Below are 137579 nucleotides of genomic sequence, written 5' to 3' on the forward strand. Positions count from 1 at the left end.
GCAAGAGATGCCCAAGGTGAGTCTGGAGCATCTCGGCGTGTGAAGAACCAGAGCCCTTGGGCGCTGTCTGGGGTTGAGTTGCTGCCGGAAGGGCTCCCAGGGGCTGCCTTTGGGACACGGTGGGCGCCGGAACACAGGACTTTCATCACAAGCCCCGCCTCGGCCCGCTCTTGGGAAGAGCAGACGGTGACCACCAGCAGAGCGCCACCCCCACCTGCCACCACCTGGCTCAGAGCATCAGCGGGGACGGACAGCGCAGGTGGAGTGATAGGACCCGCAGGGTGTGAGGGGGGGAGTGGGGGCCCCCACAGTGGGGAGATCAGGTGGCAGTTCCTCCTGAGGGATCGAAGCTGCCACCTGCAAAGAGCAGAATGCTAAGGCCCCACGTGTCCTGCAGCACGCAGGGCAGGGCAGCTGGCAGAACCCCATCCGTGCAGGGCCACGGAGGCCAAAGCTGTGAGTGGCCGTGACCGGAAAAAGGACTGCTGGGCACGGTGGCCACACAGGAGTCTCCCTGCTGAGCCCCGGAGGCTGCTCTTGTGTGTACTCCACGTTACAGCCCTTGACTTACAGGGGTTGAAATTTTCCCCAAAAGTAGTCAAAGAAAAATACTAAAAGTAAAGCTCTCTGAAGCCTAGGGCCCCGAGGCAGCCCAGGGGGTGTGGGTGCATCCGGCTCCCAGAGTCCCCCCAGGCTGTGTCCAACCAGCCATCAACACCCCTTACTGCCCCCCCAAGCTAGGAACAGGGCTCAGGGACCCCTTTTCTCTCCATTTGTGTTTGAAAATTTTCATGGTAAAGTTTTAGAAATAGTGGCCTGGCCGGGCGCGGTGGCTCATGCCTGTAATCCCAGCACTTTGAGAGGCTGAGGCAGGTGGATCACCTGAGGTTGGGAGTTCAAGACCAGCCTGGCCAACATGGTGAAACTCCATCTCTACTAAAAATACTAAAATTAGCCGGGCTTGGTGGCGGGCGCCTGTCATCCCAGCTACTCGGGAGGCTGAGGCAGAATTACTTGAATCTGGGAGGCAGAGGTTGCAGTGAGCCAAGATCGCGCCACTGCACTCCAGCCTGGCGACAGAGTGAGACTCCATCTCAAAAAAAATAGTGGCCCGGGCCGGGCACGGTGGCTCACGCCTGTAATCCCAGCTCTCAGGGAGGCAGAGGCGGAAGGATCGCTTGAACCCAGGAGTTCAAGACCTGCCTGGGCAATATAGTGAGACCCCGTTCTCCACAAAAAGGAAGAAAAAAAGACAAAAAAAAAAAAAAAGCGTAAAAATAGCGGCCCGAGAAGGCGGCTGCCCCTCCCCAGGAATCCTGTGTCCACTGCCCAGTGGCCGCCAGCCTGGGACAAGCACAGCAGAGGGTGGGTGCCACCTGGACCCTCCTGGAGCCTGGGAGAGGGGCTGCGTCTGGCACCTGCTCTCTCTGGGGGGTGGGGCGGGGCCGGCACCAAGTCTTTGCTCAGGTGCAGAGGCTGAGGCTGACCCCAGTGCCTCCTGTCCTCTCTGTGGTTTTCCCCAAGTGGGCACTGGGCGTGAGGGCAGGCTGGGGGGCTGCACTGGACCCCAAAGCAGGACACGGGGAGCCGGGGGGAGGGCTGGAAGCCTCAGACGTTCGTTGTCACTTTATTGGTTCTCTTTGCTCGTGAAGGTGACCCTCAACTCGGAGCCACAGAGGCAGCATGACCCCAGCACCTGGGTTCCAGGCCCCCTTGAGGGGCAGCTCAGTGATCTCTGACCCCATCACCCACGTGTCCTCCAGGTGGTCTGTGTGAAAGGAAGGCTTGGAGAAGGTGGCTCAGCGTCGCCGCCTGGACCCGCGGCTTCTCAGCCATGGAGTGTTTGTGGATGAACGCCCCCACGAGCTGCGGGGAGGTGGATGCGGAGCCAGTGTAGGCGCCTCCAGGCCTCAGCGCACCCAGGGCCCACGGAGTGCAAAAAGGGTACCGAGATGTCCCTGCCTGGGCCACACCATGGCCGGGTGACAGGGCGCTTGGTGGGCCACAGGCCATGGGGCTGACCAGGCAGAAAGGGGAGGGAGGACCCTGGTTCCTGAGGGACACGCTGCCCCAGAGCACGCCCTTGCCACGCCAGCCAGCTCCGCCCTCTGGAGAAGCCTCAGAGCCCAGAGCACACGTGCACACCACAGGCAGCCACGCATGTGTACACACACTCGTACACACACTCGTACACACGCACGTACACACGCGTACACATGGAGATGAGGCTGTGCTGGGGCCTCCTCCACCCTCGCCTTCAGCCTTGCCAGGTGCACGGGAGAAAAGGAAAAAACCTTGAAGGCAAGGCCGGGCACATGGCTCCTGGTGGGACTCACACGGGAGGAGGCCACGGAGGCCTGGGCTCTGGGAGGCTCACGAGGCAGCCACGGCCCAGGTCAGTTTGGAGTTGGTGACCCCTCGTCCTCGGCCATCCCAGGCCCCAGCAGGTCTTCGTCCAGCCCCGGCGGGTGCTGGTCCCCGTTGCCGACGGCGCTGCCCTGGTCATCCTTGTTCTGCCGCTTCTGCCGCCGGGTCTCCTTGTACCTCAAGGTGATGTCCCTGGGGGGCGGGATGCAGCGTCACCACCTGCCCCCACACCAGCCCCACTGCAGGCCCCACGGACAGCTGGCACCTAGTGCCTGTGGAGGTCCAGGATGGGCTGGGTGGGGGCCGGGTACCCTGGCCCTGGGACAGCAACCGTGGCAGACTGGAGCCCTGAGGAGCCTGGATCTGTCAGTGCAGAGCGAAAGCCCCGAGCGCTGGGTCAGGAAAGGCGCCTCCCACAGAGGCGGCCAGAGGGCTGGAGCAGGGACAGCGAGGCACCAACGACACCAAACTCCCACAGCGCCTGCGCCAAGAGACCCGGACAGCGGCCCCCCTTCGGAACATCCCTGCCCTGCCCCGACTCACCGCAGGAAGAAGCGCCAGACGGTCCAGGTGAGCACCAGGACGGAGCCGAGGGTCCAGCACTGGGAGATGTAGAAGGGCAGGGACAGGGTGAGCGTGTGGGGGTCGTACTTCACCACGATGAGCAGCTCCGTGGCCGTGATGGCCGCCACCAGCCAGGCCTGCGGGCCCAGCTTCTTGTGGGGCTTCCTGCGGGGCAGCAGGGGGCTCAGCGTCCCGGGCCCCCCAGGGTCCTCCCAAGCTCTGCTCCCCGGCCCCCCGGCCCCTGCCCCCCGGGGGTGGTGTCTCCACCCGGCCTGCCGCAGCCCTCACGGGTCATCCATGAAGTCGTAGATCTCGCGCATGGCCACGCCACCCACGTTCACGAAGAAGACGAGCCGCAGGAGGACCAGGTAGTGCTCTGGGGGCATCCACAGCACAAACTTCAGGTAGAACGTGTTCAGTTCTGCCAACAGGAACTAGGGGAGGAGAGGGTGAGCACCAGCTCTGGCCCCAGCCCGCCGCGCCATCGCCAGGCAGCCCGGTCTTACCACCAGGATGATGCCGCACACGGCTAGCCAGCGACGCAGGCTGGAGGCCGGCTTCCACTCGAAGCGAACCCAGCTGTAGGGCGTGAACTGGAAGGCGATCCTCTTCATCTTGCCCCTGGGAACCACAGAGCCGGCAGCCTGAGGACGGCAGCCCACCGAACCCTGCCCTGCGCCATTGGGCCACAGACTGTTCCTGGTCACCCGGCCCCGCCCCACGCCACTGGGCCAGCTCTGCTCTTGGCCACCCGGCCCCACCCTGCGCCACTGGGCCACAGACTCTGTTCCTGGTTACCCGGCTGCTGCCTGGCCGCTCTCCGAGGTCTGCCCAGCCAGCTACAAGCCCTGCTTCCCCAAGGCCCTCTGCTGTTCAGTCTTTTCCAGCTTGAGCAGCGGCTGCAGCGCCTCAGAGGACGCTCCACGGTGCCGTGAGCTGGCCACGTCCACAGAGGTGTCCAGGCAGAGCCGGGGCACCCACAGGCAGGAGGAGACACCCCCGTCCCCCAGGCCTTTCCTTAGACTTTTGTTTCTTTTTAAAATTCCAAAGTCATAATGACAAAGTACCTGCAACTATTTCATAACCAAAGCAACCAGGGGAGGGAGAAGCACGGAATGATCCCAGAGCCCCTGCGCCAGGCCGGCCGGGGACTGAGGAGGGAAGTGAGTGGGTCAGACGCCATGGCCACTGTGAGAGGCGGCTGGGCTCGAGTGACAGCAGGTCAGAGGGGAGGTTCCAGGAGGCAAAGCCCCACGGTCACCCCTCCTGAGCCGCACACTGGACGGGCCTGGTGCTCGGGGTCTGCTGGGGCACGGACACTGAGGCTGCCTCCAGGTAACCCCCACCCGGCCCTGCCCTCGCAGCCCCCACAACGTACTTGTAGGTTGGAATGTTCCAGAGGCCCTGCCACTTGTACGTCTTCAGGGACAGCCACTCGAGGGTCTTCATGCCGCAGTAGATGCCCAGCCCGTTGCAGACGAGCACGTCCATGATCCACTGCGGGGAGGGGCCAGCACTTGTTGCAGTCGGGGGTAACGAGCCCCCCAAGGAGGACCCCAGCAGAGCACAGGGGAACCGAGAATGCCCCTCAGCCCGCACCCACTGCCCCCCGGGGAGGATGAGGGGGTCCAGGGGCTGCGCTGGGCACAGGGGAACCGAGAATGCCCCTCAGCCCGCACCCACTGCTCCGGGGGCCGCGCAGGCACCTACGTGATCCCACCAGCACTCGCTGAAGTTGGGCAGCTGGTGCTCCAGGCTGTATTCCAGGAACTCGAACATCACGCTGATGATCATGCACATCCACCAATCACGGATCATCAGGGTCTGCGGGCGCCAGGGTCAGCCAGAGTGCAGGACGCGCCGCCACACCCGGCCCTGCCCATGGGTGCATGCAGCCCCCACCCCAGCTGGCAGATTCTTGGAGTCGACAGCACTGGCGGGGCCCCCAGTGAGGCCTCTGGGTGAGCATGGGGTGGGCGGCCCCCCAGTGAGGTCTCAGGGTGAGCGTGGGGTGGGCAGCCCCCCAGTGAGGTCTCAGGGTGAGCGTGGGGTGGGCGGCCCCCCAGTGAGGCATCAGGGTGAGTGTGGGGTGGGCGGCCCCCCAGTGAGGTCTCAGGGTGAGCGTGGGGTGGGCGGCCCCCCAGTGAGGCATCAGGGTGAGCGTGGGGTGGGCGGCCCCCTAGTGAGGTCTCAGGGTGAGCGTGGGGTGGGCGGCCCCCCAAGTGAGGTCTCAGGGTGAGCGTGGGATGGGCGGCCCCGCAGTGAGGCATCAGGGTGAGCGTGGGGTGGGCGGACCCCCAGTGAGGCATCAGGGTGAGTGTGGGGTGGGCGGCCCCGCAGTGAGGCATCAGGGTGAGTGTGGGGTGGGCGGACCCCCAGTGAGGCATCAGGGTGAGCGTGGGGTGGGCGGCCCCCAGTGAGGCATCAGGGTGAGCGTGGGGTGGGCGGCCCCCCAGTGAGGTCTCAGGGTGAGCGTGGGGTGGGCGGCCCCCAGTGAGGCATCAGGGTGAGCGTGGGGTGGGCGGCCCCCAGTGAGGTCTCAGGGTGAGCGTGGGGTGGGCGGCCCCCCAGTGAGGCATCAGGGTGAGTGTGGGGTGGGCGGCCCCCCAGTGAGGTCTCAGGGTGAGTGTGGGGTGGGCGGCCCCCAGTGAGGCATCAGGGTGAGCGTGGGATGGGCGGCCCCGCAGTGAGGCATCAGGGTGAGTGTGGGGTGGGCGGCCCCCCAGTGAGGTCTCAGGGTGAGCGTGGGGTGGGCGGCCCCCCAGTGAGGCATCAGGGTGAGCGTGGGATGGGCGGCCCCGCAGTGAGGCATCAGGGTGAGTGTGGGGTGGGCGGCCCCCCAGTGAGGCATCAGGGTGAGCGTGGGGTGGGCGGCCCCCCCAGTGAGGTCTCAGGGTGAGCGTGGGATGGGCGGCCCCGCAGTGAGGCATCAGGGTGAGCGTGGGGTGGGCGGCCCCCCAGTGAGGCATCAGGGTGAGTGTGGGGTGGGCGGCCCCCCAGTGAGGCCTCTGGGTGAGCGTGGGGTGGGCGGCTGCCCCTCCAGCAGCCTCGATGTACGACTGTCAGCAAACAAGGCAGCATCCCCGTGCCCGGGGCCTGACACCAAACTGCAGGGGTGGGCTGCAGGGTCAAGCGGGCACTGCTCTTAGCCCCGTAGGTAGCAGAGGGTCCCTCAGAAGTGGGACGGGGCAGTGCCCAAGCCCAGGTGGGGGCGGGACTTCCTGCCCTGCTGCCTGTCTCCACCGCCCCGACCCTGAGGACAGAGCGAGGACCTGGCCAGGATCAGCGCTTCTGGGAGGCCCGGCAGCTCCACGGCTTCTTGAACCTCTGGGAGGCTGCAGTGCGATACCCTCCCACCACACTCAGAGCACCCTGAGCTCAACCCCATGGACAGAAACCGTCCAGAGCCCAGGGCAGGCCTGAGAACCGGGGCGGGGTGGCCGGGAAGAGGAGGTGCCATACCTTCAGGTACCAGCCCAGAAAGTGCGCGGGAACAAAGCCATCCAGCTTGTCCTGTGGGTGACAGGGTGTGACCCTTGACCCTGGGGCACAGCCACCCCCACTCCCACACTGGCAGATCAGCCCACACCTGAGCAGCACCTGCCAGACCCCGGGAAGAAGGCCAGGGACTCACAGGTGCTGCCATGGCCTGTGGAGACCACATCCCCGACAGCCTAGAGAGCAGGGGGCCCCCCGCCCACCGTGAGCACCACCCAGACGGACAGGGCCTCAGCACATCTCTGCACCAGGAGACCCCACGTGTGGGCCGAGGGGTGTGGAGGGCGAGGCAGGAGCATGGATGGTGCCTGGTCCGGCACGGGGCCACACCTGGGGAGGGACTCGCCTCAGGGCTCCCGGCGTCTTACCCAGACGTTGTGAAAGGGGTCAGTCTCATTGTCCGGGTCGTAGATGAGGCAGTTTCCCCCGTAGTCTCTCTCTGGCAGCGGGACTCCCAGCTTGGGGTCAACATACTTGAGAAACTGCCGGCCGTCTTGGACAGTCTGCAAGGCCAGTGCCCGTCAGCGGGGCTAGAGTCAGTGGTGGCGACTTGAGACGGGAGATCATGCTTGTTTATTTTATTTATTTTGAGACGGAGTCTTGCTCTGTCGCCCAGGCTGGAGTGCAGTGGCGCGATCTCGGCTCACTGCAAGCTCCGCCTCCCGGGTTCACGCCATTCTCCTGCCTCAGCCTCCGGAGTAGCTGGGACTACAGGTGCCCGCCACCAGGCCCGGTTACTTTTTTGTATTTTTAGTAGAGACGGGGTTTCACCTTGTTAGCCAGGATGGTCTCGATCTCCTGACCTCATGATCCGCCATGCCCGGCTGGGAGATCATGGTTGTAAACTGCATCTGTCACCCTGGAGGAGGGCAGCGCCCTGTCTCAGCAGCCCTCCCACCCCAGGGAAATCCTGGTGAGGCAGCGCGTGGGGAAGGAATCCCCAGGCACGACACCCCGTCTCCACCCCTGCGCCCCCCTGGGGCCAGGTGGGCACAGGTGCACTTCAGGACATGGGGGTCTAGGACCTCCGGACAGACGGGAGTGGGACGGGGCCCTGAGTTGCTGCGGCGTGCCCCCCACCCCTCCCCCTCCCCACACGTGCGCTCAGGCCAACACGCTCACAGAAATCACCCTTGCAGGACTTGCTCTTTCTCACCCAGACGCTGGCATCAGCCAGATGCACCTTTTGACCTTAGGGCAAGGCAGGCTTTTGGGCCTGACCTCAAGGGAGGTTTACATCATTTACAGACGCCTGTGCACACATGTGCCTGTGCACTGGCTGTGTTTATAGACGCCTGTGCACACAGTGAGCACACACATGCCCGTCCTCTGTGAGCTATGGCACCCAGGACCATGCAGCCCACCCAGCAACGAGGCCTCACTCCCTAATATTCAGTAAGGACCCAGGGCTCTTGGAGAAGGGGCTGATTCCAGGACTGGGGTAGGGAGTGGACAGGAGGAGCCTGGAGCATCCCGCAGTGCTAGGAAGTCAGGATGTGCTCAGAAAAACAAAACAAAAAGCCAGGAACTCAGTGATGGTGTGTGAAAGCAATACAGGAACCAAGTGGAAACTCCCTTTGGCAAAATAATTTGGGCACCACGATAAATAGAGCAGCGCTGAAATAAATATCCAAGTGTAAGACAAGTATCTGTAAGTCCACACTGATATAAATAAATACATGATAGAATAACTAACAGTACAGAAGCAGGATCTCTCCCACGCACAAGAATTCCAGGTAACGTGCAGACGCCACACACCAAGGAGGGCAACGAAACTCCCCTCCCTTCATGCAGGCTGCACCAGTGACCTCCTTGTGGAGAATGCACTATGGATTGACAGTGGAAAGCCTGACAGACACATCTGACCAGGTGGTCAAGGTCCACAGCACCAGGGATGCGTCATGGTGATGGTGCCAGTGCATGCCTTCACCCCAGACAAATCATGAGAAGATGTCAGACACATCCTCACAAACCCTGGTGCCAAGGCCAGAACAAGACATTCCAGGAAAATTAAAGGACAGTATCTCTTACAAATATGGATGCAAAAATTTTAGATAAAATGCTAGGAAAGAAAGTCCAGCAGTATGTAAAAAGGCACACCCTGGGACCAAGCAGGATTTATCCCAGGAATGCAAGGTTGGTTCAGGATAAGAAAATCAATCAATGTAATTCATCATATTAACAAAGGGGGAAAACCACCCATATGATAATCTCACTTGATGCGAAAAATCATTTAACAAAAATCTAACAAGCTTTCATGATAAAAACAACCAACTAGGAATATACTAGAACTTTCTCCACTCGGTAAGGGAGATCTATGAAAAACTCACAGAACTTTCTCCACTCGGTAGGGAAATCTATGAAAATCTCACAGAACTTTCTCCACTCGGTAAGGAGATCTATGAAAAACTCACGGAACTTTCTCCACTCGGTAGGGAGATCTATGAAAAACTCACGGAACTTTCTCCACTCAGTAGGAGATCTATGAAAAACTCACAGAACTTTCTCCACTCGGTAGGGAGATCTATGAAAACTCACAGAACTTTCTCCACTCAGTAGGGAGATCTATGAAAAATTCACAGAACTTTCTCCACTCGGTAGGGAGATCTATGAAAAACTCACAGAACTTTCTGCACTCGGTAGGGAGATCTATGAAAAACTCACGAACTTTCTCCACTCGTAGGGAGATCTATGAAAAATCACAGAACTTTCTCCACTCGTAGGGAGATCTATGAAAAACTCACAGAACTTTCTCCACTCGGTAAGGAGATCTATGAAAAACTCACAGAACTTCTCCACTCGGTAAGAGATCTATGAAAAACTCACAGAACTTTCTCCACTCGGTAGGAGATCTATGAAAAACTCACAGAACTTTCTCCACTCGGTAGGGAGATCTATGAAAAACTCACAGAACTTTCTCCACTCGGTAGGGAGATCTATGAAAAACTCACAGAACTTTCTCCACTCGGTAGGGAGATCTATGAAAAACTCACAGAACTTTCTCCACTCGGTAGGGAGATCTATGAAAAACTCACAGAACTTTCTCCACTCGGTAGGAGATCTATGAAAAACTCACAGAACTTTCTCCACTCGGTAGGGAGATCTATGAAAAACTCACAGAACTTTCTCCACTCGTAGGGAGATCTATGAAAAAAAAAACTCAAGAATCAGAAAAAACAAATTTCTCCACTCGGTAAGGAGATCTATGAAAAAAAAACTCACAGAACTTTCTCCACTCGGTAGGGAGATCTATGAAAAACTCACAGAACTTTCTCCACTCGGTAGGAGATCTATGAAAAACTCACAGAACTTTCTCCACTCGGTAGGGAGATCTATGAAAAACTCACAGAACTTTCTCCACTCGGTAGGGAGATCTATGAAAAACTCACAGAACTTTCTCCACTCGGTAGGGAGATCTATGAAAAACTCACAGAACTTTCTCCACTCGGTAAGGGAGATCTATGAAAAACTCACAGAACTTTCTCCACTCGTAGGAGATCTATGAAAAAACAAAATCAAAAAAAAAAAAAAAAACTCACGTAAGGAGATCTATGAAAAATCACAAACTTTCTCACTCGTAGGAGATCTATGAAAAACTCACAGAATTTCTCCACTCGGTAGGGAGATCTATGAAAAACTCACAGAACTTTCTCCACTCGGTAGGGAGATCTATGAAAAACTCACAGAACTTTCTCCACTCGGTAGGGAGATCTATGAAAAACTCACAGAACTTTCTCCACTCGGTAGGGAGATCTATGAAAAACTCACAGAACTTTCTCCACTCGGTAGGGAGATCTATGAAAACTCACAGAACTTTCTCCACTCGGTAGGGAGATCTATGAAAAACTCACAGAACTTTCTCCACTCGGTAGGGAGATCTATGAAAAACTCACAGAACTTTCTCCACTCGGTAGGGAGATCTATGAAAAACTCACAGAACTTTCTCCACTCGGTAAGGAGATCTATGAAAAACTCACAGAATTTCTCCACTCGGTAAGGAATCTATGAAAAAACAGAATTTCCACGTAGGAGATCTATAAAAACTCAAAACTCCACTCGGTAGGAGATCTATGAAAAACTCACAGAACTTTCACTCGAGAATAGAAAAATAAGAATCTATAGAAAAAAACTCACAGAACTTTCTCCACTCGGTAGGGAGATCTATGAAAAACTCACAGAACTTTCTCCACTCGGTAGGGAGATCTATGAAAAAACTCCACTCGTAGGAGATCTAAAAAACAAAACTCAAGGAACTATAAAAACAAATTCCACCGTAAGGAGATCTATGAAAAACTCACAGAACTTTCTCCACTCGGTAAGGAGATCTATGAAAAACTCACAGAATTTTCTCCACTCGGTAGGGAGATCTATGAAAAATTCACAGAACTTTCTCCACTCGGTAGGGAGATCTATGAAAAACTCACAGAACTTTCTCCACTCGGTAGGGAGATCTATGAAAAACTCACAGAACTTTCTCCACTCGGTAGGGGAGATCTATGAAAAACTCACAGCTAACACACTCAGTGGGGAAAGACTGGATGCTTTTCCCCTAAGATCAGGAATCAGATAAGAATGTCCATCTGGCTAGGCACAGTGGCTCATGCTTATATTCCCAGCACTTTGGGAGGCCAAGGGGGTCAGACCGCTTGAGCTCAGGAGTTTGAGATCAGCCTGGCCAACATGGCGAAACCTCATCTCCACAGAAAGTTAAAAAATTAGTCAGGTGTGGTGGCTCACTTGAGGCCAGGAGTTCTGAGACCAGCCTGGCCAACATGGTGAAACCCCAACTCTACTAAAAATACAAAATTAGTCGGGTGTGGTAGCATGTTCCTGTAATCCCAGCTACTACGGAGGCTGAGGCACGAGAATCGCTAGAACCTGGGAGGCGGAGCTTGCAGTAAGCCAAGATCGTGCCACTGCACTCCAGCCTGGGTGACAGAGCAAGACTCCATCTCAAAAAAAAAAAAAAAGCCCATCCTTGCCTATTCTAGGAAACATTGAGCTGGAGGTTCTGGCCAGGGCAGCTACGCAAAGAAATAAAAGACATAGGCCAGGCGCGGTGGCTCACGCCTGTAATCCCAGCACTTTGGGAGGCCAAGGTGGGCAGATCACCTGATGTCAGGAGTTCGAGACCAGCCTCAACACGGAGAAACCTCGTCTCTACTAAAAATACAAAAAAAAATTAGCTGGGCATGGTGGCACATGCCTGTAATCCCAGCTACTCAGGAGGCTGAGGCAGAAGAATTGCTTCAACCTGGGAGGCGGAGGTTGCGGTGAGCCGAGATCGTGCCATTGCACTCCAGCCTGGGCAACAAGAGTGAAACTTGGTCTCACAAAAAAAAAAAAAAAAAAAAAAAAAAAAAAAGAAATAAAAGACATCTAGATTGGAAAGGAACAAGTAAACAAGTAAAAATATCTCTATTTGTAGATAACATAATCTAGAATATAGAATATTCTTAAGAATCTACCCCAAAACCCCACAACTATTAGAGCTAATAAGTTCAGCACGGTTGCAGGATGCAACAAAAATAAGCTACATTTCCATACACGAGTAATGAGCAATGCAAAGGTAAAATTAAAACAGTTCCACTTACAAGAGCATAAAATGGATAAAATAATTGGCAGTAAATGTAATAAAGGAAGTGCAAAACTTAAACTCTGAAAACTGTAACACACTGTTGGAAGAAATTAAAGACGTAAATAAATGGAAGCCATCACATCTTCGAGGACTGACAGAGTTAATATTGTCAGGATGACACTACTCCCAAAACAGACCTGCAGATTCGATGCAATCCCTATAAAAAATTTCACCTGTTCTTTTCACAGAAATGGAAAGGGTGACCCTCACATTCATTTGGAAATGCAAGAGACCCAGATGATTTAAAACCATCTTGAAAAAGAACAAACTGGGTGAACTCACAGTTCCCAATTTCAAATGTCACTTGAGGGATATTCTACTAAATTCCTGACCAATCCTTAAAACTGTCCAGGTCACCATAAACAAGGAGCCTGAGAAACTGTCACTGCCAAGAAAGAGGAGCCCAGGCCGGGCGCGGTGGCTCAGACCTGGAATCCCTGCACTTTGGGAGGCCAAGTCAGGCGGATCATTTTTATTTTATTTTATTTTTTTTTTTTTTTTTTGAGACGGAGTCTCGCTCTGTCACCCAGGCTGGAGTGCAGTGGCTCAATCTCGGCTCACTGCAAGCTCCACCTCCCGGGTTCACGCCATTCTCCTGCCTCAGCCTCTCCGAGTAGCTGGGACTACAGGCGCCCGCCACCACGCCCGGCTAATTTTTTGTATTTTTTTTTTTTAGTAGAGACGGGGTTTCACCGTGGTCTTGATCTCCTGACCTCGTGATCTGCCCGCCTCGGCCTCCCAAAGTGCTGGGATTACAAGCGTGAGCCACCGTGCCCGGCCCTTTTTTTAAATTTTAAATTTAATTTAATTTAATTTTTTTTGAGGCGGAGTCTCACTCTGTCGCCCAGGGTGGAGTGCAGTGGCGCGATCTCAGTCTCTGCAAGCTCTGCCTCCCGGGTTCACGCCATTCTCCTGCCTCAGCCTCCCGAGTAGCTGGGACTACAGGTGCCCGCCACCACGCCTGGCTAATTTTTGCATTTTTCAGTAGAGACGGGGTTTCACCGTGTTAGCCAAGATGGTCTCGATCTCCTGCCCACCTTGGCCTCCCAAAGTGCTGGGATTACAGGCGTGAGCCACCGTGCCCAGCCAAGGCGGGTGGATCATTCGAGGTCAGGAGTTCAAGACCAGCCTGGCCAACAAGATGAAACTAAAAATACAATAAATTAGTGGGGGGGTGGTGTCAGGTGCCTGTAATCCCAGCTACTTGGGAGGCTGAGGCAGGAGAATCACTTGAACCCGGGAGGTGGAGGCTACAGTGAGCCGAGATCACACCACTGCACTCCAGCCTGGGTGAGAGAGTGAGACTCCATCTCAAAAAATAAATAGTAAAAAAAGAGGAGCACGGGAAGACACATGCAACCTGGGTGAACCTCAGAAGCACTGTGCAGGGCGGGAAGAGGCTGCCCACCCCATGATTCCATTCTCGAAGAGAGGATATTCTCGAAGAGACAGAAGTGAACCCTCACCAGTTGTCAGGGGTCAGGGGCGGGTACAACTACCAAGGGTAACACAAAGGAGTTTTAGGGCCAGTGGAATTCTTGTGTGTCCTAATTGTGTTTCTAGAAGTCTACACAAATGCTAAAATTCACAGAATGTACACTACTCCAGAAAAGTCAATTCTGCCACGATGATAAAAAATCTTGTCATGCACTGATGGAGTTTTAAGATTGGGAATAGCAAAGTCCTTTGTAAGCTGAAGACAGCCCCAAAAACGTGTGTTTACACTGAGTTAAACGGAACAAAGAGTATTAATAAAGTAGGCATTTGCGGCAGCAACACAGCCTGACCCAGGATTTACAAAGAAGCTGCATCTCCCACCTGCACCCTGCTCGTCTTGTGGAATGTGGTCAGGATGGGGAAGAAGCACACACAGTCACACTGGGCAACCACAAAACACAAAAACAAAGACCCCATCCCTCTTGGCGCTGGGGTCCCGTCTGAAGCCCAGATGTGCCCTGGCCGTGCACACGCTGGCCTGCATCACAGGACCTGACTTGCTGCTCCCTTCATGCCCAGTCCCCACCTGCATTAGGATACGACAGCTGTGGGCAAAGCCACCCTGGCAGCTGCACCACTGGCCCTGCCCTCGTCCGTGCCCACACTTGGGTGTGGCCCTGCTAAACGGCCACAGTCAGTGCCCCACCAGCAGATGCTCCTGGAGGCCCCCCGCAGCTCGGCCTACTTTGTGGGGGTCTAGCCCTGCTTCCTCCCATCACTCGAGGCGTGTGGGCCTCCTTTGTCACCCTGCCTGGGGCCACACTGTCACCTAAGTTCCCAGGTATCCAACCCAGAAAAACAGCTTACCTGGAAGAGTATAAAGATGAGGAACAGCTCGTAGACCACACTCACGCAGAGCCAAAACCTCCAGTAAGCTACAAAGACAGACGACAGAGTGTTAATGCGCCTGGCCCGGGCCCCCACGGCTCCACTCAGCCCCAGGCTGGCTCTTGCCTCCTTCACATCCAGTGTCTCTTCTGGGCCCTTCACAGGCCCCTGGGAGAGCTTTTATAAAGAAAGCTGTAACTCAGAATTAGGCACAATTTCTCTCTGAAAAGTGAAATTTTTTTCTTCATTTTTTCCATTCCAGTCCTTAAATCTTTTGCCCATAAATTGTTGCACAGAAGCAGGCAGCAAATATCCCTGTCTTGTGTTTACGAGTGATGCTTCTAAACTTGCGCCATTAAGTTTGGAGTAGGTTTTTGGTGGATACTTTTTTTTTTTGAGATGGGAGTCTGTCACCCAGGCTGGAGTGCAGTGGTGCAATCTCAGCTCACTGCAACCTTCACCTCCCAGGTTCAAGCGGTTCTCCTGCCTCAGCCTCCCGAGTAGCTGGGCTCACAGGTGTGCACCACCATATCCGGCTAATTTTTGTATTTTCAGTCGGGACAGGGTTTCACCATGTTGGCCAGGCTGGTCTCGAACTCCTGACCTCAGATGGTCCACCTGCCTCAGCCTCCCAAAGTGCTGGGATTATAGGTGTGAGCTACTGTGGCTGGCCACCTTTTTTTTTTTTTTTTTTTTTTTTTTTGAGACAGGGTCCTGGCTCTGTTGCCCAGGCTGGAGTGCAATCTAGGTGCACTGCAACCTCTGCCTCCTGGGCTCAGGCAGTCCTCCTACCTGAATCTCCTGAGTAGCTGGGACCACAGGTGTGTGCCACCACATCCAGCTAATTTTTCTGTTTTTTTTTTTTTGTAGAGATGAGGTTTCGACATGTTGCCCAGGCTGGGATACTTTTTATCATGTTAAAAAAATCTTTCAATTCCAGTATGTTAAGTTTTTGTCATGGATGAATGTGAATTGTTTTTCTGCATTTAAGGGGATCAATTTTTTCATGTTGATGTGATGAGTTACATTAACAGACTTCTAACGTGAAACCATCCCTCAATTCCTGACTTCCCATGGCTCTGAGCAGCTCACGGCAAGACATGCAGACGTGAGGTTTTAGGATCAAACTCAGGAGGCCCCGGACATACTCAGGGGAAGACGGCCACTGTGGCTCACGAAAAGCCGCCATCATTGGCAGGAAATACAAATGCCCTGGCGTTCTTAGGAAAAGCTGCAAAGGGAGGTCTGGGACCCAAGACAGACAACTGAGATCACAAACTTCTTCCTCACGCCTTGGGATAAGAAGAACCTGGAAACTTCCCAGTGGCCCAAGAGTTAAAGGGGCTCGTGGTGAAATTAACTCAGGGCAGCCCTCGCCCCACAAGGGCTCGCTGACTGAAGGGCACGCCTTCGGAGCAGGTGCCCGGGCTGCAGGTGACACCTTCGGAGCAGGTGCCCGGGCTGCAGGTGACACCTTCGGAGGTGGTGCCCGGGCTGCAGGTGATGCCTTCGGAGCAGGTGCCCGGCCTGCAGGTGACGCCTTCGGAGGTGGTGCCTGGGCTGCAGGTGACGCCTTCGGAGCAGGTGCCCGGCCTGCAGGTGACGCCTTCGGAGGTGGTGCCCGGCCTGCAGGTGACGCCTTCGGAGGTGGTGCCCGGCCTGCAGGTGACGCCTTCGGAGGTGGTGCCCGGCCTGCAGGCGCTCTCCGACGCTGACTGAAGGGGACGCCTTCAGAGCTGGTGCTCAGCCTGCAGGTGCTCTCTGAGGGGACAGCTACACCCATGAAACCAAAATGTTCTGAGCGGGCCACAGGTCACCACGTCCGGTGCTAACTTCCCTCCCCCCACTGCCAAGTCGAATCTTTCTCATGTTTCTCCTGTTGGGGAAGGCCCCAGATCAGAAAGGTGGCATCTCGGACTCCTCTCCCCACTCACGCTTCACACCCGACCTGCACCAGGCTGCTGCCCCTGAATACCCAGCAGGCCCTTGGTCTGCGTTCCTGCGTCGCTTCCCGGAGCAACTCTAGCACCTCCCTGACCCCAGGGCCACCCCCAGCCTCCAGCGCTCATTTGTCTTTCTAAACATCACACCAGAGGGGAAAGACAGACAGGCAGCCTCAGCAGCCCTGGAAATGCTGTGGCTGACAGCCTTTGGAGGGAGCCAGGAAGAAAATGCAGTTTACACAGGAGGGATGCCCTCCTCAATGGCCCAGAACCTTCCACCTCCCTCAGAGCTGCAGCCAACTCAAGTTATCAAAGAAAGCAGCTCCACCGATGGCCAGGCTGGGCCCATATCCACTCCTCCTCATGAGGCCCAGTCGCTAAGGCTACGGCTACAGCTGCCAGACTGGGCAATCCTGGGCCAGACCCAGGGGAGTGGGAAGAAGGTGGGCAGAGCCCACAGAGACAACCTTTCTGGAGAAAGCCCTTCTCCCTGCCCCTCCCAGAGCCTCCGCTGCACAGGACTCATCACTTGTCCACTTCGATGTGTTGTGACTGCAGAGGGTTGAGGGCTCCCTGATGGCCCCCAAGTTGACAAGACACGTGGAAGAAGGTGGCTCCAGAACAGGCTTCCCCGTCAACAAATCGAAGATTGGCAAAGTAATGTGGAATGTATGCCCAGCAAACTAAACGGACAGAAGAAAGGTAGAGCAGAGCTCAAACTAAAAACTGAACACCCCGGGAACCCCCAGCCCTGCCCAGTGGGAGGGGACGAGCCACAGCTCAGAGACACCGCGGCCGGAGCTTTGGGAGGTTGTCAAGACCTTCAGGCCCACATGCTCCACATCCCGCCAGGTGACCTGCCACCGGAGCTCCTAGACTGCACAGAGCTGAGGGTCTCCTGGGAGTCTCTCCCTGTGCCAGGGGCCATGTGCCAGGACAAGCTGCTGCCTGATGACCAGTCTGTCCCACTCACGGCTGTGTCCTAGCCCGCGGTGATGCCACCACCCAGGGGGGATTTGGTGCATCTCCAAGCAAGGACGGCCATGGGCTGAGCTTCTAGCAGCTCTTCTTCCTTCCAAATCCACCCAACAAGCACGTAACTGTACCAGGCTTTTCACTGTGTGACGGGCAGTTTTCAGACCATCACTGCACCAGGCTTTTCATTGTGTGACGGGCAGTTTTCAGACCATCACTGCACCAGGCTTTTCACTGTGTGATGGGCAGTTTCAGACCATCACTGCACCAGGCTTTTCACTGTGTGACGGGCAGTTTTCAGACCATCACTGCACCAGGCTTTTCACTGTGTGACGGGCAGTTTTCACACCATCACTGCACCAGGCTTTTCACTGTGTGACGGGCAGTTTTCACACCATCACTGCACTTTCTACTGCTCTGCTGAGGAATCCAAATCCCTTGGAGGCAAGACCATCCGTGCTCAGCCGACTGGGCAGACAGAGGCCTGGGCCCTTCCCACATAGCTGTCAGGCAGCAGAGCGGCCCGCCAGGCACTCAAGGAGCCCTGTCTCAAGGCCCTGGGCAAGGAAGGGGCCAGCAAGACCAGCCTGCTTGGGTCACCGGACGGCTCCCTGCTCAGGGCTTCTGTGGATGGGGGAGCTTCACTCACCACCATGGCACTGACCCTGAGGCAGACACTGCTCTCCTGGAGGCCAATTTTATAACACATATCACGGGCTTAAACTGTGTATGCCCTTTCATTCAATACTCACTTCTGGGACATTTTATTCAATGAATAATCAGATATTTACACAGAGCATACGTAAAAAAATTCACCACAGCGTAGTTTATTAAAATAAAACTGGAAACTTCCTAAATATACAACATTATGGCTTAAATAAGTTAGTTAAATGTAGTACATTCTAATGACAGCTAAACAAGCGGTCATTAAAATTTCAGCTGTTAAAAAACTAGTAAGGAAATGACTAAAGTCGTTGAACCTGAAGCAGGGAATGCACGAAGCCACATGTTCAGGATTCTACTCTTTCGAGGCTGTGAATATGTCCGTACACACAAACGCATGAATATGTCCGTATCACAAACGCGTGAATATGTCCGTATCACAAACGCGTGAATATGTCCGTATCACACAAACGCGTGAATATGTCCGTACACATAAACACGTGAATATGTCCGTATCACAAACGCGTGAATATGTCCGTATCACAAACGCGTGAATATGTCCGTATCACAAACGCGTGAATATGTCCGTATCACAAACGCAGGAATATGTCCGTATCACACAAACGCGTGAATATGTCCGTATCACACAAACACGTGAATATGTCCGTACACACAAACACGTGAATATGTCCGTACACACAAACGCGTGAATATGTCCGTATCACAAACGCGTGAATATGTCCGTATCACAAACGCAGGAATATGTCCGTACACACAAACGCGTGAATATGTCTGTATCACAAACGTGGGAATGTCTGTATCACAAACGCGGGAATATGTCCGTATCACACAAACACGTGAATATGTCCGTATCACACAAACGCGGGAATATGTCCGTATCACACAAACACGTGAATATGTCCGTACACACAAACGCGTGAATATGTCCATATCACACAAACACGTGAATATGTCCGTACAAACGCGTGAATATGTCCGTATCACACAAACACGTGAATATGTCCGTACACACCAACATGTGAATATGTCCGTATCACAAACGCGTGAATATGTCCGTATCACACAAACACGTGAATATGTCCGTACACATAAACACGTGAATATGTCCGTATCACAAACGCGTGAATACGTCCGCACAAACGCGTGAATATGTCCATATCTCACAAACGCGTGAACATGTCCGTACACACAAACGCATGAACATGTCCGTACAAATGCATGAACATGTCCGTACACACAAACGCGTGAACATGTCCATATCTCACAAACGCGTGAACATGTCCATATCTCACAAACGCGTGAACATGTCCGTACACACAAATGCATGAATAGGTCCATACAAACGCGTGAACATGTCCGTACACACAAACGCGTGAATATGTCCGTACACACAAACGCATGAATATGTCTATATCTCACAAACGCGTGAATATGTCCATATCTCACAAACGCGTGAATATGTCTGTACACACAAACGCATGAATATGTCCGTACAAACGCGTGAACATGTCCGTACACACAAACGCGTGAATATGTCCGTACACACAAACGCGTGAATATGTCCGTACACACAAACGCGTGAATATGTCTATATCTCAGAAACGCGTGAATATGTCCATATCTCACAAACACGTGAATATGTCCGCACAAACGCGTGAGTATGTCCATATCTCACAAACACATGAACATGTCCGTACACACAAACGTGGGAACATGTCCATACACACAAACGCGTGAATATGTCTATATCTCACAAATGCGTGAATATGTCCATATCTCACAAATGCATGAATATGTCCGTACAAATGCGTGAACATGTCCGTACACACAAACGTGTGAATGTCCATATCTCACAAACGCGTGAATATGTCCATACAAATGCGTGAACATGTCTGTACACACAAACGTGTGAATGTCCATATCTCACAAACGTGTGAATATGTCCATATCTCACAAACGCGTGAATATGTCCGTACACACAAACGCATGAATATGTCCATACAAATGCGTGAACATGTCTGTACACACAAACGCGTGAATATGTCCGTATCACACAAATGCGTGAATATGTCCATATCTCACAAACACGTGAATATGTCCATATCTCACAAACACGTGAATATGTCCTTACACACAAACACGTGAATATGTCCATATCTCACAAACACGTGAATATGTCCGTACACACAAACGCATGAATATGTCCATATCTCACAAACGCGTGAATATGTCTGTACACACAAACACGTGAATATGTCCATATCTCACAAACACGTGAATATGTCCGTACAAATGCGTGAACATGTCTGTACACACAAATGCGTGAATGTCTGTATCACACAAACGCGTGAATGTCCGTATCTCACAAATGCGTGAATATGTCCATATCTCACAAACGCGTGAATATGTCCGTACACACAAACATGTGAATATGTCCATATCTCACAAACACGTGAATATGTCCGTACACACAAACGCGTGAATATGTCCATATCTCACAAACACGTGAATATGTCCGTACACACAAACACGTGAATATGTCCGTACACACAAACGCGTGAATGTCCGTACACACAAACGCATGAATATGTCCGTATCACAAACGTGTGAATATGTCCGTACAAACGCGTGAACATGTCCGTATCACACAAACGCGTGAATATGTCCATATCTCACAAACACGTGAATATGTCCGTACACACAAACGCATGAATGTCCATATCTCACAAACGCGTGAATATGTCCATATCTCACAAACACGTGAATATGTCCGTACACACAAACACGTGAATATGTCCGTACACACAAACGCGTGAATGTCCGTACACACAAACGCATGAATATGTCCGTATCACAAATGTGTGAACATGTCCGTACAAACACGTGAACATGTCCGTATCACACAAACGCGTGAATATGTCCATATCTCACAAACGCGTGAATATGTCCGTATACACAAACAAGTGAATATGTCTGTATCACAAACACGTGAAAATTTAACAGTGGTTATTATTTGTGGGTAGCTTTATTTTTAAGTATCTTTATATTTTCGAAATTTTCTATAATACATACTCCTGTTGAAGCAGAAAATGTTTCTAATTACTTCATGTGGCCACTCGGGAAACACCCGACCCTACAGAGGCCTGAGCCCGCCTTCCTGGGGTGGGACTTGGGGGACAGAATGCACTGAGATTGGCGGGATGCTCTGGCCCACGAGGGTTTGTTAGAACTCAGGGCCATAAGGTGGGCTGGTGGCCGAGGCAGAGTGCGCTGGGCAACCACTTCAAGGGCAGGGGGTGGGCGGCACCTCACAGCCCCATCTGGAGCCCGCACCCACCCATCCCTGGCCTCACAGCCCCATCTGGTGCCCTCACCTACCCGCCCCCGGCCTCACAGCCCCATCTGGTGCCCTCACCCACCCCCGCCCCCTCTGGTCTCAGAGCCCCACCTAGAGCCCACAGTCCCTGGCCTCACAGTCCCATCTGGAGCCCTCGGCCACTGTGGAAAGAGGAGGCAGAAGCAGGAAGAAAAGGGCCGGAGAGCCCTGGACAGGGAAGAGTGAAAGGGCCAGAGAAGGCCTGGAGGGACCCTCGGTGGTTAGAGGAGGAGCACACGGCCAGCTCAGAAGCCCACGCCCTCGTCCGTGTGGGAAGTGACCTCGGAGGCCTGGGGGAGGGGCCGGGCGGAGGGGAGGACAGGACACTCACACCCAGCAGCACAGACACAGAGTGGCCGCTCAAAACAGAACTGCCACAGGGGCACACGGGAAAGGAAATGGCAAGTTACCTGGATGAGGTCTGGAAAATGGCCCGTCTTTGGCTTGTGTGACTCCAAAACATAAGAAAACCAAAATACTGGCCACAATACCTCTGCAAATAAAGAACAAACAGCCCCTCAGTGTGTGCAGGCTTCTCCCAGGAGGGAGGTGGGAGGCTGCAGGGACCCCCAGACACCCATTGTGGAACAGCCCGTGATGCTGGGGCGGGAGGAAGGGGCCTCGGGCAGAGCTGGGCTACTCCGCGACGGGGAAGGCCCAGCTACCTCCACCACCCTGGGCCGGACGTTCGCGCTCACATTTGCCACCTCTGTGGCGGGGAAGGGCCAGCTACCTCCACCACCCTGGGCCGGACGTTTGCGCTCACATTTGCCACCTCTGTGGCGGGAAGGCCCAGCTACCTCCACCACCCTGGCCGGACGTTGCGCTCACATTTGCCACCTCTGTGGCGGGGAAGGCCCAGCTACCTCCACCACCCTGGGCCCGACGTTCGCGCTCACATTTGCCGCCCGCCCAGTGGCTAGGAGAAAGTCCCTGTGTTCGGGCTGCTGGTGGTTCCCAGCGTCACATCAGGAAGACACTTGCTCTACACAGAGGCCACCGAATGCCCCGCATGTGACCATCAGCAATCACAAAGCCCATCTAGGAGGGAAGGCGTCAGGAGCTACTGCCTCCTTGCTGCAACGCGGCAGGACCCCAGGAAGTGTCTCTAGAGAGCTCTCGTGTCTTTTTGGGGTCAACTCATCCAAAACCAACGGGACTCCTGTGATTCATAAAATGGAAGCGTGAGCGCTGTAACTGCAACCAAAGATGCAGGTTCACGGGAAGGAGGGTGCGAGGGACCACGCTGGGCAGGGGCAAGGTGCTCCCTCCTCGGCAAAGCTCCTTGGGGCCGGCCTCAGCCAGAGTCCCAGTGGGTTTCTGTGAGAAGCAGCTTAGGCCGGTGGATGTGCAGACAGCCCTGGTCACAGGCACACTGCTCACATCCGCTCCCTGCACCCAAGCTGTGGACCCGCTCTGCAGATGTGCTCTGCGGACGCGCTCTGTGCTCTGCAGACACTCGGATATGCCCATCCTCTCCAGTCGTGCTCAGCTCAGGGTCTGAGACCCACTGGCCGCTGCACCACCCAGTCCCTCCCACGGCTCGGCAGTGCTGTGCCGACAGTCACACCTTGGCGTGTTCGCACGCTGGGTTGCCTCTGGGTTTTGGCTGCCGTGAAGGAAGCTGCTGCACACACACACACACGTTCCTGTGGCTGCAAGAATAGACGGGGGCCACAGAGACAAGCTATCTATTTTTTAAGACAGCGCTGTTAAAAAATACCTAGTAACAACTTCAGTCTAAGAAATTCCCCTCTCTGCCTGCAGGAGTGCCTGGTCCTTTAAGTCCTGAGTAGACAGAGGCAGGTGAGGCCAAGCCCTGCCGGAGGCTTGCAGGATGGAGGAGGGCACAAGGTCGCTGGCCCCTGGTGCAGCCGGGACAAGGGTCTGGTGGTTCTGGGCGGGTGCTGCTCTCCACCCAGAGCGCTGAGGGTCTCACCCTCGGCAGGACATTCATGGCCCACCCAGGCGAAACCTGAGTTTCTGACCCGGTCTCCACCCAGGCCCCAGCTCCCACACTACCGCTGTCAGCCTCCAGGGACAGAGGCAGAGATGCCCTCGCTGCTGGGTTCAGCAAGGTGGGGCCCGTGTCCCTGTCACAGGTGCCCCTCCCGAGGTCTCTCAGTACTGAGGGGTAGGAGGTGTGAAAAGTACCTTTCAGGGCCCCCTGGAGCCAGACACAGGCCCCACCTCAGTGTGCCTCCATGGGGCGTGGGGAGGGTCATAACATTCAGTGGAAAGACAGTGAAATGTCCCCCTGCCCTCCTCAGAAAAGATAAAAATGAAAAGAGGAACATGGGCACCGGCCAAGGGAAGCTGCTCCTGGTGCAGGCGCATGACACCCCAGGCCTCCATCGCGTCACCCTAGGCCGCCATCTGCGTCACCCTAGGCCGCCATGTGCCTGACAGCTGTGTGTAACCCCATGCCGCCATCCGCCCAACAGAAGCGTCACCCCAGGCCGCCATCTGCCCAACAGGCGCGCGTCACCCCAGGCTGCCATCCACCAGACAGGCACGCGTCATCCCAGGCCACCATCCGCCTGACAGCTGTGCGTCACCCCAGGCCGCCATCCGCCCAACAGGCGCGCGTCACCCCAGGCTGCCATCCACCCGACATGCGCAGTCATCTCAGGCCGCTATCCGCCTGACAGGCATGCGTCATCCCAGGCCGCCATCCACCCGACAGGCGTGCGTCATCCCAGGCCGCCACCCGCCCGACAGGCATGCGTCATCCCAGGCCGCCATCCACCCGACAGGCGTGCATCACCCCATGCCGCCATCCACCCGACAGGCGCGCGTCATCCCAGGCCTCCATCTGCCCAGGCCACCATCCGCCTGACAGGCGCGCATCATCCCAGGCCACCATCCGTGTCACCCCAGGCCATGTGCCCGACAGGCATGCGTCACCCCACGCCGGTGCTCCCCGAATCAGCCTGTGGCACCCCCATGGCACGCTGCCCAGGGGCCAGCTCAGACCGGGTCACACAGGACTCTAACCTGGCCACACATCACATAATGTTTATGACAACTTTATAAGGCTGATTTGTTCATAAGAATTACTTGCCCGGCGCAGTGGTTCACACCTGTAATCCTAGCACTTGGATTGGGAGGCTGAGGTAGGTGGATCACAAAAGGTCAGGAGTTCGAGACCAGCCTGGCCGACATGAAACTCCCGTCTCTACTAAAAATACAAGAAATTAGCCGGGTGTGGTGGCAGATGCCTGTAATCCCAACTACTCGGGAGGCTGAAGTAGGAGAATCACTTGAATCTGGGAGGCAGCCGTTGCGGTGAGCTGAGATCACACCACTGCACTCCAACCTGGGTGACAGCAAGACTCAGTTTCAAAAAAAAAAAAAAAGAATTACTTAAGTATTTAAGAAGGTGTGTCCATTGGGTAAGAATGAGGGAAGTGCTTTAAAAGGAAAACAAATATATTGCATTTTAAAAATAAATTTTTAATTTTAGAATGGTTTTAGATTTACAGAATTATTGTAAAAATAGTAAAAGCTCCCATATCTCACATGCCCAGTTTTCCCATTAACATCTCACCATTAATAAGCTGGTGCTGGCTGGGCGTGGTGGCTCACACCTGTAATCCCAGCACTTTGGGAGGCCAAGGTGGGCGGATCACAAGGTCAGGAGTTCGAGACTAGCCTGACCAACGTGGTGAAACCCTGTCTCTGCTAAAAATACAAAAATTAGCCAGGTGTGGTGGCAGGCACCTGTAATCCCAGCTACTCGGGAGGCTGAGGCAGGAGAATCACTTGAACCCAGGAGGCAGAGGTTGCAGTGAGCCGAGATCACGCCACTACACTCCAGCCTGGGTGACAGAGTGATACTCCGTCTCAAAAAACAAAATAAAATAGGCCGGGCGCGGTGGCTCACGCTTGTAATCCCAGCACTTTGGGAGGCCGAGGCGGGCGGATCACGAGGTCAGGAGATCGAGACCACGGTGAAACCCCGTCTCTACTAAAAAACACAAAAAATTAGCCGGGCGTGGTGGCGGGCGCCTGTAGTCCCAGCTACTCGGAGAGGCTGAGTCAGGAGAATGGCGTGAACCCGGGAGGCGGAGCTTGCAGTGAGCCAAGATTGCGCCACTGCACTCCAGCCTGGGCGACAGAGCGAGACTCCGTCTCAAAAAATAAAAAATAAAAAAATAAAAATAAAAATAAAAATAAAATAAACATAAAAAAAAAAATAAGCCAGTGCTGCCACACGGCTGCTGAGGCCTACGCTTCCTTTGCTCTCCCCTGATGTCCTTCCCCTGCCCCGCCCCAACAATCCCTTCCTGGACGCCACGTGGCATCTACTCATCCTGTCTCTTCAGGCTCCCCTAGGCTGGGACGGTTTCTCAGACTCTCCTTGTCTCTGATGACCTGGATGGTTTGGAGGAGGCCTGGTCAGGAATTCTGTGGAATGTTCCTTAGTGAGGCGGTCGGCTGTGCCTCCGCATGGCCGGGCTGGGGTCATCGGGGTTGGGAGGATCGGGCAGCAGCCTCCCCGTCGGCCACGCCATGAACATGACCAGTGGATGCTGACCTGACCACCGGGCTCGGGGGTGTCTGCGGGCACCTCGGCCGCAGCATCCCCTTCCCACTGCCCTCTCCGTGCTGCACGCCCAGGAAGGAGGTCAGGTCACCACACGCAGCGCACGGTGGGGCCGGGAGCTCACGCCACCTCCTGGAATGGAGGGATCTACCTAATTTACTGAAAACCTTCTGCAGGGAAGGTTGGTCTCATTCCCTCTGTTTATTTATTCAATCACTTAGATCAGTATGGGCTCGTGGATGTTTATTTTCTACTCTGGGTTACATTCTATGTGGGCTTGTCGATGTTTATTTTTTACTCTGGGTTATATTCTAATACTACTTCATTATGTTATGTTTATTTTCTACTTTGGGTTATATTCTAATACCACTTCATTATTTTGTTGCTCTTTGGCCACTGGGAGGCTCTTTCGCTGGGACACAATCCCGTGACTGTGGGGTTTTGTTTATGGAGCTCCTCACTTTCTGGAACTGCCAGGATCAGCTGATCCCAGGCATTTCTTGCCCCGGTGCTGGAATCAGCCATTTCTCCTCAAAGCCCTGGCCCCGTGGACTGGAGGGCACCAGGAATCAGGATCTGGGCCTGGGTGTGCTCACTGCTGCAAGCATAGCCGGTTCTAGGCCCCCTCAGCTTGCAGAGCAACAAGATACCTGTGTATCCATTAACCACTGCGCACACACTGTTTAACCATCTGTGTCTCTTCTTGGCTAAATGTGCAATGGTAATCCACCATCACAGGGATCACTCCAACCTCCTCCCTCTGATTACCTAGAGACTCCCCTCCTCCTCCCTCTGATTACCCAGAGACTCCCCTCCTCCTCCCTGATTACCCAGAGACTCTCCTCCTCCTCCCTCTGATTACCCAGAGACTCCCCTCCTCCTCCCTCTGATTACCCAGAAACTCCCCTCCTCCTCCCTCTGATTACCCAGAAACTCCCCTCCTCCTCCCTCTGATTACCCAGAAACTCCCCTCCTCCTCCCTCTGATTACCCAGAGACTCCCCTCCTCCTCCCTCTGATTACCCAGAGACTCCCCTCCTCCTCCCTCTGATTACCCAGAGACTCCCCTCCTCCTCCCTCTGATTACCCAGGGACTCCCCTCCTCCTCCCTCTGATTACCCAGGACTCCCCTCCTCCCTCTGATTACCCAGAAACTCCCCTCCTCCTCCCTCTGATTACCCAGAAACTCCCCTCCTCCTCCCTCTGATTACCCAGGGACTCCCCTCCTCCTCCCTCTGATTACCCAGAAACTCCCCTCCTCCTCCCTCTGATTACCCAGGGACTCCCCTCCTCCTCCCTCTGATTACCCAGGGACTCCCCTCCTCCTCCCTCTGATTACCCAGAGACTCCCCTCCTCCTCCCTCTGATTACCCAGAGACTCCCCTCCTCCTCCCTCTGATTACCCAGAGACTCCCCTCCTCCTCCCTCTGATTACCCAGGACTCCCCTCCTCCTCCCTCTGATTACCCAGAGACTCCCCTCCTCCTCCCTCTGATTACCCAGAGACTCCCCTCCTCCTCCCTCTGATTACCCAGAGACTCCCCTCCTCCTCCCTCTGATTACCCAGAGACTCCCCTCCTCCTCCCTCTGATTACCCAGGACTCCCCTCCTCCTCCCTCTGATTACCCAGAGACTCCCCTCCTCCTCCCTCTGATTACCCAGAGACTCCCCTCCTCCTCCCTCTGATTACCCAGACTCCCCTCCTCCTCCCTCTGATTACCCAGAGACTCCCGTCCCACAGCCATCATACACACCACAGTGACAGAGCTGCCACCCAGCACCTCTGTGGAGCAAAATTTCATCGACTAGAGCAGCGTCTGTGCCATTCCTTTTGCCTCTGGCCTTATAGACACTGCTCATTTCCAAAGTTACTCAGCACCTTCCTCTGAACACCCTTCAGGAAGGTCACGGAATGCATCTGCAGTAGTTAAGATTCTTGTCAGCTGGCCTTCCCTGCTGGGACCCCCATCTCTTCAATGAATGTTTAAAATCTGCACAAGGTCTGCTCTTGTGTTGTCCAGTTCTACAGGTTCAGACAAACGCAGTGTCATGTACCAACCAGGACGGTGCCAGAGTGGCCTCACTGCCATATGAATGGGGCGTTCTACTATCCACTCTCCCCTTTCCCCGGGAAACAACTGGTGTTTTCACTACGACATCATTTCGCCTCTTCCAGTAGGTCATCGAGCTGAAATCACATACTGCGTGGCCTTCTCAACTGGCTCCTCTCACTTAGGAACCTGTATTTATAGAAACATGTATTTAAGGTTCCTCCCTGTCATCGCGGCTTGATGCTCATCACTATCTTTTAGAGACGGGGTCTCACCATGTTGCCCAGGCTGCGGTGCAGTGGCTCAGTCACAGCTCACTGCAACCTCTGCCTTCTGGGCTTAAGAGATCCCACTTAGCCTCTTGACAGGTGGGACCATGTGTGTGTGCTGTGACACCCAGCTAAGTTTTTTAGTTTGTAGAGACAGGGTCTCACTATGTTGCCCAGGCTGGTCTTGAACTCCTGGGCTCAAGCGATCCTCCTGCCTCAGCCTCCCAAACTGCTGGGATTATAAGTGTGAGCCACCATGCCTGGCCTGCCTGCAGGTTTTTATGTGGACATAAGTTTTCAATTCAGTTGGACAAATATTTAGGAGCAAAATTGCTAGACTGCATAGTAAGAATCTATCTATCTATCTATCTATATCTATATCCATATTTTTTGAGACAGAGCCTCGCACTGTTGCCCGGGCTGGAGTGCAATGGTGTGATCTTGGCTCACTGCAACCTCCACCTCCTGGCCTCCTGAGTAGCTGGGATTATAGGTGCGTGCCACCACGCCAGGCTAATTTTTTGTATTTTTAGTAGAGATGGGATTTCACTATGTTGGCTAGGCTTGTCTTGATCTCCTGACCTCGTGATCCACCTGCCTCAGCCTCCCAAAGTGCTGGGATGACAGGCGTGAGCCACCGTGCCCGGCCCAAGAATGTATTTATATTTAGTTCTGTGAGAGTCTGTCAAACTGTCTTCTAAAGTGGCTTTAGCCTTTTGTATTCCCACCAGCAACGGTGAGTTCCTGGAAGCGTTTGGTACTGTCCGTTTTTAAGGTTTTAGCCCCTTCATCAGGTATGCAGTGGTGTCTCCCGGCTTCCAGTTCCTGAAGGACAAACGATGCTGGGCACCCTCCCACCGCAATCTCCCGTCTGAATATCTTCTCTGGTGAACATCTGCTTAGACCTTTCACCCAGGTTTTTTTTTTTTGTTTTGAAGCAAAGTTTTGCTTTTGTCACCCAGGCTGGAGTGCAGTGGCCCCATCTTGGCTCACTGCAACCTCTGCCTCCTGGGTTCAAGTGATTCTCCTGCCTTAGCCTTCTGAGTGGCTGTCACCCAGGTTTGTGTTTGAAAGAGAGGGTCTCGCTCTGTTGCCTAGGCTGGAGTGCAGTGGTGTGATCTTGGCTCACTGCAGCCTTGACCTCCCGGGCTCAAGGGATCCTCCCACCTCAGACTCCTGAATAGCTGGAACTGCAGGTGTGCACCACCATGCCTGGCTAATTTTTGTATTTTTTGTAGAGACAGGGTTTTGCCACGTGACACAGTTTCGCTCTGTGTCCCCACCCAAATCTCATCTTGAATTGTAATCCCCACGTGTGGAGGGAGGGAAGTGACTGGGTCATGGGGGCAGCTCCCCCATGCTGTTCTCGTGTAGTGAGGGAGTCTCACGAGAGCTGATGGTTTTAAAGGCGGCGGTTTTGGCCGGGCCTGGTGGCTCACACCTGTAATCTCAGCACTTTGGGAGGCCGAGGTGGGTGGATCACTTGAGGCCAGGAGTTTCAGGCCAACCTGACCAACATGGTGAAACCTTGTCTCTATTAAAAAATATAAAAATTGGCCAGGCGAGGTGGCGTATGCCTGTAGTCCCAGCTACTCGGGAGGCTGAGGTAGGAGAATCACTTGAACCCAGGAAGCGGAGGTTGCAGTGAGCCGAGATCACGCCACTGCACTCCAGCCTGGGCAACACAGCAAGACTCTGTCTCAAAAAAAAAAAAAAAAGAGTGGCAGTTTTTCCTGTGCCCGTTCTCACTCTGTCCTGCCGCCTTGTGAGGAAGGTGCCTGCTTCCCGTTTTGCCAAGTTTCCTGAGGCCTCCCCAGCAATTCGGAACTGTGAGTCGATGAACCTCTTTCTTTTGTAAATTACCCAGTCTTGGGTATTTCTTTATATCAGTATGAAAACAGACTAATAGACCATGTAACACAGGCTGGTCTGGAATTCCTGGCCTCAAGCAATCCTCCTGCCTCAGCCTCCCAAAGTGCTGGGATTACAAGTGTGAGCCACCCTGCCCAGCCTGTTTTTCTTCTTCTTGAGCTTTTCTTCTTCTTGAACTTGCATATTTTGAACACAAGTCCTTTATCAGATAGGGGTTTTGTAAACATTTTCAACAGCTTGTGGCTCATCTTTTCGTTCTCTGAACAGTGTCTTTTACAAAGCAGAGATTTTCATTTTTTCAAGGTCTCACTCTGTCGCCCAGGCTGGAGTGCAGTGGTGCTATCATAGCTCACTGCAGCCTAGACCTCCTGGGTTCAAGCAATCCTCTCACCTCGGTCTCCTGAGTACCTGGAACCACAGGCATATACTACCACAATTAGCCAATTTATCTTTTCCTAATTTTTAGTAGAGATGGGGGGGCGGTTCTCACTATGTTGCCCAGGCTGGTCTTGAACTTGTGACCTCAAGCAATCCTCCTAGATTGGCCTTTCAAAGTGCTAGGATTAGGGGCATGAGCCACCACACCCAGCAGACAATTTTAACTGTAATGAAGTCCAGTTGATCAAGTTTTTATTTTCATGGATTGTGCTACTGGTATTTTATTATCACCAAACCCAAGGTCACTATACTTTCTCCTGTGATTTCTCCAAGATGTTTTATAATTGTGGCTGAGCATGATAGCTCAGATGTTTTATAATTATGGCTGGGTATGATAGCTCATATCTGTAATCCCAGCAGTTTGGGAGGCCAAAGCAGGGGTTTGAGACCAGCCTGGGCAACATAGTGAGACTTTATCTCCACAAAAATTTTTAAAAAGTAGCTGGGTGTGGTGGTGCACACTGGTAGTCCTAGCTCCTTGGGAGGCTGAGGCAGGAGGATTGCCGGAGGCCAGGAGTTGGAGGCTACAGTGAGCTGTGACTGTGCCACTGCACTCCAGTGTGGGTAAGGGAGCAAGACCCTGTCTCAAAAACAAACAAAAAGAGAAGTTCTATAGCTTCTCATTTTACATTTAGGCTTATCCAGAATCCATTTAGAATTAGTTTTTGTGAGAAGTGTAAGGTCTGTGTCTAGATTTGCATGTGGATGTTCAGTTGCTCTAGTGCCAGTGCTGAAAAGGCCGTCCCTTCTCCAGGGAACTGCCTTTGTTCCTTTGTCAAGGATCAGCTGCCTGCAGTCGTGTGCGCCTGTTTCTGGGCTCGGTATTTCAGTGCATTTTTGACAGGAAGTCTTGAAATTGTGTAGTTTCTGTGTCCAACTTTGTTATTCTTCAGCACTGTGAGTATATTTATATGCATTATGTTTTGTATGTATTACAAGTAAGGATATTTATATTTTAAGTGTATTATATTTATATATGTTACACGTATTTTATTGAGTAAAATGTGTGACAAGTTTTAATTTACTAAGTTTAAAATGGGATAAAAATGTAATGGGCTGGTGAGGAAAGCAGGACTCTCCCCCAGGGTCACCCCACACAGGCAGATCGGTGAACAGTGCCGTGTCCACGTGGCGGAAACTCCCCAGAGAGCCCACTGGCAGGCGCAGCAAGGATGCCGCAAAGCCGCTGTCCAGCGTGAGAGGCCAGGCCAGAGAAGCAACTGCATTCACAGGAAGCCGGGGCAGGCAGCACAGACCCCGCCCTCACCCAGGCAGATGCACTGACACTGCCCGAGCCGGGGTGACCCAAGCTGGGGTGAGGCACTCTGAGCGCAGGGGAGATGCATCCGCACTGCTCGAGGTGGGGTGAGGCACTCTAAGCGCGGGGAATAGTGAACACTTTCCACACCTCCATGCAGTGGTGGGCACTCAGGAGTATGAATCCGTTAAAACTCATCAACCGTACACGTGAATCAGACATAGATTATAGTAAATTATAGGTCAATAAAGTTGACTCAAGAAAAACAAAACGGGGCCGGGAGCAGTGGCTCAGGCCTGTAATCCTAGTACTTTGGGAGGCTGAGGCGGGTGGATTGTCTGAGGTAAGGAGTTCAAAACCAGCCTGGGCAACATGGTGAAACCTGTCTCTACCAAAATATGAAAAAATTAGTGGGGCATGGCGATGCACGGCTATAGCCCCAGCTACCTGGGAGGATGGGGCACAAGAATTGCTTGAACCTGGGAGTTGAAGGTTGCAGTGAGCTGAGATCACGCCACTGCACTCCAGCCTGGGCAACAGAACACGACTCTGTCTCCATAAAAAAAAAAGAAAAAGAAAACCATCCCCCAGGGTGGGGAACCTGTTAGATCCATAAAAAAAGCAATGACAGCAAGCTGAAGGAAGACACACTAGTTTTATAACTTTTTAACTTTAATAACATAAATATTAATTTTTAAAAATAAGGCTGGCCGGGCACAGTGGCTCACGCCTGTAATCCCAGCACTTTGGGAGGCTGAGGCGGGTGGATCACGAGGTCAGGAGATTGAGACCATCCTGGCTAACACAGTGAAACCCTGTCTCTACTAAAAATACAAAAAATTAGCCGGGTGTGGTGGCGGGTAGCTGTAGTCCCAGCTACTCGGGAGGCTGAGGCAGGAGAATGGCGTGAACCCGGGAGGCGGAGCTTGCAGTGAGCCGAGATCGCACCACTGCACTCCAGCCTGGGCGACAGAAGCGAGACGCTGTCTCAAAACAAAACAAAAAAAAAAAAAAACAAAAAACAAAACAAAGGCTGGGAGCTGCGGTGGCTCAGGCTGGTTGTTCTGGTGCTAGGGGAGGCAAGGCTACACGTTCAAGGCCAACCTGGTCAACCCTGACCAAAAAAAAAAAAAAAAATTTCCATCCTGGCTAACATGGTGAAACCCCATCTCCACTAAAAATACAAAAAATTAGCCGGGCGTGGTGACGGGCCCTGTATTCCCAGCTACTCGGGAGGCTGAGGCAGGAGAACGGTGTGAACCTGGGAAGCGGAGCTTGCAGTGAGCCGAGATCGCGCCATTGCACTCCAGCCTGGGGGACAGAGTGAGACTCCATCTCAAAAAAAATAAAATAAATAAAAAATGAAAATAAGCCTAATTTCTAGAAGGTATTTTCTTTTTTTTTTTTTATTAATTTTTTTTTGCACACAAAAACAATAAACATTTTCTAAAAATACATACAAACAAAAAGATGTGTATCAAACATATTAGGAAGGTTACACATGGGAAGTCGGGGAATAGAAATGGGGGGTGGGAGTTAAAATAAGGTAGAGAGGGACTTTATGTGGATCAGTGATAATAACTCAATCCTCTATTTGACAAAGAAGAGGGAGAAGGAAGAGGAAGAAAAAGAAAGTGGGATAAAGGATCAGAAAGGGAGGAAAATAAAAAAAATTAGAGTATGACTCCAGGGTAGACCTGTTTTGTTGTCACTGAGTTGGTTGGTTGGTTTGTCTGTTGTATTTTTCATGTTTCGCCAAGTTGGCCAGACTGGTCTCGAACTCCTAGCCCGAAGTGATCAACCCGCCTCGCCCCCCAGAGTGCCGGGACCACAGGCGTGAGCCACCACGTCCAGCCCCCACATTGCTTCTGGCCTCCATTGTAGACCTCCCAGACGGAGCGGCCGGGCAGAGGCGCTCCTCACTTCTTCCCAGACACGGGGCGGCCGGGCACAGGCGCTCCTCACTTCTTCCCAGACACGGGGCGGCCGGGCAGAGGCGCTCCTCACTTCCCAGACTCTAGAAGGTATTTTCTTTCTTTTTTTTTTTTTCTTTTTTTGAGACGGAGTCTCGCTCTGTCAGCAGGTGGAGTGCAGTGGCGCGATCTTGGCTCACTGCAAGCTCCACCTCCTGGGTTCATGCGATTGTCCTGCCTCAGCCTCCCGAGTAGCTGGGACTACAGACATAAGCCACCACACCCGGCTAATTTTTGTATTTTTAGTAGAGACAGGGTTTCACCATGTTGGTCAGGCTGGTCTTGATCTCTTGACCTCGTGATCTGACCCCCTCGGCCTCCCAAAGTGCTGGGATGACAGGCGTGAGCCACTGTGCCTGACCTAGAAGGTATTTTCTATATAAGAAATCCACCCTTGAAGACATCAGATAATTCTCGTATTAAAAGTAAACCAGACCCCGCAGCCTTCTGGACACCCTGTGTGTGGGCACCCTGTGTGCGGGCACCCTGTGTGCAGGCGGGTAGGGCGGCTGCCCAGGAGCTGGGCTCCTGGTGTGCAACAGTGCAGGTCCAGGCCATGAGAATGGACTCAGGACAGGTGCACCACGGCAATTTCACTGGAAGGAGCTGCAGAGCCACAGTCAGTGCCAGGGTGACCTGGGGCAGCCAAGCCTTCCAGGAAGGAGTCCGGAGCAGGTTCCAGGTGCCAGCAGCAGAGAAGGATGGGTGGCTTCTTTTGTGCCCTCAAAGAGGGTGAGGGGGGCAGAGAATGTGAGTTGGGAGCGCATCCAGTGTCCCCAGAACAGAACCTCAGAGAAAAGTGCCCAGGGCCCCGTGAATGCCCGTCTCCTGGCCCCTGTCAACACACGCAGGGGCTCCCTGCTGGAGAGGACAGGATGGCAGAACCTAGCCTCTCACATCGGGGGCCACTCAGGAGAGGCCAGCGCTGGGGGAAGTAGGGGAAGTGCCCACCGCTGCCGCCCCCTCAGGGGTCTAAGCTCCTGGCCCCTCTGGGTCGGGGTCACCCAGTGCTTCCCATAGGAACCAGGCCTGGGAGGGCAGGGCCTGGCTTGGGGTGGTGAGGCACCTGGTGGGGGCCTGGTGAATGCTTTCAGGGAGTGCTCCCAAGACACCCCCTGCACTCCTGCTCTTGACAATTCTTGCCATGTGGGACGCTTGAGGTGAGACCCGGTCCTGCTTCCTAATCCACCTGCCCTGCTGTGCCCGGCAGATGCCACAGACCCTCCTAGCCAGGTGCTGATGGATGAATTCAGGAAAGACCAAGTCCTCTTTGAAAGCTCCCTCTAGGCACACACGAGGCTCCTGCCCATGGCCTCACTGCCTCCAGGGCCAGAGGTCCAGCGTCCCCAGGTGGCCCCTCCACAGGGGCCCCAGGCACGGCACATGCTCAGTCATCTATTTCTGGAGCCTGGTTACACAGTGCACACCAGGCCTGCAGGTTCCACACGTGACCCCCGCTGGGACGGCCTAAGAAAGGGAGAAGGAGAGAGCTGGGCCTGGAGGAAGGGAGGCGCTGGCCAGGCCAGGCCTGGGAGCAAGCTGGCACCTCAGGCTCAGAAAAAAGGGGAAGGGCCAGCAAAGCTGACTGGGAGAGGGATGACAGCAAGGTGGCAGAGATCCCACAGAGCATGCAGCCAGGAGTGGGGTAGGGAGACCAGCACAGGAGAGGCCACCTACACCTCCCAGGTGAGGATGGAGGCTGAGCTCCTCTGGGGAGCAGGCCGCAGAGCCCTGGGTTCAGGCACCCTAACAGCAATTTCTAACCAGAAATGCCCCACTGCCCCAGGGAGATGGGGCTCAGTTATGAGGTCTGCAGTGCGCGATTCTAAAGCATCCGGTCCCCTACAGACAGGGCACTGGGCGTGCTTGTGTTCTAGAGCCCACAGGGCTGGTGGCAAGTCAGTGGGCAAACAGGGCCACCAATGCCCATGCAAGCGTGACGATGTTCACACCATGCCCACCCGTCACCCCGTCCAACAGTCACGAAGACACCGAGACTCTTGCTTTACGAAATACCCGTCACCCCGTCCAACAGTCACGAAGACACCGAGACTCTTGCTTTACGAAATACCGTCACCCTGTCCAACAGTCACGAAGACACCGAGACTCTTGCTTTACGAAATACCTGTCACCCCGTCCAACAGTCACGAAGACACCAAGACTCTTGCTTTACGAAATACCCGTCACCCCGTCCAACAGTCACAAAGACACCAAGACTCTTGCTTTACAAAATGAAGTGCTGGCCCAAGGGCTGTAGGGACAGCAGAAGTCCTACAAACCCCAGGGCCCCTGCCAACCAGAGCCGACTTGTGGCCCCGACACCAACAGGCCTCCAATGCCTCCTTCCACCTCTGTCCCCATCCTGGTGCTGGTCTCCAGACCCTGCTCCGGCTTCCTCCCACCATCCCACCGGAGCAGGAGGGGCCCAGGCCCTGATGGTGTCAGCAGCTGGGCAGGAGGCAGCCCTGGGCAGACACACCCTGTGCGCGCGTTGGAAGAGCAATGCGAGAGGAGTCAGGCACAGAAAACTCAAGACTGATTCACAGGCTCTAAAATCAGCTTCTCTTCCACACACACTTCTGAGACTGGCGTCAGAATCCACGGAATTCAGGCAGAGGACACACCCAAGGTCTAGCCTGCCTGTGGAGATAAACCTGAGAAGACGAGTTTACTCGCTTCCGGACCACAAAAGCGAGGTCGCAGGCTGCTGACCAGATGGTCAGCGGTCTGTGTCGGCCCCTGTCCATGCAAGAGCCCCACTGGCTGAGGGAACCAGCATGTGGCCACTGCAGGAACCTCACCCCCGGAGACGCCCAAACTCAAGGGCTCAGCCCTGTAGCTGCTGCAACTCGTTCCAGCCTCTCAACATGCAAAAAACTCAGGGGAAACGCAGCACAGGCTGCTGCTCACATGGAGATGACACAGACTCCTGGCTCCCAGTGACCAGCAAGGGGGGCTAATCGGGAACGCCACGCAGCACCAAGGGCAGCCCTGGGAGTCTGCGCATCAGACACACTCAAGGGAGAAGCTGGCGGCCCCACGCAGCCCTCTGGTGAAGGCCTTCTGAGCTCCTGGCAGCCCAAGCAGCAAGGACGCCACACCCACCACACGGGGGCACAGGGCAGTTTCAGAAGGCAGGACGAGAGGGCAGTTACCTCTTGGTGTTATAGGCCGTGTCCTGAGGTGTTTCCTCCAGCAGCGTCACGTAGCCAAGCGTACAGGTGAGGATGAAGAGCACGGTTAAGGTGTGGGCTCGCCTGAAATCCAAAAACACATAAGCATGGTGTCAGAGCTTGGGCAGCATTGCTAAATACTCACGTAACAGGCCCCAAATCCTCTCTACGTCAAGGAGAGGGCTTAAACTCCACTCTCCAACTCCCAACCAGCAACTGGCTGCAAGTCCCTAGCTGGGTAACTCCAAGATGACCCTGCGTCTGCTGGCCAGTCAGGGCTCAGACCAGCCCCCAGGAGCCTGGACAGGAAGAGCCCCGTGTTCCTGGGGAGCTGAAGGCTGCTGCTCAGAGGGCACATGCCGCCATTGGCGTCCAGGGCAGGTACCTGCTATTACGAGCAACTGGACACGTAAACGTGGTGCTTTTCACTGCACAAGACAAGCCGAGACAACCAGTCTTTGGGTTCATGAAATAACATCTGAGATTCCGTGCAGCAGCCCAAGACACCAAGAGCTGAGAAGGGGCCTGAGCAGAGGCCTGCAGAGTGACCTGCCAGCTGGAGTGAGCCGCAAGCCGTGGGTCTGCCCGTCCTCTGGCCTGTCAAGAGGCCAGACGTGGGAGGAGGAGGCAGGGCGCTCTCTTTGCAGTCTTGTCCCATCCCATCGCTGGTGGAAAAGCCCAGAACCAGCCCAGTACCTGAACTGGGGGCTCCCAGACCCCAGCCACTGCCTGGGCCAGACACTCGCCTGAGATCCCCTCTGCACAACCACCTGCAAATGGAGGCAGAGACCCAGCTCCTATATCCACCCGTGTGTCCTTGGAGAGATGATGCACCCCTCCGTGCCTCAGTGTCCTCATGTCTAACCCACGTCCCACATCCATCGGAGAGTGTCCTCATGTCTGACCCAGGTCCTACATCTACTGGAGAGTGTCCTCATGTCTAACCCAGGTCCCACATCCACCGGAGAGTGTCCTCATGTCTGACCCAGGTCCTACATCCCCCGGAATGTGTCCTCAGAGAGATGATGCACCCCTCTGTGCCTCAGTTTCCTCATATCTAAATGGGGAAGCTTCTGACTTCCAAGGACATCATGAAAATTAAATGAACAACGCACTTAAAGCATGTTGCCCAGGACTTGCCTCCATGAAACGTAAACTATTTGTGCCCTAAAGAAATGAAAAGGCGAGTCACAAACTGGGAGAAAATATTCACAATACACATATCTGATAAAACTTAGTAGGCCGCACATGTCTGTAGTCCCAACACTTTGGGAGGCTGAGACAGGAGGACTGCTTGAGCCCAGGCGTTCAGGACCAGACTGGGTAACACAGTGAGACCCCATCTCTATAAAAAATTAGCCAGGCGTGGTGGCAGGTGCCTGTAGTCCCAGCTACTTGGGAGGTGGCAGATTCGCTTAACCCTAGGTCGAGGCTGCAGTGCGCTAGGATGATTGTGCCACTGCACTCCAGCCTGGGAGACAGGGCAAGATCTGTCTCAAAAAAAAAAAAAAAAAAAAAAAAAAAGCCAGGCGCAGTGGCTCACGCCTGTAATCCCAGCACTTTGGGAGGCCGAGGCGGGCGGATCACGAGGTCAGAGATCGAGACCATCCTGGCCAACACAGTGAAACCCTGTCTCTACTAAAAATACAAAAAATTAGCCAGGTGTGGTGGTGGGAGCCTGTAGTCCCAGCTACTCGGGAGGCTGAGGCAGGAGAATGGCATGAACCTGGGAGGCGGAGCTTGCAGTGAGCCGAGATCGTGCCACTGCACTCCACCCTGGGGGACAGAGCAAGACTCTGCCTCAAAAAAAAAAAAAAAAAAAAAAGAATTCATACAGCTCAATAAACAATTTAATGAAAAAACAGGCAAAAAACTGAACAGACACGTCACAAGAAAAACATACAAATGGCCAATAAGCACATGAACAAATGAGAAGCATCACTGGCCACCGTGAAAGCAAATCCAAGCCACGACACAGCATCAGCACACATCCGCTGGAACGGCTGAAATTAAAAGCATCACAATGCTAAGTGCTGGCGAGGTCTTGGAGCGAGATGCTCATGCACTGCAGGTGGGACTGCAAAATGGTACAGAAAAGTGAGGCCTGCGCTACGTCTACTATCCAGCCAGCCACACACTCCCAAACGTGGGTCTGAGACAGATGAAAACACAGGTCCAGTCAAAGACTTACATGCAGATGTTTCAGGTATAATAACCTACAACGGGAAACAAACCAAAACTCTACCAGTGGACGGAACACCGTGGTCCCTCCAACCGGCGGAGCACGGCTCAGCACTCAGAGGAACGCGCTGCTGGCAATGACCTCAGCGTGGAGGGATCTCAAAGACGTGCCCCTTGGGAGGCCCAGGCAGGAGGACTGTTTTGGGCCAGGAGCTCAAGACCAGCTGGGGCAACATCGTGAACATCGTGAGATCCCGTCTCAAAAGATAAAAAAAGAAAAAGAAAAACATGCTACAGACGCCAGGCACAAAAGAAACCTCCCATCTGGTGTCACTCACGCACAATTCAAGGAAATGAGTTTGCATCCATGAAAAGCAGACTGGAGCGGAGACACGGGCCTTCCGGGTGATGGAATGTTCCGGTGTGAGCGTGGTTGTGGCGGCGCACGGACGTGTCCCCTGCACGTGGGTGCTGCACTGAATGCGCCCACGCCTGGACTTAGCCGGTTTCATGGAGAGCCAGGGTGGAGCTGCAGGACTGCAGGTGGGGGCTCCAGGCTGGACCCTGGCCAGAGTCCACCTGTGTCCAGAATGCTGCCCTTTTTATCGTTTTTAATCCTAATTAATCTTGCACATTTACTCCACATTAATTTTCATCCATATTAGTTTAAACAGCAGTTTGGCAAGTTGACACAAATGATTCCATTAGGATTTTGACTGGAATGGAATTGAATTTATAAAGTAGTGTGAGGGGAACTGCTGAGTGACTAACACTCAGGATTCCCACTCATGAGACATGGGCTATTTCTCCATTTATTTAGGAGTTGTTTTATGCCCTTTAATTAACTTTTACTTTCCTTATGAAAACACCAAGTTATGCTAAGTGGACTAGCCCCAAGTGAAGAAAACAGAGAAATGAATTCTTCTTCTTTTTTGAGACAGGGTCTGGCTCCATCGCCTAGGCTGGAGTGAGGTAGTGTGATCCTGGCTCACTGCAACCTCCCGCTCCTGGGCTCAAGCAATCCTCCCACCTCAGCCTCCTGAGACTACCTGGGACTACAGGCGAACGCCACCACACCCAGCTAATTTTTTTTTTGAGACCGAGTCTTGATCTGTCGCCCAGGCTGGAGTGCAGTGATCTCGGCTCACTACAGCCTCCGCCTCCTGGGTTCAAGCAATTCTCCTGCCTCAGCCTCCTGGGTTAGCTGGGACTACAGGCACGCACCACCATGCCCAGCTAATTTTTGTATTTTTAGCGGACATGGGATTTCACCATGTTGGCCAGGCTGGAACTTTCTGTATTTTTTGTACAGATGGGGTCTTGCCATGTGGGCCAGGTTGGATTTTTTTGTATTTTTTGTAGAGACAGGGTCTTGCCACGTTTTCCAGGCTGGTCTCAAACTTGTGAACTCAAGGGATCTGCCCACCTTGGCCTCCCAAAGTGTTGGGATTACAGGCATAAAAGTGAATTCTTCTGCCATATTTTACAATACTAGGCATTTAAGACAACCAGAGGTAAATAAAAGTTTCATTGTAACTATCAGCCACCTTTTTCTTTAGATACATTTGCATCTGAGTCCTAAGCCATGAGGAAACTGCAGGGAACCTCAGCCTTCCTGCTGAGCTCCGCACCGTGGGGCCCTTCAGTACCTGAGAGACCTGCCCACAATCACAGCAGAGAACCCACTTCAGAAGGCCCTCTTAGACTTCCATTCCTAAGGGTGGTCCATTCCTGGATTTGGCGACCCAGAAACTCACCCTCTGCTGAACACTTACAGAACATGTCTTCCTGGAGACAGCCCTTGAGGGGAAATGGGCTGGGCTCAGCTGGGACCCAGGAGTCCCATTGTCCCTGGCTTGCCCCTCCATGAGCCCCACCCTTTCCTCCATACAGGAGACATCAGATTTCAGTGAGGAGAGTAAGATGACCCCGGTTAGGATAAGAAGAGTCAGGAGTGTTTGGGGGCAGGTGCCGTGGCTCACACCTGTAATTCCAGAGCTTTGGGAGGCTGAGGCAGGAGGATCGCTTGAGCCCAGGAGTTGGAGACCAGCTCGGGCAACATAGTGAGACCCCGTTTCTACCAAAAAAAAAAAAAAAAAAAAAAAATTAACTGTGGTGGCGCGTGTCTGGTCCCACCTACTTGGGAAGAGGGAGGGTGAGGGGAGATTACTTCGGCCCAGGAGTCGGGGGCCGCAGTGAGCTGAGATCACATCCCTGCACTCCAGCCTGGGTGACAGAGTGAGATTTTGTCTCAAAAAAAAAAAAAAAAAAAAAAAAAAAAAAAAAAACAGGTTTAGATCGCAACAAACAGGTTTAGATCGCAAAGCCAATGATGTGATGATGACCAGGAGCGCGGTGGCTCTGGCTGTGTCCGTGCCCCCAGCCAGGGCACCTTCATGCAGCGTGCGTGGTGCCTGCAGGCAAGTCAGGGCTGGTAAGTGACACTGTGAAGGTCATGCAGCAAGGCGGGCGGTGGGGCCCGGAGCCTCCTGGACACTCAGCCATCACAGCCATTCCCTGAGCCCCTGCCCCAGCCACACCCGGGAGAAGGCACAGCCTGCGTTCCTGAGCCTTCCTTCCAGTGGAGTGAGACCAATACAGGAGGGCTAAGAAACCCTACACGTTATAGAGAAAAACAAAAGAGGGACGGGAGTGGTTAGGGAGGTTAAAACAACTAATTTTGTTGCAAAGCCAGGTCCCAGTAAAACCACGCTGGGAGGGCTCGTGGCCTGGGAGGCAACTCCAGAGACCACAGCAAGGAAGGAGCGCAAGGAGCAAGCACTCTCGGGCTCAGCCTCCACCCCCAGCAGTTCTGAGAAACAGCAGGGACCTCTCCAAAGGGTGCACGTGTCTGAAGTGACCTTCGGAGGAGCCAAGGACAATCTCATCCTGGGGCTTCCTGACGAGGTCACCCTATAGGAGGAACAAGGTCAAGGGGCTCCAGACCCCCAGAACCCTGCCAAGGGCCCACAGCACAGACAGACAGGGTGTGGTGTGCACGGGAGCAGGACTCTTGCCTGGCTGGAGTGCAGGTGCGGGGACAGGAGCCTGTTGTGAGGGAGGCCTCTAGTGGGGAAGCTAACAGGACCTCCACAGGACCCTGCCTTGGAACCACACGGCCACCCCACGTGAGGGGTTCTCAGTCTGGGCAGTAATGTCTCTAAGAAAACAGGGGTGAAGGAGCCCCAGCCTAAGAGAGGCTAACCGTGGAAGAGACAACAGCCCATCAACCTGCTCACACGCAGAATGGGAGACCCAGAAGCTAGATCAACGTGAGGACACCACTCACCCCTGTTCTGCAAGAGACCAGCAGGAAACCCCTCATCATCTCCACGTGGCCTCACGAAGATGGAAACCACCAGGCCTCAGGGACACCCAGAATGCCACCACTCCACACACAGGCCCACTGGAGGAGGAGGCTGCACTTGGCCCCACCCTGACCCTCGGACGTGCCCGCACCCCAGTCAGCATCTCCCAGATACGGCGCAGGCTCCAATTCACATGCAGAATCCCAGGAATAAACACAAAGCTTGAGGGGCGGGGCGAGCAGCCTGTGTCCCACCAGCACCAAGTCCCACAGCACAGACAGGATCACGCACTAACCCAAGTTAAAACTGAAGCTTGACTTCTTTTTTTCTTTTTGACATGGAGTCTTGCTCTGTCACCCAGGCTGGAGGGCAGTGGCGCGATCTCCGCCTCCTGGGTTCAAGCGATTCTCCTGCCTCAGCCTCCCAAGCAGCTGGGATTACAGGCGCCCGTCACCACACCCAGCTAATTTTTGTATTTTTAGTAGAGACCGGGTTTCACCATATTGGCCAGGCTGGTCTTAAACTCCTGACCTCGTGATCCACCTGCCTCGGCCTCCGAAAGTGCTGGGATTACAGGCGTAAAACTTGACTCCTTTAATACGACTTTCCATGACAGAGACTGTCCTGTGGCTTCTAAAGTGGCCACCAATCCAACACTCACTCCTTGTGTAGCCCAGGGAAACGCTGATCATTGATCAACCCTAACCCAACACCATCTTTCCATTTCCCCAAAACAGAGATTACCTGAAATATAAAGATAACCCTTTGGTTATTTACCCTTCAGGTAAATGTGCACACTGTCATTGAGGTGGCCACCAAGTGCCCAGCACCCTCCTGGCCCTGGGGAAGCAGAGATGGGAATGAAGAGGACCCAGCAGGAAGGGAGGCAGAGGGTAAGGGACCCAGAGAAAGGGCACCAGGCATAGCAGCCCTGCAGGAGGACACATCTCAGAGCTGCTCAAATCCAATGCTCCTGGAAAGTAAGATCCGTATGAGTGAGTTCCGGTCCTTGTCCTACACGCAGCACGACGTCGACACATCTTGGAAGTGACAGACTGCCGCTCAAGATAGCACAAGACTCTTATGGGAAGAATTCCGTGTCCCTCCGAGGACGCCAGGTCTGTTTAATGGCTCCTCCCACCCGCCTGCAGACTCTCCAGGAAGGTGTGGGTCCTGTGATCAGACACAGAACAGAGCTGTGATACATCCTGGCAATTCAGCCACTTCACTAGAGTGAGGGCATGCAGACAGCTGGCTCCCTGCCATGGGGAGTGGAAAAGACCCAGCTGCCTCCTTGGAGATGGTCACTCTCATGGTGGGCAGGGAGGCCAAGACCAAGAGGAAAACGCAGCGTCATCCAAAGGGCCAAGGAAAGGCCACGCCCGGATGGGCTGCCCAAGGCCTGCGAGAGGCTCCTGGACCAGGCACTGGCCCTTCTGGCTCTGACCAGCAAGACCAGAAAGACTTCATCTGGCTACTCGCGCCTCTCAGGTGTAGATGAAGCTGGGAAACCCCGGATCCGGGATGACGGAGAAAGGCATCTTCCAGAAACCTGGGGTGTCTGAAGGTCAGAAGTCACCCCACACACAAAGTCCTCAGGTCACTGAGAAGGCTCATTTGAGGCACCCCATTCCAAGACACAAGCAAACAATAAAAACTCTCAGAACATCACAGTGGCCCCCGGCTCAGGAGCTGGTTAGCAAGTGTGGTCATCCGAAGCTGCTTCAGCGTCCTCCAGACAGGCGGCAACGTTCACAGGCACCTCGCCAGGGTAAGGGGTCTCCAAGTGTTCTCCCAAACAATTTCCAGACCACATGAGCTGCCACATCTTCGCACAGCGCTTCTCGCAGTCTGTGGATCTAAACGTTTTCCCTGGATGTTCCCCACAATTGTCCTTGCTACCCTGAATGAATCCAGAGAAGGAGAGCTCAGCCTCGTGCTCCCAGGGCCAGGCAAGCCCTGAATCGAACCGCACGCCCTATCCCTACGGCGGACAAGCAGTCACAGAGAAACAAAATTCACACATGGCCGCCGTCACTGGCCCGAGGAAGTGCACCCATCCTTGAAAATGAACGCCCTGGCTGGATGTGGTGGTGCACGCCTGTAATCTCAGCAATCTGGGAGGCTGAGGCGGGAGGATCACTTGAGGCCAGGAGTTCAAGACCAGCCTGGGCAACACAGGGGTACCCTGTCTCTATTAAAAATAAATAAATACGGCCGGGCGCGGTGGCTCACGCTTGGAATCCCAGCACTTTGGGAGGCCGAGGCGGGCAGATCACGAGATCAGGAGATCAAGACCACAGTGAAACCCCATCTCTACTAAAAAAAAAAAAATACAAAAAATTAGCCGGGCGTGGTGGCGGGCGCCTGTAGTCCCAGCTACTCGGAGAGGCTGAGGCAGGAGAATGGCGTGAACCTGGGAGGCGGAGCTTGCAGTGAGCCGAAATTGCGCCACTGCACTCCAGCCTGGGCGACAGAGCGAGACTCCATCTCAAAAAAAAAAAAAAAAAAATAAATAAATAAATAAATACATGAAAATGAATAAAAAGTAAAACTCTCTAAAACACAAAATTAGAGTTAAAAAAAAATGCTAGCACCGCAAGTCAGTGCAGGTGGACTCAGGAGGTCAGTGCGAGGCTCTGCAGGTAACGAATTCTCACCAGGTAGGCATCGAGTTACCTGCCCCGAGGAAGCCTGAAGCTCCTTCCTCTGCACAGGGAAAGGAGGAGGCACTGCAAGAACCTGCCCCATGAGTCTCTACAGGGACAGGGCGAGGGGAAAGCCAGAGCCAGAGCCAGAGCCACCCACCCGGAAGACCCAGGAAGGAGGTACCTGGACCAGCCAGCCCCGTTGCACCCGCTCCTGGAGAGCCCTCCTAACCCCCTTGGCCTCCTGACAGGCAAGCTCTGCTACGCCGTCTGTGTCCCAAACACTCCTTGTGGGCAGGGACCACTGGTCTGTGCTTCTAAAGAGACCGGCACCCTCCTACCTTTGAGCTGCTGCTGCTGCTTCCCTGGTACTGGGTGGGCTGGGCGGGCTTGTGTGTGTCCCCTGGCTTCCGCCACACTCAGCATCCCTGCAGCCAGCACATTTTGAGCCTTCTGAAGTTCCATGCCTGTGCCAGAATCTAAGCTTCTTGTTTAGTTCTCTGCTGTGTCCCGTAGAACGGTAACTGACACGCAGTAGGGGTCCCCACAAGGTGCTGAACGGCCAAATCAGAAACAAGAAGACAGTCCGTTCTCCTCGCTCCAGGACCTCAGAGGAGCCCGTCCGTTCTCCTCACTCCGGGACCTCAGAGACTCCGGTGGTCCCCAGCTGTGCTGCGGGAGGACGGCCTGAAGGGGCGTGGCAGGGCACCTGACAGAGAGGCCTGATGTCCACAGGGCCTGGAAGCCAGAGGGTCCGCGTGGCAGGCACCCCATCTCCTCTCCCTCCCGAGGGCCCCACAGCCACCCGGTACACTCATCTCCCCAAAGGAAAGCTCGGATGCCCTCCCCGCAGCAGCGGCTGCCCGCATCTCACGGAAGACCCTGCGTGGGGCCGCCTCCACCCTAACCTGCTCTCCCACCACTTGGACAGTCTCTCTCCAGAGCTTCGGCTGCGGTGACCGGCCAGGGCCGGTAAAGTCCCTGTCTGTGGTGGCGCCTTCCCCTGACACGTCCCTTACTCCTCCATCAGGCCCTCCTCGCCCCTCAGATTTGCTCTCCGACCATCCCACAGCATGGTTCTCTTGGAAGCGTCCATAAAGCCTTCCTTCCCCTGCTGGCCGCAGGCGCCTGTCTCCCACACGTTTTCCTCGGGCTGACCCCACCTCTACTGCCCCTGTGCCCCCGGGCCTTCCACAGGATGGGAACTGGGCACCTTGCAGTCAAGAACAGCCAAACCCTCCTCTCACGAAGCCTGCTTTCAGGTCGACGGCTTGATCCTTCTCACAGAGGAGCATCGGCAAAGGGCCAGCCCAGGGTCGCAGCCGTCGGGAGGAGGAGTGGCGCCTGGAGCCTGTCTGGACACAGAGTGCCACACTCCAGCTTCTCCCAGGGGCCTCATCCTTTTCCACCCCCATTAAAGGCAGAGTGGCGGACAGGGGGACCCCAAGGTTTAGCTAGGGCTGAGTTGTGCAGGGAGGAGGCGCTGGCCCCGCTAGGGGCAACTGAGTCGAGAGAAACAGAGCCTGGATTCGACGAACACCGACTACATTTCTGAAGCACGCACAACACTCTGCTAATCAACACGACCGCCACGTGGGGTCGGGGGCGACACATAAGATGATTTCGTGCAGCCGCAAGCACTGAGGAGCAACCACAGGCAGAATGACGGGGGACACAGGTGAAGCTTGGACAGCAGGACAGAGAAAGCGTTTCTGGGGTGACGTTGGAGGCCGGTGGCGGGGAAGGGGTCTGGATCGCAGAACCGCGCAGTCAGAGGCAAGGCGGACAGGGGTGGGGAGGGCGGCGAGAGAGACGCAAAGCGGCCGCAAGGAGGGTCTGCCCAGGGTCTCCCCCACCTACAGCGCCGCCCTCCGCCCGACCCGGCGTCGGGAGCTCGGTCCGGCCGCTCCCCGGGACCCGGGGGGCGGTGCTGCCACACCCTCGAACCCCCGGCCGCAGCCCCGGACTCCAAGACGGCGGGAGGGCGCTGCCGGGGACCCCCAGGCCAGCGGTGCCGGAACCCCCAGGCCAGCGGTGCCGGAACCCCCAGGCCGTGGGCGCCCTCGCCGCCCCGCGGCCGCCCACTGCCCCTCACCAGAAGAAGGTGTTGGTGCCGTCGTCGTAAACCTCGGACTCGGTGCTGCGGCGGCCCGCGCCCGGCCCGGTGGCTCGGCCGGCAGACAGCCCGTCAGGCGGCTCCTCCAGCGAGGCCTTGCCCGCGGGCACCGGGGACTCCGGCCGCGGACCCCCGGCGTCCCTGCGCTCGCCCCTCCGCATGGCGTTTCGGCCCGGAGCCGCTCCGCCCGGCGCCTCGACCCCACGCACACCGGGTCACCGGCAAGAGGACGCGCCGCGCAAAGCGCGAGGAGCGCTGGGAACGGGTCGCTGCGCTGGTCCGCGGGGTCTCAGGAGAGCAGCGCGGGGCCGGCCAGTAAAGGGTGTGCGGTGCATTGTGGGGCTTGTAGTCCGCGCGGGGCATGCTGGACCTTGTGGTCCGAAGTCGCGGGTTGGACGCAGTGCTTGCTGGGAAAGATGCGCCTGGTTGCCAGGAAACCGGAGCCGGACCGCCCTGCGGCTGAGGTCTCAGGAACCAAGCTGCGGATGGCGCGGGTCTCGCCAAGGCCTCCAGAGCTTGGAGGTAACCACAGACATCCCCGGCGGCCTGGCCCGAGTCCCTCCACCCCTTCGCCCCTTCCTCGCCGACGGATCCCGGAGCCCAGCCCCGTTTTCCTTTTGGGGCGCTTCCCGACCCTTCACCCCATGCGATCTGGGTCATTCTTTTTTGAGGCGGAGTCTCGCACTGCCGCCCGAGCTGGAGTGCAATGGCGCGATCTCGGCTCACTGCAACCTCCGCCTCCCGGATTCAAACGATTCTCCTGTCTCAAGCTTCCCGAGTAGCTGGGATTACAGGCGCCCGCTACCACGCCCGGCTAATTTTTGTATTTTTAGTAGAGACGGGGTTTCACTATGTTGGCCAGGCTAATCTCGAACTCCTGACCTTGTGATCTGCCGCCTCGGCCTCCCAAAGTGCTGGGATTACAGGCGTGAGCCACCGCGCCCGGACCGGTCTGGGTCATTCTTTCGCGGGATCGCATGAAATTGGGCAGCGAGAATGGTGCGGACACGCTGGTTTTGGTTGACCCAAATTGTTGACATGGTACCCCGCAAAAAAATTAGTTCCTGAGCCACTCTGAAAAGCAACGTGGCCGCTCCTCAAACCTGGAAACACGTGTCCACGCCAAACTTACACACTAGCGCTCCTAGCTGCAGCATTTTGATAACAGCGGCATGTTACTAGCCATAGAGGAGCGAAGCATGCGCATGCTACAGCACGGCTGGACCTTGAAAACATGCTACGCAGGTTGGGCGCCGCGGCGCACGCCTGTCATCCCAGCAGTTTGGGAGGCCGAGGCAGGCGGATCACTTGAGGTCAGGAGTTCGAGACCAGCCTAGGCAAAGTGGTGACACCCCATCTTTACTAAAAATACAAAAATTAGTCGGGCGTTTTGGCGGGCGCTTGTAATCCCAGCTACTCGGGAGGCTGAGGTGGGAGAATCCCTTAAACCCGGGAGGTGGAGGTTGCAGTGAGCCGAGATTGTGCCACTGCACTCCATCCTGGGCGACAGAGCAAGACTCCGTCTCAAAAAAAAAAAAAAAATATTATGCTAGGTGAAAGAAGCCAGTCACAGGAGACTACGCATTATGTGATCCATTTGTATGAAATGTCCAGGAAATGCAAATCTATGAAGACAGAAATTAGATGAGTTTTCACCGGGGGCTGGGGAAGGGGTAATAAGGAGCGACTACAAAGGGTAGCAGGTTTCTTTTGGGGGGATGAAAGTGCTGTAAAATGGACCTCAGCTCCTATCTGTGAATGTCCTAAAAACCACTCAACTGTCCACTCGAAACGAGTTGAATGGGTGAACTGCATGGTATGTGAAGTATATCTCATATCAGCTTTATTGAAATATAACTCACATACTAAATATATAAACATATTTGCGGGGCTCCTGCACAGCCACGCCCAGCAGGGATGGGGCCTGACTGTGATGGGACCTCCACCCCAGCTCCTGACACACAGGCTGGGCAGCGCGGGGCCCGTTGGCTCCAGGGGGCGTGCTGTTGGGCCTCCCCAGGCCTGGCCCCCTGCCTCGGGCCCTGGCCCCGTCCAGCTGGGGCCGGCTGAGTGGCCAGAGCAGCCAGCTCCCGTCCATGCCATCTTTCCAGCAATCACCCGACAGGCCTGGTTCCCTGTGAACCATCCTTCAGGTCCTCTCCCAGACCTCTTCCCATCCCAGCAGGGGGCGCTCACATTCCAGGCGCGCTCTCGGTGGTGTTGGGGTCATTTCCTGCGTATGGGTGTTCTCTCAAACTGCACAGAGAGCCCTCCTGCCGTCCCTCCAGGGTGCAGAGGCCAGGGCGGGGAGATGTACCGGCCCCACTGGCGTCCCCGGCCCCAAGGACGCTGCGCGTGAGGCCACCTCGCAATGACGCTCGTGCCTGTCGGCTCGGGGGCGGGGCCGGAGGGGGCGGGACCCAAGGGGGCGTGAGGGGCGGGGCCGAGGATGGGGTCTGTGGGCGGGGCCCGAGGGCGGGGCCTTGGGACCTGGAGTAGCGTGATCTGGAAGGCGGGGCGCTGCCAGACCACGTGTTCGTTGCCCATCACTACGGAGCTCTGGCCACGTGCCAAGTAGAATTCCCAACGCTTTGTAAATGCTAACTATTGTGATTTTTTTTTTTTTTTAAGCGTAGTCTCACTCTGTCACCCAGGCTGGAGTGCAGTGGCACGCTCTCGGCTCACTGCAACCTCCGCCTCTCGGGTTCAAGCAATTCTCCTGCCTCAGCCTCCCGAGTAGCTGGGATTAAAGGCGCCCGCCATCACGCCCGGCTAATTTTTGTATTTTTAGTGGAGATGGGGTTTTACCAAGTTGGCCAGGCTGATCTCGAACTCCTGACCTCAGGTGATCCACCCACCTTGGCCTCCCAAAATGCTGGGATTACAGGCGTGAGCCACTGCGCTGGGCCAACTATTGTGATCTTAACACACCCCCTTAGGTTCTATTTTTGACTGTCGCTTAGAGACAAACTGAGGCAGAGAAAGGTTGGTGACAGCTACGCCCAGCTCTTTCCAGACCCCAGAGCCTCTACCCTGAACCCCTGCTCTCTACAGGGAGCTCTCCACCTGCAGTTTTGCACCTGGCGTCTCGTATCTGAGTCGCACATTACCCTGTCCCTGTCTTCACCCCAGCTGCACAAGTGCACACTCCTCCCCCCCAGGCATGCGTGGACTGGCAGAGTCCATTGCAAGACGTGGGCCTGAGGGGCAGGGGTGAGGCCGGAGGTCTGTGGCTCAGGGAGCACCGTGGCTGGTGAGAGGAGGCAGTGGAGCAGCTTGAAGGACTTGGTTCTTTGAGGCCCCAGAGCAGCAGAACTGGGGGTCCCCCGCCTGGGGAAGGGTGCATGGGACAGAAGCCTTCCTCAGCTGCGGAGATGCCTGCCAGAAGGCTCGGGGCGCTGGAACTTTTAAGAAAATGGTCAATTCCGGCCTTACCCAGGGACAGAGCTGGCCAGAGTCACATTTATGGTGGTAAATAGTGAATGCTGGAGAAATGCTTTCTAAAAATGCCCCTGCAAGGAAGGGAGAGTAAGCCTAAGAATTTGTAAAGTAACAAATGCCTGTTATAATATTTCCCCTGGTGCGGTAAATCCGTAAAGGTGAGTGGATTACAGAAAACTCACTGTGCCACACGCACGCCTGTGCCCGGGAGTTTTCTCCGGCTTGTTGGAGGGAGCGTAGACAGCAGGACTGCTCCCCAAGTCAAGATGGTTAAGGCCTGGAGGTGCTGGGGAGGCAGCAGGGAGACGGAGTTGTCCCTGCAATGAGGACGGGAGGGGTTTGGGTCCCCACCCCAATGCCACCCTGGTGTGGCAGGCAAGGACGGCTTCAGGTGGACCTCAAGAGCAGAGGCCCAGCTGGGAGAGGGTCTCCCCTGCAGGGGCCTCAGGCTGGGGGGTCGCCTGCCAAGCACTGTCAGTCAAGAGAGGCTGGAGCCAGCAGGGTGCCTGAGACCAGCCCAGAGAGAATACAGGGGCAGGTTCTCAGAGGCACCGACTCCAGCTGACCCAGAGGGGCTGCCTCTGAGCAGTGCCTGGACGAGTCTGTTCGTCCAGACACTGTGTCTGTGTCTGTGGCCGCGCCCAGGAGGCTGTGGGGTGGGGGAGGACAGGTCTCTGAGGGGCCCAGGGCAAAGATAATGACAATTGGTGCTCACACCTGCCTGTGGGATTTCACCTGGGCACTCCCTAGCTCTTGCTGGCTTTGTCACCCGGACCTCTCCACGGGTGGCTGCCATATCCCACAGTTAAAAGGAGGCTGCAGGGACGGAGGAGCTGCCTCTGCTGCACGTTGGGCCTCAGGGGGAGGCGGTCTGGTGGACGGGGTCTTCTGAAGTGGGAGGAGGAAGGACAGAGGAACAGGGTCCAGGGTCCACAGAGGAAGAGCAGGAGGCCCTCGGGGCCCTCGACCAAAGTTCTCTGCCAAGGCAGGGCAGGGCCACCTGGCAGGACGTCCAGGCCAAACTCTTGCCTCTTCAGGAGCTGCATTCAAACCCGGAAGCCAAGGGTCAGGCTGAGTCTGGGGGAAATAAAGTTTATAATAATAGACTTGAATGTGGAAATAAAGCAAATTTAATAAGACAGTTTACTAAAGTGTGATGTGTTTGTGTTAGAAAATTTGAAAACAAACATAATGAAGAAAAGCATAATACACCATCCTTAGTTCACATTGTTAAGCAAATGTAAATATCAAATATCAGTCTACTCTTCCCATATTTTAATGCACCTTAGCTACATTTACATAAACATTTTATACATGTTAGTGATAGGAGCATCAAACCACCATGGCACACGTTTACCTGTGTAACAAACCTGCACGTTTTGCACACGTATCCTCGAACTTAAAGTAAAAGAACATTAAAAAAAAAAATTAATCTCCGCCAAGTGCAGTGGCTCACGCCTGTTATCCCAGCGCTTTGGGAGGCCGAGGTAGGCGGATCACCTGAGGCCAGGAGTTTGAGACTAGCCTGACCAACATGGTGAAACCCCATGTCTACAAAAAATATAAAATTAACCGGGCGTGGTGGTGCATGCCTGTAATCCCAGCTACTCGGGAGGCTGAGGCAGGAGAATCGCTGGAACTCGGGAGGTGGAGGTTGCAGTGAGCTGAGATCCCGCCACTGCACTCCAGCCTGAGCAACAGAGCAAGACTCCGTCTCAAAAAATAAAAATAAAAAGAATAATAAATAAATAAATCTCTTTTAATCTAGAAAAAATTTTTATACGTTTGTAGTCTGTTTTTTTACTTAACAGTATAACATAGGCATTTTCCTATGTTCTCAAAAACTCTTTGAAAGTATAACTTCTAATGTCTGCTTAATCAGCATATAAATATGAATACCGTGTTTTCGCTGATATTTTCCTATTGTTGAACATTGGTGGTTTACAATTTTTGCTGCAAATGACATATATACATATTTTCATTATTTTGCATTTTTTTAGAACAGTTTACAAAAGTTAGATTAATGAACCAAAGTCTAAACAATTTTAAGGCTCTTACTACGTATTATAGCTGAATTGCTTTCTGAAAGGGCTGTCCTGGTTTTCTGTCCAGATAGGACTGGGTGGGGTCCCCCTCCCTCTCCACCCTTCACTGAATGTAAGGGAACTTCCACACTGGGTGAGGCCAGCAGCCAATGCAGCCGCCTCGGTGAGCTCTCTCCCCTGAGGCTGGACATGCTGGCTTTGCAGCCAGGACTCTGGAAGTAAGTGACTGAGGATTCCTCTGGTGATGACCACGGAAGGTGTGGGGGAAGGAGGAACAGTATTTCTGCAGTGAAACTGGGAATGCCGAAAAAGTCTTTGAAAAAGAGCACAGCAGCTGTGTGGGCACTTGAAGTGACGCCTGAGTAACGCACATGACCTGCTAGCAGATTGTTTTAACACAATGACAACGTGAAGATTGTTTTAACACAATGAAAACATGAGCACAGAGGATCCTGAGCGGGCTGAGCTGGGGACTGCGGAGTGACACCCGTCACGGACAGTGCAGGGGGCTGGGGAGTGACACCCGTCACGGACAGTGCAGGGGCTGGGAACGTGTGAGCTCCTCCCATACTCAACAAGCTTTGCAGATTCTGTTTCTGAACTAGATCTAACTTGGCCGCTGTGACCCCCTGGTGAGACTACCAGATGTTCCCTCTCCTGCTTACCCTGCTTTCTTACATGGGAAAAGAGCTCACCTGCCCCAGGCTTCCCTGCCATAGAGTGTGGTCACGTGACTAACCATGTGAAGGGTGAGGTTCCCTCCTTCACCCTTTCCTCTTCCCGCTGGCTGGAACGTGGATGTGATGACCGGAGCTTGAGCAGTTATTTTGGACCAGGTGGTGGGACCATATATTTAAGGTGGCAGAGCAACAAGCTAAAGGCATTCTGTGTCTCTGATGACTATAGTTTGGCCATACTAGTCCAGGACTAGCCAACTCCAGATTTTTGTTTTGTTTTGTTTTAAAGACAGAGTCTTACTCTGTCACCCAGGCTGGAGTGCAGTGGTGTGATCTTGGCTCACTGCAACCTCTGCCTCCCAGGTTCAAGCGATTCTCCTGCTCAGCCTCTTGAGTAGCTGGGATTACAGGCATGAGCCACCACGCCCGGCCAACTCCAGATTTCACTTATAGGAGAAATACACAGCTTGTTTAAGCCACCACCATTTTGCACACAAATCTTAATGTGCTCCATTTGGATTTGCTCCATCTGAGTTCACAGGCCTTCGGCCACCACTTCACTCCCTTGTCTTTGCCAAAGTGGCAAAGCTGTGGTCTCTGCTGCCGTCCCAGCCTGCCAGGAGGTCCCCCAAGGAGAAATGTGGGTGGGGCCATGTTATCCCTTGGGGGAAACTGGAGCTGACTCTCAGCCCTGGGCCTGAACCACAGCAGAGGGCTGCTGGGCTTGCCGGGCGGGGTGCTCTGGCCCCAGCGGGCCTGGTGCGGTTCCGTGTGACAGCGTCTGCCTGCGGAGCTCTGGCCCTGCCTCCCCAGCTTCGCAGCAGCTTTCAGAAGCAGACTCCTCACCACACACGCTGCAGATAATGCGTGCCAGCCCATGGCCTGGGCCCCCACTCCCCGCACCCCCTCCGTCCTCAGGGCACTCCACTGGACGGTCACTCTCAGGACACCCAGAGCCTGCCCAGCTGCCACCCTCAGCCCAGGCTGCACAGAACGTGCTCAGGGCCTGGGGATGCGGGGTGGAGGGCTCCTCCTCCGTTGTCTACGCAGCCTGGTGCCAGCCACGTGACCCAAGGACTCCCCAGTGGGGCCCAGAAAGCAGGGGCTCGGGTGGGAGCAGAGAGTTTCTTTGGGAGTCTGTCTCCTCCTCAGTCCTCCTCGCCCCAGTTTCTCCTCTAAGGGAATCAACACTGGACCTGTGGGGTGGGGAGGCCGTGGCCCGGGGTGGGGGGGCCGTGGCCCGGGGTGGGGAGGCCGTGACCCGGGGTGGGGAGGCCGTGGCCCGGGGTGGGGGGGCCGTGGCCCGGGGTGGGGAGGCCGTGACCTGGGGTGGGATGCTTTTGGAGGGAACATGGGGATGTGTGAGCAGGGGTGAGAGAGGCAAGTGGGGGTGTTGGTGCCAGCTCTGTCAGGGGCTCTGTACCATCCTGCTTCCCCCTAGGACCAGCTGTCATGAGACCCATCTCACAGTGGAAACCCCCTTCCCGGGAACTCCAGCCTAGGAATTCCCCTCTGGCCCCTGACCCACCATCTGGGCTCCAGGAAGGTGTCCCAGGCTCCAGGGGCTGGGGTACTCTCCTGGCCTGGACGCTGGCTCCTCCCCGACTACACCCAGGCGCAGCAGCTGCAGGACGCTGGAGGAGGAGGAGGGAGGGGCGAGGCCCACGCGGAAGTCAGGTAGGAGCACCCGCCACTGGCAGCCACTCTCCTGGCCACCAAACCACAGCCGGAACTCCGGCCGCAGCCAGCATGCAGGTGAGTCCTGCACTCAAAAGGGTCCACACCTTCGAGGCCCCCAGCCACGCCCACGCCTGGGCCACCCGGCCCCAGCCGCCCCCCGCCAGCCCCACCTGGAAGGCGCCTGTGTGTGGGGGGGGTCCCTGCAGGCTGCCAGGTCGGGTGAGGGTGAGAGCCCGGCTCAGCCAAGCTGCCTCCTGGACCCCTGGGGCACGATGGGGGTTGGAAGCGCTGGATGAGGGCGGCGTTCATCCCTCCAGCCCGGGTTTCTGAGGACACCAGGGCTGGGCTCTTAGCAAGTGTGTGGGACCAGGAACCTTTACCAGAGTCCTGAATACGCCATGGAGAGGGCATGCCCACCGGGGCGGGGGCTGCTGGTGAGGACCCCAGACCTGGCAGCTTTGCCTTGCAGCTGGCCCCTAAGGGGGAGCAGGCCGTGGGCTCCAGGCGGGCTGCCCCAGGGTTGGGAGCTGCAGAGTGGCCGGCGGCCTGTGGGCTCTCTGCTCCCCAAGGACCCCTGCCCAGCACAGGTGGGGGCTGACTGCTGCTGCTGGATTCCGATTCTGGGGGAGGGGGTGCAGGGGAACACGCAGAAAGACATCCTTTCTCCCCTGGGCCAGTGAAAAGGTCACCTGGGGCCAAGGCCAACACCTGGGCGGGTCAGCACCTGGTCGGCCCAGGGAGGAGGCAGTGGTGAGGTGCGGAGTGAAACCAGCCTCCCTCTCAGCCTGCCAGGGCCTCCACGTGTGGGCTGCGCCGGCAGCCTCTTGCTCCATCTCCGCCCAGGGCTCTCCTTGGCCCTCCACATCCAGCTCTGACACCCTGGCTGCTCAGCCCAGCACCTGATGCCCCTTAGCCTGAGCTCAGGGTCCCCTCTGCCAGCCCCTTCCTCCCATGCTGGGGGTAGAGGAGAGACTTGGGGCTGGCCAGGGGTTGGGTTAGGAGAAGCAGCACCTGGTTTGTCAGAAGTGAGAGCATCAGTCCTTCAAAAAAGACAGTTGCAGCCAGGCCTGGTGGCACGTGCCTGGGTCCCGGCTACTCCGGAGGCTGAGGCAGGAGGATTGCTTGATCCTGGTCCTGGTGGCACGTGCCTGCGGTCCCGGCTACTCCAGAGGCTGAGGCAGGAGGACCACTCGAACCCGGGCATGATGGCGTGCACCTGCAGTCCCAGCTACTCCGGAGGCTGAGGCAGGAGGGTTGCTCGAGCCTGGGAGTTCTGGGCTGTAGTGTGTTAGGCTGACTGGGTGTTCGCACTGAGTTCAGCATCAATATGGTGACCTCCTAGGAGCAGGGGACCACCAAGTTGCCTAAGGAGGGGTGAACCGGTCCAGGTTGGAAACGGAGCAGGTCAAAACTCCTGTGGTGATCAAAAAGGACAGTTGCAGACATGGGGAGGACTTGGTAGTCCCTGCTCCAGGCTGGATCTGGGTGTGCCTTTCCTCTGCTCTAGCCCCTTCCATGGCTCCCCACTGCCCCCTGCTGAAGTCCAAGCTCTCCAGTTAGCCAAGGAGCCTCCCCTGATTGGCCTCTGCCAACCCCCAGCCTCCCCTTCTGGCAGCTCCCTTCTTGCCCTTTATGCTTCTGCAAAGCTGAAGTGCCAAGGACTGAGTCCCTGGATTCAGTTTCCATAGGTGCTGAGTGCTGAGTCACCAGGAGTAGTAGCTACCAAGTCCTCCTTGGAGGTGCTGAGTGCTGAGTCCCTGGGAGGTGCTGACTGCTGAGTCCCAGACACCAACTGCACCCTGATTCTCAGGGCCTGCCCACACATGTTCTTTCTCCCAGGAATGCTGCCCCCATTTTCTCACCTTCTGCCAACCTCTTGCCCTACAATGCCAAGCTCCATGCCTCCTCACCTGCCAAGTAGGCCCTGGCCCCTGCGTCCGCGAGTGCCACGCACTGCCTGGGAGGGCTGCATGCAGGTCGCTCCGTCAGTTTCTGGGGATGGACGGGCACACGGATGGGTGAACTGACAGACGACAGACTGGGCAGCTGGAGGGAGGGAGGGAGGGGGGGCAGACGACTGGCTTCAGGGGCTCTGAGGAGCAGAGCCAGGTGGGGAGGGTTTGCTCAGAGGATGCATGGGCTGGGCAGAGGCGAGGCACTGTGGCTCACAAGGTGGGCCTCTCCATGCTCGGGACTGCGGTGGGGCAGGAGGGGACCCTCTGTGGATGACGAAACTAAAGTTCTCAAGGGCCAGATCCCAGAGGGCTCAGGGCGCCAGCCAAGAGGCTTGATGTGACCTCAGGAGGAGGTGAGGCCCAAACACCTTCCCATGCACAGCTGGGGTGATGTGCGTCACGGAACCCCCTAGCCAGGCCTCTCAGGAGTGGGGTGGGGTCATATCTGCACAGCCTTCTCCTCTGCCTGCCCCCAACCTGGAGGCTGGACTGGGAAGAGGATGGATGGGCAGCACCCCCAGCTCTGTCCTCACACTCCAGCCCTTGGGAGGGAGGGTCTCCTGCGGGCTACAGTGTCTCCAGAAGCCTCCTCATTGGGAGCCAGGGGCTTGCCCGCTGGACGCTGGCCTATGCCCACAATGAGGGTGCCAGGAGCCCCCCATCAACTCCCTGGGGCCCTGGATTACTGGGTGTGCCACCTGTGAGGGCTGTGGGACAGGAAGGACGGGGGAGGACAGTGTGTGGTTCTGTCCACCTTCTTCCTGTGTCTGTACATCGCTGAGGTGACTCTGGGGGCCGGGGTGAGAACACCCTGTCGTACAGACGAGGAAACTGAGGCCTGGGGTATTTCAGTGGCATGAGAGCTAGGGCTTGGTTGGCTGTCCACCCAGAGCCGGCCTCCCTCTCTGGCTTTGCAGATGGCAAGGCTGGCTGAAGCTTCAGAGGCCCCGAGACTGAGTGTGTAGGGCCAGCCCCTGTCCCTACCCTGGGAGCTGGGAGCCTGTGGGCCCACACATGGCTTCCCGGAGGTGGGGCCCATGGACTGGGGACATGGGGGTCCCAGACATCTCACTGTGGATAAACCGAACAGTCTGCGTGGCTGGAAGTGGAGGTGACTTCAGATGGTCCAGCCCCCACCTGTGAAGACCCCGAGGGTGGTGTGGAGAAGCCAGGCTCCCGTGGTCCGTAAACACTGGCCCCGGAGATGGATGGACAGATGGATGGCCCGGTCCTGGAGGCTGGTGGCTGTGGCCCCGGGGATGGGCCGGTGGGTGTGGCTCTGTAAACACTGGCCCTGGAGACGGATGGACAGATGGACAGTCTGGTCCTGGAGGCTGGTGGGCCCAGTGTTCTGCAGCAGAGTCTCAGAGCCTGGGGCCTGTCTAGCTTTGTGTGTCGGTGGCGGGGGCTACACCCGTCTGGCTGTGTGTATCGGTGGGGCTACACCTGTCTGGTTGTGTGTGTCGGGGGGGCTACACCTGTCTGGCTGTGTGTATCGGGGGGCTACACCTGGCAGCCCTAGTGCTTCTGCCCTGTCTGAGGGAGCAGCTAAGGGCAGCCAGGGGCTGGCATGCCCCAGGTGTGCGTGTAGCTCTGCCCCGGGGTGGAGGCCTCCCTGTCAGCCCACATCAGTGATGGGGGCTCCACACCCCATTCCCCGGGGGAGGCCGATCCTGCTGTTTGTGGAGGCGTGGGGTCATCACTCCAGTGCTGCACGGTGTCTTTGGTGGGGAGGGGGTTTCTGTGCCTCATTTCTGGGGTGAAGGATGGCTTCCCACCCCCACCTTTGAGAATGTTCCCCAGGGACAGTCCCCTCTCCCAGGCTTCTCTGAAAGTCCTGCCTGGTCTGGGGTCCCTGCCTCGTCCCTTCCTTCTCAGGGGTCTGGGCTTATCCTGCCTGCTTTCAACTTTCGGCCCAGGCTGATGTGAGGGGGTCTCTAATTTCAGCCTCCGCCAGAGGAGCTGGGGTTCTGGGCAGAGGAGGGACCCTCATCCTGGGTCTGAAGCCAGGCATGTGAGGGGCCATTCCCCCATGAATCCCTCCAACACAACACTTCCCGGGCCCCTACGGAGGCAAGCTGCAGAGCTGGAGCCGTGATGCCCACGTCCCCCAGACCACCAGTCCCCTCCAGGGAGGCTGCCCTCTGCACTGAGACAGAGGTGCCTCTCCTGCCTGAGCAGGTGCCACGCCCCTTCCTGCATATCCGTCGGAGGATGGAGGTTTCTCCTCCATCCCAGGACAGGGGAGAAGTTTCAGTGCGGCATGCCATGCCTGAGTGCAGGCATCTGTCCGTGGGCTGTCGGGAAGGCCGAGGGAGTCAGAGGAAGGGCTGATTGAGGCAGGAAGAACTGCTGGTCTAGGAGGGGGCAGAAAGGCCAGGTCAGCCCCATGGGCCAACTAGGGCAAGAACTTCCCCACCCAGGGAGGCTGCAGTGTGGCACTGGGCGCTGAGATGGTGTCTACCTGAGCCCATCTCCCTGTGACCGGGGCATCGGGTGCCTTAGTGCAGCGCTCCCCAACCTTTTCAGCACCAGGGACCGGTTTCGCAGATGACAATTTTTCCACAGCTGTGGGTTTGGTGGGATGGTTTTGGGATGAAAATGTCTCACCTCAGATCATCAGGCATTAGATTCCCATAAGGAGCAGCCGAGATCCCTGCATGTGCAGTTCACAAGGGGGTTCTTGCTCCTGTGAGGATCTAACGCCGCCACTGATCTGACGGGACGTGGAGCCCAGGCGAGAATGCTCACCGCCTGCTCATCCCTCCTCACCCCTGCTCACCCCTGCTCTGTGGCCCGGTTCCTAACTGGTACTAGCCTTGGACCAACCCCCTGCCTGAGAGCCTCCCATTCTGTGGTTGGTTGGATGCATTTCCTGGCTTCTGTGGTTGAGATGGTAGAGAGAATAGGGAGATCTGTCCCGGAACCAGTACCTCCTGGTGTGTGTGTGTGGGGTGGGGGCTGGAAGCCAGACCTGGACTAGGGTTGCAGACTTAGCAAAACAAAACAAGAAACAAGGCCGGGCGCAGTGGCTCAAGCCTGTAATCCCAGCTCTTTGGGATGCCGAGGCGGGCGGATCACCTGAGGTCGGGAGTTCGAGACCAGTCTGCCCAACATGGAGAAACCCTGTCTTTACTAAAAATACAAAATCAGCTGGGTGTGGTTGCACGTGCCTGTTAATCCCAGCTACTCGGGAGGCTGAGGCAGGAGAATCACTTGAACCCGGGAGGCGGAGGTTGCGGTGAGCCGAGATTGTACCACTGCACTCCAGCCTGGGCATCAAGAGGAAAACTCTGTTTCAAAAAAAAAAAAAGGAAAGAAAAAAAAGAAACAGACACCCAGTCAAGCTGAATGTCACATAAACAACATTTTCCGTGTAGGCGTGTCCCATGCAATCACTGGGGCATCTATGCTATACTATGCTATGCTATCCTGTGCTATACTATACTAGACTATACTAGACTAGATTATACCATACTACGCTACACTATGCTATGCTATGCTATCCTATCCTATCCTATACTACACTACGCTACAATACTATATCCTTCTGTTGTTTATCTGGAAATCAATGTGACTGGGTGGCCTCTATTTTACCTGGCAACCCTCAAGGGCCAACTGGCTCAAGCAGTCGAGTGAGACTTTCTGGAGGAGGCAGGTCTTGAGCTTGGCGAGGATGTGGCTGGCAGAGGGGAGGGACTCAGGTGCAGGGACCGGGTGTGATGCAGCCAGTGACAGCTTGGAGACTGCCTCAGTAATTAACAAGTATCAGGGGATGCTCTGAGGCCCTGCAAATTCCCCTCCTCCAGAAGGTTCTGGCCCCAGACTCTCGTGTCCCTGCGTCTGCTGGGATGTGCCTGCGGCCGTCACCCTGCAGGAGCCCCGTACACTGTGCCCCGCGGGCACTCACCTCGCCTGCTGCAGGATCCTCCCTGTGGGGGGACGGCATGGTGCATGGTGTCCATCCGTCTGCCCAGCCCCAGGGACCTGAAGTGAAATGGGGCCGCTGTGAGTGCCCTTGTCTGCACCTCCAGGGGTGGAAGGGCTGGGCCAGGGGCTGGGAGCGTTTAATTTTAAACACAGTGCAACAGGTTTCCAAACCCGTGCTCTGATACGCACAGCACTGGGAGTGTGCAGGGGCGCCTGTGGCTTCTCCGGCGCATTGGTCTCCTGGCCCTCTGACCTGCGTTTCCTTGGCTATCCTGGCGTTCTCATGGCTTCCCCTGTCGGTTGCTCACCGTGCTCCTCTTCTGCACAATCCCATTGGCCTCTGGGCTGCGTCTTCCCTTTTGCAATTGTAGGAGCCCCTCATGTGCTTCTGTTTCCACAGTCCTTTGTTGGTTGTTTGTAGCAGGCCCTGGCCCTCTGGCCTGTCACCCGCCTACAGCCATCTCCTCGGGACTCTTTGCTGTTCTCGTTGTGGGGAGGGACGTTGTGTGACCACGTGGTCCGCTGCAGGGACCCGCCAATGAGGGGGCATCTCGCCCCCAGTCACATCCTCCTATCCCTTTCTCTGTCCCCAAACCCCCAGGGCAAAGAGAGCCTCCGGATCCTGGTGGAGCCCGAAGGGGACAGCTTCCCGCTGATGGAGATCAGCACCTGTGAGGTGGGTGTCCATGGGCCCCTCCCGGGCCCCGCCTGGCCCTGCCCTGCCCCTTCACCTGCGTCTGGCCCCATGCCTCCTCCCTGCAGACTGAGGCCTCCCAGCAGTGGGACTATGTCCTCGTGGCCCATCGTCACACCCAGAGAGACCCCCGGCAGGCGCGGCAGCAACAGTTCCTGGAGGAGCTCAGGAGAAAGGGCTTCCACATCAAGGTGGGCGGGTGCCCAGCAAGGGGCAGGGCTGTGGGGCCAGGGCGGGTGCCCAGCGAGGGGCAGGGCTGGTCATGGCGGCACGGTGGGCCAGGCTTGGAGGCTCTCTCCTGGGCTGGAGGACTGGGGAGAACCAGGGGCGTGGGGAGCGAGGCGGCTCCGTGGCTCTGGGCCACGGCTGCAGATGAAGGGAGGGTTCTGAGGTAGAATAGAGGGGGGAGGGTTCTGAGGTGGGATAGAGGGGGGAGGGTTCTGAGGTGGGATAGAGGGGGAGGGTTCTGAGGTGGGATAGAGGGGGGAGGGTTCTGAGGTGGATAGAGGGGGAGGGTTCTGAGGTGGGATAGAGGGGGGGGGGGGGGGGGGGGGAGGGTTCTGAGGTGGGATAGAGGGGGGAGGGTTCTGAGGTGGGATAGAGGGGGGAGGGTTCTGAGGTGGGATAGAGGGGGGAGGGTTCTGAGGTGATAGAGGGGGGAGGGTTCTGAGGTGGGATAGAGGGGGGAGGGTTCTGAGGTGGGATAGAGGGGGAGGGTTCTGAGGTGGGATAGAGGGGGGAGGGTTCTGAGGTGGGATAGAGGGGGGAGGGTTCTGAGGTGGGATAGAGGGGGAGGGTTCTGAGGTGGGATAGAGGGGGGAGGGTTCTGAGGTGGGATAGAGGGGGGAGGGTTCTGAGGTGGGATAGAGGGGGGAGGGTTCTGAGGTGGGATAGAGGGGGGAGGGTTCTGAGGTGGGATAGAGGGGGAGGGTTCTGAGGTGGGATAGAGGGGGGAGGGTTCTGAGGTGGGATAGAGGGGGGAGGGTTCTGAGGTGGGATAGAGGGTCCCATGTGCCCCCACCCCAGGTGATCCAGGACCAGAAACAGGTTTTCTTTGGGATCCGTGCTGACAACAGCGTCTTTGGCCTGTACCGTACTCTCCTCCTGGAGCCCGAGGGCCCCACCCCCCATGCCGAGCTGGCCGCGCCAACCACCATCCCGGTCACCACGAGGTGAGAGGCTGCACCCAGAGCCCTGGCCAGGAGGACCCCTTGCCACCCGTGTGCTTGGTCCAGACTGGGCAGGAGACAGTGCCAGGCTCCAGGCGTCGCCGAGGCAGGACAGCCGCATGGTCTCAGGGCAGGGGCCGCAGGTGTGAGACCCACCGGCTGTGTGAGCCTCAGCTTCCCCGTCCCAATGAAGGATCATGGTGGTTCTCACCCCTCAGAGCGTTCCGAGGGCTCCGTATGGCTGCCTGCGTTCCTGGGGACACAGTCACAGCCAGCCTTAGGGGGTGGGCAGGATTTACAGAGGCCCAGAGGCCCCTCCTGGATCAAGGCCGGTGTCTCTTGAAGACCCCTCCTCTCCAGGTCCGATGCCCCTTCTGGACACTGTCCCTGACCTCCCAGGCACAGATCCAGAGGCCGGGCAGGGACAGCCTCCTCACTCCCGAAGGCCCTGCTTCTCCCCAATCCTCCAGCCCAGGAGGAAGCCTCTAAGCCTGGCCCTCCGTGCCCCCATGACCTGCCCAGCCCCGTCCAGGCCCATCCAGGCCCCGCAGGGCTCAGCCAGGGCCTGCTTGGTGGACCGGCGAAGGACACTCCTGGCATTGGTTACGAGGCAGTGGAGGGCACCCGTGAACAGAAAGCCGTGGGTCTTGGGGAGTTACTAGGGGGCATCAAAGGAGGGGAGGTGACTTGAGGGGGCTGACGGGAGCAGGCTTGGGGGGCACGTGCCTGCGACGTGCCCTGGGGTGTCCAGGAGCCATGTCTCTAGGCACAGGGGGAGGCTCGGAGCCCAGCTCTGCCGTCGGACGCTTGGCTGTGCTGCTTCGTGGCTGTGTGGCCTTGGGACGTTCCCTTTCCTGAGCCCCAGTCTCTGCACAGTGGAACAGAACAGCTCCTAGGGTACAAGGAGGGTGTGTGCGGATAAAGGCTGGGGTGTGCTCTGGACACATGGGGCCCGCAGGTGGGAGGTGTGGTTGGAGGTGCGGGCTGTGGTCTGGGCTTCTGGGAGGAGAGGGAGCCCCCAGCCCAGCCTCATCCTGGACGCCGTGGGGCAGGCCAGACCCTGGGAGCACTTTAAGGAGGCTGCGGGGTGGGCTCCCGGGTGAGTTGTGGATTCTGGGTTCTGTCACGGCTGGCAGGCTGGGGGCGGGGTCCCCTGTGGTCATACGGGGCCGCCCTGCTCTGACTCTTGAGTCTCAGAATCCGAATCGTGAACTTCGTCGTCATGAACAACAAGACCTCGGCTGGTGGTAAGGGCAGGGGTGGGGCACCGACAGGGGCGCTGCGGGCAGGGTTCTCCCAACACCTCACTTCCCCTGACTCGTGAACCCCTGTGACCCACAGAGACCTTCGAGGACCTGGTGAAGGACGGGGTCTTCGAGGCCAGGTTCCCCCTGCACAAGGTGAGGGGTGGTACGGCCTGGAGAGGGCCTTGGGGTGGGACCCCGGGATGGGGGCTCTCACTCTCTGTCACCTGAGCCAGGGGGAGGGACACCTGAAGAAGACGTGGGCGCGGTGGAGACACATGTTCCGGAAGCAGCCAGTTGATGAAATCAGGTAACGCTGCCCAAAGAGATCACAGGAACCCAGCGGACGGCCCCGCCTCCTGTGGACGCCCCCAGATACCCGCGGGAGCCCCCACACCCCTGCAAATGCCCCCCAGATACCCGCTGGAGCCCCCACACCCCTGCGAATGCCCCCCAGATACCCGCGGGAGCCCCCACACCCCTGCGAATGCCCCCCAGATGCCCGCTGGAGCCCCCACACCCCCACGAATGCCCCCCAGATACCCGCTGGAGCCCCCACACCTCCACGGATGCCCCCCAGATACCCACGGGAGCCCCCACACCCCCACAGACGCCCCCCAGATACCCACGGGAGCCCCCACACCCCCAAGGACATCCACACACACCACCCGGAAGATGCCCCCACACTGCTCACACCCTCACAGATGCCCCCACGCCCACAGATGTGCTTCCCATTCAGACTCACTGATGCCACCAAAGGAGAGACCCGCCTCTCCCACCCCCGTCCCTCCCCTGCTGCCCCCTCCCACCCCGTCCCTCCCCCGTCCCTCCTCTGCCCCCCCTCCCACTCCTGTCCCTCCCCCATCCCTCCCCAGCAGCCTCCTCCCACCCTGTCCCTCCCCCACTGCCCCTTCCCACCCCTGTCCTTCCCCCGTCCCTCCCCCATCCCTTCCCTCACTGCTCGCTTCCACCCCGTCCCTCCCCCATCCCTCCCCCGATGTCCCCTCCCACCCCATCCCTCCCCCACTGCCCCCTCCCACCCCCATCCCTCCACCATCCCTCCTCTGCCACCCCCTCCCACCCCGTCCCTTCCCGTCCCTCCCCCACTGCCCCCTCCCAACCCCATCCCTTCCCCACCGCCCCCTGACAGCTGGCCTTGACCCCTGCTGCCTGCAGAAACTACTTTGGGGAAAAGGTGGCCCTGTACTTCGCCTGGCTGGGCTGGTACACCTACATGCTGGTGCCGGCCGCCCTGACGGGCCTCTTAGTCTTTCTGAGCGGATTCTCGCTGTTTGAGGCCAGCCAGATCAGGTGGGCTGCAGCAGGGGCCGGGTGTGGGGGGCTGGGGTGGGCCCTACTGCCTGGAGGAGCCGGCCCCAGCCTCATCCCTGCCCCTTCAGCAAGGAGATCTGTGAGGCCCACGACATCCTCATGTGTCCCCTCGGCGACCACAGCCGCAGGTACCAGCGGCTCTCGGAAACCTGCACTTTTGCCAAGGTTTGTCGCCTCTGGGTCCACCCCAGGGCCTGCGGAAGACGGGCACGGTGCAGCCACCCGAAAGGGGGGAGCTCAAGGCCTGGAGCCCTGCAGAGCTGCTCAGCTTCCCCACAGGGCTGACGGGAGGCCCAGCCCCAGCCCACCCGCCCATTTCCTCAGCCCACCTGCTCCTCTCCCCGGCTCACCTGCCCCCCTCCCCGGCTCTCTTGCCTCCCTCCCCGGCTCACCTGCCCCCCTCCCCGGCTCTCCTGCCTCCCTCCCCGGCTCACCTGCCCCCCTCCCCAGCTCACCCACCTCCTCTCTGGCCCACCCATCGCCCCCCCAGCTCACCCACCTCTTTGACAATGATGGCACGGTGGTGTTCGCCATCTTCATGGCTCTCTGGGGTGAGTTGCTGTGGGACGCCTTGTGGGGCCAGGGGAAGTGCCAGCCCAAGCTCCAAGGTCCACCTGACGTAGTGCAGTGATGCCCCTCCTTGCCCCCGCCGCAGCCACGGTGTTCCTGGAGATCTGGAAGCGGCAGCGTGCCCGCGTGGTCCTGCACTGGGACCTGTACGTGTGGGATGAGGAACAGGTGAGGCGGAGCTGGCAGCGCAGCTGAGGCCGACCCGGGCAGGGGCTGTTGGCGCCCGATGCCCTGCATGGCCCACATATGCCTGCTGTGTCTGAGGCGTGTCCCGTGTCTGTCTCCCCACGTATGGGGCGTGTGTCCTGTGTCTGTCCACCCGTGAGGCGTGTCCCGTGTCTGTCTCCCCACGTATGGGGCGTGTGTCCTGTGTCTGTCCACCCGTGAGGCGTGTCCCGTGTCTGTCTCCCCACGTGTGGGGTGAGTGTCCTGTGTCTGTCCACCTGTGAGGTGTGTCCCGTGTCTGTCTCCCCACGTGTGGGGCGTGTGTCCTGTGTCTGTCCACCTGTGAGGCGTGTCCCGTGTCTGTCTCCCCACGTGTGGGGTGAGTGTCCCATGGCTGTCCACCCATGAGGCATGTCCCTGTGTCTGTCTCCCCATGTGTGGGATGAGTGTCCTGTGTCTGTCCACCCGTGAGGTGTGTCCCATGTCTGTCTCCCCACGTGTGGGGTGAGTGTCCTGTGTCTGTCCACCCGTGAGGCGTGTCCCGTGTCTGTCTCCCCACGTGTGGGGTGAATGTCCCGTGTCTGTCCACCCGTGAGGCATGTCCCTGTGTCTGTCTCCCCACGTGTGGGATGAATGTCCCGTGTCTGTCCACCCGTGAGGCGTGTCCCGTGTCTGTCTCCCTACGTGTGGGGTGAATGTCCCGTGTCTGTCCACCCGTGAGGCGTGTCCCTGTGTCTGTCTCCCCACGTGTGGGATGAGTGTCCCTTGTCTGAGGCTTGCCCGGTGCTCTCCCCAGGAGGAAATGGCACTTCAGCTCATTAACTGCCCCGACTACAAGCTCCGGCCACACCAGCACTCCTACCTACGCAGCACCGTCATCCTCGTCCTGACCCTGCTCATGGTACGCAGGGGACACCGCGGTGGGGCTGGAGACCCAGGCTGCACGCCCTCCCCGGCCCCCGCCCACCACAGCTGTCCGGCAGATCTGCCTCATGATCGGCATGGCCCACATCCTGGTGGTGTACCGCGTCCTGGCCTCGGCGCTCTTCAGCAGCTCGGCCGTGCCCTTCCTGGAGGAGCAGGTGACCACGGCAGTGGTGGTGACCGGGGCTCTGGTGCACTATGTGACCATTGTCATCATGACCAAGGTGGGGCCGGGAGCAGGGCAGGCCCGAGCTGGGGGGTCCACCAGAGCCCCAATGAGCCCATTCAGTGCCCTCCTCCTCAGATCAACAGGCACGTGGCCCTGAAGCTTTGTGACTTCGGTGAGAGGACGACCCCAGACCCTCTTGGAGGACCCGGCGGGAGGACTCAGGGCTGGGGCCTTGGGGCTGTGGTCAGAGAGCAGGGGAGGGGACCCTTCCGGCTGCCCCAGGGCCTCTCCTATGAGCAGGGAGAGAGGTGAGGGCCGGTCCCATTCCAGAGATGCCCAGGACCTTCTCGGAGCGAGAGAGCAGGTTCACCATCCGCTTCTTCACGCTGCAGTTCTTCACCCATTTCTCATCTCTCATCTACATCGCCTTCATCCTGGGCAGGTAGGGCCGGCGCCAGGCTCCCTCCAACCCAACTCACGACGGCTTGTTCCACCGCCTTTAAAGTGGCGATATCCATTCTTTTAATTTTAAAAGTAATTTCTGCTGAGAGCAAGTGGAAATCCAGTCTAGAGACATGTGAGCAAAGCCTGCAGTGAGCCCAGCTCCTGGATCCCGGGCCCCGAGGTGGCATCAAGACAGTCCGGTGGCCTCCCCGGCTTTTTCATGCATTTGCAGGCACCTAACAGCCCTGGCAGAAATGGCTTTGTCCCGGGAATAACTGCACCTGCTCTTTATGCTGAAAATGCACTCGGCGTCTTCCCGGGCCTGCCTGCCCACACATCCTCGTATACACGTATATATGAGAGAGAGAGACAGGGTCTTGCTGTCGCCAGGCTGGTGTCCAGTGGCATAGTCTTGGCTCACTGCAGTCTTGACCTCCTGGGTCTCCTGAGTAGCTGGGATTACAGGCATGCACCACCACACCCAGCTAATTGTAATATTTTTTGTAGAAATGGGGTCTCACCTGTTACCCAGGCTGGTCTTGAATTCCTGGGGTCAAGCGATTCTCCCGCCTCAGTCTCCCAAAGTGTTAGGATTTCAGGCGTGAGCCACTGCACCTGGCCAAAAAAAGGTGCATATTGATTGACGGAGCCAGAAAGGCTCATTTCACTAATTAGGAAGGTGAGGTGAGAGAGATGCTGGCTGCAGCTTTACTTTTTGTTTTTTTTCGAGATGGAGTCTTGCTCTGTGGCCCAGGCTGGAGTGCAGTGGTGCGATCTTGGCTCACTGCAACCTCTACGTCCCGGGTTCAAGCAATTCTCCTGCCTCAGCCTCCTGAGTGGCTGGGAGCACAGGTGCCCACCACCACGCCCAGCTAATTTTTGTATTTTGTGTAGAGATGGGGTTTCACCATGTTGGCCAGGCTGGTCTCGAGCTCCTGACCTCAGGTGATCCACCCACCTTGGCCTCCCTAAGTGCTGGGATGACAGGTGTGAGCCACCACGCCTGGCCCTGTAGATGTTGGTTCTTGACCCCCATCCGTCTTGGGAAAGGCGTGCACCATGGCTTGTCGTGGGCCACGTCTCTCCTGGTGGGACCTCTCACTCTGGAAGTTCTTAGGGGTGAACCCTGGTCTCCTGTCTGGAGGCAGAAGGACGCTGTCTATGTGCTGGGAGGCCAGCTGGGTTGGGGAGGACAGTGTGGGGCCTCAGTGTCAATTGGTCCAACCCTGTGTGCTGAGTCCTTGGTTGGACAACCCTGTGTCCTTTCTTGGTTGTTCAAACCTCTAGTGAGCTTCTAGTCCTCCTAAGGGGGCTTTGTGGCCAGGTAGGAGGCCCAGGGACCTTCCGGCTGGGCCTGCCTTCCTCTAATCAGTGCCCCCAAGCCACCAGGGGTACCCAAGTCCTGAGGCTTCCTGGGAGATCCTGGCAGGGCTGGGTAGCTTCCTGAGTGTCTCCCCCAAAAGCCTGATGTCTTGAGTGGACTGCAGGCCCCTCCAATTCCCTTCCACCTATAAGGTGATGACTGGTAGTGGGTGTCAGCAGCCTGCCATTTTATTTTTATTTATTTACTTTTAGAGATAGTATCTTGATCCATTGCCCCAGGCTGGAGTACAGTGGTACAATCACAGCTCACCACAGCCTTAAACTCCTGGTTCCAGCAATCCTCCTGCCTCAGCCTCCTGAATAGCTGGGACTACAGGCATGTGCCACCATGCCTGGCTAATTTTTTCTATTTTTTGTAGAGACAGGGTTTTGTCCTGTTGCCCAGGCTGGTCTTGAACTCCTAGGCTCAAGAAATCCTCCTGCCTCGGCCTCCCAAAGTGCTGGGATGACAGGTGTGAGCCACCATGCCTGCAGTCGCCATTTTAATTGTGACTTGGGAGTTTGCATTTACATTAACATAGGTCCTGCTAAAGAGACCTCCAGAAAGGCTGTGTCAGTGACAAAGCCACTCACGGTGTGTGAAACCACGCATTCCATCTTGAGCTGACAGGCAAAGTCTTTTCATTGTTTAAAAGTGCCTTTAAAAAACTATTGGTGAGGGGCCAGGCACGGTGGCTCACACCTGTAATCCCAGCACTTTGGGAGGCCGAGGTGGGCGGATCACGAGGTCAGGAGATCGAGACCATCCTGGCTAACACGGTGAAACCCCGTCTCTACTAAAAATACAAAAAATTAGCCGGGCGTGGTGGCGGGCGCCTGTAGTCCCAGCTACTCGGAGAGGCTGAGGCAGGAGAATGGCGTGAACCCGGGAGGCGGAGCTTGCAGTGAGCCGAGATGGAGCCACCACACTCCAGCCTGGGCGACAGAGCGAGACTCCGTCTCAAAACCAAAAAACTATTGGTGAAGTCTGGCATCTTTCCAGATATTTATTGATCATTGTATTTTTTTCCTATGAATGGACTGTTCATATTATCTGAGCATTTTTGTTAGGTTATTGTAGCATGAAAGCCAGGTTTCTTTCTTGCTTTCTTTTTTTTTTTTAACTGTCAGTTTCTTAAAATCATGGTATGTTTTACTTTGCATCATATTTATAACATTTATTGTACAGCTCTTTTGTTTTTCCTGGAGTTTATCTTTTGTTGTTTTTGATTTTGTCTGCCTTCCAATCCATCTCCTGGTGTTTCTAATTGCCTCTTCTTCTTGAATGCCCTTATCAATTTTATCCAGCCTGTCTATGGTACATCGTATATTGCACGGAGTCCCTTTTCTTCCAGAGATCTTCCTTGGGAGCCTTTTGCTCCCGCGCGTCCCGTCTCCGCGCCGCCTTTTCCTCCCGCGCATCCCGTCTCCGCGCCGCCTTTTCCTCCCGCGCGTCCCATCTCCGCGCCGCCTTTTCCTCCCGCGCGTCCCACGTCTCTGTGTCTCCTCTTGTAACATCTGGAGATATTTCCTTCACTTTGCCTTTTTCTCCATCCATTTATTTCTTTGTTTTACGTTTAACAATTTAAGTCTTAATTTCTAAGAGTGTTTTTTGTTCCCCATTTATTTTTTATGCACAGCATCCCTTCCGTGTTTTTATGTTCTTGAGGATTTCAATTAGGTTTTCCTTCTCCCTAAGTTCTCATCGGTTCCCTAATTATCTCTTGTTTCCTAAAGGGTCCATTTTTGTTTTTTTTTTATCGTTATCCTCCTCTTACACAGGTGCTTTCCCTCTTGTGAGTAAATCTTTGTGGTGATTCATTTGTATTAAAGGCCAAGGAACTGAATTGATTTTTCCTGATGGATGAGATGGGTCTGTATAATAGTAGCTACATCCATTGCCCACTCACACATTCTATCATTAACTCATTTAATCTGCACAGTAGCCCTATAGGGCAGAGCTTCTCTCATTGCCATTTTACAGAATAGATGACTGAGGACCAGAGAGGTTAAGAAACTATCTCCAGGACACACAGCCAGTGGGTGGCAGAACAGATAAAAACCACAAAGTCTGGCTCTAGAGCTTAGTTCTGCGCCTCTTTGCATGGGGAGGTCTCTCAGAAAACAGCGTGAAAAATGTACCTGGTTTCCCGTGTTACACTAGAGCAAATTTTCTTTTTGACAATATATTCCTTTATGGTTCTATTTTTTCACGCCACTCCTTAAGATTAATAAATATGTTCAACTGTGGGCCAGGTGCAGTGGCTCACGCCTGAAATCCCAGCACTTTGGGAGGCTGAGGCAGGCAGATCACTTGAGGTCAGGAGTTCAAGACCAGACTGGCCAACATGAAGAAACCCTGTCTCTACTAAAAATACAAACATTAGCCAGGTGTGGTGGCGTGAGCCTGTAGTCCCAGCTACTCGGGAGGCTGAGGCACAAGAATCACTTGAACCCAGGAGGCAGAGGTTGCAGTGAACTGAAATTGCACCATTGCGCTCCAGCCTGGGTGACAGAGTGAGACTCCATCTCGTGTGTGTGTGTGTGTGTGTGTGTGTGTGTATTCAACTGTGATTTCCTTTAGATGTTTATAATTTCAAAATATGAAACATTTGGCTGAGTGCAGTGGCTCATGCCTGTAATCCCAGCACTTTGGGAGGCCAAGGCAGGAGGATTACTTGAGGCCGGGAGTTCAAGACCAGCCTGGGCAATGTAGTGAGACCCACTGCCCCCCCACACCCCACTGCACATCTCTACAAAAAATAGAAAATTAGTTGGGCATGGTGGTGTGGGCCTGTAGTCCTAGCTACTTGGGAGGCTGAGGTGGGAGGATCGCTAGAGCCTGGGAGGTGGAGGCTGTAGTGAGCCATAATGTCACCATTGCACTCTAGCCTGAGTGACAGAGATCCTGTCTCAAAAAACTTTAAACCTTCAAATCCCTGACTTGTAAGGAATTTGTTTTGGTGCAAGGGGCAGAGGCAGGAAGCCTGTTTGTTTGTTTTCCAAATGGCACCCAGTCGTCCCCAAACCATTGATTGACTCACCATCCCCATCACCAGTCTTAACTTGAAGTGCCTTCTTCGTCATACACCAAATTCCATTCTTCGCTTATATATTGTCTTTTCATGGATTCTGACAATTCCAGGACCAGCCCTTTGCTGTGCTGGGTATTATTGCTTTATGCCTTGCTGTAGGGTGGGGCTAGCTGCTGTCCATCACTCTTCTTTTCTACTTTTTTAATGGTTATTTACATATGTTTATTCTTTCAGATGAATGTCAGAATCATTTTGTCAAATTACCAAAAATTCTGTGAGACTGGCTGGGTGTGGTGGCTCACGCCTGTAATCCCAGCACTTTGGGAGGCCGAGGTGGGCAGATCATGAGGTCAGGAGTTCGAGACCAGCCTGGCCAGCACAGTGAAACCCCGTCTCTACTAAATATACAAAAATTAGCCGGGCGTGGTGGCGCGCACCTGTAATCCCAGCTACTCAGGAGGCTGAGGCAGGAGAATCACTTAAACCCGGAAAGTGGAGGTTGTAGTGAGCCAAGATCATGCCATTGCACTCCAGCCTGGGCGACAGAGCAAGACTCTGTCTAAAAAAAAAAAAAAAAAAAAAAATTCGGTGGGACTTGGCCTAAGATTGTATAAGTAAAACGATACATTATTTCCGAGAAAATCACCGTAACAAATGACCACAGCTTAGTGGCTTCAAACAATCAAATTATTACCTCCCAGTTCTGCAGGCCACAAGTCCTACATGGGTCCCACCGGGTGAAAACCAAGGGGTTAGCAGGGCTGGGCTCCTTCTGGAGGCTTCAGGGGAGAATTCATGTTCAGCTTCTCCTTGGTGCACGGCTGCTCCTCCCCCTGCAGAGCTTGCAGCATGGGGCTGAGTCCTTCTGAGCCCTGAGTCCTTCTGATTCCTTCTGAGTCAGGCCAGCTCCCAGCTGCTCCCTGCCCCCATGGAGGGACCCTTGTGATTACACCAGAAAAACCCAGATAACCCAAGATAATCTCCCCATCTTAAAGTCAGCTGATTAGCAGCCTTAATACCATCTGCCGTGTGAGATAAAATTCCTTTGTCAGGTAAGAACGTGGTCACAGGCTCCAAGAATGAGCACGTGGACGTCTTTACGGCCCATCACTCTTGACTACAAATACATCCTGCGTTTTCTTATGGGAGAACGAGGTTCTCCATGCAAGTCTTTCATGCTCCTTAGTAGTTTTATAGTTTTCTTCATTTAGGCCCCACAGATGCCCTGTGAGTTTCAGTCTCGTTCTGGTGTAACTTGTGCTGGTGTCTGCGGGCGACCGATACTTTCTCATGCCATGTTTCCCTGCAGCTTTGCTGCACACAGAAAAGCCAGTTCTGCTGGATGCTCATTTTGTATCCACTTGAGCACTCGATTGCTTTATCCACCCAGCCTTTCAGTTGTTTTATTTTGATTTTCCAGGTATATAATCATGTTTTCTAAAAAGAGTCATTTTTTTCTTTGCAAATGCATCCTATTTATACTTCATATTTCTCTTGCTTATTTGCGAGGAATTCCAGAACCATGTTAAATACCAGTTGTCGTGAGCTACAGTAGGAATGCTTTTGGGATTTCATCACTGACAATGAGCCTGATGTGGTTTAAGATAGTTCATATATTTCTCATATTATGGAAAGCAGGTGATTTTAAACGCAAAATAACCCACTGTGCCGTTTCCACGGGGAGAAACCGAGGCCACTCGTAACAGACACTGGAGCATGTGTCAGAGCCTGTGGCCTCCCCTCTGTGTGTGTGCGCGCGCCCACGTGCGGGTGCGGTTCGTCTGTGTGTGAGCACCTGTGCCCCGCTCACCTGCAAGGCCTGCCCCGCCTGTTCTGTGTCTTTCCTCCCCACCGCTGTCCTGCTGCACCCACCCTGTCAGAGGCAGGGCGCTGCCCGCAGTGCCCCAGACTTCCCCTTCCCCCCCAGGATCAATGGCCACCCCGGGAAGTCCACGCGCCTGGCCGGCTTGTGGAAGCTGGAAGAGGTCAGTCACCCCCAGGCTTCATGCCCTGTCCCTGAGCCACTGCTCCCCTCACCGTCCCCCAGGACCCCTCCCTGATCCCCTCCTGTCTGGCCCCGCAGTGCCACGCCAGCGGCTGCATGATGGACCTGTTCGTGCAGATGGCCATCATCATGGGCCTGAAGCAGACGCTCAGCAACTGCTGCGAGTACCTGGTCCCGTGAGTGCCGACCCCCGCCCAGCCCCGGGAGCCCCAGGCCCCTCCGCCCCCTGCGCCCTCCCTGCCACGCAGCTCTCCCCGCAGGTGGGTGACCCACAAGTGCCGCTCTCTGCGGGCCTCCGAGTCCGGGCACCTGCCCCGGGACCCCGAGCTCAGGGACTGGCGGCGCAACTACCTTTTGAACCCTGTCAACACCTTCAGCCTGTTCGACGAGTTCATGGAGATGAGTGCGTGGGCGCTGCGGGGCGGGGGTTTGCGGAGACGAATGCGGGGCGGGGGTCCACGGACATGAGTGCGGGGCGCCGGCGAGCCTGACCCCCACCCCGCAGTGATCCAGTACGGCTTCACCACCATCTTCGTGGCCGCCTTCCCGCTGGCGCCGCTGCTCGCGCTCTTCAGCAACCTCGTGGAGATCCGTCTGGACGCCATCAAGATGGTCTGGCTGCAGCGGCGCCTGGTGCCGCGCAAGGCCAAGGACATCGGTCAGGCCCGGCGGGCGCAGGATGGGCGGGAACCGGGCGGCCTCAGGCCTGTGGGCTTCCCGCTGGCCAGGCCGGCTCACCTGGAAAAAATAATCTCTCCGATCTCACGCCGCAGACAGTCCCCAGCCCTTCTCCCACGGCCTCGGGTGCAGCTTGAGCCTGGGTGGGGGGGGGGGGGGGGGTCCCAGGAGTGGGCGGGGCCGGGCGCTTTGTAGGCTCCTCCCACAGACCGTCAGGATCTCAGAGGGGCTTGACGCCCCCAAGGGGGACCCAGGTTCTGCCAGTGGCTGGGGCAGGAACAGAGCAGCCGGCCTCTGTCCCAAGACTGGCCACCCTGAGACGGACAGGCAGCAGGGGAGCGACAGCGGCTGGGGCACTGGATGTGGGGAAAGGGAGAGAGGTGTTAGGGAGGCCCCCAGTCTCGGGCCCGGGTTACAAGGTCTTACCCTGGGGTGGGAACCCAGGCGGTGGAGTGGCTGGGGGGCAGCTGAGAAGTTCAGGAAGATGGAGGGATGAGGATTCCAGGGTCGCTCCCTGTCCATGTCAGGGTGAGGGGTGCAGGAGCGCGGAAGCCATGCTCTAACATGGCTGGGGACTTCCTTGTGAATACTGTGGCCCTAGGGCTGCAAGGGGACACCATGCACAGAGACATGGCAGGCCCCGTGTTGGCCTGGGGTGGGGGTGGGGGCAGAACCAGCCCAGGGAGGCTGAGTCAGACCGCTTGCGCACTGCTCTGGTGCAGGGACCTGGCTGCAGGTGCTGGAGACCATCGGTGTGCTGGCGGTCATTGCCAACGGGATGGTCATCGCCTTCACATCTGAGTTCATCCCCCGAGTGGTCTACAAGTACCGCTATAGCCCATGCCTGAAAGCAGGCAACTCTACCGTGGAGTAAGGCCTCAGAGTGTCTGGAGACCCCTGGGAGAAACTGGCCCTACCACAGCCAAGCCCTAGGGGAACCCAGACCCTTTCTCCTGGGAATGGCTGGATCTGTCGGTACCCCTGGGCATTTAGTGAGGCTGGGGCCTGGGGGTGGCCCCTGCCCTGCGCCCACTGACTGCAGGCCCTGGGCTGGAGGTCAGGGATAACTGGTCAGGACTGCAGTTGGGGGTGAAGTTCCCAGACCTGGCTGCCTCCCGAGTAGGCCCTGCCAGACCGGCTCCCTCCCTATGTGAGGTGCTACGTGTCCTCTTCTGATTTATCCAGCTCTCTGACCTCCAGGAGCCACCAAACCGCAGACTGGGCCCCCAGGGCCAGTCTCTGGCAGGGAAAGTGGCTGGTGATGTCCAGAGTCCCCACAGCCCCCCAAGCCCCCCGAATGTGAAGATGTGCTTGGCCCGGGAGCCCCATCCCACTGGAGGCAGTCTGTGGTGTGGCCCCCACCTCACTGTTTGCTCCATAACGCAGACTAGAAGCACCCTGGGGCCTGAAGGGGCCGCCCTGGAAGCCCACCCCACCCCACACTCTTCTCCCCTCTCCCCAGCTGCCTCAAGGGCTATGTCAACCACAGCCTGTCCGTCTTCCACACCAAGGACTTCCAGGACCCTGATGGGATTGAGGGCTCAGAAAACGTGACTCTGTGCAGGTTTGGAACTCCCCATACCCCGAGAATGCCCTCTGAACTCCTGACGCCTGACCTCAGGTACTTCCTTACCCCAGATACAGGGACTACCGCAATCCCCCTGATTACAACTTCTCCGAGCAGTTCTGGTTCCTCCTGGCCATCCGCCTGGCCTTCGTCATCCTCTTTGAGGTGAGCCAGAACCGGGAGAGGCCTCGGAGTGGGTCCGGGCAGTTCTCTCTCCAGCCTTTCTGCCTGGCCCTGAACCTCCAAATGCCAGCTGGCACCTGACCGTGCTGGGCCTCTCCTGTGCTGCCCCTAGCACGTGGCCTTGTGCATCAAGCTCATTGCCGCCTGGTTCGTGCCCGACGTCCCTCAGTCGGTGAAGAACAAGGTTCTGGAGGTGAAGTACCAGAGGCTGCGTGAGAAGATGTGGCATGGAAGGCAGAGGCTGGGTGGGGTGGGAGCAGGCTCTCAGCCCCCGACGCCCACCGATCCCACCCCAGCCTCCATCTTCAGTGCCAGGAGCACAGATGTGTAGGGCCAGAGCCCGTCCAGAGGCCACCAGGAGCTGAGACGGTGCCACCACCAGCACCTCCCACCAGCCCACCGCTGTGCGTGTTGAGGGGTGCTGTGAGAAGGCTGTGCCCATGGGGGGCCGCATGAGTCCCCTGTATGTTCAGGGCTGTGAGCTGCCGCCCTGTTCCTCCTGCTCCGTCTTTGTGGGGGCTCTCAGGCTTGGCACAGCCCTGACTTGAACTCTGGGTGACCCTGGGCATCCACAGAACTGGGAGTGAGGACTCCTCAGGCAGCCACAAGGCAGGAAAACTGGTGCAAGTTTCCTGGGCCTCCCTCTGACTTCTGGGCGCCAGATACTGCTGTGGCCCCATCCTGGCTGTTGGGGGTGTCCTGAGCCCACCTCGCTGGCCTGTTCCCTTCAGCCAGCCCCAGTTTCTGTAATAAAATTAAACCTGTCTGTCTTGCTTTCCTGGCCTCGCTGGGTCCGGGGTGGATTATATCTGCCCTAAGGGCTAGATGGGAAACTGAGACCCAGAGTGCCGAGGGTCTGGAACCAGGTGAGGCCGCCTCAGGCCGCCTGTCCCTTCTCCGGTTTCCCATGGGCTTCCAAGGGAGGGCGCCTATGGGGTCCTCTCGTCCCTGCACCTGGGGTGTTGAGGGAGGCAAGAGAGACATCGGGGCCACTTGAGGCTGGGGTAGGGGTCAAGGCAGGCTTCTGGAGGAAAGGGAAGAGGTAGGGGCGGACGCGCAGAACCCTGAGGGCGGTGGACGCTCCGAAGAGTCCCCAAGGCTCTGGGGCTCCGGGCGCCGGTTGGGCTGGTTTGGCCACTGGCCCCAGGCCCGTGCGGCAGCGGCTCCCGGGCAGCAGCGCAGCCTCCAGCGCCAGCCTTGGGGGCAGAGCGGGACGCTGGGGTCCGCCCCCGCCCTGACTGCGGGGCGGGGCCGCACCTGCTGCCGCTGCCGGGGCTGCGCCGCCGCCGGGGCTGTCGCCGCTGCGCACCTGGCTCAGGTGAACTGCCCCGCCCACGCCCGGCGCGAGCCCCAGGTCCTGGCAGCAGGTGAGTGGCGGTCGCGATCAGACCCGCGAAGGTGAGTGGAGGTCGCTGTCCTCCCAGAGCCGCTGCAGGCCTGGAGTCGGGGCCCGGGGCGCTGCTTGTCCCTGGGCGCCGTCTCTCAGGAAATGGCTCGGGGCCGGGGAGGTACCCGCGTCGCCCGGAAGCCCGAGCTCGCCCGCGTCCTGGCCCTTTCCAGGCTTGGGGGAAGGGAGGAAAGTGGGCGAATGGGGCGGGGGCCGCCCTTTCCTCTGCCCGACGTGGTCAGCGGCTTTTTGGTGTGATCCTCGGCGCAGAACAGAGCGGGGCGAGGAGCGCCGAGGCGCGCAGGGATCCCACCTCTGTCCCCCAAGCCTGGATCCCAGCTCGAGGCTTCCTGAGACGCCGAGGGCGGACCAAGAGTCAGGCTGGGGCCCGAGCTCGCCTGGCGCCGGGTGGAGCTTCCGCCATCCGCGCGCCTCTGCCCCGGCCGAGCGCCCCGAGCCGCACCCCCGTGCCTGCCCCCCGCGCGCTTCCCCGTTCTCCGCCCTCCGCACCTGGAGGGCGCCCAGGGCGCATGTGGGCGCGGGGTAGGGGAGCGAACCGGAGCCCCTCGGCCTGCGGGGCCGCAGCCTTTTACCCACGTTCCTGCTTCAGGACAGGCGCGGGGAGCCCAGCGCGCGCGGGGAGTGGAGGGGCGGCGCGTCCGAGCTGAGCGGGAGTCGCCCGCAGGCTGCTGGGTGCTGAGCGTCGAACCCACCGGGCAGGGGCGGCCGCGCACCGAGGACGCTGGCTGGGTCTGAGGGCAGGAGGAGCTGGCGCTTTCTAAGAACCTCAGGGTGCCCAGCAGAGTGCGGTGGGCAGTGCGAGGCGACCAGGGCCAGGCTTGGACTGAGATTCTGGGCACCTCGGAAGAGCTGTGAGGGCGAGGGTCGGAGACTTTGTGGGTTTTCATGCTTACCCTGGACGGTGGACTTGGGGGCTCGGGGGTGGAGGACGTTAGCAGAGAGAGGGAAGGAGGGGGTGCCATGTCAGGTCAAGCCAGCCCTGAGAGATGGTGACGCCGCGACCGGGTGCACCGAGCTGGGGCTTCACAGTAGGTGGCTGACCCCAGGGCCTGTGCTGGAGGCCCTGCTCCTGCTTCCTGCGGGGGTGCCCTGGGCCCTGCTGTGCCTGCTTCCTGACCTGCAGTGTGGGGAGAACCTTCTTGAGGGGCTTCCAAGGGCCCACTTCAAGGAGGGGCTGGTCCCAGGCTCTGTAGGGGAAGGAGTACTGTCTTTGGGACCCTGAACCCAAGGCTCACCATCACCCAAGGCTGAGTGCTGGGACACAGGAGGGTCCTAGCAGGGCTGGGACTCAGCCAGACAAGTACGTGTAGAAAGCTGGCTGCTGAGAGGGTGCTCAGCCAGAGCCGGGAGGCTGTAGGGCAGCCCTCCAGGATGCAGCCCTGCCCCCATGTGGCTGAGGGCAGGGCTGGGGTCCAAAGGAGACCCTTGTCTGATTCTGTGGGCAATACCAGCCACCGGTCACTGGGTCCCCAGTCCCAGGTCAACCTGGGGGGTGTCAGTGTGGTGACAACAGGAGATGCCGTCTGCCCCTCATCTGCTCTGAGCCAGGAGCCTTGGCCACCTGTGTTTGCTCCTTATTTGGAAAAGGGGGCGCTGCCCTCCCACTCCTGCCTGAAGGGAAGGTCCACAAGATGCCACAGCCCCTTGCAACTGCTCACCCATGGGGGAGCCATGCCTGGGAGAGGGACGGGGAGAGGGCGTAAGAGCTCTGCCGGAGCCCCATTGTTGACTGGGAGTTTCTGAAGGCCCTGTTCCCTGGGGTCAGAGGTCAGAGACACATGGGGGAGCAAACCGCCTGGCCCCTTGGCTCCTGAGTGTGAGCCCTAGTGGGGTCTGGGAGGCATGCTGCGCGGTCCCCAGTCCTCCTTGTATGTATGCAGGATGGCCCTGGCTGGGTTCTCCTGGCTGGAGGACCCCCCAACCCATTACCCCCGGAACCTGCCCCTTTGAGCACCCCCCCACCCCACAACACACACACACGCACATACACACACGCACACACGCACACGCACACACTGCACACACACACACGCTGCACAGAGGAAAGTGCCGTGCCTGGGTGGGTTGGGGCGGGCCCCAGAGGAAGGAGCCGCTTGACTCAGAGCTACAGGAAGAGCCGGGGCAGGCGGGGTGAGAACCACCAACTGCCCGTCCTCCCGCCCGCCTAGGGAAGGGGTGGGTGCCTGGGTGGGGTTTAGGTTTAGGAGAGGATGTGACTGCAAGGCCAGGAAGCTACAGGGAAAGTTCTGATCAAAACACACAAAGACACGAGCCAGGTCCCCACCACACTTGGTGATGCATCCAGAGCAGCCTCGGTGCTGTGGACACCCCCTGGGGCCCAGCGGAGGGGAGAGTGTGCTCCCAAAGGCACATCAATGACCAACATTTGCCCCCCGGAGGAAAGAACTGGAAACCAGGTGACTCTGTGCCTTCCCTGCTGCTCTGAGTGAGCCTGTGTCAGGGCCTGGCTGAGAGGAGGCCCATGGTGCACAAGACCCATGCATGCATGTGTGTGCATGTGTGTGCATGTGTGTGCATGTGTGTGTGAGACAGAGTGAGGGGCAGCAGGAGGCTGTGTGGCATCGGCGGCCAAGGGTGGGTGTCAGGTGCAGTGTGTGTGCTGTGGGGTGCTTGTGGTCCTGGGCTCTGTGACAAGCGTTGCAATGGGTGTTGTATATACTCAGAAGGTGTGTGAAGGGTCTGCAGCCTAAGCTGTGTGCAGTGGCAATGGGAGGTGTGTGTGGTAGGAAGTGTGCTGTGTAGGAGGTGCAAGTGTGCACACAGGCTGAGACTGAAGCTCTGGGCAGGTGCGCATGGGCCAGAGAGCTGTGTGTATGTGATGTGTGCAGGGGAGGAGGGGCAGAGGAGAGGGTGCAGGGGAAGGTAGGGAGGGGAGGGGGTGCAAGGAAAGGTGTGCAGGGAGAGGGTGCAGGGGAGCAGGTGCAAGGAGAGGCAGGCAGAGGAGAGGGTGCAGGGGAAGGTGGGCAGGGGAGAGGGTGCAGAGGAGGGTTTGCAGGGGAGGGCAGCTGCTTTCTTGCTGTGCTCATATCCTGGCAGTCTGCCCTTGACTTCCAGAAGGCTCTGAGGCTGCTTTTGGAGGGAGGACTTTGAGGTCTGAGCTTGGGGCAGTCACGGTGGCACTGCAGGAGATGCCAGGGGTTCTGCCGGGCTGGGGGTGTGTCCTCCCGGGCTTGCTGTGAGGGGTTGATTGCCTGGGAAGTGTGTGTTTTAGGGACCCTCAGTGGGTGGTTCCCCCGGGTCAAGGACTTTCCTTGGACTGTCCTCCACTGCAAAGGGCTTCTTCAAGGACCACCCCCGCCCCTTGCCATTCCCCATGGGAGTGCGCCTGATGCCGTATCGGTTCCTGAGGAAACTGCCAAACAGCCAAACCTGGGGCCTCTGGCTGTGCTTCACCCATGCAGAGGGAATAGGTGGCAGGCTAAGAGGACTGGTCCTGCCACCGCCTCTGGGGCCTTAGCGGGGAGGAATCCTGAGGGAGCTGGGGTGCAGAACCTTAGGCTTGATCCCCACATCCCCACTTCCACTGTGTCCCTGCAGCAGGGAGGGGAGTAGATAGTCAGTGCCTGTTGGATACACAGGGTGACCCTGTGGCATCCAGTGAGGAGAGGCTCCTGGGGCCCTGGGCTTCTCCCTGCAGCCACCTCGCTGAGGAGCTTTGGGAGACTTGAGGTGTGTGTGGCTGCTGCTACAGGCTGGGAAAGGGCACAGGACCCGGGACCTCCATCCCCACCGGGTGCCGTTTACCCTCCAGCCTCACAACCGCAGGGTGAGGCTAAGCTGAGGGTTCCCGAGGTGTTTCCTGAGGTGTTTCGAGGGGTCTGTGCTCATGTGTACCCCTGACTGTATCCAGACGTGGGCCAGAGCTGAGTACCCACTCCCTGGCTGCATCCAGACGTGGCCAGAGCTGGGCACCCACCCCTGACTGCATCCAGACGCGTGGGTCAGAGCTGGGTACCCACCCCTGACTGTATCTAGACGTGGTCAGAGCTGGGCACCCACCCCTGACTGTATCCAGACGTGGGTCAGAGCTGGGTACCCACCCCCTGGCTGCATCCAGACGCGTGGGTCAGAGCTGGGCACCCACCCCTGACTGTATCCAGACGTGGGTCAGAGCTGGGCACCCCCTGTATCCAGACGTGGGTCAGAGCTGGCACCCACCCCTGACTGTATCCAGACGTGGGTCAGAGCTGGGTACCCACCCCTGGCTGCATCCAGACGTGGTCAGAGCTGGGCACCCACCCCTGACTGTATCCAGACATGCGCCAGAGCTGAGCACCCACCCCCTAGCTGCATCCAGATGTAGCCAGACTGGGCACCCACCCCTGACTGCATCCAGACGCGTGGGTCAGGGCTGGGTACCCACCCCTGACTGTATTTAGACGTGGTCAGAGCTGGGCACCCACCCCTGACTGTATCCAGACGTGGGTCAGAGCTGGGTACCCACCCCCTGGCTGCATCCAGACACGTGGGTCAGAGCTGGGCACCCACCCCCTGGCTGCATCCAGACACGTGGGTCAGAGCTGGGCACCCACCCCTGACTGTATCCAGATGTGGGTCAGAACTGGGCACCCACCCCCTGGCTGCATCCAGACGTGGTCAGAGCTGGGCATCCCCCCCCCCCGAACTGTATCCAGACGTGGTCAGAGCTGGGCACCCCCCCCCCCATGGTGTAGGGCACATCACTCACACCCCTGCCCCAAGGCCAGGCTGTGTCTCCGGCACTGCAGCACCCCCTGCAGTGGCAGCTCTGTTGAAGGGGACAGCCAGGAGTGAAGCCAACTGCCATCTCGGGAGACAGGGTCCCACCTGGTGTTCGTCCACTGCACCCCGGGGTCGTCATGGTGGCCCCAGGGCCGGTGGAGGCGGTCCTGGACTTGATGGTCCCTCCCTGTGGCCCTGGGCTGCATGAAGTGGTGCCCATTCTGGCCACGTGTAAGGGGCTCAAAGAGACACCCTGCTGGCATCCATGCAGCTGCTCAGGGTGGCATCTGGTCAGGGCCAGTGCTGTCTGTGGCTGGCAGTTACTGGTTAACTCATCCTGTTCCTGTTTAACTTGTTCCCTGGGGATGGCGGCAGCCTCTGACCTGTCCAGGTGCCCTGTCCAGCTGACTGCAAGGACAGAGAGGAGTCCTGCCCAGCTCTTGGATCAGTCTGCTTGGCCGAGGAGCCCGGTGGAGCCGGGGGTGACCCTGGAGCCCAGCCTGCCCCGAGGAGGCCCCGGCTCAGAGCCATGCCAGGTAGGCAGGTCAGAGAGGGATGGGCTTGAGTTCCCCACTCCCACCTCCTGCCCCTCAGGCTGGCTCCACATTGTGCATCCTGCTGTTATCCCAGGCACTCTGCCTGGCCACATGCCGAGGGTACAAAGGCCCCTGCTCACCCCTCCCCCGGGCCCTTGGCCCTGAAACCAGGGTGAGTGGTGAGGATGAGCCCTGCACCCTCTCCTGTCCCAGACCAGGCTCATGAGGGTCAGTAAAGCCCAGGAATACTAGGAGTGGGCACTGCTGGGGCCCACAGTGGGGTGTGGCCGACGTGAGCTGGTAGGAGACCATACCCTACTGAGAAGATGGCGATCTGACCTCCCGCTAGGGCTCATCACCCTGATGTAAAGATGAACAAGTTCAGGCCTCAGGTGGTAGGGAGGGCTTGCCTGTGTCCAGGAGCAGAGGGCCTCAAGACCCCCGAGGAAGGAATGAGGCCAGCTGCTCCAGGCTCCCAGCTCTGCCCATCCAGGTGGAAGGTGCCGGCACACTGGGCATCTGGGTCCCCAAACCCACTGGCGCCCACACTCTCTGCAGATCCCCCAGCAGAGGCAGGCCAGGCTGAGGGGTGCAGTGCCCAGCCCCTCCTATGAGACAGGCATCATGGTGTCACCAGGGGTAGGCAACAGGTGCATCTGGGAAATGGGGGGCTGGACTCACGTCCTGGGTGGACAAGCAGCCAGATGGGGCTTGAGCGTGGGCCTGGGGCAGCTCAACTGTGGTCACTGCCCCCTGTCCCCTCAGCACAGGGTGGGTGGAACACCCAAAGCCTGGCCACTACTGGGGGAAGACGTGCCAAGTGCTAAGACTGTCCCCATGGGACGTGCGGGCAGACATGGTGTGACTGCCAAGCCACTCAGAGGCCTTATTTCTTCCTGCACCACGGACCGCTGTGGAGGTGGTGGGGCCAGGCACCCTGGCACAGCTGACCCACTGTGTCCTCTCTCTTCAGGTGTCTGTGATAGGGCCCCTGATTTCCTCTCCCCGTCTGAAGACCAGGTGCTGAGGCCTGCCTTGGGCAGCTCAGTGGCTCTGAACTGCACGGCTTGGGTAGTTTCTGGGCCCCACTGCTCCCTGCCTTCAGTCCAGTGGCTGAAAGACGGGCTTCCACTGGGAAATGGGGGCCACTACAGCCTCCACGAGTACTCCTGGTAAGAGACCCGGGTATCCAGGGTCAGAGTGACCTCTCAGACATGCCAAGGGCAGTGGTCTCCCTGAATTATGCCTGGGTCTGTAACCACCTGGCCAGACATGACACAAGCAGAGTGCCTCTGTGGACCCAGACAGAGGGTCAGTGATGTCAGGGACAGACCCTCGGGTCTGCATGGCCCCTGTAGACACACACCTCATAACTGCCCAGGGCTAGGGGTGTCAGCAAAGTCTAGGGCCTCAATGAATGCCAACCATTTGGCCAAGTCTGTGATCAAAGGTCCTTCAGGCCCCAGACCCAGAACTGGGACGGCTGTTCTGAAACAAATCTGCACCCCCTCCAGGTTCAGGTCACTTCTCTTGGCTTAAGGCCCAAGAACCACCCAGGAGGCCCAATTCTGCAGCCTCCCTGGGCGAACCCAGACAAATGGGGTTCGGGGGTGTCCACTGGTATCCCCAGTCGACCCTGACCCTGGCTTGGTATCCTCAGGGTCAAGGCCAACTTGTCAGAGGTGTTTGTGTCCAGCGTCCTGGGGGTCAACGTGACCAGCGCTGAGGTCTATGGGGACTTCACCTGCTCCACCCAGAACGTCAGCTCCTCCTCCTTCACTCTTCAGAGAGCTGGTGATGGGGGTTCCCCAGGGTGGAGGGTAGGAGGGGACCTAGACCTAGTGAGGCCCAGGGACCTTGAGGCTTGGGGGCTGCTGGAGGGGCAGCGGCTCAGGCAACCCATCAGCAGGCCCTACAAGCCACGTGGCTGCGGTGCTGGCCTCCCTCCTGGTCCTGCTGGCCCTGCTGCTGGCCGCCCTGCTCTACGTCAAGTGTCGTCTCAACGTGCTGCTCTGGTACCAGGACGCATATGGGGAGGTGGAGATGAACGGTGCGTGGGGCCCGCGTGGGCGCGAGGAGGGGTCGCCACAGCCTCCCTGAGATTGCGCTGCTGAGCTCGGCTTTGGAGGCGTGGGGCGCGGAGGGGTTAGCCCCGGGGGGGCTCTATGCTGCCCGGCTGGGGTTAAAGTTCGGGGTGGGTCTGCCCCTGTGTGGGAGATGGTTAGGGGTGTTGGGGACCCCGAGGGCTGGCGCGAGGCCTCGGGAGCCACCGGGGTGACTGGCCGCCGTCCGCAGACGGGAAGCTGTACGACGCCTACGTCTCCTACAGCGACTGTCCCGAGGACCGCAAGTTCGTGAACTTCATCCTGAAGCCGCAGCTGGAGCGGCGTCGGGGCTACAAGCTCTTCCTGGACGACCGCGACCTCCTGCCGCGGGCTGGTATCCCGGGCCCCGCCCCATGCCCCGCCCACCTGGAGGCCCTGCCCCAGAGGTCCCGCCCCCATAATCGGGCCCCGCTCCGTCCCACTCGGGGCCCCGCCCCCATAGTCCAGCTCCGCCCCCATCCCCGCCCACCCTGAGGCCCCGCCTCCACCTTCGAGCTCCGCCCCACCCATCGAGGCCCCGCCTCAAAAATCCCGCCCCCACCCCCGCAGGCCCCGCCCCTCCCTTAGTTCTCTGCCTCCGGCCCCGCCCCCGTCCCTGCGCCTCCGACGCCCGCCCTCCCGCAGAGCCCTCCGCCGACCTCTTGGTGAACCTGAGCCGCTGCCGGCGCCTCATCGTGGTGCTTTCGGACGCCTTCCTGAGCCGGGCCTGGTGCAGCCACAGCTTCCGGTGGGTCCCGCGCGGGGTTGGGTGGGCCCCAGCTTAGCACCCACCCCCCTGACGGTCCCGCCCTGCAGGGAGGGCCTGTGCCGGCTGCTGGAGCTCACCCGCAGACCCATCTTCATCACCTTCGAGGGCCAGGGGAGCGACCCCGCACACCCGGCGCTCCGCCTGCTGCGCCAACACCGCCACCTGGTGACCTTGCTGCTCTGGAGGCCCGGCTCCGTGGTGCGGAGCAGGCGTGGGAGGGGCCGGGGCGAGCGGCGGGTTAGAGATGGGCGGTGCCCGGGCTCCGGGCAGGGACCCCTCCGTGGGGAGCTCTGCGGCACCACGCTTTGTGAATGGGCCCTGGGGGGAGGTTCCGCTGCCTGGGGCCCCGACGGGGGGAGCCGCCCTTGAGGCCCCCGGAGCCACGGAATAGCTGTCGCAGGGCGTGGAACCCATGGGCAGCCGCAGGTGTGCTCTTGGGGGCTAGGACGCCAGGGGCTTCCCAGGTGTTCACACCTGCAAACCGCCCCAACCTGGCCCCCAGACTCCTTCCTCCGATTTTTGGAAAGAACTGCAGCTGGCGCTGCCGCGGAAGGTGCAGTACAGGCCGGTGGAAGGAGACCCCCAGACTCAGCTGCAGGACGACAAGGACCCCATGCTGATTCTTCGAGGCCGAGTCCCGGAGGGCCGGGCCCTGGACTCAGAGGTGGACCCGGACCCTGAGGGCGACCTGGGTATGCCCGCCCAGCCCCACTCCCCGACTGGAGAAGCTCAGCACAGGGCGGAGTGGGGGCAGGCACAGGGCAGAGGGCCTGGAGGGGCTCCAGGTTTTGAGGACTCTTCCTGGCACCGAGGGCCCCCGCACGGCCTCTCTGCCCTGGAGGTGCTCGGCCCTCGGTCTGCTGGGAACTTCCTGGGCCTCACAGGCCATCACAGCAGGGGGTGAGCAGGGGCAGCCCCTGGCAGTGGGTCTGGGCCAAGGCAGTGGGTGGCCACCTCAGGTGTCTCGGTCTCTCCACCCCAGGTGTCCGCGGGCCTGTCTTTGGAGAGCCATCAGCTCCACCGCACACGAGTGGGGTCTCGCTCGGAGAGAGCCGGAGCAGCGAAGTGGACGTCTCAGATCTCGGCTCGCGAAACTACAGTGCCCGCACAGACTTCTACTGCCTGGTGTCCAAGGATGATATGTAGCTCCCACCCCAGAGTGCAGGATCACAGGGACAGCGGGGGCCAGGGCAGGGGCGTCGCTCCTCTGTTCAGCAGGACCACAACCCCTGCCAGCAGCCCTGGGAAAAGGCTGTGGCCTCAGGGCGCCTCCCAGTGCCAGACAATAAAGACCTTTTGGATTCTGCCGGGGCCTCAGTGTCCTCCCCTGCGACGGAAGGTTTCGGATTCGGCTTCCCTCTGCAGGTCTCTCAGCCCTCCACCCCTCGTCTCTCATCCCCAGCCGCTAAATCACCAAATCTGCCCTCTCTTCATCCCCCTTCTTAAGCCAGCTCGGGCATGTCCCGTGCTTACAGTAGCCTCCTTGGGCCTCCCTGCCTGGTCCCTGGTTGGGGATGTGACTGTTCCTAGACCCTTCCCATGCAGGCAGATCCTGGATGGGCAGGCTCCTTAGAGACCTCAAGTTCTGAGCTTCACAGAAGCTTTCTGTTTTAATAATATCCACAGTAACTTCACAACTAAATGGCCTGGCTGTGGGTGAGATGGATGGGGGTGTCCGAGAGCCCACTGGACCCCAAACCTCAGGCAGCCAGTGTGAGAACCCCTGGTCCAGGCAACTCCAGGCCCAGGGTGGGTGGAGAAGGAGTTGGGTTCATTTGCTGCATGAGTATAGCCCACGAGGCAGCCCCCCTCTTCCCACTCCGGTCACCCCTCTGCTCTCGAGGCCCCCAGCTCTGCTCCATCTGTGTCTGTGGTGCACCTGCTGTCCACCCTGTCCCCTCTCGGCCCTGAGGTGCTAGCTGTCCCTCTGCTGGGCTCTCCATGTCCTGTGTCCTCTGATCTTGGGAGGCTTGTGTGTGAGCCCAGTGGGGTGGGTGTCCTCAGGTGCAGGGGGTGCCTGGGCACACCTTGAGTCCCAGGATCATGCTGCCAGCCACAGGGTGGGGCCAGCCATGGAAGGACACAGGACAGTGACTGTTCATGGCCATCTTTATTCCCAGTGCTGGCTATCCCAAGATACTGCCAGGCCACAGCCAGCTCCACTTCTACCAGTGTGACTGGGTCACCACCCCATACACCAGAGCAGCTTCGAGTCCTGCCCCACCCCCTGCCCTGCGGAAGCCAAGTCCCCAGCTATAAGCCCCTGCCCCTCCTGGTGGCCCAGGACCCTCAAAGATGCACACAGGGGTCCCAGCGAGGGGCCCCTCGGTCATCAGCCTTCTCCTCCAGGCTGGGCTGCCAAGCAGCCCGGAGCTGAGTCTGTCCCTCGGACGCTGGGCCACATCACCTTCTCCTCCAGAAGGCTTCACCTATGGGCCCAGGAAGTCGTCCTTCCGATAGCCCTTCTACAGTGGAGAGAGGCCCAAGGTCAGGGTGCATTCTGCCCGTGTGGCCCTCTGCCCTCTGTCTCTCCTGCAGTGTGTTGGGTGCGGCCCAGACCCTTCCTCTCGGGGTCCCTGGTCTGCATCCTCCCATTGGCCTCTTCACTGACCCTCCCCCAGCGTCCCATGCCCTGCACCTGGGTCCCTGCTTGCCCTGGGCTCGGGAAACGTACCGCCCGGAAGTCACGGTGGAGCTTGTTGTACTGCCACAGGTTGGCCAGGAGGCTGGACGCTGCCCGGGAGGACTTCTCACTGTCGGGGCTGAGGGTGGAGGGAGTCAGGAGGGGACACACAGCCAGAAAGCAGGGTGGGCTGGGAGGACCCCTGACCAGGCTGCTGCACGGCTGGGTCGGCCCCTACCTGTCCCGCTTCTTCTTGATGAAGATGAGCTTTCGGAGCCCGTCAAAGTACAGCAGGTCTCGGGCGGCGATGGGGCTGGCCACCACCAGGTTGTTGAGCACAGCTATGATGTTGACCAGCACCTCGGCTGGGGGCGACTTCTCACCCACGCTGCCCGGCAGCTTCTCGATCAGGTGGCTCACCACCTTCGTGGCTGAGGGAGGCCGGGGGTCAGTCTGCACCCCTACTCCTGGCCACCTGGGCACCTGGGGTCCCCTGCCTCCCCCAGGGAACTGGACTGGCTCCAGTGGTCTGAAGCCCACACTTAAAGACAAAATTGACATGTGGGTCCAGCAGGGCAGGGACTCACACATCTCGTCCTTGTTCCTAGCGTTCCGAGACAGGTTTCGGATGAGGCCGGTCAGTGAGCGCAGCTGGTGGTGGTCGGCGGTCCTGACGCGGTCTAGCAGGGGATTCAGGATACGCTCCTGCTCCAGGGCCAGGCGGCTCAGCACCCCCGCCCACTGTGGGGAGGGAGGGTGTGAGTCCTGACCGGGAGGCCTCAGACCCTCACCTGGGGGGGTCCTGCGACAATGGGGTCGCTGCATCCTCTTGCCACCCTCAGGGGGTCCTCTGCTTCTGCCTTTGGCCCCCAGCCGGGGTCATCAGCCGCAGCCCGGATCGGGTGCCTCCCTTCAAACCCAGGGCAGAACTTCAATCCTCCCAAGGCCCAAGGCCTGCCCCACGGGGACGCTGACCTCAGAGGCTCCGCGGACCCCGGGCGTCCCCTTCCTCCTCCCCTCCCCCTCCCTCCCCTGCTCCCCCCAACAGCATGAACCCCTGGGAGCCCCTCGGGTCTGGGTTGGGTGCCCCACCCTGCGGTCGCCTGCCGTGATGTTCTGCAGCGCCCCGGCGGCCGCCTCTGTCGTGTGCCGGTTGAGCTCGCAGCGCTGCAGCAGCCGGTTGTACAGCCCCACGATCTGGGGGCTCCACAGCCACTCGAGGCCCTTGGGGTCCTTGGACACCTCCGCGAAGGTGAGCGCATCGGCGGCGAGGGGCAGCTGCGCAGGGCGGGGAGGAGTCAGCGGGGCCGGGGTGGGCGGGGCCGGGGTCAGCGGGGCCGGGGTCAGCGGGGTCGGGGTCAGCGGGTTGGGGGTCAGCGGGGTCGGGTGAGCGGGTCGGGGGTCAGCGGGGTCGGGGTGAGCGGGTCGGGGTGAGCGGGGCCGGGGTCATCGGGGTCGAGGGTCAGCGGGGTCGGGGTCAGCGGGTCGGGGGTGAGCGGGGTCGGGGGTCAGCGGGGTCGGGGTGAGCGTGTCGGGGTGAGCGTGTCGGGGGTCAGCGGGGTCGGGGTGAGCGGGGTCGGGGGTCAGCGGGGTCGGGGTGAGCGGGGCGGGGTCAGCGGGGCCGGGGTCATCGGGTCGGGGGTCATCGGGGTCGGGGTGAGCGGGGCCGGGGTGAGCGGGGTCGGGGTCGGGGGTCGGGGGTCAGCGGGTCGGGGGTGAGCGGGGTCGGGGGTCAGCGGGGTCGGGGTGAGCGTGTCGGGGTGAGCGGGTCGGGGGTCAGCGGGGTCGGGGTGAGCGGGGTCGGGGGTCAGCGGGGTCGGGGTGAGCGGGGCGGGGTCAGCGGGGCCGGGGTCGCAGCACCCCCCCGTCCCCCACGCCCCGCCGAGTTTGGTGCCCACCTCGCGCAGCCGCCGGCTCTGCGGCGTGAAGCAGCCCATCACCTCTCCCGGCGGCGCCCCCGCCAGGTCCCTGCGGCCGCGACCCTCCAGCCGCTGCAGCGCTGACGGCGGCATCTCGTCGTACAGGCGGTAGGACAGGTTCCGCAGCACGCACACCGCGTTCTCCACGCTCTGCGGGCAGGGGCGCGGGTCAGAGCGGCGGCCCCGGGGGGCACGGCCCCTCCTCCACACCGCGCCCCTCACCTTGTCCTCGCATTTGCCCACGTCCAGGGCGTGGTTGATATAGGTGACCAGGGCGTCCACCAGCCCGTGGCATTCCCGCATCTTCTGGCGAGTGGCCTGAGAGGCTGAGCTGAGGTTCCTGGGGACCGAGGTGGATCAGAGCCCCCCAGGGACCCCCCATCCCAGGCCTTGCCCCGACCCATCCTGGGCCCTCGCAAGCCCATTCCCCATTGCGAGGCGTGCAGTGTGTGGGGCTGTGAACGCCAGGCCAGACGGAGTCCCTACAATGACCCGCGCCTGCAGTCCCCACCCCACTGCCCGAGGCTGGCGCACCTGAGGAAGCCGGTGGCGTTGTAGAAGATCTCCGCCTCCGAGGCGTTCTGCTGGATGAGGGGGGGACCCCCAGCCCCCGATAGGGGGCTCAACACCAGGTCTGTGAGCTGCTCCAGCGTGTCTCTGGCCAGGCGGTCCTTCAGGTGGTCGCTGGATGAAAGGTTCCACAGGATCCCTGGCCGACGGGGGAGGCTGCTATCAGCGTCTGCCCTCCAACCCCCTCCGCTTTTCTGGGGATGGTGTGAAGAGGTCTTGCCTCTCCCCAGGGGCTGGCCTGGTGTTCTGTGCCTCACCCACGTGCCCCACTGGCGAGACCCTGGGGTGGCATTTGAGGTGATAGAGCTGGGACCAAGCAAGAGGGGACAAGATGTGGGGGTGGGGTGGTGAGCAGGCCTGGCAGTGGAGGTGGCTCCAAGGAGACAAAGCCGCAGGACAGGGTGGCCAGGGGTCCTGGAAAGAGGCGGGCAGTGGAGGCCCAAGTAGAAACACGGCCAGCAAAAGGGACAAAGGGATGGAGGGGAACCGAATGGGGTGGAGGGGTCAGAACGGAGGAGAGAGGACAGGCAGAGGAGGGACAGGCAGAAAAGGGGGACAGGAGGAGAGGGGACAGGTGGGGGGATAGGCAGAGGGGGCAGGTGGAGGAGGGGGGCCAGGTGGGGGGACACAGAGGGAGGACAGGAGGAGCAGGGGACAGGCAGAGGGGGCAGGTGGAGGAGACGGCAGGTGGATGAGTGGGGCAGATGGAGGGCAGGTGGAGGGGGTAAGGCAGTGGGGGATAGGCAGGGGGGAGGTGGAGTAGGGGGCGCAGGTGGCGGAGGGGCAGGTGGAGGAGGGGGGCAGATGGTGGGCAGGTGGGGGGGGCAGGTGGGGAGGAAGGCAGAGGGGTGATAGGCAGAGGGACACAGCTGGAGGAAGGACAGGTGGAGGAGGGGACGGGTAGCACCTGTGACGTTTTTGCGAAGCTCATCATCCTGCTCCCGCAGTGTCCGCAGCAGCTCGAAGATCCCGTTCTCCTCCACCAGGGCCAGCTTGTTGTCAGCGTTGTCGTAGATCAGGTTGCGCATGGCACCTGTGGCATGGCGCTGCACTTCCTGGTTTGCATGGTTGAAGAGCTTCACCAGCCTAGGCACGGCCTGAAGGCTGCGGGCCTGCGGGCACAGGCATATGGGGGTGCACAGACGCATGTGGATGGATGCAGATCATGCACTTGTGTGCAGTCGTGTCCAGGTGCGTAGATGTAGATATGCAGAGGATGCAAGTGTATAGGGAGGTGACACAGGTGTATGGAGGTGATGCAAATGTATACGGGTGTATGGAGGTGACACAGGTATATACGGGTGTGAGTGTATGGAGGTGACGCAGGTGTAGGTGTATGCGGGGGTATGGAGGTGATGCAGGTGTATGCGGGGGTATGGAGGTGATGCAGGTGTATGGGGGGGGGGGGGGGGGGGGGGGGGGGGGGGGGGGGGGGGGGGGGGGGGGGGGGGGGGGTAGGAGGTGATGCAGGTGTATGCTGGTGTATGTAGATGTATGCAGGTGTATGTGGGTGTACGGAGGTGATGCAGGTGTATGGGGGTACGGAGGTGATGCAGGTGGGGGGGGGGGGGGGGGGGGGGGGGGGGGGGGGGGGGGGGGGGGGGGGGGTGTATGTGGGTGTACGGAGGTGATGCAGGTGTATGTGGGTGTACGGAGGTGATGCAGGTGTATGTGGGTGTACGGAGGTGATGCAGGTGTATGTGGGTGTATGGAGGTGACGCAGGTGTATGTGGGTGTATGGAGGTTATGCAGGTGTATGTGGGTGTACGGAGGTGATGCAGGTGTATGTGGGGGTATGGAGGTTATGCAGGTGTATGTGGGTGTATGGAGGTGATGCAGGTGTATGTGGGTGTACGGAGGTGATGCAGGTGTATGTGGGTGTATGGAGGTGATGCAGGTGTATGCTGGTGTATGTAGATGTATGCAGGTGTATGTGGGTGTACGGAGGTGATGCAGGTGATGCTGGTGTATCCAAATTGTATCCTCCTGCTCTTCCTCTGCTAGGGGGCTCTGGACAGAGTGGGGTCTACCCAGTCGGCTTGGGGATCATGAGGGTGGTCAGTGAGCAGAGGCCAGTGGGAGGTGGTGGGGCCCACGAGGGAGGTCACTGGGGGCAGTGAGTGGGTGGTCGGGGTGGTCACCTGCTTCTTGGCGACTGCATCGCTGTAGCACTTGTGCTGGATGTAGGCCGCTCCCAGCACCTGCAGGTTGGGGTCTGAAGCCATGAGGTACTTGACTGCTGAGGGCAGGTCAATGTCATCAAAACTGCAGAGCCAGGGGTCAGGGGTCAGGCTAACTTTGGGTTCAGGCTCGGCCTGTGGCAGAAGCCCCCGCCCTGAGCCAGGCCAAGCTGCTCACCCGCTGCTGAGTCTCTGCAGGGTTCGGTGGCTACCGTAGCTGTTGAACCCACGCACGTCCGGCAGGTGGCCCGAGTCAGCCAGGCTGAGGCTGAGGCTGCGCACAGATGGCGCTCGAGCCACAGGCTCCAGGACGGCCCCCGGCGCTGCCCCACCTACCCCGCGGCTCCGGTGGCCGCTCTGGAATCGCTGCAGGGTCCGCATGGCAGGGGCGCGGATGGTCCGGCTCGGGGAAGCCTCAGGGGCCTCGGGCCAGTCCAGCCCCCCTGCCCGGCTGGAGCTGGAGCTGGCCTGGCGCTCGTACGCAAAGGCCCTGTAGGTGGAGGTGGCTGCAGGCTCCAGCTGCTCAGACAGCACGCTGTAGCGGTCGTCCAGGCCCCCGGCCCCCAGCCGCAGCGAGCGCAGGGACAGCGTGTCATAGTCGGCCCGGCTCCCAACCCCACTGCGCTCATGGAAGGACACAGGCCTGGCGGGCATGGGAGGGGTGGGCTGGGCACCCCTGTACCCAGCGGCCCCAAAGGCGCTGCCCCCGTTGTGGGCGGAACTCAGCCTCCGACTGCAGCTCAGGTCTACGGCGGAGCGGGAGGACCAGGAGGCTGGGCTGTAGGCTGGCTTGGCGATGGGCCGGAAGCCCTGTGGGTGGAGAGGGGGCGGTGAGGGCGTGCCTGGGCTCACCTGTGTCCAGCCCTGCTACAGAGCCTCCCACTCTCCGGACTGCAGAGCTCAGATCGTCCCCCTTGGGCTGGGCCCATCGCTCACCGAGGTCTTGTCCCCACTCAGGCCCTGAGAGCGAGAGCTGAAGCCAGCCTGCAGGGTGTGGTACTGCCCCCTGGATGTGCCTGTGGAGAGGGACGGTGGTAGCCCAGCTCTGCCACACAGCAAAGCACTGGCCTCCTGCCTTCTCTCCACCACTCCATCGCTATTGGCAACCCTAGGAGCAGCCTCCAATCCAGGGCAGGGAGGCCAGGGGGGTCTAGGGCCAGTGCCTCCGCATTCCTGCTATGGCCTGGTCTCCTCACGTGTCAGCCCTGGTGGTCCACCTTCCACAGCCCACCCCCAGCTGTGCCTCCTCTGCCCGAGAGGGCAGATACGCTCACCCACTGACCTCCTGGTCTCCAGGAGGAATGTGCCAGGGACTCTGACATCAGCTCTCCAATCCCTGCCATGGTACAGCGCCCAGGCTCCTCCAGGAAGCCAGCCTGGCCTGCCCCGGCCCACACTGACTCCTTTTGAGTCCCTCCTGTGCCCAAACCTCACTTGTGCCCGGTCACAGGAGAGTGACACTGTCTCCCTGGACCAGTATGCCCTGTTGCAGTGCCCTCTCCCATCCGGCAGAGCCCGAGGCAGGGGCCACACCCACCCTGTCCAGCCACACACGCCAAGGGCAGCTGCGTCAGCCCGACTCCACAGTAAGTGGACAGACAGGTGGGTGGGCAGAGGGTGGAGGGCGGAGGGTGGATGGAGAGACAGGCAGGAGGAGGATGGGAGGGCTGCTGTGACTGTTGGAAGGATGGACAGAGTGGTGGATGGAGGGGTGGGAGAGCCGGGGACGACAGGGTCCCGTGGGTGGATGGTGAGTGGGCAGAGGGATGGACTCGTGGATGGGTGCAGAGAGGACGGGCTGACGGTGGGGGCATGAGAAGGCCCAGCAGAGTGACCTGGCTGAGGGGCTCAGGGTGGGGTACAGGGAAAGGGGCCGTGGCCCTCCCACAACTCTGCCCAGAGCTGGATGCTCTGTGGGGCACCCCCACCGCAGGGGCCCCAGACTCACCCTGGTTAATGGGGCTTCTGGGCCAGGGCTATTAACCCTCTGACGCTCGTGAGGCCCAGCCCAGAGTGGGGGCACGCCCCAGCCTGGGGACCTCACCCCCACCCCCCAATTATAATCCATCTCCCTCTAATTGGCAGGGCAGCCAGGGTGGTAATTAACCCTTCCCTCACCGTCCTCCACCCCATGACCCCTGGGCACCCGACTTGGCCACCAGCAAGGCTGAGGCCCCTGGAGGGAGGACCCCAGGGTCCAGGCCGCTGGGCCGGCCCCTCCACTGGGCGACCTTCACTTCCCCCCAGCCAGTGTGGCTGGAGGCCAGTCCTGGGGAGGGCCCCTCTAAACACCAAGTGGACCACGATGAACTGGCATCTGGGTCCCTGGCATTCTGGGAGGCCCATCTTACTGTCTAACTTTAATCCCTGTTGCTGTAGCTTGGGAAGGAGGAAATGACATTCCTAGAACCACTGCCCTCAACTCACAGCGTCTGTGCTCCTGTCACTTGCACTCACACGCATGCACACACACCCGCGTGAGTGGGGCCAGGATTCCGCCACAGATGGGTCTGGCTGGCACCGAGGGGTGCTCCTCCACCCGCTGTTTCCACAGAGAAATCTGGGTCACTCCAGCCGGGCCCTCCCCTCCAATTCCTCAGGGAGCCCCTGGTCCAGACAGGCCTGGCTTTCCTCCAGGACTTCCAGTGCCCCCACACCTCTCCCCGCTTTCCTGTTCTGCTCATTCCCATGAGGTGTGGGAGGAGCGTGGGGGTCTGGGTGTCCCTGAGACCCTGTGTGAGCCCGTGCTACCGGGGCCAGGCGCGTGCATGTTCCGGGTTCGCCGACTGAGGGGCCTGGCCCGCTTGCCATGTGCCAGCCTTCCCTGTCATCCGCCACAGGGAGGGCTCCAGGCCTCCAGGCACAGGTGGGGCCCGGCCAGGCTCAGTCTCTGGAGGACCCGGGGGTCCCTGCTTGGATGGGGCAGCCCCACCCATGGCTTCTCCCCACGCCCGTTGGGGCGGGGTGCGTGACTCAGTGTGTGAGGCCTGGTGAGTCAGGAGGCAGCCTCACTGCGGCCTCTGCCCTCGCACTACCACGTCCGCCCGCAGCCACCTCTCCCCGCCACCGCCGTCCCTGCCGCTGTCCCCACCGCCTACCTCTGGCAGTCTCGGCCTCAGGCTGGGGCTCAGCAGCCCCGTTGTGCCGCGGCTGCTGTCCCAGCTGCAAGAGGCGGGCGCGGACCTGCTCCTGGACGCGGGCTGCCCGCAGCCGCTCGGCCTCCGGCCCCTCGGCGCCCCTGCGGTCCAGCTGCAGGTCAGAGGGCAGCGCCAGGGAGCACACGCCGGCCTCAGGCTGCAGGGCCGACAGCAGGAAGTTACCGTCCTGCATGGCGGCAGGTCCACCGGGCCTGGGCCTGGCGGCCGCCTCCAAACCCAACTGTCTTCACGTCTTGTCCCTCGAGGCCCTCTCCCTGAAGTCCCCGCCCCGCCAGCCTCACCCAGAGCCGCCTGAAGACAGACGCCTGCCCAGCGCTGAGCACAGCTAGGGGCGGGGACACCTGGCCAGGTGGGAGGGAGGGGCCGCCGCCTGCTTAAGGTGGAATTTGGGCGGAAGAACAGGCCTTGCACGGCCCCAGGTCCCAGCCTGGCCTCCCGCCTCCTTTTCTCCCATCCCAAGACAGGGCCACGGGGGGCCTGGGTCCTTCTTGTTCTCAGCCTGTAAAGGCCAGACTGGGCCCTTTGTCGTGGGGCTGGGACAGAGGGGCCCTCTGTGTCCTGAGTGTCAAGGAAGGGCAGGGGGCCTGCGGGGGGCCTATGTCCTGCCACCCCCAGACGAAGGGGAGGGTGACCCACTCCCTGGGGGTCTAGGGCCCTAGGTAGCTCCAAGAACCAGACAGCCTCCATGGTAGCCCAGCCTTGCTGGTGAGGCGGGGATGAGGCCTAGGAAGGGGTTGGAAGGACACACTGTTGGGGGCCAGGGGTCAGGACAAAGGCTGGAGGGACGGAGCTTTAGGGTCCAACAGGACTCCATGGAGGCCCTGGCCCTGGTCCTTGGAACCCAGCGAGGAGCCCCGTCCCCACCAGGAAGCATGTAGATGGACCAGCCCTCCCCCGAAGCCTGCAGACCCTGGAACTCACCCCCAGGACCCCCTCACTCCCTACAGAGGCCTCCAAAACCCTCTCTGGCTTCTGGGACCCTGGCACCACTGCTTCTGCCCCCCAGGCCCTGGGGTGGGAGGCTGTTCCCAGCACATGAGTCAGGGTGCAGGGGGGCGGGGCTGCCCCAGGGGGTTGACTCAGAAGGCCTGCACTCCTGTCAGCGCATGCCAGGCTGGGGCAGGAGCGGGTGTGCGGGGAAGAGCCAGGGGGTCTGGGAGAGCAGAGGCCGGGGTGGAGAGGGAGCGAGGGTGGGGGGGCCCCTGGTGGGGATGGTGGGGTGGTGGGAGGCCTGTGGTGGGGTGGCCCCAGACCAAGCAGGGCTTGTGCCCAGAAGGTCTCCTTTGAGCATCACAGGCCTGTCAGTCAGGAGCCAGTGGAGCCAGCAGGTGGGCTCTGAGGCCCTCTAGCCTCTGGGACAAGCCCCTCGTAGATGGGGGTGGGGATAAGCCTAGGAGGGCTGGGGGTGGGAGCTGAACATCTGTGACAACTTCTGGGCTTCTCTCACGAGCGCATCTGACAGCCTCTGCCTCTTCCTGGACCCTGGACCTTGGCTCTGGGCTCCCCTCCAGGGCAGACCCCTGCCCCCAGCCCCGTCCCCGGAAGATTTGTGCCTTAATGGGGCTGGGGGCAGGGGTCTGGTGTGAGGGTCGGGTCAGGGTTAGGAGGCAGCATTAAGGGTGAGGTCAGTGCTGAGGGGGAGGAAGCTGGAGAGTGGGAGTCGGAGGTCAGCATGGGGGGTTAAAGCGGGAGGGGAGGGTCCGTCCACTGAAAGGATGGGCGAAGCCTGGGATGGGGCCACCGGGTGGGGTTGGGGTGGCGGGGCAGGGCAGGGAGACCTACCTGGCTCGTGGTCCGGATCCCGCCAGCCTCCCAGCTCATCCCAGAGGCCACTGCTGACGGCCGAGGTGTCCTGGGCTCCATCCCTGGCCCGGCGCGTGCGGGGCAGCCTCTGCGGCGGGGACAGGACTGTGGGGGCCTCGGAGGGCGGGGTGGGAACGCCCAGCTCATCGGACTGGCTGATTCCCTGGGAGACGGGTTTCGTGTGGAAAAATCCTGGGAGACAAGTTTGTGCGGCGCAGAGCAGGCCTGGAGGTATGTGCCTGGCACGGGCTGGGTCCCGCCCTGCACCCAGGTCCACCCCAGGCCCACCTGGAGCCCTGCAGAGGCCAGGCCGGGCCGCATGACGGGGGAAGCCAGCCTGGAGGGCCTCTGCAGCCCGGTCAGGCCGAAGGGCTCACAAGACGGCTCAGTGAAGGGGCTTCCGTGCGGCTGGAGCTATGATGGGAATGCCGGTACCCCACAGCCTGCAGGGCCCCGACGGCTGGCTCTGCCAACCTTCCCTCCTCCCCTTGGCAGAGAGGGCTGTGGGTGCCCCCCCCAGAGCTGCGGCGCCTCCCTGAGGATGCATGATGCCCGCCAGGCACAGTTTTGGCAAAGCCAGGAATCTGGGGTGCACCTTCCCTCACTGCGGCCGGGGCAGACGGACGGCCATGCCTGCTAGGCGGCTGCTGCAGCTTCCAGCTCCAGGCTGGGAGGAGTCTTATCTGACCCCCGTGACCAGCCCTGAGTGTCTCACTCTCCCTGGAGCCAGTTCCTGGCACAGGAGCCCTGGATGGGGGCTTGACAGCGGGCTTCCTGGAGGAGGCGGTTGTCTGTGGGGCCTGGAATCTGCATGTAGCCTCAGTCCGCTCTGGATGCACAATCAGGTTGAGAGCCTGGAACCTGATGGCCTCGAAGGGTGAATGAGCGCTGCTCTTAGATGGGTCCCGGGTGGCGGGTGGCCTGTCAGTCACCTCCCAAGAGGCAGTGGGAGAGGGTGCAGGAGGGCTTCGGGGCACGGTGGGCTCAGCGTAGGGGGCACGGTGGGCTCAGTGTAGGGGGCACAGGAGGCGCTCACAGAGAAGGTGGGCTGGGCCCAGGTCGTGGGCAGAGCTGCCAGGTGCGTGCCTGGAGTTGTGGGAGGACACAGAAGACAAACCTCCAGGGCAGAGCCTGCGTGGGTGGAGGGGGATGGGGTGGGCGTCTTAAGGAGCAGAAAGGGGAGGATCTGGGGAGAAAGGTGTGAGGACATTGGAAGCAAAATAATAGTCAAAGCCGAATTCAGGAGTGAGCCAGTGCACAGAGAGGATTGCGAGGTTGCCTCAGGTCCCACCGCCTGCAGGGGTGGGGTTTGGAGTGCATTAGGGGAGCCCCTTGGTGGTTGATGGACCCGGCGTGGGGGCACAGCTCACCCAGAGGCAAGCGTCCTGGCGCTTCCTGTTGGCGCCCACGCTTGCAAACCTTCCGACCTGGGCTCCAGCCAAGTCCAACCCCTCCACGGAGCCTACACGGCTGCCCATGGGCACCACCCCTCACCCTATGGAGTGTGGCCCCTGCCTCTGCCCTGGGCCTGTGGCCGGGGCAGCTCTGAGGTCTCTGGCCTTGGTCCTTGGCATGGAAGGTAGCTGAGGGGTACGGCCCCTGTAGGGACACCTTTCATCTGCACACACCCCATCCACTGCCGGCCTGTTGGTCAGTCTGTCCATCCGTCCATCTACTACTTGTTCATTCATTGGACGAGTCCCGGGCTCTTCCTATGCCCCCAGCGCTGCTCTGGGGAAGGCGGCGTATGTCTGAGACAGGTGGGGCATCTCCTGGGGGTTCTCCTGGGGTCTGGCCTCAGGAGGGTGTATGGACCCATTCAATTAGTCCCAAGTGTCCCTCACCAAATTGCAGCTACTGACAGGTGGTGGCAGCTCCTGTTGCTTTCCTGTTATAAACAGATGGCGCTGTGGGGCCAGGTCCTCCTCAAACAAGGTGGAGGGAGAAAGTCCTGGGAATCAGGGGCCTGGCCTAAGAAGGTGCTTTCTGAAAGGAAAAAAAGCTAACCCCTCCATGGAAAAGCTCCCTGTCTTCATAAGACTGTGTTGATTCCTGACATGGTGGAGGAAGGAGGCCTGAGATGCCACTCAGAGTTGTGCCAAGAGATGGGGAGGGGGGCCCAGATTGGAGAGGAGAACTGAAAGGCCCACTCTGGAGTCCAGGAGGAGGTCCATCCTCCTTCCCTCGACCCCCAAAACCCTGGGGGCTCCTGGATGGCAATGGTGGTCTGGACGACTGTAGCTGGGGAGAGGAGTCCGGGGACCCATCAGTCCTGCTGTACCATCTGGGAGACCGGCCCGAGGTCCGACAACCCACGTTTCCAGGGACTGTCTGTCCTCCTGTGGTCCCCTGTGGCCGGAGGATGACCCAGGTGCCGAGGCAAGAGACTGAAAGCACAAACTTTCAGTATAATAAAGAAAATAGAGTAAGAATAGTTGTAATACAAATTAGATACAGAGATGATCATGGACATTATCAATCATTAGTATAAACATTATTAATCATTAGCTTTTATCATGGACATTATCAGTCAGCATAAACATTAATCACTAGCTTTTATATTACTCTTTGTCGTATTACTAACATAACCTAGGAATAACCGGGGGGTATAGGGTCAGGTGCTGAAGGGACATTGTGAGAAGTGACCTAGAAGGCAAGAGGTGAGCCCTCTGTCACGCCCGCGTAAGGGCCGCTTGAGGGCTCCTTGGTCAAGCAGTAACGCCAATGCCTGGGAAGGCACCTGTTACGTAGCAGACCGTGAAAGGGAGTCTCCTTTCCTTGGAGGAGTCAGGGAACACTCTGCTCCACCAGCTTCTTGTGGGAGGCTGGATATTCTCCAGGCCTGGCCGCAGTCATCCGGAGGCCTAAACCCTTCCCTGTGATGCTTCAATGGTCACACTCCTTGTCCACTTTCATGCTCCTCCCGTACTCCCGGTTCCTCTATGAAGTTCTTAGTAGACAGCGGTAGAAGAAACAGTGGAAGTCTTAAAGTCTTTGATCGTTCTTATAAGTGCAGAGAAGAAAACGCTGACATTTGCTGCCTTCTCTCCCTGCTCGGCTACCTAAGAGGGAAGGGCCCCCTGTCCTGTAATCACATGACTTGCTTCACCTTGTCAATCACTTAGAAGATTCACCCTCCTTACCCTGCCCCCTTTGTCTTGTATGCAATAAACATCAGCGCACCCAGGCGTTCAGGGCCACTACCAGTCTCCGTGTCTTGATGGTAGTGGTCCCCCAGGCCCAGCTGCTTTCTCTTTATCTCTTTGTCTTGTGCCTTTATTTATTACAATCTCTCGTCTCCGCACATGGGGAGAACACCCACTAAGCCCCGTGGGGCTGGACCCTACAGTCCCCAAGGCAAACTGGACGGGGTCAAGGTGGCCTCCCTGCACGGTCTGGAAAGCCCCTCCTGAAGGACCCTCCTCCCTGCACTCTCTGGAAACCCTCCTGAAGGACCTTCCCCCTGCACTGTCTGGAAAGCCCCTCCTGAAGGACACTCCTCCCTGCACTCTCTGGAAACCTTCCTGAAGGACCCTCCTCTCTGCACTGTCTGGAAACCCTCCTGAAGGACCCTCCTCCCTGCACTGTCTGGAAAACCCTCCTGCAGGGCCCTCCTCCCTGCACTCTCTGGAAACCCTCCTGAAGGACCCTCCTCCCTGCACTGTCTGGAAAACCCTCCTGCAGGGCCCTCCTCCCTGCACTGTCTGGAAAACCCTCCTGAAGGGCCCTTGCCCAACACATTTGCAGCAGTCACAGGTGTATTCATTCTGGGGTCCATGAGCCCACAGGGTGGCTATTAGAGCCTCTGCCTTCTTCCTGTATCTCCTCTCTCTTTTCTGGACTTCCTCCCGGTCCCCACTGGAAAAAACCGAGGTGGCCCCTCCCAGAATGCCTCCAAAGTACCATCTGGTCCCACAGCCCATTCCCGCATCCTCCTCCTGACATCAGGGGCCACCTGTGCAATGAACTCATCTCCTCATCCTCTAGGACCAGCTGTTCATTGACCGAATCAGGAGACAGAGAGGCACACTTCACCAAGGCCCCTGCCATCCCCCAGGAAGGCAGTGGGGCCAATCCCTGCTCTACCACGGACAGCCCACTGCAACGAGAGGCCCAGCCCCATTCCCTCACAAGCCCTCCAGTATCACATCTGAAAGTGTTTCATTCTCCATTCTCCCATTTTATCACTGGGAGGGTCCTCCAATGGTACTGCTATTCTTCCAATTGGATAAAGCTCCTCTTCCCTGGCCCCATATAAGATATACACCTCATCCCCCAAATTCTCTGCCGCTTGTGGGGTGGCCTGCTTTTCAGCAGTCAGGGTTTGATTCAGAAGTAACATGACATCCTTCCAGGAGAGCTAAAATACTTGGGTTAAGTTCTGAAAAGCCTCTATATACCTGTCTGAAAACTTGCCAAGATCCCCCTTAATTTGACTGGGAACAGCCTAAAATGAGGATTTCTAGGCTGGGGAAAGCTTGAGAGAGAACCTGAGTAGGGAGGAGTGAAGAGTTTGATCCCTCCACTGGAGGTGCCTCTGGGGTTTGCTTCTCTATTTCCCTGGAATTGCCTCTTGCAGCCTCTCCTGAGACAGCCACCAGGAGGGCTGGATCAATCCTACAATAGAGGCAAAGGTCCAAGTTACCCTGCAAGGCAAAGAAAGCCCGCACACACGAGGCCTCGGATCACTGGCCCTCACATTTACAGAAAAGCTTCCTCCCAAGACCACGCTTCCCTTCTGTGTCTTACGCTTACAGAAAAGCTTCCTTCCTGAGACCATGCTGCTTTTCTGGGTCTCAAGGTGCTTGGCACCAAGTTGGAAGCCAAGGAAATGACAAGAACATTTTTGCCACAAATTTACATATAGATACCAAGGCACACTTTACTTCATCTGTGCTATTCTTAACCTTCCATTTTTTAGTTTTGATGACTCAGTCAAATGCTCATTCTACCCAGTAATATTTCTGGTTTGCAACAACATCCTTAACATTTAACATTGTACATAAAGAAGAGATAGGAACCATGACAGCCACAAAAGAAAGACAGAAAATAATGATAGGAAAGAGTGGAGGTTCTTGTGCCAACACCCTTGTGGGAGGCCGGGGACTGGAGTCAGTCCAGGGGCCTTTGGATAACACCAAGGGGTAACCGCAGCCAGATACCCCAGTTGCTCTAGGACCTCCTTCTGGTCCCACGTGACAGCTAGACCTCCATGAAGGAAAACTGGGTTGGAACAAAGCCAACATTCCCAACACCTGAGGGTGATGGGAGCTTGACAGTGTCCTCCCCAGCAAGCCTGGCCTCCATGTGTTGAGTCTGGCACTTGGAAACTAGCCATCACTTTTAACTAATTGACAGAGGCCTGGTGTTTTTCTTTCATTTTAACTGTTGTGGAGTTTAAGAACCACGAAGAAAGGACAGAAAGAGAAGATCCACTTTTACTCACCCTTCTGCAGATCCCAGACGAGCCCCCAAAATGTTTCAGGATATTTGAGGTGTTGCTTTTCTGGCCAGAAACGTCTGTGGCCGGGAGCACCTTTGCCCGAGTTCTTGTCCTGTGTCCAGGAAGAATGAGGTACACAGACAAGTGGAGGGTTAGCAAGACGAAGAGGAGCTTTATTAAGTGTCAGAACAGCTTAGAGGCTCTCAGCAGAGAGGAGGCTGGGAGTGAGTGGCTCCTCTCTGCAGGAAGGTCGTCCCAACGAGTGTTCAGCTCTCAGCAGAGAGGGCAGCTTCTCTCCGCAGTTGGTCGACCCAATGCCTGCAGTGCTCAGCAAAGAGGAGGCCCTAGAGAGGGTAGCTCCTTTCTGCAGCTGGTCATCCTGTCATCTCTCTGTCCTCTTCTCCACTCTGGCTGAACCCAGGGCTTTTATGGGCCTCAGAGGGGAGGAAATTCATGCCGACTGGTGCATGGGCAGCCATGGGTGGGCCCAGAAAAGGCACCACGAGTCCCCACTGTGTTCCTCGGGACTGTCAGCCTGGCCCCCAGCCTTCAGGCCCACCCTGGCTTGAAGGTGGAGCCTCACCAGGGACCTGCCCCTTCCCTCCCAGGAGCCTGTCTGCCTCCCACTGCCACCCATGGTGCCCAGGCCACTTGTGCCAAGGGTGCCCACAGGCCAGCACTGAGCTGCCCCCAGCTCCATCTTGGCCTCCCTCCCACACTCATTGGTGCCCAAAGTCTGGAGGGGCTCAGGTGGCAGGGGACTGGTATCTCGGCACTGCTCTGAGGGTGCACACCCGGCCGGGCTGCAACAGCACCAGGGCTTGGCCCCGACCCCACTCCAAGATCAGAGTGGGCACAGGAGCAGGGACACCCCCAAACCTGTGGTGTTAGGGGGTCCTCCCTGGCCCCCAAGACCACCAGGAGGCCTGGGCCCCCAGCAGCAACCTGGACGGCTGCAGCTGCACCTGTGGTGCTCCCGCCCTGCCAACCTACACAAATAAACCCACTGCTCCCAGGGCTGGTTCCATGAGTCCCGGCTGTGCCTTCAGCCGGGTGCTCATGGGCTCCCGGGACACGGCAGGAAGCGAGGTTGAGGTGGCTCTGGGGGCTCCAGGCCTGGGTGTGGGTCTTGCCCAGCTGTGCGAGGGTGGAGGTGGCACACTTGGCAGCCTTGGGGACATGGGGCACTGGGGACCTGCTGCCGCCACTGCTGCTCCCGCAGCCATCCTGCTGCCCTGTCTGCCTCCTTGCAGCCTGGGGTGAAGGCTTTAGGCTCTCACAGAGCCCGGGCCGGCATCAGGGCAGAGGGAGGCGATGTCAGCACAAGATCCCCCTGCAGTTCCAACACTCGGGGCAGCCTGGGGCCCCCTCTCACCCGACTCGCAACCGTGCTGGGAGACGCCTCTGGGAGCGGACTGTGGGCCCTGGCTCCAGCTACCGGGAGCATGAGGCTCAGCAGGGGGAGCAGGAGCAGGTACTTCTGAGCCTACAGGGGGCCGGGTGGGGGCCTTCCTGGGCCCCCAAGAGCACAGGAATGTTGAGGGGCACACAAACAAACCCAGTGCCCGGGAGGGCGGGGCTCCTGCCTGCTCCGTGGAGTGGGAGGCCCTGCCATGCCTCTCTGCTGAGGCCAGCATCTTGGCAGCGGCCACTCTAGATGGGCCACTGCTGCCTCAGCCTCCCAAAGTGCTGAGATTAGAGGTGTGAGCCACTATGCCCGGCCTTATCATCGGTTTTTAAGAAATTTCCTCAAAGGTTGCCGCTGACCCCTGCCCTCCCCGGCCTGTGTCCTTGGCCGCCTTCACCTTCTCACACTTGGTCTCTCTGAGCACCCTGCTTAGAAACACAGTCACACTCACATGGGCTGCTGCCTTCCCGGGCTTCCTTTCCCTCCGCTGCCCTTGCCACCAGCTGGTATACCAGATGTGTTATTGACAGCGTCGTCGTGCCCCGCCCCCCCGTATTAGAATGTAAGATCCTGGGGGGCAGCAGTTTTTGTCTGTTGCGTTCCCTGCCTTTTCCTCAGCGCGTGACGTGTAGTGAGTGTGCAATGAATCATTGCTAAATGGATTAAGTGATGGTGTGAATCGTCCAGATTACATGGAATTTTGACTTGTTTTCCAAGGTTAATTCTCTCTCTGATGTGCAGGCTTCACCCTCCTGTGGTTTACATTTGTTCTCTCCTTTGCTCATTTTCTTTTCTTTTTTTTTTTTTTTGAGACGGAGTCTTGCTCTGTCGCCCAGGCTGGAGTGCAGTGGCGCGATCTCGGCTCACTGCAACCTCCGCCTCCCGGGTTCACGCCATTCTCCTGCCTCAGCATCTCCGAGTAGCTGGGACTACAGGCACCCGCCACCACGCCCGGCTAATTTTTTGTATTTTTAGTAGAGACGGGGTTTCACCGTGGTCTCGATCTCCTGACCTCGTGATCCGCCCGCCTCGGCCTCCCAAAGTGCTAGGATTACAAGCGTGAGCCACCGCGCCCGACCCTCCTTTGCTCATTTTCTTGGGGTAGCGTGGACCATTAAATCCAAGGCTAGTTCTTCTCTTGCTGCAAAACATCTGTGAGTGGGGACAAAAGTCCATCTGAACTAGATACACAGGGATCAGTGGGCAGGACGGCTGGTCATCACGTGGCTTCTGGGCATGTGCATGGCCAGCCACGTCCCCTGCCCTGTGGGCACCTCTCCCCTGTGGACCAGCGGGACCTGTGAGGCCCACACCAGGCGACTTGCTGCCGCTCTGGTCAATGGCAGGTCCACCTGGTTCCTCCTTCGGCTCCACCTGGTTCCTCCTTCGGCTCCACCTCCCAGCTGCCCTGTGGGCATGGTGAGCGGTGACCTCGGGACACATCTTCAGAGGACAATTCCGGCTGCTGGGCGTATGAGCTATTTTCCCACCCAGTGTGAACGAGGAGGTAGAAAGAAGAGTGACCGCTCAAGATGTGCCTGTCCTAGTCCCAGAACCTGTGACTGTTACTTTCATGGCAAAGGGGTTTTGCAGATGTGACGGAGTGAGAGACGTGATGGTTATTGTGGGTTTGCTGGGAGGGCCCAGTGTAATCACAGGGGGCCTTATAAGAGAAGGCAGCAGGGTCAGAGTCACAGGAGGCGATGAGAGAGAGAGAGAGAGTGAGTGACAGAGAGGAAGAGGCCAAGCTGCTGAAATCCAGGTGTCCTTGAGAAGCTGGAGAAGGCACGGATGCAGACTCACACCTAAGTCTCCAGAAGGAACCAGCCCTGCTGACACCTTAATTTTAGCATTTTTTTTTCCTAGACAGGGCCTTGCTCTGTTTCCCAGGCTGGAGTGCAGTGGTGCAATCACAGCTCACCGCAGCCCTGGCCTCCCCGGCTCAGGTGATCCTCCTGCCTCAACCTTCCAAGTAGCTGGGACCACAGGTACATGCCACCGTGTCTAGGGATCTGGCCTCTTCAGCCTCCCAAAGTGCTGGGATTACAGGTGTGAGCCACTGTGCTGGGCTTAATTCTAGGACTTTTTATCTCCAGAACTGTAAGATAATAATTTTTTTTAAGCCACTTCATTTGTGCCAATTTGCTACTGCAGCCACAGGGAACTTACACAATCACTCGGTGCCTGGCAGAGTACAGCCTCCCTCCTGTGACCCGGCCCAGGCCAGGACTGAGCTGGACCCACAGGCAGAGAGGAGACCAGGCAGGAGTGGGCTTCGACCAGCCTGTGAGTCTGTCCTTCTCTGGTGCCCTGCTGACCCTGACCTTGCAGGTACCAAAGTCACACAGGCCCCCCTGATTACGGCTTCACCAGCTTGAGCTGGGTTTCTGTTTCTGGCAACCCTGAGTTCTGCCTGATCATCCCCAACCCCAGCACAGGACATGCCCCACCTGGGTGCAGCAGCTCCTCCACCCTAGAGGAGGCTGGGGTGGGACTGACACCCCGATTCTGTTTGCAGAATGAGGGGAACTGAGGTGGTGACTGCTCATTCCTCACCCCATTGTGGGAGGGCCCTGTGCTATCTCTGTCCGTTATCAGTGGGCACAGACCCCATAGACACAGGGCGGAGGAAGTCGGAAGCCCCCTCCCCACAGGGCCCGGCACAGAACCTCACAGGCAGGAAGGGGAAAGTGGTCTTGGGGGTGGGAGAAGGAGGGGTCCGGAAGGGCTGCGGCTGGGAGTCAGGAGGTCGTGCTCAGGGTCCCCCAGGGGTGAAGACTCTACCTCTCAAGAGAACAGGCACAGAGGACAAGTCAGAACTAAAAAAAATATTTCATTTCATTCTGAATAAAAAACAGAACAGACAGAACTCTTGGAAATTCTGAAAACAATGTCATCGCTACAGCAAAATTTCACAGAAATCATCGCAGAGTGGGGACCAAGGCCAGGCCCTGACCCGCTGTGAAGGCTGCCTCTCCGGGGAGGGGCACGATGCAGGCGCCCAGTGGGCCAGAGAGGGGCAGGCACAAGTGGTGGCTGTGCCTCTCTGACCAGCCCTGCCTGGTCTCTTGGGACCTAGCTCGAAGCCCAGCCCCCAGCGGCTGCCTCGGGACTCCCACCGGGGCTGGGAGGGGCTGCCCGTCCTCAGGATGCCCCCGTGTGAGAACCCTTCCTGCTGCGGACGCTCCACATGCCCCTCTTGGAGTGGTAGTGGTGATAGAAGTTCCGCAGACGCAGTCGCTCCACCTCCAGCCCTGCCTGCAGGACCCTGGGGCCGGGGGCAGAGGGGGGGGGGGGGGGGGGGGGGGGGGGGGGCAGAGAGGTGGTCAGGACCCTGGGGCCGGGGCAGAGAGGTGGTCAGGACCCTGGGGCCGGGGGCAGAGAGGTGGGCAGGACCCTGGGCCGGGGCAGAGAGGTGGTCAGGACCCTGGGGCCGGGGGCAGAGAGGTGGTCAGGACCCTGGGGCCGGGGGCAGAGAGGTGGTCAGGACCTGGGGCCGGGGGCAGGAGGGGGGGGGGGGGGGGGGGGGGGGGGGGGGGGGGGGGGGGGGGGGGGGGGGGGGGGGGGGGGGGGGGGGGGGGGGGGGGGGGGGGGGGGGGGGGGGGGGGGGGGGGGGGGGGGGGGGGGGGGGGGGGGGGGGGGGGGGGGGGGGGGGGGGGGGGGGGGGGGGGGGAGGGGGGCGGGGGGGGCAGAGAGGTGGTCAGGACCCTGGGGCCGGGGGCAGAGAGGTGGTCAGGACCCTGGGCCGGGGGCAGAGAGGTGGTCAGGACCCTGGGCCGGGGGCAGAGAGGTGGTCAGGACCCTGGGGGGGGGGGGGTGGTCAGGATGGGGCGGGGGCAGAGAGGTGGTCAGGACCCTGGGGGGGGGGAGGGTGGTCGGCCGGGGGGGGGCAGAGAGGTGGTCAGGACCTGGGGGGGGGGGGGGGGGGGGGCGGGGGCAGAGAGGTGGTCAGGACCTGGGGCCGGGGGCAGAGAGGTGGTCAGGACCTGGGGCCGGGGCAGGAGGTGGTCAGGACCCTGGGGCCGGGGGCAGGGAGGTGGTCAGGACCTGGGGGGGGGGGGGGGGGGGGGCGGGGGCAGGGAGGTGGTCAGGACCCTGGGCCGCGGGGCAGGAGGGCAGAGAGGTGGTCAGGACCCTGGGGCCCGGGGGGCAGAGGAGAGGGTGGTCAGGACCCTGGGGCCGGGGGGCAGAGAGGTGGTCAGGACCCTGGGGCCGGGGGTGTCAGGGCTGCCTCAAGCCTGCATGGCCCCAGTGGGAGGACGGGGACTCAGGGCCACTCAGGGCCTATGAGATCAGGGGACAGAGCTGGTTCACGGATGTCCCTGACCTTGCAGGACCCTGGGGGTAGGACAGGGTTTCAGAAGTGATGTGGGTGGAGGGGTCTCTCCGGGCCTACAGGATACTGGGAAGACGGGGAAGGGCAGAGTTCTCTCAGCATGTGGGTGCCATGGGGGGCATAAATCCCCCTCCCCATTCAGAGGAAGAGGATGCTGGGGTCAGGGTGTCACCTCTGGGGAGTGGGGAGGTGGTCACCTGTCCAGGAGCTCCCAGTCTTCACCCCCCCACTGGTCTCGGAACTCCTCCGTGTTCATTCCTCCGACCCGGTCAAAGTCCGACTTGTAGATTCCAAAAAGGCCAAAGCCGTTCACCTCCCAGTAACCTGGGGCGGGAGGGTGAGGGGTGTTGCCCTTCAGACCAGGTCCTGCAAGGCTTCCCCGCGCCCCCCAGCAAAGCGCCGCTAGGAGACCTCGGGAGGGGCTCAGGTGCAGGGTCCCATCACCACGGGGGCTTCCGGGAGTCGTCCGGTGGTGCTGGGTCATGACCCTGGAGCGCGGTGCATAAACGCGGGATACTGGAGGAGGTTCCTGGGGACCCCGGCATGGCCCTGGGCGTGCTGGTGCGGGGGGACTGGGGCTCTGGGCACTACGGGGAGCACGGATGGACTCCCAGGCCTCCCCTGGGGATTGAGAGAGGCCCCGGGTTCCTGGACTTCACCGCGGTTGGTGGGACGCTGGGGCCTCACCGTGGGGGTCCCGGGGCGAGCTCCCGCAGCTCAGGCGCATGACCACGGGCGCGAAGGCCAGCCTGCCCTCCACGCAGTGCTTGCGGATACCGTCCAGGATGTTGGGTGGGAAGTGGATGTGCAGGTCGCAAAGGAACACGATGCTGCTGGCGTCCTGAGGGGTGCGGGAGGTCTGAGCCCCGCCTTCCGCTCCTCCCCGGGCACACCCCGTTTTGCTCCCCGACCCCCATGCGGCCCTCGGACCTCTACCGCGTCCACTCCCGCCTGCAGCCCGGCGGAGCGCTCGAAGTTCCCGGTTCGTCTCAGGTACTGGTACCTGGGGAGTGGGAGTCACAGGCACGATCTCTGGGGGTGGGGTCAGGAAAACCCACCTCCCGGGGAGGAAAGCGGCGCTGGGTCCGCCCAGGTGGAAGTAGGGGCCGTTACCGGGGCAGGCGCGCGGCGCGCAGGGCCCGCTCCACGTCCATATCCTCGCTCTCGAAATCCACCAGGACGACGCTGAAACGCGAGTCCCCGGTGCGCGCGTGCAGCGCGGCCATGTCCGCCAGGAACTGTGCCACCCACCGTGCCTGGTTTTTCACTGGAGGAGAAATCGCGGGGCGTTGAGCTGACGCTGACTCTACGCTGAGGCCTCCCAGCTGCGAAGAACCTCATCCCGGACACCCACACCCTTTCCTAGTCATTAGGCTCCATGTTCCTCCCACGAGGTCTCCCGGACACCCCGAGCCCGCCCTGCGCACCTGGCACGATGAAGTGAACCATCACGTCCTGGCGCCAGGCCAGGCGCAGTGGCCGGCAGAGCTCGGGGCGGCCGTCGGGGCGCACGGAGGCGGCGGGAGCGGGCTCCGGACTTTCTCCGTCTGCATCCCCCACGCGGGCTCCCGGCAGCCGCAGGAAGACGTACTCGGACAGTCGCAGGCGGCCGCCCCCGCGCTCCTGCAGCTCCAGTTCCAGCAGGAAGCGACTCCCTCGCGCCGAGTCCCGGCGCTTCTCCACGTTCACGATGCGCAGAAGCGCGAAGCGCCTGCAAGGCTCGGTGGTCAGCCGGTACTAGGGCTTCCAGCCTGCACCCCGCCCACAACCCTGGTCTGCCCTGGCCACAGAAACGCAGCCGACTTGGAGTTGGCGGAGGCTGCGGGCTCTGCGGCACAGCTCCTGCCCTTCCAGGCAGGCCCAGCAGGCAGGTCCACCTTCCAGCCACCCCCTCCAGGGTCGGGGCAGGACTGGGGGCGCACCAGCGAGCCCAGGCCCATCCTCACCTCCTCGCGGGCCTCCTGGCCACCACTCACGTCCCAGGTGACGTTTATGACATGCCCACCTGTCCTGTTACTCCCTTGCTCAGAAACCTTCAGGAGTTAGCCACCCCCCATAGGACAAGGTTCCAAGAGGCTTTTGTGGCATTCTAGGACCTTAAGCAGTTTCGAATTTGTGGCCTTCAATCTTCCCCTCATGCTGGGGTAGCAGACTCCTCCTCAGACACAGCCACTGTCCCCTCTCCTTTGTCCTGAGGAGTCCCCTGCCTGGGATGTTTGCCCCAGTCCTCCCAGCCCCTCCTCTTCCAGGTCCTGGGTCGCCTCTTCTGAGAAGCCCCCGACCGGCCTTCACACCACTCCTTTCCCCCTGGCAGCAGCTCCGCTCCTGTCCTGATCCCTGAGTGGAGGAGGCTGCTTCAACGCCGAGAGCCCGTTCCTGGCCCCTTCCTCTTCATTCCGCTCGGCCAAGAACCTGTTTCCCTCCACTCTGCTCTCCTCATCTGGAGAAAATAGGACCCTGCCCTAGACAACGGTTTCTCTTCAGTCGGCCTCACGTCCTCCCTTGGCAGTCTGTGCCCTTCACTGGGGGACGCCCACCTGTGTGACAGCCGAGGGTCTGAGGCCTCCCTCCAACTCCTGTCCTTCCCCACCCCAAAGCCCTCAGTGTCACGGACTTCCTCCCCAAATGCTCTTGGTCTCTCTACACTGTTGCTCCTTGAGCCACACCCAGGTGGGCAAAGGTGGGGCCACAACCATGACCTTTCCATGAGGCCCCCATGGAATGACGAGCTGCTCTCAGGAAGCTTAGAGTCAGGGGCAGGCATGTCCTCTGAGCCACCTAGAATCCAGCGCCCACCGCCCAGGGCTCCAGGCTCAGTCACCACCACCTTCCCTTCCTCTCCAGGCAACCGCGCACCTGTCTGCACCCAAACCGGTGGAATTCCTGCTCTGCTCACAACTTTCCATCACGCACACAAGAAACAGTCGCGCGCGGCTCTGCCTCCATCCTTTGCCCCTGCCTTTGCTCTGCTCACAACTTTCCATCATGCACACGAGAAACAGTCCTGGCCCTGTCTCCATCCTCTGCCCCTGCCTTTGCTCTGCTCACAACCTTCCATCACGCACAGGAGAAACAGTCCCGGCTCTGCCTCCATTCTCTGCCCCTGCCTCTGCCTGTCATCACTGTGCAACTCCTAACTCGTCTTCAAGGCTGGCCACAGCAGACGCTGCCTCTTCTTAGAACTCCACAGGCCTCCCCAAAGCCAAATTAGACTCCCCACTCCCACCCACCAGCCTGCAGGGAGGGCAGACAGCACTAGATTCCTGGGGCCTCGGGGAGACCAGAGGGGCCAATGGGGCAGAAGCCCTGCACCCTCCTCTGCAGTCAGGTCCTGAGAGTCTGGGAACGCCCAGGGACACTGCGAGGGGAGAGGAGGAGGGGCCCAGGGGTCCTGAGCTTTGCCCTAAGTGTCTCTGCCTGGCCCCGGAATGGGGCTGTCTGCGCAGCAACTGGCTGCGACTGACGCTGACTTCTGCAGCTTGGACTCATCCCTGGGCCCAGGTCCAGGATGACAGAAGTGGGGTTCACAGGTGCAAGGACGGGGCGCCAGCACCGGGAGGTCCCTGAGGCTGGACAAGTGCCCGGGCAGTCAGGACACCGGGAAGGAAGGGGACAAGCTGGGGCTTCCCTGGGGTGGGGCGCGGTGCCTCAGCCCCCAGGCCGGTACACCACTGGGCCCTGGGGAAGGTCTCACGTGTCCACCAAGGCCGGGACCTCCTCTCCCCCTCCGTCCCCGACCCCACAACCGCCCTGGCGCGCGTTCGGCCGCCCCCATACCCGCCGTGGCGCGCGTTCAGCCGCTCCATGTACTGAGCGGTCACGTCCACGGCCTCCGCCTCCGGCAGCTGTAGGTTCCCCGAAACGTTGCACCGCAGGTCGTTCCAGTCCGACCGCAGCAGCTCGAAGTCCACGGCGCCCACGCTGAACGTGCGCTGCCAGTCGATGGCACCCTCACGCCAGCGTCCGAGCGCCGGGCCCGCGGCCTCCTCGCTGTCCTCCGACTCGGCCTCGTCGCCGGGGGCCCCATCGTCCTCCCCCTCCTCCTCCTCTTCTCCCTCCCCGGGCAGCTGCGGCCCGGACACCTGGGACAAGCTCAGGAAGGAGGTCACGGGCCGTGCTTCGGAGGACAAGTTTGAGTCCACTGTGGGCGCCGCAGGTGCCATCGTGCGCGCCTGGCCCTCCCGGCCCCCTTGGGTGGCCTGCGCCCCGGCTGGGAGCCTCGGCTGTGTGGCCTGGGGGCCGCCGGTCCTGCGGCCGTGGGCCCGGGGTGGGCGTGGGGGCGCCCGCAGCTGCACTCTGGGCAGAGGCCTGGGGTGCAGGAAGACGCCAGGGAAGCGCGGCCAGGGCGCGCGCGGCGCTGGGGCCCGGGGGGAGGCCCGCTGTCCCGGCCGCACCCTGGTCACGTACACCTTTGGGGGCGGCTGCTCCGCTGCAGGGCGCGGGGGCGGAGCTCGGCCCAAGAAAAGCGGCAAGGGGCGGGCGGCCCTGGCGGCCCAGCTCAGGGCCCGGGAGTGCCTGGGGGTCCCCTCGTCCCGGGGGCGGGGAGGGGTCGGCGGGGCCGGGGTGGCTCCGGGCTCGGCAGGGGCCGCTGGGGCGGGGGACTGGGGGCCGCTCCTGGGCGGGGCCGCCTCGGTGGGCTCCAGGCTGTCGAGCAGCTCCCCTTCGTCCTCGTCGTCCAGGAAGTCTGCGGGAAACGCGGGTTAGAAGCTCCCTGCGCAGGTGGGTGCGGGCCGAGGGCGCTGCGGACACTCACCGTCCGGGTTGAGGAAGAGGAAGGCTCGGCGCTGCACCTCCTCTTCTTCATCCTCGTCCCCCTCCTCCTTGTCCATCTTCATGTATTTATAGAACCCAAACCTGGGGCGCGGCGGGGCATCAGAGCCGAGTCTCGCCCCGCCCGCCCCGCCCCGCATTAGCCCGGCCGCGCGCCCACCTCTCCAGATACAGCGGAGACTCGCGGTAGAAGCACTTGTTGTCCGTCTCCATGTGGGTGAGGCGGGTGTAGTCGTTGGGATAAACGAAGGACAGGTACACCTGGGGGGTGGGGGGTGGGGGGCGCAGGGCTCAGGGCGGGGACCTCCCGGGCGGCCTCCCACGGGGCTGGAGAAGGCTCCGCGGAGTCCCGGACGGGAGAGGGGGTCTCCAGCCGCACTCACAAATTGCAGTCCCTGGTATCTGGCGATCGGGAAGTCCTTGACCACGTAGGTGGGGGCGTAGGCGCAGGGCTCCAGCACGTTCTCCAGGCTCGAAGATTCCATGCGCGGAGCTGCAGGAGGTGCGGTCACAGGCTGGCTGGGGCAGGCACCCCCGCCCTCGCCCCCGCGCGGGCCCCCTCTCACTGAGGAAAAAGGTATCCCTGGGGTCTGGCCGCAGCATGTCTGCGCTGGTCTCCTCCTGCGGCGGACGCCCCCCCACGTGGCTGGCTGGAGACTGGGGGACGTGCGCCACGTGGTCCATCTTCAAGGCTGACTCATCTGGGGGCAGAGGGGTTCCAGGGAGTGCTCAGACCCCCTCCTCCACTCTTCCCGCTCACACCCAGAGCCCATCCTGAGGAGCCCCACATCCCCAGAGGCGCCCGCTCGCACCTGTGTACAGGGAGATGTGGGCAGAGCTGATGACCTCGAACTTCAGGCCGGGCAGGAAAGCTCGCCACTGCGGGGCAGAGAGGGTGGGGGTCAGGCACAGGGCCGTGGCTGGGTCCAGGGAAGAAAGGGTCTACCTGGCTCAGGGCTGGGGTACTAATAGGACCAATCCCTTAAAGGATGCAGGAGGGGAGATGGCAGAGGGGTCCGGGGGGTTCCAAGAAGGGGCAGCAGGGGAGCTGGGGAAGGAAACCCAGAAAGCTGAGGGACCCTGGGAGCAGGGCCAGATCCCGCCATGCTCCCTTCCTCACCTTTCCTCCTCCCTCCCTTCCTCCCCCCATCCTTCCTCCCCCTCCTTCCTTCCTCCCTCCCTCCTCCCTCCTCCTCCTCCTTTCCTCCCTCCCTCCCTTCCTCCCTCCCTCCCTGAGTCCCCTCATCCCCCGCCCCGCCTCAGGGTATGATTTCCAACCCCACCTACTCCCAGTGAGGTCACTGCCGGCCCCCTAAGGGCCAGGCCGGATGGCCCCCCACTCTAACCCCACCACCAAGTTGGGGCTCCAGGGGCTGTCTCAGGCCCTTCTGTTCCCACCTCATCCTGGGGCCTCCACAGACCACCCCAAACCGCTGTCTCCAGCCCGGGCCCTCTGCCCAGCTGAGCTGGGGTGAAACGTGCCCTCCACACACCAGACACAGGCACCATCGCGCTGCCCCCACACCCACCAGGCTGCAGGCCCTCTGCCTTGCTGTATAACCCCTTCCCCCTTCCCCCATCCATCCCCACAGCCACCTCCCTGGGTTTGAGGACCAAAGGCCACAGTAAAAATCCTTCCCCCAGGCTCTCTCCGCTCTGTGGCCAGGGGTTTTTTCCTGGAATGCAAATCCAATGGCCTCATTCTCAGGACAAAGCCCTGTCTGTCCAGAGTGGTGCTCAGGCCCCGCCTGATCTGGCCACCAGACCCCTCCTAGTCTCGAAGACCGGATTCCTCTGCTGGGTCTGTTCCTTCGCTGTTCTTGTGGTCTGGAATTCACCCGCCGTACACCCCACCCCAAATTCTCTGCCACCCACATCTCCCTACTGAATGTCTCCATCCTCTCAAGACTCTACTCAAAGGTGACTCCTAGTGAAGCCTCACCGAGCCCCCCAGGAGGGCAGAGCAGACCCTGCTGACCTCAGGCCCATGGCCCTGCCCATCTGCTTTGTCAACTTTGGGACGGGGACCCCCTTGCGGTTGTCCTGCAGGGAGGTGGGGGGAGTGGAGTCTCCAGAAGCTCCCGGGGGCGGAAGGCACTCACGCCCACTTCCACGTGGTCCGAGCCGCGGTCATCCTGCTTGTGCAGCAACTCAAAGTAGTACCTCCGGGAGGCCATGAGCCTGGGGACACGAGGAACAAGGGTTGCGCCCCGCCATGCGCAGGAAGCTCAAATTAGTGGAGCCAGGGAAGGGGGCGGGTGGCTCCCACACCCCTCAGGGCTGGGCCTCAGGAGGATGGCAGCTCGGCTGGGCGGGTGCTCGTGCAGAGTGTGTGCAAGTGTGCACAGGATGAGACAGCGCGTAACCCCCTCCCACGAATACACAAGTGCACGCACATGCACCCCACAGCCACTCACCGCCTGGGCTTGGACACCTGGGAGCTGAACTTGGTGAATTCTCCAGGCGCTGTCCACTCGGAGCCAGTCTGGGGGGTGATAGAGCAGGGGTGGTCGGGGGGGGGTTCACTCTTTCCCTGGGGACACCAAGCCCGTCGGGTCCTCATTCCCAAGAGGCTGGTGGGCACAGGTGACTGAGCAGCAGGAGTCCCGGGAAGGCGCCAGGGCTGGGGTGGCGGTACCTTGCCCACAAAGGCCACAAGCTGGGCAGCAGCCGGGCTCTCGTCTGGACTCAGCCAGAACTCCGAGTTGTCGTCTGAGGCCACGGAAAACTGGACGTCTCCTAGTCCACGAGACTGGGCTCAGGGGGGTGGAGCCTCACGACACCCCTCCCCCGGGGCACCCTCACCCCCATACCGTCCCTCGCTGGGTGGATGAAACCAAAAATACGGAGTCCATAGTTCTTCCACTTGGGGGACACGGCCAACTTCTTCACGGTGGTGCGAGTCTGGGGGGGCAGTGACTGTTGCGGTCGAAGCCCCTGCGTGCCCTGCCCACCCTGCACCCCCCAACCCCGGCACTCACATGAGGGAACAGTGGGAAGTGCAGGTTCCTCCTCAGGTGGCCCACGGCGCCCCCACACCAGTCCTCAAACACGTGCAGGTTCACCTGCCCCTTGTACTGGGGATGGGGGGGGCCTTACCTTCTGCACAGCCCGCCGCCCCCCCAGCCCCCACCCTGCCTCCCAGCCCATTACAGGCCGAGCCAGCTCACCTCCTCCCGCCATGGGGGTGTCTGATGGGTGAAGTTCAGTGGCAGCCTCCCAGCCGCCCCAGGAAACAGCATGTCTAGGTCCCGACCTTCGGGCTGCAGGAGAGAAAAGGCAATGGGGTCAGGGTTGGAAAGGCAGGGAGGGGGTAACACACACCAAGACAAACCTTCACAAAGACCCCTTCCAACATGTATCCACACAGCCCTAAATGCCTGTGAGCCCACAGTCACGCAAACCCTGACCCATGGCACCTGGCACATACACTCAGACACCCTGGTCACTCTAGCCCACGCAGATGCTCGGCCACCCCACACACTGACTGGCCGGCACATTCATGCACCTGCTGCAGCCCCCAGACACAGAGCTCCAGATAGGATGCCTGGTGCTGGAGCTCACACAGACAAGCCGTGCCGTGCCCCGCATGTCCTGTGTCTCATGCCCCGCTGCTGCCTCCTCCAGAATGGCAGGTTCTCAAGACACCAACACACAAGTGGCTTTGGGGTGTCGTCTCCGTGCACACGTGTTCTCCCCAAGGCCCTGCTCACCGCCTGCTCCTCTTCACGGCTCTCACTGGAGTCCTCAGCCCTCTGTGTGGATGGCGCAGGGTGGACCCCACGGCCGTCGGTCACACCGGTCAGCTTCTCACCATCTGCAGGTGGCAGGTGAGGCCTGTCTCGGGCCCAGGCTCTCTCCAAGGCCATTCCGCCTGCTGCTGGGTTCAGCTGGGCCAGGGACCCACATGGCCGGAGCAGGGCAGGGAGGCTGTGGTGTCTCTCGCTAAAGCCTCTCCTTCTCATCTGCTTTCTCTGCCACCAGATGCCCCTCCCCACAGCGAGGCAACTTCCTCTACACCCCACCTCTGGTGGGGCAGCCCAGGCTGAGCCTTCCAGCAGGCTCTTCCCAACCTCCAGCAGGTGTGAGGGAGGAAAGCCGGGTGCGCCAGCTGGCGTGTGTAGGCACCCACATGCACCTCCATCTGGCCATTCTTGTTGAGTGGCTCTGCCTCCAGGAAGACTCCAGGACTGCCCTGTGCCCTCAGCACTTTCTCTGTGTGCTGGAGTGTTCCACGTCTGCCTCCCTTACCAGAACTGAGAACTCAGGGTTAGTGCCAGGGACTGTAGTCAGGAAAGCCAGCACTGTCTCTCCTGAAGGATTTGAGCTCTGAAGGTCTGGACTGAGGAACAGGCATGGATGCTGAAGCCCAGGCATGGCCCTGGATTGAGTGTCCTTGGGTAGGAGGACCACGAGGGGCAGAATTGGGGTGAAGAGAAGCTTCCCTACAGATGCTCAGGTCCCAGGGCGTGGAACCCCCTGGGGCCGCAGTGGGGATGTCTAGGTCCTCAGCTTAGGGAGGTCCAGGAAGTGGAGAGGGCTGGGGTGCAGAGCTGGCCTGCTCAGGCTTGTGGGGAGGCAGTACAGATGTCCACAGGCAGGCCTGGGAAGGGTCCCCGCGGGGCTCCCCTGACTTTGGCCCCAGGTCCCCCGACAGAACAGTCTGCTCACTCGCCCTCTCCCTGGGCAGCTGTTGGGCTCCTCTGGTCCTGGCCCTGGACTCAGAGGTAGCAAGTGGTACAGGTGCCCTGGGGCGGAGCTGGCTTAGCCTCAGGGGATCCTTGGAAGAGGAGTCCCTATGCCTCCGCCCCCTCCTGGTTGGGCTTAGACCCCTGCGCTGCTCAGAAAACCACAGAGGCGCCTGCAGAGGGGGCTGGTTTTGTTCTGTGTCACTGGGCCAGCTGTGGATCCTGCCCTGTCTGCTGATAGCTGGGGTGGGGCTTTTTAGGGATTCAGCAGTATCGGGGGTCTCTCGAGGGTGTGGAAGCTGTGAGGTATGTGGGTTGGGACAAGCCCCAGACCCTTGGCCTGTGTGGGTCCAGGCGTCCCGGCACAGGAATAGAAGACAGGGGCTTTGGCAGGTGGAGTGGCCCAGGTGTCCCCAGCCAGTACCATTGTTCTGCCCCCTCAGGACACCTGGCTCCCTGGAAAAGGCTCAGAAGCAGCCAGCTGGGATATCTCCTGGTCTGGGCATGGCACTAACCTCCCTCCTCCAGAGGGGGCATTCTGCCCCTCCTTCTCCTCCCACCCCAGGCTTTCATCTGCGCCTTCCTGTCTGGAATGCTCTTTCCCCCAAAGGTGTATGTCAAAGATCACCATCTCCAGGGGGCCCTAAGCCGGCTGGCTCACCGTGACCCCATCTGCTTTGTTTGTGGGTTGGGGTTGGGAGAGTTTACGCCAGGCTCCCCAAGCTGGGCCCCATCCCCACGGATGGACCCCCACAACACTGGCACAGTTCGCGGAGGGCGCCCCCGCCGGGAAGCGTCCCAGCTGCACCGGCCACTTCACCAAGCCCCCAGCACACAGGGAAACTGAGGCCCTGCTAAGCGGGCAGGGGGTGGAGGCGAGGCCTGAGAAGGCCTCTCGGAAGCCTCAGGAGGGTCTAGGGGCACAGACTTCCCCAGGAGCCCACCGTCAGCCCCTCACTACCGGATCCAGGCCAGATCCCAGAGTCAGGGACCCTCTCTGGGAGGGTCGCGCGCGTCACTGCCGACGTCATCGAGCGTCCGGGCCGAGCCGAACCGCGCCCCCTCCCCCCAAATCGCAGAGCGGGGAACAGCGGGCGGGGTCTCCGGGCGGGTCGGGCCCAGCCGAGACCCCCGTGCGGTAGGAGGCCCGGCCCCCGCCGCCCGCGCCCCCCGCGCCCCCCGCGCCCCCCGCGCCCCCCGCGCCGTACCTCGCCCGTAGCCCAGGCGCTGGCGCAGCGCTCGTCCCTGGCGCACCAGGCCCAGGTGCACGTAGGTGAGCCACGCGGCGCAGCTCAGCAGCAGCAGCAGCAGCAGCAGCTTCATCTGCTTACGGATCTTCTTCACCGGGAGCCGCGGCATCGCGGCCGCCGCGCCCGCCCCAGGCCGCGCTCAGCGGCGCCGCTGCAGCCCCCGGCCCCCGCCCGCCCCGCGCCGCATCCCCGGCCCGCCCCGCCGCGCTCAGCGCCCGCGGCCCCGCATGGTCCTTTGTCCGCCGCGCGCGGCCACCGGGTGCGGCCGCGACCCCCCCAGGCCGCCCTCGGCCGCGGGCCCGGGGTGGGCGGCGGGGGCGGCTCCTCGCGGTGCCCCCCGCCCGGCCGCTCCCGGCTCCGCGCTCCTGGGGCGGCGGCGGGACCGAAAAGCATCCACGCCGCGGAGCTGCCACCGCGGATCGGGCCCCGGCCGCGCGCGGAACCAATCGGGCCGAGCCAGGCCGCGGGGAGCCAATGGCGGCGCGCGGGGCGGGGTGCGGGGCGCGGGGAGGCGGGGCGCGGGGTGCGGCGCGGGGTGCGGGGCGGAGGAGGCGGGGCGAGGGGAGGCGAGACGCGGGGGGTGCGGGGCGGAGTGCGGGAGGTGAGGGGTGCGGGGCGGGGCTCGGGGTGCGGGACGGGCAGGGATGCGGGCGCGGGCGGGGATTGGGGGTGCGGGGCGTGCGTCCACCTGGGCCACGGAGCGCGGGGGCGCGGCACACAGACGCGGGGCTGGGAAGCGCCGGGGCTTTGGGGACAGTGGGGGGCGGCGGGGGATGGGCACAGCCCGACTGGGAGCCGGGGCAGCCTCCTGAGAACAGTCACCCGAAGGACTGGAGCCAGACAACAAGGAGGAGGGAGGGGAGGAACCCGGGGTCCTGGGGGGCGGGGAATGGGGGTGGGGATGGGGGCGGGCGAGAGAGGCTGGGGGGCCCCAAGCACCGGCTTCAGCCCAGGGGTGGGAGTAGTTGCGGGATCTCAGCCTGCAGGGCTGGGGCCGCAGGGGGCCGAGCTGTCTGGGCGGCAGGAGGGGCCCCAGCTTGTGGCCCCCGCCCCACAGAGCGCGGCCTGATGCGGGTGACCGTGTTGTGCCTCTCACCGGGACCTTGTCCCACTTCGTGCCCTTTCTCGCCTGGTCTGCACCAACCCCTGCCGGTCCCTCTGTCCCCCCAGTACGTCCCTTGTCCAGCTGCCAGCGTGACCCTACTCTTCTCCCTCTGTCTGTTCAGCTGTCTCTGGGTGTGTAACAAACCACCCAGGCTCAGTGCTGTCCAACAGCAGCGTTCCTGTGTTCCTGTGTCCTGTGGATCAGGAACTCAGGGCATTTGGGGACAGCTCCTCTCTGCTCCTCGAGGTGCTGGCCTCCGGTGGGAAGACGTGAGTGGTGGGGCCGGCTCCGCGGGACAGGCTGGAGCCATCCAGAGGCTTCTGCCCCAAGCCAGTGCACCCTCTGCAGGAATGGCTGGGCTACACCGGGTGGTTGGCCAGAGCACATGCAGGCCCAGCTGCCAGGGGCAGCCTCCCGGTCCAGCACACAGAGTGAAGCATCTTGGAGTCACCCCCGAGGTTCGCCACATGCCGCCACGGCCACCCAAGTTCATGGGCTGTGGGGACGTGGACCCCACCTCAAAATGGAAGATTGTCCAACAGTTGCCTTCTTATCTTAGCACCTCAACTCCATCCCTCCTTCCCCTCCATCCTCCTCCCCTAACTTCCGAGCGCAGAAGCAAGCTGGTTATATCTTGCTGTTCATACCGGCCCTTAAACAACACCTGGTCTCTCAAACCTTCCCCCACCCCATCAGCTCCTCATCTCCTGCCTCCTGCAGTCCACTTTCCATATTTCCGTTATCGGCATATTCATTAAAATATAGTACCCCACCCCTTTTTGAGACAGGGTCTCACTATGTCTCTGAGGCTGGAGTGCAGTAGTGCAATCTCAGCTCACAGCGGCCTGACCTCCTGGGCTCAAGCGATCCTGCCACTTCAGGTTCTCGAGGAGCTGGGATTACAGGCACACCTCACCATGCCGGACTAATTTTTTGTATTTTTTTTTTAACAGATTCAGGGTCTCACCATGTGGCCCAGGCTAGCGTTGAACTCCTGGGCTCAAGTGATCCTCCCGCCTTGACCTCCCAAAGTGCTGGGATTCCAGGCGTGAGCCGCTGCGCCCGGCCGATAGTGCCCTTTTATGCATCTCATTCTGTTTCTCCAAGCCCCGTATTTTTTATGTGCATCTGTCTTGCTGTGCATCTAATGCTTTCCCTCTTTTCACTGCATCCCATCCCAGGCACATTCATCCAGCCAGTAGACGCTACCTAGTATTCTAGTGTCCTGACGAGCCCGGGACTTATGGGACACAGCAGTGAGCAAGAAGAAAAGGGCCCTCCCTTCATGGAGTTTACATGTTACTAGGCAGGGACAAACCAGTGAATGCATAGTCACTTTGCTGGTGGTGAGTGACGTGAAGGAGATGAGATGGGTGATGGAGGCAGGCCGGCTCCAGCTCCAGGGTTGCTCTCTGGGGAGGCAGCGGCTGGCCTGACCCATAAACAGGTTCTTAGAAGGCAAGTGTTGGCAATGTTGGGAGAGACGTGTTTGGGAAACTTGATGGGTCCACAGCCAGATGGTGTCCTCTGTGGATCCAAAGCGTAGCAGGTACCATTGAGGGGCGAGCTGGGATCTGCCGGACGCAGATGCTCCATATGCTACCACATCCGTCTCGGCCCCTTCCGGAGAAGAACGGCCACTGCCTCACTTCGGTGTGACCCAGCCACAGAGGAGAAGGTTCTGGGAAGTGGGTCTCCAGCTTAGAATAAGAGAACAACCTGGCCGGGCGCGGTGGCTCACGTCTGTAATCCCAGCTCTTTGGGAGGCTGAGGCGGGCAGATCATGAGGTCAGGAGATCGAAACCATCCTGGCTAACACGGTGAAACCCCGTCTGTACTGAAAATACAAAAAATTAGCCAGGCGCGATAGCAGGCGCCTGTAGTCCCAGCTACTCGGGAGGCTGAGACAGGAGAACGGCCTGAACCCGGGAGGCGGAGCTTGCAGCGAGCCGAGATTGCGCCACTGCATTCCATCCTGGGAGACAGAGCAAGACTCCGTCTCAAAAAAAAAAAAAAAAAAAAAAAAAAAAAGAACAACCTGGCAGGGTCCTCCTCTTGACACACACACACTTCTTTTAAAAAACACATTTAACTTCCAAATAAAGCAAAAAACAAAGTCATGCTTCTACGTAATATGATGCAAATATTCCAGCCAGAAGGGACTGAACAAAAGGTTCGTGTCATTTTATCCACATTTGAGAAGACGATCCTCGTTCTTCTAGTTTCTCTAAGAGCGTTTAACACTTGACACTGCAAAGTGCATGTTGGCGGTTGGATGACGCAAATACTCAGATGAAATATAAAGTTAACTATTGTTAACGCATTTTATGCAGCTAGCAGGGCAATGGAAGAGGAAGAATGATTGGATAATGTCAGTACAAGTGTGGCTTGTGTGAAGATAAGAAGTACTCACTTCTACAGTCATGTGGTCGCGGCTGGTACGGTCTTTATGGCCACGCTCTTCCATCACTCCTGTGTGGTCTGTTTGCCCTCTGCAAGCATCTCTGCTGGTCATGGTTCACTGCCTGGTGGGGTGACCCAAACATTCCTTCCCCAAAGGCCTATGCCGTTAGCAGTTTTGTCTTATGGGGTGGTTCTGGTTTTCCAGCGGTGTTTTCTACAAGGCTTAGGGGAGCTACGTGATATTACAGACGATCTCCTGTCCCCCAAATTTCTCCTTCTTAGCCCCGTTCTGTGATCAGGTTCCAAGTTCCCCTTGTTGGGCTCAGTGAGCCGGACCAGCACAGGGACCCTCTTCTTTGTCGACCCCCTGGTGTGAGGAACCGGCATCGAGGTGGGCAGTCTCAGCTTCCTGCGTAACGTGTTCCCTGGTGGAAACACTCCAGGGCTTTCCCAGGACCAAGGGGATTCCTAGGACATGGAACTTTCCGTTTTAAATCCGAGAAAGTCGGCCGGGTGCCGTGGCTCACGCCTGTGATCTCAGCATTTTGGGAGGCTGAGGTGGGCGGATCACCTGAGGTTGGGAGTTTGAGACCAGCCTAACCAACATGGAGAAACCCCTTCTCTACTAAAAATAAAAAATTAGCCAGGCGTGGTGGTGCCTGCCTGCAATCCCAGCTACTAGGGAGGCTGAGGCAGGAGAGTTGCTTGAACCCAGGAGGCAGAGGTTGTGGTGAGCCAAGATCATGCCACTGCACTCCAGCTTGGGCAACAAGAGCGAAACTGCGCCTCAAAAAAATAAAAATAAAAAAATAATAATAAACCCGGGAAAGTCTTAAGCAAACTGGGACGAGTTGGTCCCTGGGAATCTGAGGCCTCTAGACCAACAGCGTGCAACACTGCAGGGGGCAAAACTTTCACTTGTGGCTCACTGGGGATTAATAACAATGGGAAAATGTTGCGGTTTCCACTCCTCCACGCCTGGACCATTGAGCCCCGGCTTTGGGAAAAGCCAGAGATTAGGTGCTGATTCAGTGGATCCGCTGTGTCCGGAAGACCCCAGATCCACAGCATTGTCACTCAGCTGGTGCCAAAACTGAGCCTCCCAAAGGCCATTCCATCAGGAACACGGCGAGATCAGTGGGTTCCAGGAGCGCTGGCCGGTTGCTGTCCCCAGGATGATGGCGATGCCAGAGGCGCTCAGAATGTGTGGGGTGGTGGTTTGGGCAGAGGCATTGAGGGCACTGAGCATCTACAGCTGGGGTGGGGGCCCATCCTGCTGGGACAAGCGTCCTCCATGGTGAAAGAAGGGGCCAATGTTGGTCTCCGCTGTTGGCTTCGGGGCACCCAGGGTAATCTGCTTCCTGCTGCTACAGCCACTTGGCCCTGACTCAGGACAAGGGGAGCTGGGGAAAGAGGCTGGCTGATGCGCAGGAATGGGTCATTTTGTCCGTCTGACTATTAGGGTCCTCCTCTGCTGAGGCAGGTGTTTGCACACAAATTCTTTACACTCTGCCCACCCCAAGAGGTCTGGCTACATACCTTCACGCTGACCTTTTCATCTCTAACTTTGTAATCGTGCCCCTCCGAGTGCCTGGCCATCAGCAAGACAGTCGGCCATGGCCAGGGCGTCCACGGGGCTCTGCCTCCGACTCCATCCTGCTTGCTGCTCTGCCTGGCGAGGACCTGCCTTTGCACCTGTCATGCAGGCCTGGCCTCCCACACCCAGGTGGCGCTGCCGTGCTGGGGCGCCCACTTCAAGGTGGTGCCAGCTTATTAGGCAGAGCCATCTGTGACCAGGACTGCTTTGTGCTTTCCGAGTCACCTGGTCCGAGGGAACTCCTCGCGACCCAGTGGTGTATTTCAGAGAGATGAGGCAGAGTGAGGGGAGCTGCCTGTTCATGCCTGTTCAGGACCCACCTCCTCCACTGGCTTCCCGGGGCCCCCAGGACCTGTTTGAGCTGACCACTCGTAGACCACTTCTGTCCGTGGCATCTGCTGTGCACACCCAGCCCTGAGGCTGGTGGGTCCGACCACACCCAATGCACGATGGCAGCCCAGGCGTTAGAATGTGGCCCTTGGGGTTGGGCACCGCGGCTTATGCCTGTAATCTCAACACTTTGGGAGGTGGAGGTGGGAGGACGCTTGAGCACAGGAGTTCCAGACCAGCCTTGGCAACGCAGGGAGACCCTATCTCTACAAAAAATGCAAACATTTGCCAGGTGTGGTGCAAACCTGTAGTCTCAGCTACTTGAGAGGCTGGGGTGGAAGGATTGCTGAGGCCTGGGAGGTCGAGGCTGCAGACCTGTGATTATGCCACCGCACTCCACACTAGGTATCCAAGCAAGATCCTGTGCAAAAAAAAAAAAAAAAAGAATGTGGCCCTTGGCCCTGCTCAGTATCTGGAGCCTGGTGGGAGCCAGACAGCTCTCCCCAGACGGTGGGGACGGGACACCTCTCTCCAGATGATGGGGACGGGACAGCTCTCTCCAGACGGTGGGGGATGGGACACCTCTCTCCAGACAGTGGGGACCAGGACAGCCCACTCCAGATGGTGGGGACGGGACACCTCTCTCCAGACGGTGGGGCCGGGACAGCCCTCCCCAGACGGTGGGGGCCGGGACAGCTCTCCCCAGACGGTGGGGGCCGGGACACCTCTCTCCAGACGGTGGGGACGGGACACCTCTCTCCAGATGATGGGGACGGGACAGCTTTCTCCAGACGGTGGGGGACGGGACACCTCTCTCCAGATGGTGGGGACCAGGACAGCCCTCTCCAGACGTGGGGGACACCCTCTCCAGACGGTGGGGACGGGACACCTCTCTCCAGACGGTGGGGACGGGACACCTCTCTCCAGACGGTGGGGACGGGACACCTCTCTCCAGACGGTGGGGACGGGACACCTCTCTCCAGATGGTGGGGACGGGACACCTCTCTCCAGATGGTGGGGACGGGACACCTCTCTCCAGATGGTGGGGACGGGACACCTCTCTACAGATGGTGGGGACGGGACCCCTCTCTCCAGATGGTGGGGATGGGACACCTCTCTCCAGATGGTGGGGCCGGGACCCCTCTCTCCAGATGGTGGGGACGGGACCCCTCTCTCCAGATGGTGGGGAGGGACACCTCTCTCCAGATGGTGGGGCCGGGACACCTCTCTCCAGATGGTGGGGACGGGACCCCTCTCTCCAGATGGTGGGGATGGGACACCTCTCTCCAGATGGCATGGGCTGCAACAGCTATGTCCGGATGGTGGACCCTGGGACACCTATCTCCAGATGTTGGCAATGCTTTGCTGAAAATCAGTGCAGGGGCCAACTAGAGGTCCAGCCAGAAGCTTGACACAGTTCAAGCAGCACTGGATGTGCTTGGCCATGTGGCCCAAGTGTCAGAGCAGCCCATGTGGCCCGTGGCCCCTAGCAGATCCTCCTCTTGTCTTGGGTTAAGGGGTTGGAGCAGCACTACCAAACAGGGCAAAAGTTGCTTCCCAAATAACATGAGACCTACAGCACTAGGCATCGTGCCCCTTTCTTGTGGTGGAAGGGACTGAGGTAGCCACTTGCCTTGTGCTTGGGAAGGGATGGACCACCGGGTCCCTAGATGTGCCGGAGGCGTGGGCCTCAGGCGTTCGGCTCGCAGATGCTCTAGGGAGGTGTCGAGGGCAGTGGCTACTTTCTGCTCAGCGAGTCCAGTCCACACGATGCCCCCCACGGAGCGGGTAGTGTGACGTCCCTGCAAGCGAGGGCGATGTGGTTCCCATCACCAGAAGATGACTGAGCTGGGAGCTGGCGTCCCTGGAGGGAGGGAAGTGAAAGTGAATTGTTGGCCTTGCCTGTTGAAGGCAGAGCATCCCGATGGTCTCTTCACCCGCAGATGTGGAGACAAAGGCCTTCCCTGATGAATAAGCTGCCCATGAGGCCACAAGTGACGTGTGGATTTGCTGCTCGATGAAAGCATGTCAGCAGCAGTAGTTACTGCTCTAATCACCATCTGATTATTTTTACGGCAATTCCCCGTCCTTCTTCAAGATCCACCTGTCTTCTGCACAGGCCAAATAAGGGAGGCAAACAGGGCTGTGGTGGAATCGCCAGCCCCTGCATCTTCAGGTCCGCGATGGTGGCACCGAACTCTGCTGTCCCTCCAGGGAGGCGGGTCAGGTCCTGGATGGTGGCACCGATCTCTGCTGTCCCTCCAGGGAGGCGGGACTGATTTCGATTGACTGTTCTCCTGGGTAGAGGCAACTCTATGGCCTCATCTGGCCTTTTCCAACATGAGACCCCTCACCCCATGGGTCAGGGACCAATGTAGGATTCTGAGGATGTCTGTGCCAATGATGCATTCCAAAACCAGAGAGCAGGTCACTGGCCTTGCCGAGAGACAGATCTGAGCTAGAACTCATGGATTACCTGATGGCCACAAGCCCCTGCCCTGCCAGGCAGACCATGGTGGAATCAACGTCTGTGCACAGCCAGGTCCCTGAAAAGTCCGTATTTCTCGTTCCCTTCATGGCCATCTGGTGCGTGGTTCTTAGGGGCCCACGGGAAGTCCAGGAAGGAGATTTACAGTAAAATCCTCGGCAGCGTCATTAGGCCCTTCCTCAGGGCCTGGCTCTGTGGACTGGCTCGGAATGCAAATTGGCAGAGGGGCCACAGCTCTGTTGTGAGGCACCCAGGCTTCTCGCTGTGCACTGAACAAATCCATATATCGAAGCCCTAAGCCTGTGTGATGGCATTTGGAGGGGCCCTTGGGAGGTGATTAGGGTCAGATGAAGTACTGAGGCTGGGCCCCCAGGATGGGGTTGGTGCCCTGGTAACAGGCGAGTCCAGAGCTCACGCACTCTCTCCCCACAAATTCTCTCTCTCTCTCCCCATGTCTCTCTCTCCTCTCTGTCTCTGTCTCTCCCCATCTCTCTCTCCCTCTCTGTCTCTGTCTCTCCCCCATCTCTCTCCCCACAAATTCTCTCTCTCTCCCCCATCTCTCTCTCCTCTCTCTCTCTGTCTCTCCCCCATCTCTCTCTCCTCTCTGTCTCTGTCTCTCCCCATCTCTCTCTCCCTCTCTGTCTCTCTCTCCCCATCTCTCTCTCCTCTCTGTCTCTGTCTCTCCCCCATCTCTCTCCCTCTGTCTCTCTCTCTCCTCTCTGTCTGTGTCCCTCCCCCATCTCTCTCCCTCTCTGTCTCTATCTCTCCCCATCTCTCCCTCCCTCTCTATCTCTCTCTGTCTCCCTCTCTGTCTCTCTGTCTCTCCCCCAACATGCACATGCTGAGGAAAGCCCCTGGGATGACAGTGAGATGGAGCCAGAGCCTCTGAACCTGACCACGCTGGCACCCTGATCTCAGGCTTCCAGCAGCCAGAAAGGTGAGAAAATCCATTTCTATTCTGCGGTATTTTGTAATGGCAGACTGAGCTGACTGACACACTTCTGTCCACCACACCTAGAGTTTTTCTGATTACGCAAATCAAGTGAGGCTTCAGGGGCAGCCCCCAAGCCTAGGGGTGCCATGACGGATCAGCCAGCTCCAAGGGTTTCTGCAGGTGGAGGCATGCTGATCCTGCCTGGGCCACACCCTCCTGTCTGTAGACATGAGGTGCCACCCCAGTCCTGCCATGCTGGGGCCGGCAGAGACACCATTTCCAGGGCCCACTGCAACACCTAATTGTGCCTTTCACAATTAGGGAGGAGGGGGCATGACAACATAGTCAGTTTCGCTTTTTTGTTTGTTTTTTTGAGACGGAGTCTCGCTCTGTCGCCCAGGCTGGAGTGCAGTGGCGCCATCTCAGCTCACTGCAAGCTCCGCCTCCCAGGTTCAAGCGATTCTCCTGCCTCAACCTCCCGAGTAGCTGGGAGTACAGGCGCCCGCCACCACGCCCGGCTAATTTTTGTGTTTTTGGTAGAGATGGGATTTCACCATGTTGGCCAGGATGGTCTCAAACTCTTGACTTCAGATGATCCACCCGCCTCGGCCTCCCAAAGCGCTGGGATTACAGGTGTGAGCCACTGTGCCTGGCCCTAGTTTAGCATTTTTAAAAAGCGAATGGACTTTATTTTTCGGAAGGGTTTGAGATTTACAGAAATAACGCAGAGAGCTTCCCTGCCCCCCAAGCCCCACCAACAGTTCCCCTTGCTTTTACCATCTGGCTTTAGTTCGGTGTATTTGTTATAACGAATGAACCAGTATTAATGCATTGTTGGCCACATAAACTCACAGTTGGTTCAGAGTCCCTCATTTGTTTTCCCTCACACCCTTTCTGGGTTCCAGAACCGCGTTGCTCAGCGTCTGTCTCCCAGGGCCTCTGGGCTGGGCCGTTTCTCAGGCTCTTTGCTTTTGATGACCTGGACAGCTCGGAAGAGGCCAGGTGTGTGGGGTGCCCCTACTGAGATTCGCCTGCTCTTTTTCTCATGATGAGGCTGGGGTTATAGGTGTTTTGGAAGAAGATTCCAGAGGTAAAGCAGCATCTTCATCCATCCTATCGGGCTAACATCATCGGTGCGACTCAGGACTTGGTGCCGGCCTCGTCTTCTGCAGAGGCAGACTCCTTCAGGCTCCTCTGTGCTAGCCACGATAGATCAGCCAGCTCCAAGGGTGTCTGCAGGTGGAGCCGCGCGGAAGGAACCCAGCCCTTCCCTCCCCGCGCTCTCTGGAAGGACGGCACTGCGCCAGCCCACGTCAAGGGCTGGGAGGGGCTCTGTTCCCCCTTAGGGGCAGTGTCTACACCATTGGTTTAGAATTCTTCTGCACGGGAGATTTGTCTCTTCTCCCCCATTTATAAATTTATATCACTATGCACTTGTAGGTATTTACAGCACACTTTGGGTTAGGATGTAGAATGAGGTGTTGCTCAAACTCTGGGAGTTCACTCAGTTGGACCCTGGGTCCACTGGCATATTTACATCGTGTGTGTGTGTGTTTCTTTGTGTTTGGTGTGTATATGTGTGCATGTGTATGTGTATACGTGCGTATGTGTACGTGTGTGTGCATGTGTATGTATGTGTGTGTATGTGTATATGTGGGTATATGTGTGTATGCATGGTGTGTGTGTGCATGGTGCCTGTGTGTATGTTGTATGTGTGGTGTGTGTGTATTTGTGTGCATGGTGCATATTTGTGGTGTGTATGCGTATGTCGTCTGTATGTGTGTGCATGGTGCATGTGTGTGTGTGTTTGTGGTGGGTGTATGTTGTGTGTGGTGTGGGTGTATGTATGTATGGTGTGTGTAAAAGTGTATGTATGTATGCGTGTTTGTGGTGTGTGCATTGTGTGTGTGTTTGTGGTGTGTATGTGTTGTGTGTATGTGTATGGTGTGTGAGTGTATGTGTGTATGTATGTTTGTGGTGTGTGTGTGTGCATGGTGCCTGTGTGTGGTGTGTGTATATGTGTGTGTACATGGTGTGTGTGTGTACATGGTGTGTGTGTATATGTGTGTGCATGCTGCGTGTGTGTGAGTGTGTGTGTTTGTGGTGTGTGTATGTATGTGGGTTTGTGGTATGTGTGTGCATGGTGCGTGTGTGTGGTGTGTGTATATGTGTGTGTGTGATGCATGAGATGTGAGTGTATGTATGTGGTGTTTATGTGTGTGTGTGTGCATGGTGCCTGTATGTGTATGTGTGTGAGTGTGCATGGTGCATGTGGGTGTTTGTGGTGTATGTATGTGTGTTTGTGGTGTGTCCGTGTGTGCATGGTGCGTGTGTGTGTGTGGCCTGTAGTTGTTTGTTTTTCTGAGCACTTCCTTCCTTTCTGGCACTGCAGGATGTTCCAGACTCACCTTATACTTTTCCTGTCCCAGTCCTAGAATCAGCCGCTTCCCAACGGAGCACTGGTTCCTTTAAGACAGAACGGGACAGGAAACCAAGATCCAGGCGCGAGGTGTGTTCACTGATGCTGGGCTGTTACTTCCTTTATGTTCTCTTGCAGACAAAACCAATAAATACGTGTGTGTGCTAACCACCTGTACGTGTTTTTGTCTGCAGCCATCTGTGTCTAAAATATGTGTGTGTGCTAACAGAGATATGCACTCACCTGTACATATTTTTGTCTGTAGCCATCTGTGTCTATGTTCAGTTAAACAGGAACCCTCGCAGATGCCTCCAATCCCGCCCGTCACCACCAGGATCATTCAGCCGCCTCCCCTTCATGATCTGCAAACTCCCCTCTGAGAGCGAGGGACGGGGCTCCACCATCTGCCCTCTACTTATTTAGCTGCTCATTCCCAGTATACGTGTACGGTGATATCAGAATTGTCAACCTGTAGCCTTGTGGGAAGCAACTTCATCAACTAAAGCACATTGCAGATGCGAGTGCCTTTTGCCTTTAGTCTTACAGACTCCACTCATTTCCAGAATCACTGAGATCAGCACCTTTCCCCTGCCCCCTTCAGCGAGGTGTTTCATACCTTTGTAACACAATTGCATTCTTTTGTCACATTCTACATTCTTTCTTGGGATCCCCTGCCCCCCTAAATTATTATTTAAAATTTTTGAGGCTGGGTATGGTGGTTCATGCCTGTAATCCCAGCACTTTGGGAGGCTGAGAGGCTGGAGAATCGCTTGAGCCAGGAGTTCAACACCAGCCTGGGCAGCATGATGAGATCCCACAAAAATAAGCCAGGTGTGGTGGTGCGTGCCTGCAGTCTCTACTGCTGAGGAGTCTGAGGTCGGGGGATCGCTTGAGCTCAGGAAGTTAAGGCTGCAGTGAGCGGTGATCACGCCACCGCACTCCAGCCTGGGAGACAGAGCAAGATGTTGTCTCAAAAATAAAACACAATTTTCGTACATGAAGGTTCACTCTGTGTTGTACAGTTTTAAGGTTTTGACTGTCATGTATCAACCATTACAGTATCATACATAATAGTTTTACCATTCTAAGAAATTCCTCTGTCCTTCCCCTATTCATTTCATCCCCAGACCCCTGTGCCTCTGGTCCCTAAAGTCTTACTTTCTCCAGAATGTCACACTGTTGGAATTATAGAGCATGCAGTCTTTTCTTTTCTTTTTTTTTTTGAGGCAGAGTCTCGCTGTTGCCCAGGCTGGAGTGCAGTGGCGCGATCTCGGCTCACTGCAGGCTCCGCCTCCCGGGTTCACGCCATTCTCCTGCCTCAGCCTCCCGAGTAGCTGGGACTACAGGCGCCCGCCACCACACCCGGCTAATTTTTTGTATTTTTAGTAGAGACGGGGTTTCACCATGTTAGCCAGGATGGTCTCGATCTCCTGACCACGTGATCTGCCTGCCCTGGCCTCCCAAAGTGCTGGGATTACAGGCGTGAGCCACCGCACCCGGCTAGAGCATGCAGCCTTTTCAGACCCGCTTCTTTCACTTAGCCATATGCACGTATGGGTCAGCCATGTCTCTTTGTAACTTGATAGCTCTTATTTATTGCTAAGTAATATTTCATTATATGAATGTACTAAACAGTTTATCCATTCACTATTTCCTTTTCTTTTTTTTTTTTTTTTTGAGGCAGAGTTTCACTTTTGTTGCCCAGGCTGGAGTGCAGTGGGGCGACCTCGGCTCACTGCAACCTCTGCCTCCCGGGTTCAAGCGATTCTCCTGCCTCAGCCTCCCAAGTAGCTGGGATTACAGGCGCCCGCCACCACGCCCGGCTAATTTTGTATTTTTAGTAGAGACGGGGTTTCTCCATGTTGGGCAGGCTGGTCTCGAACTCCCAACCTCAGGTGATCCACCTGCCTCGGCCTCCCAAAGTGGTGGGATTACAGGCATGAGCCACTGCGCCCGGCCCCATTCACTATTGAAGGACATCTTGATTGCTTCCCATTTTGGCGATTACAAATAAAACCATTATATACGTGTGTGTTCAGCCTTCTGTGTGGACATAAGTTTTCCACTCAATTGAATAAACACCTGGGAGTTGAATTGTTGGATCACATGGTAAACCTATGTTTAGTTGTGTAAGAAACTGCCAAATGCCTTCCAAACTGGCTGTGTCATTTTGCATTTCCATTGGCCATAAACGCAAATAAATGAGAGTTCCTGCTGTTTCATGTCCTTGTCAGCATTTGGTATTGCCAGTTTTTTATTTACAGGTTTTTTAAAAAATATATTATTTATGTACTTTTGAGACAGAGTCTCTCACTCACTCCGTCGCCCAGGCTAGAGCACCTCACTGCAACCTCCACCTCCCAGGTTCCAGCGATTCTCCTGCCTCAGACTCCTGAGTAGCTGGGATTACGGGCATGTGCCATCATGCCCAGCTAATTTTGTATTTTTAGTAGAGACGGGGTTTTTCCATGTGGGTCAGGCTGGTCTTGAACTCCTGACCTCATGATCCGCCCACCTCGGCCTCCCAAAGTGCTGGGATTACAGGGGTGAGCCACTGCCTGGCCCAGAACCAAATTTTTAAATTTCAATAAAGCCCAACTAATTTTCTTTCATGGATGTTCATGATGTATCTAAAAAACTCATTGCTAAATCCAAGTTCACCTAAATTATCTGCTATGTCATCATCTAGTTTTATAGTTTTGCATTTTACATTTAGATCTGTGATCCATTTTGAGTTAATTTTTGTGATAAGTGTAAGGTCTTTGTCTAGATTCATCTTTCTGCATATGGATGTCCAATTGTTCCACCACAATTTGTTGAAAAGATTATCATTCTTTACCGAATTTCCTTTGTTCCTTTCTCAAAGATCACTTGACTATATTTGTATGGACCTATTTCTGGGCTCTCAGTTCTGTTCCATTGATCTATTTGTCTGTTCTTTTGCTGATACCGGGCTGTTTGATGACTATAACTTTACAGTAAGTCATGCAGTGTCAGTCCTCTAACTTTATTATTTTTTTCTAGTATGGTGTTGGCTACTCTGAGTGTTTGAGTTTTCATAGAAACTTTGGAATCGGTTTGTCAGTAGCCACAAAACAACTTGCTGGAATTTTGATTGGGATTTATCGAATCTATAGATCAAATTGTGAAGAACTGGTATCCCAACAGTATTAAATTTCTATCAACCAACACAAACTATCTCGCCATTTATTTAGATCCTAGATTTCTTTCATCAAAGTTTGTAGTTGTTCTCATGTGATTCTTGGATATATTTTGTTACATTTATACCTAGGTATTTCATTTTTATGGTGCTAACGTAAATGTATTGAGTTTTAAATGCTGAATCCCCATTGTTCATCGCTAGTATATAGGAAGCAATTGACTCTTGTGTGTTACTTTGTATCCTGCAGTCTTGCTATAATCACTTATGAGTTCCAAGAGTTTTATAGTCAATTATTTGGGATTTCCTACGCAGATAGTCATGTCATCTATGAACAAAGAGAGTTTTCATGATCCTGGGTTTCCAGTGCAATGCTGAACAGGGATGGTGAGAGGAGATAGTCTCCTCTTCCTCTCTATCTTAGGACACAGCATCTACAGTCTCACCAGTACGTGTGACGTTGGTTGCACATTTTTGGGTAGATGAACTTTATCAAGTTGAAGAAATTTTCTTTCTTTTTTTTTTTTTTTTGAGACGGAGTCTCGCTCTGTCACCCAGGCTGGAGTGCGGTGGCGCCATCTCGGCTCACTGCAAGCTCCGCCTCCCGGGTTCACGCCATTCTCCTGCCTCAGCCTCTCTGAGTAGCTGGGACTACAGGCGCCGCCACCACGCCCGGCTAATTTTTTTTTTGTATTTTTAGTAGAGACGGGGTTTCACCGTGTTAGCCAGGATGGTCTCGATCTCCTGACCTCGTGATCCGCCCGCCTCGGCCTCCCAAAGTGCTGGGATTACAGGCGTGAACCACCGCGCCCGGCCTACCAGCGCCATCTTGTCTGCTCCTTACCGTACTCGTGGCTGCCAAAGGGCAGGGAAGGTGGAACTGCCATTTTGATCACGCCTAGTCCCAGGTAGCCTTTTCCTATTGGCACAGCTGTCGGCATTTACCTGTTCAAGCTTCCAGCTTGCTTGTGTATGTCTGCAGCTCGATTTTACCAGCTGCTCTTTGTTAGAAAGGAAAATTATTTTGGGGCTGCTTTTCATTAAAAGGAAAACCTTACCGAGGACTTCCTTACCCTCACTACCTGCCTAAATAATTTCCTTTTAACTCCTATATCATCACTCGGCCACCCAGGCTGGAGTGCACTGGTGCCAACACAGCGCACCGCAGCCTCGACTTCCTGGGTCCAAGCAATTCTCCCATCTCAGCCTCCTGAGAAGCTGGGACTACAGGCACATGCCACCAGCCCCTACAACACCCAGCTAATTATATTTTTCACTGAGACAGGGTCTCCCTGTGTTGACCAGGTTGGTCTCTAACTCTGCTCTCAAATGATCCTCCCACCTTGGCCTCCCACAGAGCTGGGATTACAGGTGCACACCACCGCTCCAGCAATGGAGGCCGCACATGCTCAGTGTGTGACGCCGCCCTGTGGCTTGGGTCAAACCAATGCACCGGGTCCCAACCAAGTTCAACCACAAATACCCCTGGAGCGGCTGTGCCCTGGGGAGGGTGGGCTTCCGATGCCTCTCCATAGGGGATGCAGGTGCCTTCTGGCCACACTGTCTGTAATAATCGCTCCTGAACCCCCTCCATGTCCTCTGTTGGGCCCCCAGGAAAAAGGGGTTGTCCTAAGGTGGGGCCGACTCCTGGCTCCAGGCAGCAGGGTGAGGGCTGTTCCCTGGCAGTGGGACAAGCGCCAGGACCCCAGCCCTAGGTCAGCAGGCCCGGGAAGCCACCATGTGTAACGGGTGGGGCGGGGGGGAGGCGCCTGAGTCTCTTCCTGGGTGAGTCTGGAGGAACACCTCCTGCTGAGCCTGGGTTAATGCCACCGTGGGGACTTGGGAAAGGAGGTTGGGGGTCACTGGAGACGCAACCTGGGTGCTCCTCTGTGACTCACAGGGCGGCAGAGTCGGGCTCCCTGCGCAGGACAGATGCGCGAGGGGAGGGGGGCTCCCAGCCTGCCAGAGTGTGTGACCTGCAGTCGGGGGGCCAGGCGGCTGCACCGAAGAGTGGGTTCAGCTCAGGGTAGAGCTTCTGGGAGAGGCATCGCTATGGGTCCTGAGTCCTGCGTGTCCTTGCTGAGTGGCCGGGCCACAGGGCTAGCCCTCCCAAGGTGGAGCGGTTTCTGTGGCCCCCCATGCAGACAGCCGAGCAGGTCAGAGTGACCTAGGGGTGAGCGCGTCCACCACGGGCTCCTGGACAGGCGCCTGTATGTTTGCTGCGCGCCCTGAGCCCCCGCACCCCTCAACACCCGCGCAGTGGCGGGAGGTTCCTCCAGACGCGGTGGCTCCTGGCACCTCTGAGAGGTCGGACATTCCCCTGGGCCAGACCCGCTCCTGGGTCCCCACAACGCCCCCAAGGCCTGGCCCTGACCCTCCCTCTAGTCCCTCCCTGGGGTGCACACCAGCCCCTCCTTACTCCCCTAGGCGCCCCCCGGGGCCTCCCCCGCTCCCCAGGGTGCCCCTGTCCTGCGGGGCCTAGCCTGGTGCTTCCAGGCCTTTCCAATCCGAAGTTCTGTTGGCTTGTTTAGGGTTTGTGTTTTCTGAGGCACCTGAGGCTCCGCCAGGTCGTTCTTGCCCTGCGTGTCCTCCCAACATCCTTTTCCAGGGATGGGTGGGCTCGGGGGCTCCGGGGCCCACGCCGCCTTCGTAGCTCCAGCGCCCTGGGCACCGCCCTGGGCTCTGATGGAAGAACGAGACGGGGGCCCTGGGCTGCTGAGGTCCGATTCTGCGTCTCCGCGGGGTCCCCTCCATCCGCCCCCGGCGAACAAGGATAGCGCAGCGGAAACATACTCCCACTCGGGTCCTAATTTGAGCTTCGGTTTGATCAGAAATGCTCGGGGGACCATCAGGACCGGAGTCCGTCGAAATCTGGGTTCAGCGTCCCGGACCCCGGCGTCCCGGGGAGCTAATGGGTTGGGGGGCGAAGTCCGCGGCGCCTCCTCGGGAGAGGCCCTCGCCCCGCGGGCCCCGTTCTGTCCCCTCCGTGCGGGCGCGTTTTCC

At 58.4% G+C, this 137579-nt stretch overlaps 5 protein-coding genes across 11 annotated transcripts; 2 read left to right on the plus strand and 3 right to left on the minus strand.

Annotated features, from left to right (window-relative positions):
- Window positions 1-1589: 1589 nt before the first annotated feature.
- PTDSS2 (phosphatidylserine synthase 2) lies at window positions 1590-47542 on the minus strand. Of its 4 annotated transcripts, none has more exons than XM_030802135.1 (12): window positions 47184-47542; window positions 36934-37035; window positions 21781-21863; window positions 14372-14439; window positions 6798-6932; window positions 6394-6444; window positions 4642-4755; window positions 4310-4428; window positions 3438-3552; window positions 3220-3365; window positions 2911-3096; window positions 1590-2559 (listed from the first exon to the last, which is right to left on the minus strand). In XM_030802135.1, the coding sequence occupies exons 1-12, from the start codon at window positions 47363-47365 to the stop codon at window positions 2397-2399; spliced, it is 1464 nt and encodes a 487-aa protein (XP_030657995.1). In that variant the 5' UTR covers window positions 47366-47542; the 3' UTR covers window positions 1590-2396. The 4 variants fall into 4 exon arrangements, with proteins under 4 accessions (XP_030657995.1, XP_030657996.1, XP_030657997.1 ...); XM_030802136.1 differs by lacking the exon at window positions 47184-47542 and adding an exon at window positions 46302-46551; XM_030802137.1 differs by lacking the exon at window positions 21781-21863.
- Window positions 47543-55037: 7495 nt separating this feature from the next.
- ANO9 (anoctamin 9) lies at window positions 55038-77239 on the plus strand. The gene is made up of 23 exons (XM_030801658.1): window positions 55038-55122; window positions 61534-61608; window positions 61695-61817; window positions 62653-62798; window positions 63987-64042; window positions 64137-64195; window positions 64276-64349; window positions 65216-65350; window positions 65440-65536; window positions 65862-65922; window positions 66027-66109; window positions 66903-67007; window positions 67090-67254; window positions 67335-67371; window positions 67530-67641; window positions 73968-74025; window positions 74124-74221; window positions 74306-74448; window positions 74551-74703; window positions 75446-75593; window positions 76186-76287; window positions 76362-76455; window positions 76586-77239. The coding sequence occupies exons 1-23, from the start codon at window positions 55117-55119 to the stop codon at window positions 76802-76804; spliced, it is 2349 nt and encodes a 782-aa protein (XP_030657518.1). The 5' UTR covers window positions 55038-55116; the 3' UTR covers window positions 76805-77239.
- A 528-nt stretch (window positions 77240-77767) lies between these two features.
- On the plus strand, window positions 77768-87298 carry SIGIRR (single Ig and TIR domain containing). Of its 2 annotated transcripts, none has more exons than XM_003281299.2 (10): window positions 77768-77840; window positions 82979-83139; window positions 84113-84311; window positions 84800-84933; window positions 85049-85189; window positions 85435-85578; window positions 85869-85971; window positions 86040-86190; window positions 86495-86684; window positions 86975-87298. In XM_003281299.2, the coding sequence occupies exons 2-10, from the start codon at window positions 83133-83135 to the stop codon at window positions 87136-87138; spliced, it is 1233 nt and encodes a 410-aa protein (XP_003281347.1). In that variant the 5' UTR covers window positions 77768-77840; window positions 82979-83132; the 3' UTR covers window positions 87139-87298. The 2 variants fall into 2 exon arrangements, with proteins under 2 accessions (XP_003281347.1, XP_003281346.1); XM_003281298.3 differs by lacking the exon at window positions 77768-77840 and adding an exon at window positions 80016-80298.
- Window positions 87299-88083: 785 nt separating this feature from the next.
- PKP3 (plakophilin 3) lies at window positions 88084-98331 on the minus strand. Of its 2 annotated transcripts, XM_030801656.1 has the most exons (14): window positions 98225-98331; window positions 96383-96578; window positions 94221-94300; window positions 93463-94094; window positions 93246-93369; window positions 92012-92216; window positions 91069-91243; window positions 90757-90874; window positions 90514-90684; window positions 89708-89893; window positions 89203-89356; window positions 88854-89046; window positions 88667-88754; window positions 88084-88457 (listed from the first exon to the last, which is right to left on the minus strand). In XM_030801656.1, the coding sequence occupies exons 1-14, from the start codon at window positions 98303-98305 to the stop codon at window positions 88422-88424; spliced, it is 2439 nt and encodes an 812-aa protein (XP_030657516.1). In that variant the 5' UTR covers window positions 98306-98331; the 3' UTR covers window positions 88084-88421. The 2 variants fall into 2 exon arrangements, with proteins under 2 accessions (XP_030657516.1, XP_030657517.1); XM_030801657.1 differs by lacking the exon at window positions 98225-98331 and having other exon boundaries at window positions 96383-96698.
- A 9578-nt stretch (window positions 98332-107909) lies between these two features.
- On the minus strand, window positions 107910-120567 carry B4GALNT4 (beta-1,4-N-acetyl-galactosaminyltransferase 4). Of its 2 annotated transcripts, XM_030801655.1 has the most exons (20): window positions 120099-120561; window positions 117916-118019; window positions 117373-117465; window positions 117184-117279; window positions 117016-117106; window positions 116841-116941; window positions 116620-116687; window positions 116305-116383; window positions 115015-115081; window positions 114769-114903; window positions 114586-114695; window positions 114363-114463; window positions 114186-114286; window positions 113210-114116; window positions 110860-111143; window positions 110546-110699; window positions 110363-110435; window positions 110120-110273; window positions 109630-109756; window positions 107910-108364 (listed from the first exon to the last, which is right to left on the minus strand). In XM_030801655.1, the coding sequence occupies exons 1-20, from the start codon at window positions 120247-120249 to the stop codon at window positions 108241-108243; spliced, it is 3120 nt and encodes a 1039-aa protein (XP_030657515.1). In that variant the 5' UTR covers window positions 120250-120561; the 3' UTR covers window positions 107910-108240. The 2 variants fall into 2 exon arrangements, 1 of the variants encoding a protein (XP_030657515.1); XR_004027534.1 differs by lacking the exons at window positions 107910-108364; window positions 109630-109756; window positions 110363-110435 and having other exon boundaries at window positions 110189-110273; window positions 110491-110699; window positions 120099-120567.
- Window positions 120568-137579: the final 17012 nt, after the last annotated feature.

The sequence above is a fragment of the Nomascus leucogenys genome, chromosome 21 (genome assembly GCF_006542625.1).
Source record: "Nomascus leucogenys isolate Asia chromosome 21, Asia_NLE_v1, whole genome shotgun sequence".
Classification (NCBI taxonomy): Eukaryota; Metazoa; Chordata; class Mammalia; order Primates; family Hylobatidae; genus Nomascus; species Nomascus leucogenys.

Coding starts and splice junctions, on each gene's coding strand:
- PTDSS2 (XM_030802135.1), bottom strand. CDS start 47,365: ATGCGGAGGGGCGAGCGCAGGGACGCCGGGGGTCCGCGGCCGGAGTCC. Junction 3,366..3,437: donor TGTGCGGCATCATCCTGGTG/GTAAGACCGGGC, acceptor CTCCTCCCCTAG/TTCCTGTTGGCAGAACTGAA. Junction 3,097..3,219: donor TACGACTTCATGGATGACCC/GTGAGGGCTGCG, acceptor GCTGCCCCGCAG/GAAGCCCCACAAGAAGCTGG.
- ANO9 (XM_030801658.1), top strand. Junction 67,008..67,089: donor TCGTCCTGACCCTGCTCATG/GTACGCAGGGGA, acceptor GCTGTCCGGCAG/ATCTGCCTCATGATCGGCAT. Junction 74,449..74,550: donor CGACGAGTTCATGGAGATGA/GTGCGTGGGCGC, acceptor CCCACCCCGCAG/TGATCCAGTACGGCTTCACC.
- SIGIRR (XM_003281299.2), top strand. Junction 85,579..85,868: donor CGACCTCCTGCCGCGGGCTG/GTATCCCGGGCC, acceptor GCCCTCCCGCAG/AGCCCTCCGCCGACCTCTTG. Junction 85,972..86,039: donor TGGTGCAGCCACAGCTTCCG/GTGGGTCCCGCG, acceptor CCCGCCCTGCAG/GGAGGGCCTGTGCCGGCTGC.
- PKP3 (XM_030801656.1), bottom strand. CDS start 98,305: ATGGAGCCCAGGACACCTCGGCCGTCAGCAGTGGCCTCTGGGATGAGC. Junction 91,244..92,011: donor GCTTCGCAAAAACGTCACAG/GTGCTACCCGTC, acceptor CCCGTCGGCCAG/GGATCCTGTGGAACCTTTCA. Junction 89,894..90,513: donor AGAGCCGGCGGCTGCGCGAG/GTGGGCACCAAA, acceptor CGCCCTGCGCAG/CTGCCCCTCGCCGCCGATGC.
- B4GALNT4 (XM_030801655.1), bottom strand. CDS start 120,249: ATGCCGCGGCTCCCGGTGAAGAAGATCCGTAAGCAGATGAAGCTGCTG. Junction 116,384..116,619: donor CAGGTGTCCAAGCCCAGGCG/GTGAGTGGCTGT, acceptor TCGTGTCCCCAG/GCTCATGGCCTCCCGGAGGT. Junction 109,757..110,119: donor CTCGCCCCGGGACCCCCACG/GTGAGGCCCCAG, acceptor CTCCCGCCCCAG/GTTACTGGGAGGTGAACGGC.